General features: G+C 48.1%; 4 protein-coding genes and 1 pseudogene across 18 annotated transcripts; 3 read left to right on the top strand and 2 right to left on the bottom strand.

Moving 5' to 3' along the window:
- Positions 1-46116: 46116 nt before the first annotated feature.
- Positions 46117-105695, top strand: CAMK2G (calcium/calmodulin dependent protein kinase II gamma). Of its 10 annotated transcripts, XM_036265231.1 has the most exons (22): positions 46180-46296; positions 47640-47734; positions 59241-59300; positions 67193-67247; positions 68121-68186; positions 72603-72675; positions 72831-72933; positions 73362-73445; positions 73894-73988; positions 74548-74670; positions 78240-78323; positions 78566-78608; positions 83439-83482; positions 91999-92031; positions 94302-94370; positions 95549-95593; positions 97458-97506; positions 98668-98781; positions 100755-100830; positions 101191-101285; positions 102985-103229; positions 103698-103849. In XM_036265231.1, exons 1-21 carry the CDS (start codon positions 46232-46234, stop codon positions 103215-103217), a joined length of 1704 nt encoding a protein of 567 aa, XP_036121124.1. In that variant the 5' UTR covers positions 46180-46231; the 3' UTR covers positions 103218-103229; positions 103698-103849. The 10 variants fall into 10 exon arrangements, with proteins under 10 accessions (XP_036121131.1, XP_036121126.1, XP_036121127.1 ...); XM_036265233.1 differs by lacking the exon at positions 91999-92031 and having other exon boundaries at positions 46144-46296; positions 103698-105695; XM_036265234.1 differs by lacking the exon at positions 94302-94370 and having other exon boundaries at positions 46144-46296; positions 103698-105695.
- Positions 90089-91391, top strand: LOC118632271 (annotated as a pseudogene).
- A 2861-nt stretch (positions 105696-108556) lies between the features above and the next one.
- Positions 108557-114630, top strand: NDST2 (N-deacetylase and N-sulfotransferase 2). 2 transcript variants are annotated; one of them, XM_036265514.1, is made up of 14 exons: positions 108557-108593; positions 108677-110022; positions 110192-110279; positions 110540-110694; positions 110876-111061; positions 111339-111467; positions 111605-111787; positions 111880-111976; positions 112579-112702; positions 112830-113004; positions 113212-113382; positions 113487-113596; positions 113789-113891; positions 113997-114630. In XM_036265514.1, exons 2-14 carry the CDS (start codon positions 109018-109020, stop codon positions 114120-114122), a joined length of 2652 nt encoding a protein of 883 aa, XP_036121407.1. In that variant the 5' UTR covers positions 108557-108593; positions 108677-109017; the 3' UTR covers positions 114123-114630. The 2 variants fall into 2 exon arrangements, with proteins under 2 accessions (XP_036121407.1, XP_036121408.1); XM_036265515.1 differs by having other exon boundaries at positions 113487-113559; positions 113997-114102.
- Positions 114631-114736: 106 nt separating this feature from the next.
- On the bottom strand, positions 114737-129462 carry ZSWIM8 (zinc finger SWIM-type containing 8). Of its 5 annotated transcripts, none has more exons than XM_036264988.1 (26): positions 128988-129462; positions 126796-126949; positions 126453-126547; positions 126106-126278; positions 125822-125929; positions 125627-125708; positions 125372-125492; positions 124553-124754; positions 124249-124424; positions 122893-123886; positions 122019-122150; positions 121699-121878; positions 121416-121599; positions 121106-121204; positions 120406-120530; positions 119445-119685; positions 119189-119347; positions 118867-119095; positions 118409-118698; positions 118033-118256; positions 116753-117241; positions 116329-116512; positions 116061-116237; positions 115779-115898; positions 115346-115524; positions 114737-115214 (listed from the first exon to the last, which is right to left on the bottom strand). In XM_036264988.1, exons 1-26 carry the CDS (start codon positions 129193-129195, stop codon positions 115011-115013), a joined length of 5529 nt encoding a protein of 1842 aa, XP_036120881.1. In that variant the 5' UTR covers positions 129196-129462; the 3' UTR covers positions 114737-115010. The 5 variants fall into 5 exon arrangements, with proteins under 5 accessions (XP_036120881.1, XP_036120882.1, XP_036120879.1 ...); XM_036264989.1 differs by having other exon boundaries at positions 116353-116512; XM_036264986.1 differs by having other exon boundaries at positions 114754-115214; positions 115346-115456; positions 128988-129243.
- Positions 129463-131777: 2315 nt separating this feature from the next.
- On the bottom strand, positions 131778-133003 carry CHCHD1 (coiled-coil-helix-coiled-coil-helix domain containing 1). The gene is made up of 3 exons (XM_036264985.1): positions 132868-133003; positions 132622-132740; positions 131778-132057 (listed from the first exon to the last, which is right to left on the bottom strand). Exons 1-3 carry the CDS (start codon positions 132989-132991, stop codon positions 131953-131955), a joined length of 348 nt encoding a protein of 115 aa, XP_036120878.1. The 5' UTR covers positions 132992-133003; the 3' UTR covers positions 131778-131952.
- Between the last annotated feature and the right edge of the window lie 4113 nt (positions 133004-137116).

Below are 137116 nucleotides of genomic sequence, written 5' to 3'. Positions count from 1 at the left end.
GGAGGGATTGAGCAAAAAAGAAAAAAGAAAGTGAGGGCTTGATGAGTATTAGATAAAGGTTGTGACACAATGTTGTAGGATTGTGAAAAGGGAGTCTTAGGGCACAAACTCTTGATGCTTTCTATTGATGTATTGATGGGTCTTTCAGGAAGTTCCTGTAAGGTACAATCCATTTATTGGCCTGGACCAGAGTATAGTTAGTTAATAAAGACAATGGAATGGTAAAGTCTTATTGATGTAGACAGTAAGCTATAGAGGGGTAGTGTTAATTTAAGAAACATTCAAACCTATAGAGAACTTTTGTGAGTTTATTTGAGCCAAAACAATTGCCAGGAAGCAACATCTTAAAAGATTGAGATAATGCTCCAGAGAATGGCAGTTTTACACCTTATTTTATACTTTACAATCAAAAGAAAAGACATAAAGGGATTACTTGAAATCCATTGGTGATAGATTAGGGAGGTGGAGAAGGCAAAGCAGGAATATCTCTGGGACTGGATGAAAAGTTAAATGATAGACACATACATGTTTTACTTAGGTGGGTACAGGATAGTTGACAATCAACGGTTAACACAATAACAATGAGGGGATTTGCAGTCTGGTAGAGTGGTGCCTGAAGGGTCCAGAAAAAGGAAAGTTACTTTGACATTCCAAAGGTATGTTATCATAGATGCAAAAAGACAATAAACAGGGTCAATTAAGGTAAAGATTGACCTTTTTCAGGGAAGATGCCCACCGAGGACATGACTAAGGGAGGGAGAGAGAGACATCATGTGAGAGAGATGCATCAAGTGGTTGCATCGAGTGGTTGCCACCCGCAGGACCCCAACTGGGGCCGGGATGAACCGTGAACCACAACAGAGGTATGTGCCCCTATCAGAAACCAAACCTGGGACTCACTGGTCCTCCGGCCAACATGCTATCCGCTGAGCCAAACTGGCCAGGGCAGTATGTGGCCTTTTTCATCTACAGTAGGAAGCTCTGTTTTCGCCTCTGAGGAGAAGAATTGGGAAACTGGAGGACAAGAACAAAAAGAAGATTTATTTTACATTGTTTAAGTTTTTGAAAATGCATCTTTGTATCATGCATTCTAAAAAGATAATTACAGATTTTTTAAAAAAAATTTTTCTTTATTAATTTTAGAGAGAGAGGAAAGGAGAGGGAGAGGGAGATAAAAACAATGATGAGAGAGAAGATCCATTGGATGCTTCCCGCATGCCCCTCATTGGAGATTGAACCCACAACCTGGGCATGTGCCCTGACCAGGAATCAAACTGGCGACCTCTTGGTGCATGGGTTGATGCTCAACCACTGAGCCACACCAGCTGGGCTAAAGATAATTACAGGTTTTTTATAAATATGTTTTTATTGATTTTTAGAGAGAGAGGAAGGGAGAGAGAGATAGAAACAATGCTGTGAAAGAGATACATCTATTGGCTGCCTCTTCCACAACCCCCTACTGGAGAACAAGCCCGCAACCTAGGCATGTGCCCTGACTGGGAATCGAACCAGGACCTTGCAGTCCATGGGATGATGCTCAATCCACTGAGCCACACCAGCCCAATGATAATTACAGATTTTAAAATGCATATTTATTTCTGTTCTACTTCATCACAAGGCATTGTTTTTGATAAGATAAAATAATTGCTTATCAAACAAGACTGACCTCCAGCAAGACTGACCCTGTATAAAGGACTCAACCTGCTCTTCTTGCCCAGGGGCAAGGCAAACAGTTTTGTACACAGGCACATACACATGCACATATCCTTCAGGCATAGCTGAAGGAGCACAATGGGGACTTTGAGGTTCATTCAGCCCCCACCTCTGTCCCCTAGTTTTGGGAACCTGAGCTTGGAGTCAGTTGGATTCTACTCACCAAGACTTTCCCCCTTGATAAGAAAGGAGAGGTTTGAGTACCTATAACTCACTAAGGGCCCAAAGCCGGGCCCAAAGCCAGACCCAAGGCTTGGTCCCTTTCCCTGTCTAGACCTACAGCATTCTGCTGCCTGGCACACCTGGACTTTGAGTCTGGGTCTACTAGAGAAGTACAGGAGGAGGAGGGCAGGGAGAGGGCCAGGGTGGTAGGAAGGAAGAAAGCCCCTGCTGCTCTGTTCCAGCCAGAGGTCTCAGGATGCCAGCCTCTGCCTGGGGAAAGTGTGTAAGTTAACCATTCAGCATAGGAAAGCAAGCAACCCATTGTTCTCCAGAGAGAGTTTTTCTGTGCCTAGCTAAACTGCCAGCCTCCCAGGGTATGACTGAGTCAGAGGTGCTGTAGATCTCAGAGCTGGCCTTACTACTTCCTCTAGAATGTGGCGTGTTTTGTTTGGATTTAGAATCCATTAATTGTTAATAAACGTGATCAAAATGTAAACAGAGATGTTGCAGCCTTAGGACTTACCCCGAAACTCTTAGGTTAGTTATCAGGAAATTCCCAGCAGACCATCATGATTCACAGAGCTCAGCAGCTCTCATGACTCCAGATTACAGGGCTGGAGGCTGTCATGCTGATTTTTGAGAGCAGGATGACCTCATTTCCTCTCCAACAAAGAGGATTGGAAACCGTTATGCAGCATGACTCTCCTCTACTCTACTCCTTCCTTCCGTCTGTGGCCTCTTCACCTGGTTGAACAATCCTGAAGCCTCCAACTCTTCACAGAACTTCTTTTCCCCTCTGCGATCTTTGCTGCTTTCTGAAATCTCTGGGCCCATTTATTGGTGCACAGTCTGTGTCATTCTTTCAATTCTTTGAGTGCAGAGACTCCGCATTAACTACCTTTGTCTCTCCTTCAGCACTTGCGCATCCCTTGTTCATTTATTATGAATGAATCAGTGAACAAGTGGAAACAGAGCTTTGGGGCCCTCTGGAAGTTTCCTCTCTGTCCTTTTTTTTGGGGGGTCATAAAAAAAATAGTACTGACATTGTTTCTGCCTTGTGCTAAAAATCACTTTGATACAAACTATTCCTCTTTAAACTCACAATTGCCTTATGATGTAGTTAGTAATCACTATTCTCATTTTGCAGATGAGGAAAATGAGGTGGAGAGAAGATACATAGTTGATGAGTGGCAAAGCCAGCACTAGAACCCAGGTTTTCTGAGCCTTATTCTTGTGTTCCATACCTCGCTTCCTTCGTAAGAGAGGGGTATAAGACCAAATGCTGTGAAGAGAAAGGCCAGGTGATATAAGATGTTGCAGCTCAGGGGAGCCCTTTTGCTGGCTTTGGTGATCTTCTTCCAGAAACATTCCTTAGACTGGGCTCTGATCTCCTGGAAAATCCTTGCTGTATGTAATATGAGTTAATTCCTTGCCTGAGTTCAGGAACTAACTTGCTGGTCTAGGCTATCTGAACTTTCTGTCAAGAGTGAGAGAATAAGGAACTGAATGTGTGTGATTTCATCCTGTTCCTGACTTCCAGAGTAAAGCCACCAGCCCCCTGCCTTTCCTGGAGCTGCTCATAAAAGAATAGGCAGATGCCAGGTGTTCAAGGAGGACCAGGATGTCTGAAATTAGCCCTGAGACAGTCCAGGAAACTGGGTCCGTGAAGGGCTGAAGGGCTGTTTTCTTTTCGTTTTTACTCCCCACCCAGACCCTCCGCTTCCTCCCCTGAAGGGCTATTTTCTAAACAGCATGACCCAAAGGGAAGTTAATGTCAAGTCACAGGATGCTATACCAAAAATGTTCAGCATGCTACTATAGAGTGCAGTGTCTAGCCTTCAGTCTGTCACATCCAAGTTGAAGGACCTTAGGCAAGACACACGCTCTTTTTTTTTTTACTTTTTTTTTTCCTTTATTGATTTTAGAGAGAGAGGAAGGGAGAGGGAGAGAGAGAGACATGGATGCGAGAGAACATCGATTGGCCGCCTCCTGCATGCCCCCCACTGGGGATTGGGCCCACAACCTGGGCATGTGCCCTGACCAGGAATCGAACTGGCAACCTCTTGGTGCAGAGTCGACACTGAGTCACACTGGCTGGACAAGACACACTCTCTTGATCTCAGCTCCCCATCCGCAAAACGAGGCAACGCTTGCCCTCCTGTGCCTCCCTTTGCAGATTGAATGAGATCATGCTTGTATGGTGAAAGCATTTCTTCATTCCTTTATTCACTCATTCAGTATTTATCATGGACCTACTATGTGCCAGGGACAGTTCTTGATGCTAGAGATAGAAGGATGAACTTGATAAACTATAATTCTTATCCCGAGGGTCTGCCTTGCCTTTCTATGGCTAATCTGATCCAGAAGACCAGGGCATTCTCTGGAGTCCAGCCCAGGATTCCAATTAAGTGGGGATGCCGTATCCTTAGCAAACAGTTCACAGCAACTGGCCAGCTGCATGTGCTGCTCGCCCCCACACCCTTAGCACCTGCTCCCTTACTCTCCTCTCCCTTCTCTGTTGCCAGAGCTCTTCTCTTCCCTCCTATACCTAAGGCAGACAGACTCCCCTGCAGTTCAAGGAAGCCCTGAATGCTGGTCACACAGCTTCCTTGGGCCTGAGGACTCCTTTTCCCTGCGTGTTTGTTTTGAGGGCGAAGATGCTGTTGTCACTCTCAGCAGACACTGAAAGTCAGGTCTTGGGTTGTAACACGATTGGAAAGCAGCTGAAGCTACTAGGCCCCCAGTGGCCTGTGGAAAGAGCAGGGCGGGGAAAGCCACATACTTGCCTCCTTACTCATGGGAAAGCAAAGAGCCCTGGGGCTGCACCCTGAGGTTACACTCCATCTCAGCCCTCCAGTTTCAGCCTCTGCTCCCCTACCCTTTCTGGCCCTTTCCTTCCCCACCATCTCTGACCCAGTTCCTAGCCCCATCCAGGCCAGTCAGCTCAGACTTCTCCATGAATATTTTGAGACTTGGCCAAATTTTTCTTCGTCCCTATCCTAAACCCAGTTACTTCCTAAGTCAGAAACGTATTACCTTAAAAGAGTGTTGGTCATGGATTTCCAGGCGTTTGGAATTATGAGTCCCCACCAGGAAGCAAAGCTGGGCCCAGGCCCTGGAACCTTTGCTCAGAGCCCGGGCTACCATGTCGGATGGCAATGGCTGCCTCACTGGAGGGTAAAGGGGTACCCAGGAACAAAGGACTAGAATGGGGAACAAGAAACTGGTGGGTTTGCTGAAAACTGCCAAGAAGCCAAGGACATTTAAAGAAATATGTTCAGCCAGGAGCTAATATTCTCAAAAATGTGTTCATAAGAAAACCAAAATAATATTCATAGCCCATCTGATGTATAACTTCATGTGCTCAAGGCTTTCCCAAGCTGGGTTCTATATGCTACTCTGTCTTCATTTTTTTTTTTTAATCTCACCCGAGGACATTTTTTGATATTTTGTTCAGACAGAGTGGGAGGGAGAGAGAGAAAAACATCAACGTGAAAGGGACACATCAAGTGGTCGTCACCCACATGACTCAATCAGGGCCGGGGGCAAACTGCAACCGAGGTACGTGCCCTTAGCGGGAACCGAACCCGGGTCTCTCCAGACCACAGGCCGACGCTCTAACCGCTGAGCCAAACCGGCCAGGGCTGCTACTCTGTCTTTAAAGTAAGTGCAAGCACTTCCCTGGCCATTACACAGAGAGGAAAACGGAGGGCTAGTAAAGGGAAGTGAATCATCTGAGTTCATTCAGACATCACCAATTTTGAGGAAACTCATGACACATTTCTACCTTCTCTCCTATTCTGAAGCCTCACTCCTCCCTTCCTGACCACCTTCAATCCCCACTCGCAGTCTCTTTGTCTTCCCGCTTCCTACCCACATGCAGAAGGTGCTTTTTTCCTCCAAGGAGTGATTGACAGTAGTGTGATGAGGCAGCCAAGAGCTGGGAGAGGTCAGTCTCATTTTTGAAGGTACCATAGGACCAAATAGATGGAAGTCCATGGGAACAGGGAGCAGGGACACAGCAGGGAGCCCCTGAGAGCCTTGTGTATGTAGAGTGAGTGGAAGGAGCAGGACGTAAGTAATCTAACCAGGAGGCTCCTGTTTACTTTGAGAACAGTGGTGGGGAGTGTGAAAGGACTACAGAAGAGAATGTCCAGCTTTCTTTCTAATTTGGGATGGCCAGAATGGTTCCCGCAAAAAAAAAAAACAACAGTGGTGAGAAAAAGAGCTATCTGCCAACAATAAGGTCGTGACCAGAGAATGTGCCATCAACTTTCACAAGCACATCCATAGAGTAGGTTTCAAGAAGAGTGTGTCTGGCCTGTGTGGCTCAGCAGTTGAGCATTGACCCATGCACCAAGAGGTCACCAGTTCAATCCCCGGTCAGGACACATGCCCAGGTTGTGGGCCAGATCCCCAGTGGGGGGCATGCAGGAGGCAGCCAATTGATGTTCTCTCTGTTAGCTCTTAACTTCCATATTACTGCCCTAAGCCTCTCATTCCAGAAAACCAAAACCCATCACTCCAGTCAGGAGGAAGGGAATGATGGAACCACCCTAACCCACCCCAAACTGCAAACAGTCCTTGACAAGGAAAACAAGTTTCAGGAGACTGCAGCCCCCAACCAATCAAGCACTTGGGAGACCCCAGGCCCAACCAATCAAAGACGACCACGTCTCCTTGGCTGAACGGACCGCGCCCCCCTCCCCCCCCAGCCCTAAATTTTAAAATCCCTAGTCTGTACAAGCCGGTTGCTACTCTCTCCTTAGAGGTAGTCCGGCAGGCTGATTCCCAATAAACCTGCACTTCTGGGGACCCTGCACCGCCTCGTTCCACCTCGTTCTTACACTCTCTCATCAGTGTTTCTATTTCTCTCTCCTTCTTTCTTCCTCTCTCTCTAAAATCAATAAAAGAAAAAAGAATTTAAAAAAGAGTGCCCTTTAGGCACTCAAAGAAATCTGGAAATTTGCCATGAAGGAGATGAGAACTCCAGATGTGCGCATTGACACCAGAGTCAACAAAGCTGTCTGGGCCAAAGGAATAAGAAATGTCCCATACTGGGATCAGAAAAATGGCGGCAGAGTGAATGGAACCTACACAGACTATCTCCCAGGACCAAAGTGGAATTACAACTAAAATAAAGACAAATTGTCGGGGGAAAAGCAGCTTGCGAGGACCATATAACTAGGGACACTGACTCGATCCTGGTAGAATTGTGGAGGCGCGAGAAGAGGGCTGGGAGCCCATAGACAGCAGCAGCCTTAGCTGTGAGCAATACCCCCAGGGTTACACTCCCAAGCGGCTCCACAGCGCAGAGCCGGGACAGACGCCAAAATAGCCACAGCCACTCACCTTGGGCTCTGGCAGAGGGAGGGTAGACTGGAACTGTGTGGGGACACTTGGGATTTGGAGGGCGCTCAGAGTTTTTGCCGAGTTGCGGCCATGCAGGATGGTGGCCATCTTACTCCTTCCCAGGGCTCTGGGGAGAGGCAGCCCCTCCCTCGGAGATTCAACCTCATCTGGTGGGCCATTGAAATGCAAATTGAGGCTCATTAATAACCAGCATCTGCCCCACCCTCGAGAAATCTCCTCATGCTGAGCACCAGAGGGAGTTTTTCATTCAACTGAGAACCCAAGGCTCTTCAAGTAACCGCTACTGATAGCCTCCAGGCAAAAAGCTAGAGGATAACTGAACCATTCCTGGGCTAGCAACTCTAACCAGGAAAGTAAGACTTCACAGTGGTGTTTAACATGGGTTCTCCCTGGCTCATTCAAACGCAGGAGAGGGAGCCACAAACAGCAGAACACCAACACCAAAGCCCACTGAGATAACTAAAATGGTGAAACAAAGAAACAAATGCCAAATGAAAGAACAAGAGACCTCTACCAAGGATGAGATAAATGAGGAGCAGTTAAGCAAGTTAACAGAGCCATGATCTTGAGGAAGCTCAACAGCATAAATAAGAACATAGACACAATGTGTAAAGACATAGAAATGTTGAAAATCAACCAATTGGAAATTAAAAACCACTAACAAGAAATCAAGGATGACATGTCATGCCCTGGCCAGTTTGGCTCAGCAGTTAGAGCGTCGGCCTACGGTCCGGAGAGACCCGGGTTCGGTTCCCGCTAAGGGCATGTACTTCGGTTGCAGTTTGTCCCTGGACCTGGTTGGTCGTGCGGGTGGCAACCACTCGATGTGTCCCTTCACGTCGATGTTTCTCTCTCTCTCTCCCTCCCACTCTATCTGTACAAAAAATGGAAAAATATCCTCGGCTGAGGATTAAAAAAAAAAGAAATCAAGGATGACATATCAGAAATAAAGAACACATTGGATGGTCTAAACAGCAGAATAGAAGAAGCTGAGGACCGGATCAGTGAATTAGAAGACAGGGTAGAAAAAAAAACAACCAATAAGAAAAACCAAAGGAAAAAACAGTTAAAAAAAAAAAGACAGCTTAAGAGAACTGTGGAACAACTGGAAATGTAATAATATTCGCATCATAGGAGTCCCCGAAGAAGAAGAAAATGAGCAAGTGTTAGAATATATTTGAAGAAATAGTGACAGAAAACTTCCCTAATTTGGTGAAGGAAGAAGGCATTCAAGTTCAAGAAGCACAGAGAGCCCCAAGTAAGAAGAACCCAAACAGGCCCACACCAAGACACATAGTAATCAAACTGCCAAAAATTAAAGACAAAGAGAGAATCCTAAAAGCAGCAAGAGATAAGCAACAGGTTACCTACAAAGGAAACCCCATAAGGCTCTCAGCTGACTTCTCACAAGAAACACTACAGGCCAGAAAGGAATGGCCTGAAGTAATCAAGGTCATGAAAAACAAGGCTACTCTACCCAGCAAGGCTATCATTCAAAATAGAAGGTCAAATAAAGAGCTTCCCAGACAAAAAAAAAAAAAAAAGGCTAAGGGAATACATTAGCACCAAACCAGCACTGCAAGAAATGTTAAAAGGACTGCTGTAATTAGCAGGAGAAATGGGAAGAAAAATAGAACCACACTAAAAAAAAAAATGGCAATAAATAAGTACATATCAATAATCACCTTAAATGTAAATGGATTGAATGCTCCCATAAAAAGACACAGAGTAGCTGATTGGATAAGAAAGCATGACTCATCTATATGTTGTTTACAAGAGACCCACCTCACAATAAAAGACTCACATAGGTTGAAAGTGAAGGGATGGAAAAAAATCTTATAAGCAAACGAAAAGGAAAAAAAAAGCTGGGGTAGCAATACTCATATCTGATAAAATAGATTTCAAAATGAAGACCATAACTAGAGACAAAGAAGGCCACAGGGAAACAGAGACTCTAAATGAAGCACTAGACCAAATGGATTTAACAGATATGTACAGAGAATTACACCCCAAAACTACAGAATTCACATTCTTCTCAAGTGCACATGGTACATTCTCAAAGATAGATCACATGTTAGGACACAAACTAAGTCTCTACAAGTTCAAGAAGAATGAAATCATATCAAGCATCTTCTCAGATCACAATGGCATGAAACTAGAAATCAATTGCAACAAGAACATGCAAAGACATTTGAACACATGGAGGCTAAATAGCATGCTATTAAACAATGAATGGGTTACCGAGGAGATCGAGGAAGAAATTAAACACTTCCTGGAAACCAATGAAAATGAACACATAACAACACAAAGTCTATGAGATGCAGCGAAAGCAGTTCTGAGAGGGAAGTTCATAACACTACAGGCCTACCTCAAGAAGGAAGAAAAATTTCTAGTAGACTATCTAACCTCACAACTTAAAGAACTAGAAAGCAAACAAAAAGAAAACCCCAGAGCAAGTAGAATAAAGGAAATAGTAAAGATCAGAGCAGAAATAAATGACTTAGAGACCAAAAAAAAAAAAAAAAAAACCAATTCAAAGGATCAATGAAACAAAGAGCTGGTTTATCGAAAAGATAAACAAGATAGATGGACCCTTAGCTAGACTCACCAAGAAACAAAGAGAGAACCCAAATACACAAAATCAGAAATAAAAGAGGAGAAGTAACAACTGACACCACAGAAATACAAAAGATTGTTATCAGCTACTATGAACAATTATATGGCAACAAATTCGACAATCTAAGCGAAATGGACAAATTTCTAAAAACACGTAGTCTCCCAAAACTGGGCCAGGAACAGGTAGAAAACTTGAACAGACCAATAACAATTAAGGAAATTGAAGAGGTAATCAAGACTCTCCCAGCAAACAAAAGCCCAGGCCTGGATGGCTTCACGGGGGAGTTTTACTGAACATTCAAAAAAGAACTAACACCCATTCTCCTGAAACTATTTTTAAAAATTCAAGAAGAAGGAAGACTTCCAAACTCGTTCTATGAGGCCAGCATAATTCTAATCCCAAAACCAGAAAAAGACACTACAAAGAAAAAAAACTACAGGCCAATATCCCTAATGAACATAGACGCCAAAATCCTGAACAAAATACTAGCAAATCGAATCCAGCAATATATCAAAAAAATTATTCAATATGACCAAGTGGAATTCATCCCAGGGATGCAAGGCTGGTACAATATTCGCAAATCAATAAATGTGATACACCACATAAATAAAATGAAGAATAAAAACCACATGATTATATCAATAGATGCTGAAAAACATTCAACAAAATCCAGCATCCATTTCTGATAAAAATACTCAGCAATCTAGGAATAGAGGGATCATATCTCGACATAATAAAGGCCATATATGAAAGACCTACAGCCAACATCATACTCAATGGGCAGAAACTAAAAGCACTTCCTATAAGAACAGGAACAAGACTGGGATGCCCACTTTTGCCACTCTTATTTAACATACTACTGGAAGTCTTAGCCACAGCAATCAGACATGAAGAAAAAATAAAAGGGATCCAAATTGGAAAGGAGGAAGTGAAACTGTCATTATTTGCAGATGACATGATATTATACAGAAAACCCTGAAGACTCCATCAAAAATCTACTAGACTTAATAAATGAATTTGGCAAAGTAGCAGGATACAAAATTAATGTCAAGAAATCAACGGCATTCTTATACACCAATGATGAACTCACAGAAAGAGAAACTGAAAAAACAATCCCATTTACCATCGCGACAAAAAAATTAAGATACCTAGGAATAAACTTAACCAAAGAAGTAAAGGACCTATTTGCAGAAAACTACAGGTCATTGAAAAAAGAAATAGAGAAAGATATAAAAAAGTGGAAGCACATACCTTGTTCATGGATTGGAAGAATTAACATCATTAAAATCTCCACATTACCCAAAGCAGTCTATAGATTCAATGCAATCCCCATCAAAATACCAACAACATATTTCACAGATCTAGAACAAATACTTCAAAAGTTCATATGGAACCAAAAAAGACCCTGAATAGCCACAGCAATCTTGAAAAAGGACAAAGTAGGTGGGATCACAATACTGGATATCATGTTATACTACAAAGCTACTGTAATCAAAACAGCCTGGTAGTGGCACAAGAACAAGCAGATAGACCAGTGGAACAGAACAGAGAACCCAGAAATGAACCCAAGACATTATGCTCAATTAATATTTGACAAAGGAGGCAAGAGCATACCATGGAGTAAAGACAGCCTCTTTAATAAATGGTGTTGGGAAAATTGGACAGCTACATGCAAAAAAAATGAAACTAGACCATCAACTTACACCATACACAAAAATAAACTCAAAATGGATAAAAGACTTAAATGTGACCTGTGAATCCATAAAAATCCTAGAAGAAAATGTAGGCAACAAAATTTTGTACATCATACACAGAAGAATTTTCACTGATACATCACCTAAGGCAACAGAAACAAAGAAAAAAATGAACACACAGGACTACTTCAAACTAAAAAGCTTCTGCACAGCAAAAGAAACAACCATCAAAATGGAAAGGCAACCCACTGTATGGGAGGGCATCATTGCCAATGATACATCAAATAAGGAGTTAATTTCCAAAGTACATAGAGTGCTCATACAACTCAACAAAAGGGAGACAAAGAACCCAATTAACAAATGGGCAGAGGAGATGAATAGACACCTCTCCAAATAGGACATACAAATGGCCAAGAGACATATGAAGAAATGATCAACATCACTAATCATCAGAGAGATGCAAATTAAAACAACAATGAGGTATCACTTTACACCTGCCAGAATGGCCGCCATCAACAAATCATCAAACAAGTGTTGGCGAGGGTGTGGAGAAAAGGGGACTCTAGTACACTGCTGGTGGGAATGCAGACTAGTGCAGCGACTATGGAAAACACTATGGTGTTACCTCAAAAAATTAAAAATTGAATTGCCATTTGACCCAGTGATCCCACTTCTAGGAATATACCCAAGGAAGCCTGAAACACCAATCAGAAAAAATATATGTAACCCCATGTTCATAGCAGCACTATTTACAATAGCTAAGATCTGGAAACAGCCCAAGTGTCCATCAGTGGACGAATGGATAAAAAAGCAGTGGTACATATACACAATGGAGTACTATGCAGCTGTAAGAAAGAAAGATCTCTTATCCTTTGAGACAACATGGAGGGACCTGGAAAGTATCATCCTAAGTGAAATAAGCCAAGCAGAAAAAGACAAATACTACATGATCTCACTTATTTGTGGAATATAATGAACATAACAGTCTGAGGAACAGGGTAGTCCCAGGGACGTGGAAGTGGGGTACAGACTGACAACCCTCAGAAGAGGGGGTGGTGGAAGGAGGGAAGAGATAAACCACAGAACTTATATGCATGTACGCATAACCAATGGACATGGACAACAAAGCCGGGGATGGGGAGGAGGGTGTCAATGGGGTAAAAAAAAGGAGAAACATCTATAACAAAAATAAAATAAATTTTAAAAAAAGAAAGAAATGTTTCATACTGTATCTGGGTGCAGTTGTCCAGAAAACGTAATGAGGATGAAGATTAACCAATCAAGTTCTGTAGTCACCTCCATACCTGTCACCACTAAACTGCAATAAATAAATAAATAAATAAATTTTAAAAAGTAAGAAAATCTATGCTTCCCAAGTGGCTATTACAATCTATCCTTTGTCAAAAATTGATACTAGGACTTCCAGTCAAGATGACAACACAGGTAAACGCGGTATCATGTCCTCCCACAACCATATCAAAATTACAACTAAATTACAGAACAACTATCATTCAAAACTACCTGAAATCAAGTTGAATGAAAGTCCTTCAACTACAAAATTAAAGAAGCCACGTCAAGACTGGTAGGAGGGGCGGAGGCGTGGACAGGCTGATCCCATACCCACGTGCGACGGATAAAAATCAGGAGGATACCTTTGCTGTGAATGTCCTCCCTCAGGAGTAAGGGGTACCCCTCCCACACCGGGCCACCAGCTCAGGGTTCCAGTGCCAGGAAGAAAAATCCCCATCACTTCTGGCTGTAAAATCCAGCGGGAACTGAGGCTGAGGGAGGCTGAGGCTGAGGGAGGCTGAGGCTGAGGGAGCCTCAGGCAGCTCCTCTTAAAAGGCCTGCACACAGACTTACTTGAACTCACGCCCTCCAGGCTCCAGAGTGGGAGAGGCAGCTCAAAAGGCACTGGAGTCATAGGGGGAAGAATTCAGTTGTTTGACATTGGGGCGAGGGCTGAAGAGGCAGCTTTCTCCTGAACAAATATGCTGTCAGAGGCCTTTGTTCCTTTGGTGAGCACTTTCCTCACAAGGCTGGCAGATGACAGCCATATCTGGGACTCCAGCAGCCTGGCTCACACTGTTTGCCCCACCCTGGTGATTCCCTGAGGCCCCGCCCCACCCATCTTTCAGTCCCACCCAAGCTGTTACCAGTTGCTTTATCATAGGAATGGCCTGTTTTGGATCCTGTTTCAGGTATTCCTAAATTCTCTCAAACAGCATCTGGTCTCAGCAAAGCCATACCTCTCATTAAGTGGCCCCAGGCCTGGCACTAGAAGCAGCCAATCTTAGTTCACAACTTGGCTTTGCCTGGGCACCTTCAAGCCCAGCACAAGAAGCAGCCATCTGCAGACTGCTTTGTAGTTTATGCCTGGTGGCTCCGGGGTAGAACACAGACAGTGGCTGACCTGGCCCCAGAGCCAGCACACACAGTGGACAGCTTCAGAACACTGCAAAGCACCACCACCCAACCACCTCCACAAGTGACACACTCAAGGAATGGACTCAGTGGGTACCAGAGCTTGCTGAAGTAAGTCTTGCTCTGTATGGTGGGCCCGTGCACAGCTGATTATTCAAGGTAGTTAGTCAGAGGTCGGTGGATAGTGGGCACAGCCAGTCCTTGCAGCTGATCAGCCTGAGTAAAACCCTCTCATTGATGCGCCAATGGCAATCAAGACTCAATTACAACAGAAGGGTGTAAAGTCCACATGAGGGGTGCACCTTGAGGGCCCAGCTGGGAGACCAGGAAGGCTGTGCCACTGGACCCTACAGGACACCTACTATAATAAGAACAGAACAAAACTCCAGGAAAAGAACTAAGCAAAATGGAGATAAGCAACCTAACAGATGCAGAGTTCAAAACACTGCTTATAAGGATGCTCAATGAACTTAGTTGATGGATCCTTAAGAACTGGAGGATAGCCAAGGATGAGTTTTCTGTGTGATCTTGCAAACGAGTCATACAGATTGAGGAACTGCAAACAGTTCCTGAAACAAATTCTTGAGATTGTCTCAAAGGTTCATGAGGTTCATTGTGTTCCTACTATAGAGGAAACAAACCCTAAAAGGTTAGATGTTAACATAGAGTTAGTTACTGCTTACAGAGCATTGTTTGTGCTTGTAGCTAAAGGTTAGGTATTAACATAGAGTTAGCCATTGTTTGCCATGCATTGTTTGTGCTCATGTAGCTACCAACATACTCTTCAGATGTAATTGTTAGACATTGTAATAAAAGCCATGATGAACATGAAATCATTGCTACATGCCTGAGCGAGCTGTAGCCCTCCAATCATCTTGAATACATCGCCTGCTGATGCTTTCTTCGCGTCTCTAATAATTTTTAATGCAACACTTAGTGAGAATTTCAATGAACTTAGTGAGGGCCTCAAGAGCATAAAAAAGGACCAGTCAGAAATGAAGGAGGCACTAACTAAAATAAAGAATAATTTACACAGATTCAATAGTAGAGTTGGTAAAGCCAAGAAGCAAACCATCGATTTGAAATATAAGGAAGCAAAAAACACCCAATCAGAACATCAAAAAGAAAAAAGAATAAAAAAAAAGAGGATAGTGTCAAGAGGATAGGGACAATTTCAAGCATACCAACATTTGCATCATAGGGGTGCCAGAAGGAGAAGAGAGAGAACAAGAAATCGAAAACCTATTTGAAACAATAATGGCAGAAAACTTCCCTAACTTGGAGAAGGAAATAGACATACAAGTCCAGGAAGCGCAGAGTCCCAAACAAGATGAACCCCAAGAGGCACACACCAAGACACATCACCATCAAAATGCAAAAGATTCCAGACAAACAGAGAATATTAAAATCAGCAAGAGAAAAGCAGTTAGTTACCTACAAGGGAGTTCCCATAAGACTGTCAGCTGCTTTCTCAAAAGAAACTTTGCAGGCCAGAAGGGAGTGGCAAGAAATATTCAGAGTGATGAAAAGCAAGAACCTACAACCAAGATTACTCTATCCTGCAAAGCTACCAATTAGAATTGATGGTCATATAAAGAGTTTCCCAGACAAGAAAAAGCTAAAGGAGTTCATCACCACCAGACCATTATTATATGAAATGTTGAAGTGTCTCCTGAAGAAAAATAAGATAAAAAATATGAACAAACAAAATGACAATAAATACACATCTATCAACAACTGAATCTACAAACAAAATGAACAAGCAGAACAGAAACATATTCATAAATACAGAGAACATTTTATTGGTTGCCAGATGGGAAGGGAGTTGGGGGAATGGGTGAAAAAGGTGAAGAAATTAAGAAGTACAAATTGGTTATTAGACTGACAAACCTCAAAGGGAAGGAGGGTGGGAAGGGAAAAACCAAAGAATCTATATGCATATATGCATAACCAATGGACACAGACAACAATGTGGGGAAAGGCAGGAGGGGGGCAGGAATGGGGAAAAGGGGAGTAATAGCGGGGAAAGGAGGAACATTTGTAATACATTCAACAATAAAGATAAGTTTAAAAAATAAAAATGGATAATAGCTGACTTGTATTTGCTTTACATTCATTTTCTTTTTCTATCTTCCTAACAACCTTTAAGGAAGGTACTATTAATATCACCATTTTATGGGTGAGAAAACTGAGGCTCACAGAGTTTAAGCAATTTACCCAAGGTCACACTGTAGGTCAATGGTAGCATTGTGAATCAACCAGATCTAGTTGATTCCAGGGTTTGGAGAACTATTTCTGAGGCAGCATCATATTTAGTCAGGAAAGTGAGGATACCTGTTCTCATACCTGGGAATCATCCTGCTTCCAACCCATAGTGCTATATCAAGGTAGCAGCAGCTGTACACGTCATGTCTATTGGTAGCTGCATACCCAGCTAGAGCAAGACTTTGGTGTGTGTGTGTGTGTGTGTGTGTGTGTGTGTGTGTGTGTGTGTGTGTTTTAACTTATCTTTATTGTCCGGCCAGTGTAGCTCAGGATTCTACCCAGGCACCAGGCATAAGCTACAAAGCAGTCTGCAGATGGCTGCTTCTTGTGCTGCGTTTGGAGGTACCCAGCAAAACCAAGCTGTGAGCCAAGGCTGGCTGCTCCTAGTGCCGAGCCTGGGGCCACTTAGTGAGAGGTATGGTGCTCGCTGAGGCCAGATGCTGCTTTTCTGAGAGAATTTAGAAAAATCTGAAACAAGAGCCAAGACAGGCCATTCCTACGGTAAAGCCACTAGAAGAAGTTTGGGTGGGCCTGAAAGTTGGGTGAGGCGGGGCCTCAGAGAATCACCATGGTGGGGCAAACAGTATGAGCAGGTTGCTGGAGTCCCAGATATGGTGGCCATCTGCCGGCCTCATGGAGGAAGGGCTCACCAAAGGAACAACAGCCGCCAACAGGTCTGTCCGGGAGAAAGCTGCCTCTCCAGCTCTCACCCCAATGCCAAACAACTCAATTCATCCCTGTCAAGCTGCCCCCCTGATGCTGGAGCTTAGAGGGTGCGAGTCTGAGTAGGTCTGTGCGTAGGCCCTTTAAGAGAAACTGCCTGGTGTTCCAGCAGCCTCAGCCTTCCTCAGCCTCAGCCTCAATTTCTACTGTTTTTTTGTTTGTTTGTTTTATCCTCACCGGAGGACATTTTTGCATTTATCTTCAGATAGAGCAGGAGGGAGAGAGAGAGGAAAAGAGAGAGAGAAACATTGATGTGAGAGAGATGCATCGAGTGGTTGCCACCCACATGACCCCAACCGGGGCCGGGGACAAGCTGCAACCAAGGTACATGCCCTTAGCGGGAACTACCCCAGAACTCTCCAGTCCTTGGGCCAACGCTCTAACTGCTGATCCAAACCATCCAGGGCTGAACATGCATTTTATTTGGCAGGTGTTGGGTAACAGTATGCATTATTTCATTTAATCCTCAATGAGGGAGATAAAATATAATCCCCCGTTTATAGATAAAGAAACTGAGACTCTAAGAGGTTAAGGTCACACAGCCAAGCCAATACCTGGCAGGTCAAACCCAGGTTTCTGACTAGCAAATGCTGTAATAGTGTTGTTGCTTATGCCTTCCTGAGGGGAAAAATGTACCCTGTCTGTTAGGTATCAGAATCTGTAATAAGAAATATTCATTAATATTATTTTTTTCCAGCCTTATCTGATTATAAGAATCACCTGGTTTGAAGGTTTAAAAAATACAGAGTCTCAGGTTACTTCCTTAGAAATTCTGATTCATTAGGTCTAGAAATCTGATTCCTAAGATATATCCCAGAGGATTCTTACCACTAAACAAGGTTGAGGGAAATATCAGCCAATGCATATCTAGGGAGTGTTTGCTTATTTTTTCATCTGGGAATGGCCGATGTAATTACAAACTTTCTCTCTACTGGGGCTTCTACTCCACCCCTGTCTTTGGGATGGGCCAGAGGAGAACATAGATGTGGGAAAGGTCCGGGGCTGGGAGGCCCCGTTTAGGGAGTTTCCCAGACAGATGAAGCAAGGAGGGGATGTACACCTGAGAGCCTTGTGCCAACCCAGACACCCTGAGGCAACTTTCTAAAGAATCTGTTCTCCAAAAGTTAAGTGCTTCAGCACTTTTATACTTGTTCTTTTTTTAGGATTCTAGTGATAGTTTCATTTTTAAAATGCCAAATGGATAGCTAATGGAGGGACTTTTCCATCGAGAGACTAAAAGAGTTTGGAGAATCAGATAACCCTCCTAGTCATGACAGTGAATGAGACTCTGGCTTCCCAGGGCCTCAGGAAAATTGGAAGAAGCTGAGTAGAGGTGAGAACAAAACAGAACTGAAACTATCTGTGCTTACTAATACCTTTTTTTTTTCATCCTCACCCAAAGACATTTTTCAACATTTTGTTCAGATAGAGTAGGAGGGAGAGAGAGAGAAAGAGAAACATCGACGTGAAAGGGACACATCGAGTGGTCGCCACCCACACGACCCAACCAGGACCGGGGACAAACTGCATCCGAAGTACGTGCCCTTAGCAGGAACCGAAACCGGGCCTCTCTGGACCGCAGGTCAACACTCTAACGGCTGAGCCAAACCGGCCAGGGCACTGATACCTTTTTATCTGTGCTATTTCCTCACAGCTTCAATGCTGGCCCCCCCTTCCAAGTTTCCTATTTTTTTCCCTAGTTTCTTCAGGTTCCATGGGAATAGAACTGGGTTTCCAGAGCATTGTCCCTTTGCAAGAGTTTGGGAACTACCTCCAATAACAAGGGACCCAGCAGCTTGTGGGATGACCGCAGGTCTGCATTTTTAGTGGAGAAGAAAGCAACAGTGGCATTCCCCCAGGCATTGTGTCCTAAGGTGTGTTCAGTCTGCATCTTAGCAGTCAGCCTTTTCTATTTGTAAAGAAAATTCTACCCCAAGTTCTAAAAGTAAAAGGATTGAGCTCAACTCAAATTGTTAATTGTATTCAATCAACTAAGAATTACTTTTAAATACCTAAGGCATGCCTAGCACAGTGCTAGGCCCTGAGGGCACACAGAACAGATGTGATCCCTGCCCTGAAAAAGTTTAAAATTTGGTAAGGAAGACAAAAAGAATAGATATAAAACAATTAAAACGCCATTAAGCAATGGTGATGGAAGGAGACTTGACTTGGGGTGGTGAACACACAATACAGTATACAGAGAATGTTTTGTAGGACTGTGCACATGAAACCTGTATAATTTTGTTAACCGACTCGGGTGAGGATAAAAAACCATTGTCACCACAATGATTTCAATAAAAAGAAAAAAATTAAAAATAATTTTTTAGCCCTGACTGGTTTTTTCCAATGGTTAGAGCATCAGCCTGTGGACTAAAGTGTTGCATTTGATTCCTGGTCAAGGGCACATACCTGGATTGCAGGTTCTATCCCTGGCCCTAGTTAGGTTGTGTCTCTCTCACATTGACGTTTCTCTCTCTTTCTCTCTCTCTCCCTCCCTAGTTAGCTTCCATTCTATCTAAAAATCAAAGGAAAAAATCCTCTGGTGAGGATTAACAATAACAACAACAACAATAATAATAATTTTAAAATAAGCCATTAAGTGAGGTGGCTACTTTGGGGTGGGGGGGGGGAGGCAGAAAATAACAGGTGTTGGCAAGGATGTAAAGAAGTTGGAACCTGCCCTGGCCGGTTTGGCTCAGCGGTTAGAGTATCGGCCCGAGAACCAGAGAGACCCAGGTTTAATTCCTGCTAAGTGTACTTCAGTTGCAGTTTGTCCTTGGCCCCGGTTGGGGTTGTGTGGGTGGCAACCAGTCGACGTGTCTCTCTCATGTTGATGTTTCTCTCTCTCTCTTTCTCCCTCTCCCCTGCTGTTTCTGAAGATAAATGCAAAATGTCCTCGGGTGAGGATAAAAAAAAAAAGAAGTTGGAACCCTTGTGCACTATTGGTGGGAATGTAAAATGATGCAAACCGATATGGAAAACAGTATGGCAGTCCCTGAAAAAAATTTAAACACAGAATTATCAAATGACCCAGCAATCCCATTTCTGGGTAGATATCCAAAATAATGGAAAGCAGGGTCTCGAAGAGGTATTGGCACACTCATGTCATAGCAGCACTCTTCACAATAGCCACGAGATGAAAGCAACCCAAGTGTCTATTGACAGATAAATAACTAAGTGAAATGTGGGCTATACATACAATGAACGGAATAGTATTCAGTCCAAAAAGGAAGGAAATCTTGTGCATACTATAACATAGGTGAACCCTGAGGACATTAAGCTAAGTGAAATAAGCCAGTCACACAAAGGCAAATAGAGTATGATGTCACATATATCTTTAGATATAAAGGTATTCAAAGTATAGTAGTCCCCTCTTATCCATGGTTTTACTTTCTGCAGTTTCAGTTACCTGCTGTCAACCATGGTCCAAAAACATTAAATGGAAAATTCCTGAAATAAACAATTCATGAGTTTTAAATCGTGTGCCATTCTGAGTAGAGTGACAAAATCTCATGCAGTCCCACTCCAACCCTCCTGGGTGGAGAATCATCCTTTGTCTAGAGTCTCCACACTGTATATGCTATCTGCCTTGTCCATTAGTCACTTAGGAGCTATCTTGGTTATCAGATTGATTGCCGAAGTATCACAGTGCTTGTGTTCAAGTCACATTTATGGTCAGGTCAGTAGCAGCCTAAATGTACATTACAATGCCTATGTCATTCACCTCACTTCATCTCATCATGTAGATGGTGTATCATCTCACATGTCACATCTCATTATCACAAGAAGAGTAATTAACCACAGTCAGATATTTTGGGCTGAGGCTGGAGGGAGTGGGGGAATGATAAACCCCTGGGGCTGAGTACATGAGAGGGGCTGAGAACGGAAATGAGAAGCCACCAGAGGGAAGTGACAATGCAAAGAAAGAAATTAGGACTCCTACAGCTATTTTTGTTCCTTTTTTAAAAAAAATTTTTTATTGATTTTTTTTTTTTAGAGAAAGAGGAAGGAAGAGAGAGATAGAAACATCTTTGTGAGAGAAACATTGATCAGCTGCCTCCTGCATGCCCCCACTGGGGATAGAGCCTGAAACCAGGGCCATGTGCCCTGACCAAGAAGCAAATCAGGACCTCTCAGTCCATGGGACAGCGCTCAATCCATTGAGCCACACCAGCCAGGCTTGTTTCTTTTCTCTAAGAGCTTTGGTTTTCCCGAACTCTCAGGGTCGTATGTTTTGTCTTACAAAGAGCCTTAGAAAGTTCTATTAAAGGGCCCTGGCCAGTTTGGCTCAGCGGTTAGAGCGTCGACCTACGGTCCCGAGAGGCCCGGGTTCGGTTCCCGCTAAGGGCACGTACCTCGGTTGCAGTTTGTCCCCGGCCCTGGTTGGTCGTGCGGGTGGCAGCCACTCGATGTGTCCCTTTCACATCGATGTTTCTCTCTCTCTCTCTCTCTCTCTGTTCCTGTCTCTCCCTCCCACTCTACCAGAACGAAAAAGGAAAAATGTCCTCGGGTGAGGATAAAAAAAAAGAAGAAAGTTCTATTAAAGGGCTATACCATGAAATCCATATTTGAAGGCCAACAGTCTCATGGATTAGAGTGGGAAGACTGAGGGTAGAGAGCCCCACTGCCCAATCCCAGTAGCACCCGTCAAGTACAAAGGCCATATCTCTGAATTGAGCCGAGAGCTTTTTCTCGAGGAAGAGGTGACTGCCCGTGGTGAGGGCTGTGGTTTTGGAGCCAGAGAATGGAGGCCCATTCCCTGTTTGCTGACTCTCTCTGTGAACCATGGTGAATCACTTCCCTTTGTCGGCCTCTGTTTTCTCTTATGTGGAATGCAGAAGGACTTTTTCCCACCTGCTTTCGCAGAAGACAGAAGTGGCTGAAGAAAAAGAAATTTACGTCAGGCACCTTTAAGCAGAGGGTGAGGCCTGGGCTGAAGCAAAGCCCAGAAAGTCTGAGGATATGGGGGCCAGGTTTGACGTACCCTGCTCTTGACATCAGAAGTCCATGGAGAGGATGTAAGTACTAAACAAGATAAACAAATGTTGCCCCAGAGAGCTTAGGTTCTGGGAATATGAACAGGGAATCTTGACCAAAATTCCATGTTCCTGAGTTCCCCTCATGGAGTCATGAGGCTCATGCAAGGGGTGAATCACCATATCCAGGATCTGTCTTAGAGACCAAACCCACTAAATATGAGCCTCAGCAAAGGACAGGCCTAGAGGGAGACTTGATTCAAATAGCTTGGGGGTTGTAGCTCAAATATAAGCTGTTCCCCTGGGTCCTGATGAGACCAAGAAACAATCTTGCCCAAGGTTTTGGATGCTGTTCTGGTTCTGAGGTCAGTGGCAGGTCAAAACCATAAAGTCAGTCCCCATAGAGGCAGCACAGTTGTCTCTAGTCTAGACGACTACATGGAAAAAGGAGCCCAGCCCTGGCCGGTTTGGCTCAGTGGTAAGAGCATTGGCCCGTGGACCAAAGAGTCCTGGTTCGGTTCCTGCTAGGGGCACGTACCTCGGTTGCAGTTTGTCGTCGGCCCTGGTTGGGGTCGTGTGGGTGGCAACCAGTCGATGTGTCTCTCTCACATCAATGTTTCTCTCTCTTTCTTCCTCCCCCTCTGCCTCCTGCTCTATCTGAAGATAAATGCAAAAATGTCCTTAGGTGAGGATAAAAAAAAAAAGAAAAGAAAAAGGAGCCCAGAAGATTGTGGATCTAAAGAAATTGAAGTTGTTTGCTTCCCAGAATCTGTATTATTTTTTAGTCCAATTCTCCATAAGCAAAAGGCAGAAAAAAGCAGCTCTTCAGAACTTGAAAGAGCGACCAGAGGGCATAGGAGAAAGAAACACGTTGGCTGATGGTCAGCAACGGTGGTTTCTGTGCTGCAGGGAATGGCTACCCTCAGAGCCGGGGGATGAGCAGACCCTAAAGATCTGGAACACCTGGACTGTGGAACTCTGTTCGAAAGGAATCGCACAGCCTGGCCAGTGTGGCTTAGTTGGTTGGAACGTCATCCCATGAACCAAAAGGTGGTGGTTTGATGGTCAGGGCACATATCTAGGTTGAGGGTTTGATCCCCTGTCGGGGTCTGAGCGGGAGGCAACCAGTGGATGTTTTTTTTCTCACATCAATGTTTCTCTCTCTCTCTCAAATCAATAAACATATCCATGATTGAGGATTTTTTTTTTTTAAAGTTATCTCACATACCACTTCACATCCATTAGGATGGCTATTATTAAAAAGTGGAAAATAGCTTGGCCAATGTGGCTCAGTGGTTGAGCCTTGACCCATGCACCAAGAGGTCGCTGGTTCGATTCCCAGTCAGGGCACATGCCCAGGTTGTGGGCCCAATCCCCAGTGGGGGGCATGCAGGAGGCAGCCAATTGATGTTCTCTCTCATCAGTGTTTCTGTCTCTCCCTTCCTCTCTCTAAAATCAAAAACGAAAAAAATTAAAAAATAAAAAAGTGGAAAATAAATATTGGTGAGGATGTGGAGAAATTGGAACCCTGTGCATTGCTTGCTGGTGGAAATGTAAAATGGTACAGCCACTGTGGAAAACAGTTTGGCAAATCCTCAAAAGTTTAATAGAACTAACATATGATCAAGCAATTCTACTCCTAGGTATATACCCAAAACAATGGAAAGCAGAGACTCAAACATATATTTGTACACCCATGTGCGTAGCAGCATTATTCACAATAGCCAAAGGTGAAGCAATTCAACTTCCATGACAGAGGAATGGGTAAACAAAATATGACTTATGCATGCAATGGAATATTATTTAGCCTTAAAAAGGAATGAAATCTGATACATGTTTCAACATGAATGAACCTTGAAAACATTGTTTAGTGAAATAAACCAGACACAAACGGTCACATACCTTTATATGATTCCACTTACATGAGGTACCTATAATGGGCAAATTCATACAGATAGAAAGTAGAATACAGGTTACCAGGTGTTGAGGGGAAGGAGGAGGGGAGTTATTGTTTAATGGGTACAGAGTTTCTCTTTGGAATCATGAAAAAGTTCTGGAAATAAAGAGTGGTGATGGTTGCATAACAATGTGAATGCCACTGAACTGTACACTCAAAATAGTTAAAAAATATGTCTGGGCTGGTGTGGCTCGGTGAGTTAGAGCATTTGACCCTTGCACTGAAGAGTTGCAGGTTCAATTCTCGGTGAGAGCACATACCTAGATTAAGGATTTCATCGTGGTCAGGGCATGTACAGGGGGCAACCGATCGATATTGATGTTTCTCACATCAGTGTGTGTGTGTGTGTGTGTGTGTGTGTGTGTGTCTCTCTCTCTCTCTCGGATCAGTGAACATATCCTCAGTTGAGGATTTAAAAAAATAGCCCTGGCCAGTTTGGCTCAGTGGACCAAAGGGTTTGATTGTTGGTCAAGGGGCACATACCTGGGTTGCAGGTTTGATCCCCAACCTGGGCTGTGTGGGAGGCAACCAATCGATGTGTCTCACATTGATATTTCTCTCTCTCTCTCCCTTGCTTCTTTCCACTCTTTCTTTTTTTTATCCTCACCCGAGGACATTTTTCCATTTTTTGTTCAGATAGAGCGGGAGGGAGAGAGAGGAAGAGAGAGAGAGAAACATCGATGTGAAGGGACACATCGAGTGGCTGCCACCTGCACGACCAACCAGGGCCGGGGACAAACTGCAACCGAGGTACGTGCCCTTAGCGGGAACCGAACCCGGGTCTCTCTGTACCGCAGGCCGACGCTCCAACCGCTGAGCCAAACCGGCCAGGGCTTTCCACTCTTTCTAAAGATCGATGGAGCCCAGCTGGTGTGGCTCAGTGGTTGAGCATCGACCCATGCATCAAGAGGTCTCTGGTTTGATTCCCAGGCAGAGCATATGCCCAGGTTATAGGACAAATCCCCAGGAGGCCGCTGATTGATGTTCTTTCTCATTGATGTTTCTATCTCTCTCTCCCTTTCCTTTCCTCTCTCTCTAGAAATCAATAAAGAAAAAAGAAATTAAAGTAAATAAATAAATAAAAATCAATGGAAAAACATCCCTGGGTGAGGATTTACAATAAATAATAAGTTTAAAAGTAGATTTTATGTTATGTGTATTTTACCACAATGAAAAACAAATAAAAAATATTTTTTAAAAATTGTTAAAGTGGAGGATGGGGAGGAGAGTGTCCATGGGGAAAAAAGGAGAAACATCTGTAACAAAAATAAATTAATAAAAAAAAAAAAAAGGACCAAAACATTGTTAAAATGTTAAGTGTTATGTTATGTGTATTTTACCCAAAATGATAATAATAATATAATTGGAAAATAAGGGGAGGGTGTGGGAATTCTGTAACACCAGGGATCTAGCAGGCACTGAGAATGAGACTTAGAAACACAGGACATGAGAAGGCGGGAGCAAAGATATTCAAAACCATGAGCTGAGATGCAGATGGGGACAAAGAAACTTGTCCTAGAAGGAAAAGGACAATGTAAGAGTCAAAGATGAAAGACAAGTGAAGTTGAGATCAAAATAGAGCCCTGTTAAGGGGTAGGGCTAAGTATGGAGAAAGAAATGATTGGCAAGATTTATTTTTCAAATAATTCTAAAGTCCGGGTCTTTCCTTTGGCCGGCACATGGGTTTCCATGTTTAATTGGCACAGGGCTTGTGGTGGGTGCTTCTGGAACCTCCATCTTCTCCGAATTGGTCAGCTGGCAGCTGGGTCCCTACCTCCTTTTAGAGCTGAGAGACACCACAGTGAGTCAGTCCTACCAAGGCTTGACTCATTTTTGACCCAGTTTTGGTAATCAAGCAGAATATCCTGGAATTTGCCCTACAGCTCAGAGGTATTGTGGAAAATAGATGGTTCCAAGACCCAGGCTCCTAGCTGCTTTCTGTTACCATCCCATTTCTTTGTAAAGGTTCAAGTGAACTGCATTTAAAGAGAGAGACTTGGGTTCAAATGCTAGTTTGCCTCTTGCACGTCGTGTGACCATGTGCAAGTTACTTGACCTCCCTAAGCCATGCCTTCCTCATTTGTAAAATGGGGCTACAGAGCTCTGTAGCCTTGTGGGGGGATTAGATAAGATAATGTATGAAATGTCTCTTAGCATTTTTGCTTGTCACAAAGAAATTACCCAGTAAGTTAAAGCTATTACTATTGTTACCACTATTATTAGTACCCTGAGATCTTTGATTATCTAGGATCACTTTGCCCGAAGGGCGATAGAAACCTAAACCTGGAGTTTTAGTAACCCAGACTCCTATAGTCCTGGATGTAGAGCAGTAAGACCTAAATCTGATCTGGGCTCCCCAATTTACTAGCTGTGTGATCTTGAGCATTTTTCACACTGAGTCTCAGTTCTCTCATTTGTAAAATGGGGATGATAACATAAAGTTGTAAATGTCAACTAAAATGATATGTATTAAAAATGTTAAATAACAACAACAACAAAAGTACAGATGTATAATGTATTCAGAATCAGAAGCATGGATATATCTGGGCCAAGGTTAGGGTCAAGATGGGAATCAAGGTTGGAATTGGCACCAGGGTTGTAAAAACAGTTGTGACCAAGATCGAGGTTGGCATTGGGGTCAAAGCAAAGTTTTGAGCTAGGATAGGGAGGGAGCCATGAGCAGGGTCATGGTAGGGGTTTGAGTGACGGTTTTGGTTTAGGCTAGGAATCCAAGTGGATAGTGTGCACTGTCTGAGCCCTGAGGGATACAGCAGTACCTGCAATGATTCACAGTGCAATGACTGCACTGCCTGGCATGGGCCCTAATCCAGAGATGTTGCTTTGAGGGAAAGTAGAGTATAAGATTTAACAAATCCCAAGAGACTTGTAGAAGTGCAGACAGTCCAATTGCAGCAGTTCACCGACCTCATTTCCTTCATCCTTCTCTTCCCAACCTAGTATGTAGCTGAGCCACATTCACTATCAGCCTACCTCCAGCTGCATCCTGCTCAGCACTGTTTCTCACAGCTTTCACAATCCCTCCTCCATCACCCACCATCTATCATCATCTATTCAACAAAGGTTTATTGAGCACTTACTATTTGCTAGTAAGTACTTTTCTAGACACTGAGGATCCAGCAATGATGGATGCAAGCATGTTGTCTGTCCTCAGGGAGCGTCAATCTAGGAGAGACAGATAATACAGTATGTTTGTGTGGATGTGTCGGGGTGGCCGTAGATTCTGACATCAGTTCAGAGGCAAAGACTACAAAATTATTCTTGAACATCCCTTGAGTCACCAGGACCTTGGCATTTAGAAGCACAAAAGTCAAGAAATCACATCTATTTCTCTTTGTACTTTGGGTGTGATCCTGGGACAGTAGATGTCAAAATCTAGCCTAGTTTTTCCTACTGTACAGCAGGCTAGATGTTTCCCAGGAATTAACACCACTATTACCACTCCTCTTCCTCAGTGTAGAAGCTCCTAACCAATGACTGTTTAGTGGATAAATATGCCAATGCCTTTGCCTCTCAAGTGAGATAATTTCGAGACACATGTTCTCCACTGTTTCCCAAGATCCCCAGGAGAATTAAGCTCCGATGCCCATATGGTAACTTCCTTGACAACTTACTCTAATGGCCTCCTACCTTCTCTTCCCTGTCCACTTCCCCACTCCCTAACTGGAGTTTCCTAGAATTACCTACCAAATAAACTACTTGCAACTGAAGCCTGGCTCAGGGTCTGCTTCTGGGAGAAACCAACCTAAGTATAAAAATGTTAAGAAATATTTGAGCCCTGGCCAGTGCGGCTCAGTTCGTTGGGCAACGTCCCATTCACCGAAAGGTTGCCAGATCAATTCCTGGTCAGGGCACATGCCCAGGTTGCAGGCTAGATCCCTGGGAGGGGGGTTTGCAGGAAGCAGCAGATTGATGTTATGCTCTCACATTGATGTTTTTCCCTCTCCCTTCCTCTCTCTCTAAAAAATCAATAATAATAAAATAACCATTTGAAATCTAGATTTCTTTTTAAATTTTTTAAAATATGTTTTTATTGATGTTTCAGAGAGAGAGAGAAAAACAGTGATGTGAGAAACATCAATCAGCTGCCTCCTGCACGCCCTCTGCCGGGGATCAAGCCGACAACCACAGAATCGAACCCAGACCTCTTAGTCCATGGGATGATGCTCAATCTACTGAGCCACACTGGCTGAGCTAGATTTCTTCTTCTTCTTCTTTTTTAATCCTCACCCAAGGACATGCAGAGAGAGAGAGAGAGAGATCAATGTGAGAGAGAAACATTGTTCAATTGCCTTTTGTAGGTGCCCCGATCCAGGCTTGAACCCAAAACCCAGGTATGTGCCCTGACCGGGAATTGAACCAGCAACGTTTTGGTCCACAGGACGATGCTCAACTAACTGAGCCACTCCAGCCAGGCTAGATTTCCTTTTAGGTTAAAACTTCCCAATTAAAATGGTGCATGTCAACAGAAACAGGTTTGAAGGCTGGGTTTGGCCAAAAGACCTTCCATTTATTTGGTAGGTGATATAAATGAAGATTTCATCTGTCTTTCTTATAGCAATCAACCAAGAAAGAAACACACTTACTAAAGAAAATAGTTAAGAAAGATTTAGATGAGAAAGTTCTAAAGGTAGAGGAGATTCATGCTGCATGGAAATGGCTGCTTGAAACACAGAGAATTAGAGAACAGCTGAGCAATGATAAATGCTGATGCTAGAATAGCAGTTCCGACTCATGGTTCACGGCTGAGAGCCTCTTTCTTTGAATCCAGACTCAGCAGCCACCACTCCCAGCAGGGTAAGTCACATTGGGAAGTCTCAGAACCAGGCAAGCCGAGCAGCCACCCACACCAAACTCGTTCTGCAGCATGAGTGACAAGCCAGGACCTGTTGGCTGCAGGGTCCTCAGAATCAGACTCCCCTGGTTCCCAGTCCACAACCTGCCCTGAGGCCATGACACAGCTACTGTTCTGTGCGATCTTAGCCCAGCTTGCCTGGCCTCTTGGTGCAAGGAAAGGTCCTAAGAGTGTGGGTGTGGGGAGCTGGTAGGGGGAACTGTGAGCCCCCCTCCCACACCTCTCGACAAGCCACCTTTCCAGGTAGTCATCCAATTCAGCTAACCCAAATGCTGACAGGAGGTACTGTCATCCTGGTGCTGCAGAGAGGAAAATACACCAGGCCCTGGAGGATGGAGGGCTACACCTGGCTGGGATGCCCAGACAGGCCCACAGGTGACAGGCAGCACCTTATGCCCCAAGCTTTCTCCAAAATTGTTTGCAGAGCCTGTGCTATTTTAGGTACTTTTGTCATTACTGCAGACAAACTGGACTGGAGGAGTCTGATTAGAAGGGAAAGAACCGGTTTAACAGAGCTGGGGTGTTGGCAATTGCTTCCCTGAGTTGGCACCACAGTGCCAGGTAGAAGGGCCTGATATCAATGCTTCTGAGGCTCAGGACTGAGTTAGGATTGTAGCACTGGCTTCAGAGCAATTTGTCAGACAAAAGAGACAAAGAGAAGGACTTTGAGGTTCAGGAGCTCGCGGCTATAATTCCCATCTCAGGAATAATCATGACAATACCTTATTATAAATGTGCTTTATAGTATACGATACCTTCATAGACATTATCTCATTTAATCCTTACCACAGTCTTATCAGGCAGGCAGGTATTATTCATCCCACCTTAAATATAAGGAGTCTAAAATACACCAAAGTAAGTGACTTGCCCAAGGTCACAATCATAAGAGAAAGACAATGGCTGAGCCAGAATCAATCACAGCCAGGGATTTGGAAATCTAGACTTGCACATCTGGAAGTTTTTCTTGGAAGAGAGGAACTCAGGGAGAAAAGAGGAACCTTGGCCTTCTGCTGGTGGCTACCGGAAATGTGGGACTTCATGGATCAGTGGTTGAGGAACAGCCCCGCTCACAGATCCTGTTGGTGGTCTGGCATTACCAGACAACACGTGGGCAATCAGGGCAGCTTCATCTCCCCTCTTAGTTAGTGGGTGCAAAGGGTTTTTCTGTTTCCCTCATACCGCCCCCTGAGTCAGCTCTCTGGCATTGCCCTGGCATGTCCTCTGGCATGTCCTGGGCCCCACGCCCAGGCAGTGAGGAGGTGCTGGCAGACTGCCCGGGGAATGCTGCTATCTTACCTCAAGCCAAGTCCTAGTTAAGACCCCCTTCCCAGAGGCAGCCCAACAATGGCTGCATTGGGAGCTGGGACTTGTAGGTACAGGTGAGTCTCCCTCACCCCTTGGGCTTCCTGGCATAGGTGGCATTGGGCACATGCCTTTACCTCAGGGCAGCAGCCCAGGAGGAGCTGCAGGGACCAAACACATTTGATAGACTAGCTGAACCAGGCTCCCACCCCAGAGCCCTGCTTGGATTTCTGGTCACATCCAAATAGCTGGGGAGGGAGTTGCTTTTGGACAGAAAAAAAGAACAGAGCCAAGACTCCAGCCTGAAGCTACCTCAGCTGTTTCTGGGGCTCTGACTCAGAAGCTGCTTCTCGAGAATGTTGAGCACATGGGCCTCTGAGCCTCTCGTCCAGGCACAGTGGCATGAACAGCTGGGGCATGGGGGATGTCACCCGCCTCTCTCATCTCTGAAAATACCTTTTCCAGAGACACCCCACCATGGCACAGATCCAAGGCTCATCCTAGAAGGCCCCTCTCACCCCCTCCAGGGAGGAAATCTACCCAGACCACCTCAGCGCCCAGGGATCCATCCCAGCAATGACTGTCTGCAGCAACCCATTTGCACTTTTCAAAATGCTACACATTTCCTGGGTGTCTACCTATCTGCTTCTACCCCTCTCTCTATAGCATCCCTTGCCACTTCGTGCTTCGGCTTTTGTGGCTTCACTCTATCGTAGTTTTTCCAAGAATCCTACTTTGAGGAAATTCATTTATCGCGGTAGAGTCTGGAACTGATTAACCGTGATAAAAGAGGGCCGATTGTACTTTATCTCCCCAACTCTGTTGTAACTTCCTTGGCCTCCTGTTTCTGGGTAAAAAAATAAGGGGGGGGTGCCTTGAACATAAGCTTCGATAAATATATCAACTGACTGATAATCTGAGAAAAAGGAACGAAGAAAAGAAGGCAAAGAGAATCATTGAGAAAGCCCACAGTCAGGGTCACCCCCCCAAATCTGGGGAATCTGCTTCCCTTCCCAGACCACTTGGAGAAAGGGAGCAGAAAAGCTGTGTCCAGGTGGCCTGGCACTTCCTTGCCACCAGCACCCTCCCCAACCCCAGATGCCCTCAGATCTGCCAGGAGCCTCCTGGAATCCTTCCATTATAGGGAGCAGGAGGCTCTGCAGTGATTTATGGGCAAAGTTCCTTTTTCCACCTTTCACCTTTATTTAATTTCTCTAAAGCAGGTAGATATCCCATGGAATGATCCCCAGTGAAATGAGACCCAAGGAGAACTAACCCTGGGACAGAAATCATGTCAGCAATTTATCACACAATACAATAGTTTTTGGTTTAATTGAGTACTTCCTTAGATCAGAAGAGCTGGAAAGACAGAGACAGAGTACGTCTTGTTTGCTGAGCTAGTCCCAGAGTGTAACACACTACACGGCACACAGCAGGTGCTCAGTAGGGTGCTCCCTGCATGTTTGTTGATTTGGCTAATTGAGGGGCATCTGGAACATGCCAGTACACTCCTGCTATCTAGTGCCATCAGCAACTTTTATTCTGGAGCCAACTCATCCCAGGTCTGGGAATCTGATGATCTATTGGAAGAAACTGAAACCACGGATACTGATAGGCTGTCTCTGGGCCTTGGGTTCTAGGATACATTTGGTGTTGGAAAGGACGCCTTCTGAAGAGTCAGCTGAGTAACCCACAACCCTGTTGGCTCTCTAAAACCGGACCTACTGCGGCCTCTAGTGGACAAGCGGAATCACTGCCCTTTTGAGGTGGAGGTCCAGCTTCCTTACCTCTTTGCCCCAAGGACTCCAGGATCTCCATCCTTGGGCTTGGGGTCTAGAGAATACAAGATGGCACCACCAGCAAGATAATGGACCACATAGAACAACAGACCATTCATCCAATAGACCAATCTATTAAAAAGGACCCGTTATGCCCAGCCGGTATGGCTCAGTGGCTGAGCATCAACCCATGCACCAAGAGGTTACCAGTTCCATTCAAGGTCAGGGCACATGTCCAGGTTGTGGGCCCAGTCCCCAGTGGGGGGGCATGCAGGAGGTAGCCAATCAATGTTCTCTTGCATCGATGTTTCTATCTCTCTCTTTAACTCTCTCTCTCTCTCTCTCTCTCTCTCTCTTCCTCTCTCTCTAAAATCAATAAAGAAAAAAATTTTTTTTTTTAAAAAGGACCCATTATGTACAGTACCTAGTACTCTGATGAAAACTATGAGGAGAGGGGAAAGGGAGATATAAGAATAAGAGGAGAGCCCTGGTTGGTTTGGCTCAGCGGTTAGAGAATCGGCCCATGGACCAAAGAGTCACGGGTTCAGTTCCAGCTAAGGCACGTACCTGTACCTCGGTTGTGGTTGCGGTTGTCTCGGCACTCATAGGGGTTGTGCAGGAGACAACCAATCGATGTGTCTCTCTCACATCCAAGTTTCTCTCTCTCTCTCTCCCTCCCTCCTTCCCACTCTATCTGAACATAAATGGAAAAATATCCTCGGGTGAGGATTTAAAAAAAAAAAAGAATAAAGAATAAGATGAGGGTTCTGCCCTTAAGAAACCTATGGTCTAATTGAGAAGGCAAAACTACATTTTTAAGAAATCAAATAGCAAACCCATTAAGAGCTGAGTTCATTGGACCAGCACAATCTCTCTGTGCCTCAGTTTTCTTGTCTGTAAAATGGGGTTTATAAAATTTACCTTGTTGCCCTGGCCAGTTTGGCTCAGCTGTTAGAGCTCTGGCCTGCAGTCCAGAGAGACCCAGGTTCGGTTCCCACTAAGAGCATGTACCTCGGTTGCAGTTTGTCCCCAGCCCCGGTTGGAGTCATGTGGATGGCAGCCAGTCAATGTGTCTCTCTCATGTCGATGTTTCTCTCTCTCTCTTCCTCCATCTGTCCCTCTTGCTCTATCTGAAGATAAATTCAAAAAAAAGTTTTTTTAAAAAGCCCTGGCCGGTTTGGCTCAGCAGTTAGAGCGTCAGTCTGCAGTCCAGAGAGACCGGGTTCGATTCCCGCTAAGGGCACGTACCTCGGTTGCAGTTTGTCCCCGACCTTGGTTGTGTTGTGCAGGAGGCAGCTACTCGATGTGTCCCTTTCATGTCGATGTTTCTCTCTCTCTCTCTTTTTTTCTCTCTCTCTCTCCCCCTCCCACTCTACCTGAACAAAAAAAATGAAAAAATATCCTTGGGTGGGGATGAAATAAATAAATAAATAAATAAATAAATAAATAAATAAATAAATAAATAAATAAATAAAAATTTACCTTGTGGAGTTATATGAAGATTAAAGTAAGAAGTGGGGGGAAAATATGCCACTATTGTTGTTATTCAAGCAATCTGCTCATCATGTAAATATTTAGAAAGCTCATTTGAAGAAGAAAACAAATTCTCACTAATACCACAATCAGAGGTAAGTACTGTTAATCTAACAATGTACATTCTTACGCATGTTGAGCATGTCTGCAGAAGCAGGGGTATTTTGGGACTAGTAGGAAGTCACAAGACTGACTAGAATTACAGAAGATCTACAGAGTTATACATGAGCATTCATACTTAATTCTGAAGGAAACAGCATTTTAGCAAAGATGTGACCTACTAAAAGTGGTACTAAAAGTGGTACTATTTTCTAAAGTTCATCTTAGCTGAAGGGCCTTCCCTGACCACCCTATATTATTAAATAGCACCTCCAGCCCTGGCCAGTTTGGTTCAGTGGTTACAGTGTTGGCCTGTGAACCAAAGAGTCCCAGGTTCAGTTCCCGCTAAGGGCATGTACCTTGGTTGTGGTTTGTCTCCAGTCCCCGTTGGGTTTGTGTGGGTGGTAACCAGTCGATGTGTCTCTCTTGCATTGATGTTTCTCTCTCTCTCTTCCTCCCTCTTTCTCTCCCACTCTATCTGAAGATAAATGCAAAAATGTCCTCAGGTGAGGATAAAATAATAATAAATAAATAAATAAATATTTGTTTGTTTATAGCTTGTCTCTCTCAACAGAAGGTAGCTTCCCGAGGGCAGGGACAGCATCTACTTTTGTCCATTGCTCTTCCCCCAGCACTGAGACAGTGCCCTGGAAGGAGTAGGTGTTCAATTAATAAAGGGGGAGAATCCAGCCGGTGTGGCACACTGGTAGAGCGTCGACCCATGCACCAAGAGGTCACCTGTTTGATTCCCGGCCAGGACACATGCCCAGGTTGTGGGCCAAATCCCCAGTGGGGGGCATGCAGGAGGCAGCCAATTGATGATCTCACTCATCGATGTTTCTCTGTCCCTCGCCCTCTCCCTTTCTCTCTCTCTCTAATATCAATTTAAAAAAATTTTTTAAAGAAATATAAAATGAACTTGGCACCCTGGCTGGTTTGGCTCAGCGGTTGGAGCATCAGCCTGCGGACCAGAGAATCCCGGGTTCAGTTCCTGCTAGGGGCACATACCAAAAAAAAAAAAATGGAGTTGGCAGTTAGGAGGGCTACTGAAGTAACTCTGAAGGGTGAGGTAGGCCTAGTCTAGGATGGTGGGAGGAAAACGAAAAGACAAAATGAATACAGACATGTTTGTGGGTTTTTTTTTTTTTTTGGTACATGCCCCTATCAGGAACCGAACCCGGGACTCTCTGGTCCACAGACCAATGCTCCAACCGCTGAGCCAAACCAGAGCCTTTTTTTTTTTTTTTTATCCTCACCCGAGGACATTTTCCCATTTTTTTGTTCAGGTAGAGTGGGAGGGAGAGAGAGGAACAGAGAGAGAGAAAGAGAAACATCAATGTGAAAGGAACACATTGAGTGGCTGCCACCCGCACGACCGACCAGGGCCGGGGACAAACTGCAACCGAGGCACGCGCCCTTAGCGGGAACCGAACCCGGGTCTCTCAGGACCGCAGGTCGACGCTCTAACCGCTGTGCCAAACCGGCCAGGGCGCCTTTTTTTTTTTTTTTTTTTTTTTTAACAATTTTTATCTTTATTGATTTTAGAGAGAGAAGAAGGGAGAGGGAGAAAGAGACAGAAACATCGATGAGAGAGAACATCGATTGGCCGCCTCCTGCATGCCCCCCACTGGGGATCAGGCCCACAACCTGGGCATGTGCCCTGACCAGGAATTGAACCGGCGACCTCTTGGTGCATTGGTCGATGCTCATCCACTGAGCCACACCAGCAGAGCTGAATACAGACATTTAAAGGAGAAAATATACCGGTGTTGGTTCCTAATGATACACAAGATAACAATAATAACCACTACCATTTTTTAAAAATTATTTTTCTTTATTGATTTTAGAGAGAGAGGAAAGGAGAATGAGAGAGAGACAGAAAAATCGATGAGAAAGAACATTGATTGGCCGCCTTCTGCATGCCCCCCACTGGGGATTTGGCCCACAACCTGGGCATGTGCCCTGACCAGGAGTCATACCAGCGACCTCTTGGTGTATGGGTCAGCGCTCAACCATTGAGCCATACCAGCTGGACACCACTACCATTTATTTAGCATCAGTCATTGAGACATTCACCTATAAATATTATCATTAAATTATTATAATAGCCCTATAGTGAATGTTAAGACCTCTTTATTTTACCATTGAAGCATAAGAAGCTTAGGGTGGAGAGGAGTGTCTGGGGGTGGGGGGAGAAACATCTGTAACAAAAATAAATTAATAAATTTTAAAAAGTACTTTGTAATGTTAAAAAAGAAGCAGCAGCAGCAGCAGCAGCAGTTTAGGAAGTTGAAGTAACTTGCCCAAGGTCACACAACTAGTAAGTGGCAGAATTCAAACCTGGCTCTGCCCCCTAAGTGAGATAAGGGAAGAGTCAAAGTTGACTTCAAGATTCTGAACCTATGTCATTGGCAGGATAATTATGTCCCTGTCAGAGCCAAAAGAACTGGAGAAGAAAGCTAGTCAAAAGTGAGCTTGGGGAATAATTCTAATAATTAATATTTATTGAGCCCTTACTGTTTTACTCTTCTTACATACTAATAATTTGCTTTTCATAAAACCCGGTGAACTCTGGCCAGTGTAGCTCAATTGGTTGGGAGTCATCCCATGTACTGAAAGTTTGCTGGTTCAATTCCCAGTCAGGGTACATGTCCAGATTTCAGGGTCTATCCCTGGTGGGGACGTGCAGGAAGCAACTGATCAATGTTTCACTCTCACATCAACGTTGTTCTCTCTCTCTCCCCCTCTGTCTTCTTCTCTCTCTAAAAATCAATTTAAAAAAATGTATTTTTACAAATATTTTTTCTTCTTTGATTTTAGAAAGAAAGGAAGGGAGAGGGAGAGAGAGATAGAAACATCAATGAGGGAGAACATCGACTGGCCTCCTCCTGCATGCCCCCCACTGGGGATTGGGCCCACAACCTGAGCATGTGCCCTGACTGGGAATTGAACCAGCAACCTCTTGGTGCATGGGTTGATGCTCAACCAATGAGCCACACTGACGGGCATATAAAAAAATATATTTCTGCCCTGGCCGGTTTAGCTCAGTGGTTAGAGTGTCAGCCTGCGGTCCAGAGAGACCCGGGTTCAGTTTCTGCTAAGAGCACGTACCTCGGTTGCAGTTTGTCCCCGGCCCTGGTTGGTCGTGCGGGTGGCAGCCAGTTGATGTGTCCCTTTCACATCGATGTTTCTCTCTCTCTCTCTCTCTGTTCCTCTTTCTCCCTCCCACTCTACCTGAACAAAAAATAATGGAGAAATGTCCTCGGGTGAGGATAAAAATATATATATGTACATATATATATACATATGCATATATATATATATATATATATATATTTCTATAAAACAACCTATGAAAGCCCTGGCCAATTTGGCTCAGCTGTTAGAGCATCGGTCCATGGACCAAAGAGTTGTGGGTTCGATTCTAGTCAGGGCCATGTACATCAGTTGCAGTTCGGTCTCCGGCCCTGGTCAGGGTGGTGCGGAAGGCAACCAGTCGAAGTCTCTCTCACATTGATGTTTCTCTCTCTCTCTCCCTCCCATTCTATCTGAGGATGAATGGAAAAATATCCTCAGGTGAGGGTTTAAAAAAAAAAAACAACCCATGAGATGAGTACTGTCATTATCCCTATTTTGCAGATGAGAAAATTGAGGTACAGAGAAATTGTAAAACTTGCAGGCTTCACCCTGGCCGGTTTGGCTCAGTGGTTGGAGCGTCGGCCTGCGGTCCAGAGAGACCCGGGTTCGGTTCCCGCTAAGGGCATGTACCTCAGTTGCAGTTTGTCCCCGGCCCTGGTTGGGTCGTGCGGGTGGCAGCCACTCGATGTGTCCCTTCACGTCGATGTTTCTCTCTCTGTTTCTTCCTCTCTCTCCCTCCCGCTCTATCTGAACCAAAAATGGAAAAATGTCCTCGGGAGAGGATAAAAAACAACAACAACAACAACAACAAAAAACTTGCAGGCTTCTATAGTTTGTAAGAGGCAGAGCCAGGATTTGGCTTCAGTGTTCGATTTTTTTTTTTTTTTTATCCTCACCCGAGGACATTTTTGCATTTATCTTCAGATAGAGTGGGAGGGAGAGAGGGAGGAAGAGAGAGAGAGAAACATCAATGTGAGAGAGACCCATCGAGTGGTTGCCACCCACATGACCCCAACCAGGGCCAGGGACAAACTGCAATCAAGGTAGATGCCCTTAGCGGGACCCGAACCCGGGACTATCGGGTCCACAGTCCGACACTCTAACCGCTGATCCAAACCAGCCAGGGCGGCTTCAGTGTTCTTAACCACCATGTTATGCTGCTTATCAATTGGATTAATTTGGATTTGGATCATGTTGAATTGGAGGGGACAACAAGACATTCAAGTGGGAATATCTGGTATTAAACCAGGATCTTTCACTCCACAGGATGGCGTTCAATCCACTTAGCCACACCGGCCAGGCGGGCTAGGTAATATTGCTAGGTAATATCTTTAGTTCAGGTCTGGGATCTAAGAGTCTCTGGACCTGCTCTGGCAACCTGAGAGTTGGGCATTGGTCCTTCCTGAGGTCCATCTCTGCTTGGCCTATAAGCCTACCCACAGCCAGAAATTATTTATACCTAGATGGTCCCTAGCTTTATGTACAGTTTGTCCCTTCTCTATACCCTCCCCTTTCAGACTCCTCACCATTCAGTTTTCCAAACACCTGCCAAGTCATCAGTATTTCAGGGCCTGATTCACACTCTTCTCCACCAGCAATGCCTTACCTCACTTCTACCTCCATCTGCCAAGATCCTTCCCCTCCTTCCATCTCCTCCATTAAGTCTTTTCTGATTGTTCCAACTTATCTGATTGCTCTCCCTTTATAATTCCCATAGTAGCCCTGGCTGGGGTGGCTCAGTTGGTTGAGAGAGATCACCAGTTTGATACCCAGTCAGGGCATGTGCCCGGGGTTTCCAGTGGATCCCCAGTAGAGGGTGTGCGGGAGGGGGACAATAGATGTTTTTCTCTCTCCCTTTCCCTTCCTCTCTCCAAAATCTATAAAAACATATTTTTTAAAAAACTAAAAATTTCCATAGTACTTTGCTCTTACCTTCCATAAATTTATTGAGTACCATGGAGGAGGAAGAAGCTTTCCTCTACCCTCAAGGTTTTTCTGCTGATCTAGTAATTAAATTTTTAAAAAGACATTAACAAGAGAAAATGACCAAGTTTAATTACATATGTGCACTTGGGAACCCCACATACATGAGTCAGAGACCCCACCCATATACAGGGACAGGAAGTTAAAATGAGGGCTAAGGATGAGGTCAGGTGCTGGGGCTTCAGAGGGACACTGCAGGAGACCGATGTTAAGATGTTCAGTAATTAGAAGTTTGCCCTACCCTATAGATATATCAAAAAAGGTTATCTCTGATAATCTCTTAATATGAGCAAGGCCCCTAATTCAAATTCTAGGTAGTTAAGGGGTAGAGGCAGAAGTTTCTCTTGAACCTGCAAGGTCTCAGTTGCCTATAGCTCGGAATAATCCACATACCACAGAGGTACATCTTGGGTTGACTCATTCTGAACCTCTAGAGTACCTACTATATACCCCAAACACTTTAGTCACTGAGAATACCAGCAGGAACATAAACAGATTCATACCCTATTCTCATGGGCAATGCTTTGAGGATGTGGTGAATGGAACTTTCAGGACTGTTGTAAGGATTTGGTCTGGTCAAGATGCCAGGGAGAGCTACTCTGAGAAAGTGACATCTAAGCAGAGAGCTGGAGTACCGGCAGAGGGAAGGGAAGCCATCTGTACAAAGATCCAGAGGTTGTCTGTGCTACTAATCTTTTGTTTGTACCATTGTTTTATTTTCAGGCTTATCTTCTTGCCCCCAGCGAGTAAAACTCCTTTAGACAGGGCTTATTTCTGGCCCATCGTTCTCTGCCCTATAGGAGTTAGGACTGAAGCTTACCCAGAAAAGGAAGAGAATTGTCTAAAGCAGCGGTTCTCAACCTGTGGGTCACGACCCCTTTGGAGGTCGAATGACCCTTTCACAGGGGTTGCTTAAGACCATCGGAAAACACGTATTTCCCATGGTCTTAGGAACCGAGACACCGCTCCTCTATCCGTCTCCAGGCGGGTCCGCCCACATGCAGATACGCCCACATACAACATGAGGAACGGTATTAAAGGGTCGCAGCATTAAGAAGGTTGAGAACCACTGGTCGGTCTAAAGGGACTGAGGGGACATTGGCTGTTTCTGCAAGAACTCTTAAGCACACCAGCCCCAGAGACTCTGGAGCTCTGAAAAGTCATTTTGAGCCCATCTTCACTACCCTCCTTGTGATAGCCAAGGAACAGCACCTTTTCCTGCTCTAGGCTGAGATTTATTTTTATTATTATTATTTTTTATTTTGCGGGGGGCGGAGGGGGGGTGGTACGTGCCCCTAGCAGGAACCAAACCCGGGACTCTCTGGTCTGCAGGCCGACGCTCTAACTGCTGAGCCAAGCCAGCCAGGGCTAGGCTGAGATTTATGTCTGTCCTTGATAAAGGTATCTTCTGGCATTGAGCTGGGATTTCAGGCCTCGTGCCTTAGTGAGCATAGAGGCAGCCTGCCCTTGTGGACTCCCTGTGACCTATAGGGTTTGGAAGGAGCACTAGGGTGGTTGTGCAAAGACAATGGGGCTTACTAGGGCCTCTCCGTCCTGTTCTCCTACTGCTTCCCACCTTGCCCACTCTGCTCCTGTTACACCAGCCTTCTTTCCACCCCTTAAATATACTGTGACTATTTTCAGCTCAGGCCTTTGCTGCTGTTCCTTCCACCAGGAATGCTTTTGTCCCAGATCTTCAAATGACTACCTCGTTATCATCAGTTAGATCTCCCTTAGAAGTCACTTTCTGAATGCAGCCTGTTTGAGACCTTCAGTTAACGAAATTGTCTATTCCCACCCTCCTTCCTCATTCTCTATCCCATTGCTTTATTTTATTTTCTGTGTAGAATTTACTCCAGCCTAAAATGACTTCTTTCTAAATCCATTGCCTGTCTACAGCAATGTAAATTCTGAGGGTTGTTTTGTTGGATTGTTGTCTTCTGTTTCCCAAGTGACTGAAACAAAGGAGGTGCTCAATAAAATGAAATGAATGAATGAATGACCTCTGAGTGAGTGCCTGAATTCAGGACTGGGACTAGATTAGGATAAATCCCCACTGGGTTTAAGATTCCAATCTAGAGCCTATTGGTGGTAGGAGCACATCTGAGTTGAACCCCCAACCCATTTACTACTCCCCTTACCCCTTCATATTCACTTCCTGTCAGTCAGTCCCAGCTCTACCACACATTAGCTACTTGCCCTTAGGCAAGCCACTTCACCTTTCTAAATGTGTTTCCTCTTCTGTAAAATGGGGCTGTCTTCTACGCTCACAGGGTGGTGGTGAGGGTTAAATGGAATAATAGCTTTTGTAAAGTGCTTGCCTGTGTCTGGAATGTAGCAAGCTCTCCCTGAACTTCAGCTACAATTGTGGTTTTAATTATCTTCACCGCACCTCTCTGTCATTCACATTCTTGCTTTCCCTTTGCTCCCTGGCAGCACGCTGTATGCCACAGGACTGCCCACCAGGGGGCCACACACACTGCTCTTCATGCCCTGGTCTTTCCTGCTTGTGCAAGCAGCTGGCTCCTCACCTCATGAGGTACCTTCCTTTTTCCTCTGATGACAGCTGTCACCTCTCTACCAGTGCTCCCTCTTCATCTCAAACATCTTGGCCTCTTGCCCCCAATTCTTCATTCATTCCACAAATATTTACTGAGCACCTACTGCATGCCAGGCTTCATGCTAGGTGTTGAGGATACAAAAAGAAAGTTCAGGTACCCTCTGTCTTTAAGGAGTGCACAATATAAAGGGGCTTGGTGGACATGTTCAGAGGCAGAGAGAGCACTGACCCGGACTTGAGGATCAGAAGGCGGGAATCAAACTGCTCTTTGGAACCAGCCCTCTAGATGGAAAATGGAAGGAAGTTCCTCACATTACATACTCCTACAATTCACCTTAGATTCTGAAAATGTAAGTTCCACGAGAGACTAATCTCTTCAAACAAACGAATCAATTCAAACACCTCAATTCCTCACACCATATGCTTCAGCTCTCCAAGTATCCTCAGCCTCTCACCCCAAATTCTCATCTCCTATGCCCAATCCTTCAGGAGCTCAGCCCTTCACCTTAATATCTCAGCTTATCTTTTTTTTTTTTTTATCCTCACCCGAGGATACTTTTTTCCATTTTTTGTACAGATAGAGTGGGAGGGAGAGAGAGGAAGAGAGAGAGAGTGAGAAACATCGACGTGAAGGGACACATCGAGTGGCTGCCACCCGCACGACCAACCAGGGCTGGGGACAAACTGCAACCGAAGTACGTGCCCTTAGCGGGAACCGAACCCGGGTCTCTCCGGACCGCAGGCCGACGCTCCAACCGCTGAGCCACACTGGCCAGGGCTCAGCTTATCTTTTAAGAAATACTTCAGTGCCCGGCCAGTGTGGCTCAGTAGTTGAGCGTTGACCCATGCACCAAGAGGTTGCTGGTTCCTGATCAGGGCGCATGCCCAGGTTTTGGGCCCAGTCCCCAGAGGGAGGCATGAAGGAGGCAGCTGATCGATTTTCTCTCTCGTCGATGTTTTTTTTTTTTTGTTTTGTTTTTTATCCTCACCCGAGGACATTTACCCGAGGACATTTTTCCATTTTTTGTTCAGGTAGAGTGGGAGGGAGAGAGAGGAACAGAGAGAGAGAGAAACATCGATGTGAAAGGAACACATCGAGTGGCTGCCACCCACACAACCGACCAGGGCCGGGGACAAACTGCAACCGAGGTACGTGCCCTTAGCGGGAACCGAACCCGGGTCTCTCAGGACCGCAGGCCGACGCGCTAACCGCTGAGCCAAACCGGCCAGGGCTCTCGTCGATGTTTTTATCTCTTTCTCCCTTCCTCTCTCTCTAAAAGCAATAAAGAGAAAAAAATTTTTAAAAAAGAAGAAATACTTTAGTCATTGATTTCATCTGTGGTTCTTAATCTTTTTTTTTTTCAACTTATAGACACAGCAGGGGTTAGACAACATGGTTCCATTGGGAGTAGTTTTCACTGGGGATGGGGTGTATCATCTTTTATGCACATGGTTGTGATTTGATGTGCCTTCCAGGGGAGAGCCGGGGCATCCCTCACCCCCTCCTAAGTTTGGGAATGGCTTATTTAAATGTTTTCATTTGCCTTTCCTTCTCTTTTCCATCCCCATTATAACATTTTCTCACTAGTTTCAAATACCTCACCACAAATACTTTTCTGAGTCCTTGGAGAGAGGCCATGACCTCATCACCCCTAATTCTTCAAAATTAGTCATAGAATTTTAGAGTTGGAGGGGACCACAGAAATCACTGGTCCAATGAGTTTCAAACTTCTCTCAGGGACTTTTTTCTAGCCAGGGACTCTTTCCTCCAATAAAATCGTATATGGTGTGTGTGTGTGTGTGTGTGTGTGTACTGAGCAGCTGCTACTGGGGCATATGGACTATGGATTGAAAACTCTTCATGGGTGTAAGACAATTCTCTTCAAATTTATTTTCCAACATCCCTTAATAAGAAGGTAACTATTCCTTGTTTCCAAGATTATCAGCCCTTTTGCATTTAAATACTTCACTTTCAACTGTTCATTTTCCTCAGGTCTGAAGAATAAGTACCTTTATACTCTAAAAATTGCATTCTAAAATTAAGGAGGGAAGCTTCTCTCATTCAGGGTTAGTCCCATGGTGTAATTTTCAGAGCCTTCAAAGAGAAAGATCAACAGAATGACGGAGGGTCCCACCCAGTGGGGCCCTCGGGTGATTATCAGGGCATCTATTTCCTGTGTAATTCCCAGTTCCCGGCTCTGTGGGTATGGACTGAGTGCTGGCGCTGCCCAGGGGACAGGCTGCAACCGGAACAGTGCAGCTCCCGGACCCCATGAGGTTGCCATAGATACTGATGTGCAGGGAGCTAGTGAACTTGTTATTATTTAAATGTATCTTCCCTCTAATTGCTGTGGGGTAGCTGGAGGTTGTGTGGGTGCTACAGCAAGGGGGACCAAGAAGGGTGTGTGTTTGTGTGCACACAAAGGTATATATAAACCCCAAATTGTCACTGCAGCCACGTCAGCGTCTGAGATGTGGAGAGAGGTAGTGAGGGAAGGAGGAAGAAGTGAGGTACACCTAGAAAGAAAAAAGGAGAAAATAATTTGAGTTTCCTTATAATTGTGGAAATTCTTATTTTCCACCTTATTTGAATGTTTCACAAAGAGGCAGTGCCAAGTACATAGTAGGCAGTTTATAAATTTTGTTGAAAAGATGCTGGCTCCACTTACTCAGTACTGTGAGGCATCCCTGAGACTTCATCCCAATATTTTTCTTATCACTCTTCCTTTTGCCCAGAAACTCAATGTAAAGTGCTTTATGTGGTTACCCTGAAACACCTAGCATAGTGCCCTCACTCTAAGCTGGGAAGATATCCCCTTCACAGTGGGCACATAAGAAAGGTCAGGGATATAGTCCTGTTTTACAGTTTCCCCTGGGATACCCTAAGGGACTCCCGGGTAGCCCTGAGTCTGTGTTTGTGCTTGTTCTGACCTCTCTGTCTCCTCACTCCACCTTATGATCATGAATATAAAGTTTCAGTACCTGGGGGTCAGGAACCAAGTCGCCTTGAGTGCTTGGGGAAAGCTTATTGATGATTAACTAATATGCAACCCCTATTTCTGGACTGCAGAGCTGTCACTCTGCCTTTGAGGTAAATGACAGAAACTCAAGACTTATTGTCATTCCCATGTATACAAGCTCACTGCCCCATGCTGGGACTTGGAACCAGACTCTCACCCTGGTTTGAGATAGGAAGTGGCCTTACTCCTCAGCACCTTACTTCCTGTTGCCCTGGGGAGGGGTGGGGCATGGTGTTCTGTCACCTCAACCCTTTCCTCCTTGGCTTTTTCTGCCCTCCTCCCAGACAATCTGTTAATGTTTTCCTCTCTTATTCTCTTAATCATCCCCCACTGGGCAATCCCCAGTGGTAGCTCCCAAGGCTGTTGGATAAGCATAGGAGAGGAGCACTCCCTGGAAGTTTTGCTCCACCTACCCCCTCAGGGAGGTGACCTGGGAGGCTGGGAGGACTCTCAGCCTCTCAGCTGCCTTCTTCAGGCAAGCCAGCCTGCTGACAACGGAGGCCTGACTCCCAGTGGGCATCCTGCTGTAATCAAGACTGAGCTGCAGCAGTTGGCTGAGCTCCGCCTGCCCATTTGGGGCTGGTCCCTGACTTGGAATATAGAGGTCCAGGCAGGTCAGGAACCTGCCCAGCCAGTTTCTCCTCTACCTTGACAGTTATGTGCCTGGGTCCTACCATCTTCTGACAGTGGGGACTGAGGAAGGGATGGTAACTGCCTCTGCCAGGGCCCCAAGGAGTTCATTCCACAAATATTACTAAGGGTCTGGGGCTGAGTGTACATACAATGATGAACAAAGGAGGCAGAGACCCTATCCTATGGGAGCTTACAATTAAGTGGGGAGACAAATATTAAACAAATAATTACAGCTAACACTGTCCTAATTAGGAGCCTGGTACTATTCTAAGTGCTTTGTGTGACTTAGCCCATTTAATACTCACAACCCCGTGAGGTAGATACTATTATTCTTCCCAGTTTTCAGATAATGTACCTGAAGTTTGGAAAGATTAAGTGACTTTCCCAACATCACAGAGCTGCTCAGTGAGTTGCCCAGAAGTCAAAGCCAGGCAATCTGACCCGAGTTCACTCTTTAGATAACCTTGCTCTAGCTCTGCTGCCTCTCATACCGGTAAACATATCATTACAAAACGTGACGAGTGCCATAAAATGAAAATACAGGGTGTCCTGCAAGAAAATGGGGCATTTTCTCCTTCCTCCACTTGCTCTTCTAGCCCACACAGCACATAACCTTTTTTAATAGTTTCCATTTCATCCCTTTCATTACCGGCCTGAGAAAGAACGTCTCTCATCTTTCAGATTGGCATGTAGTAAGGCAGAGTTCCACCTGCATCCTTGGCCCCGGCTGGTCTCCCTGAACAAACTGTGCCTGAAGGGTTTTATCTAATAATGGCCCCGGTGCTTACTTACACAAGTCTAGACTGTCAGCTTCCCGAGGGAAGGCTGCTGAGGACTGGTTCTGCACAAGCTGGGGCGCTTCCCGAGTGTGCAGTCTGACACCGGCTTTTTGACCTTGGCCTTCTCCCACATCGTTGCGAACTGGGCTGGGGGCTTAGGACCCGTGTGTGGGGACCCGCTAGAGAGCTCGGTGGTCTAGATTCCTACACACTCCCAACACAACGCACACACATTCGCACGCACACTCCGAGCCCTCGCAGGGTCCGCCTAGAGATGAGCCCATAGATCGCAAACCTTTCCGTTCCCTCCCGGTGGCCGGGTGCTGGGAACCCCTCCTCTCCGCTCCCCTGCGCGCCCGGCCCAACACGGGCGGCTCCCGGGGCGGGGCGGGGCCGGCAGCCGGAGGCCCCTCCCCGGAGGCGGTCCGGGGCCGGGCGGGGGGCCGGCGGGGCTGGGGGCGGGGCGGGCGGGCGCGGGGGTGTCACTCCCTCCTTCGCTCTCCCCGGTAAAGTCTCGCGGTGCTGCCGGGCTCAGCCCCGTCTCCTCCTCTTGCTCCCTCGGCCGGGCGGCGGTGACTGTGCACCGACGTCGGCGCGGGCTGCACCGCTGCGTCCGCCCGCCCGCCAGCATGGCCACCACCGCCACCTGCACCCGCTTCACCGACGACTACCAGCTCTTTGAGGAGCTCGGCAAGTACGGCCACCCGCCGCCGCCGCGGCCCCCAACCCTGCCCTCGCCGCCCGGGCGCTATGCGGCTCCTCGCCCCGCCCCCCCGGCCCTGCACCGGTCGCTGCAGCGCCCCCTCGGCCCGCCCCACCCCCAGCCTTTCCCGCCCGCCGCCTCCGGGGCCCCCTCGCCTCCAGCTCCCGGTCCCGCAGCCCCCTCCGCTCCCTGCAGCAGCTGCCCGGGCTGCTGCACCCCGCGCTGCCGCGGAGACTGCAGCCCCCGGACCGCTCCTGGGCGCCCTCCAGCCCCGCCCCTTCCTCACCCTTCAGGCGCCCCTCATCCTGACCCCACCAGCTCACCGTCCCCTCCCCACCCTGTGCAGGAGCTCACAGAGCACCCTGTCCTTGTCCCACGCGCCTGGCACTCAGGACCCTCTTGGCCCTGCAGCTCCAACCCCGCTGCGGTGCCCTGGTGTGGGGGGATGTTTGGTGCCTGGCCCCGCCCCCCGCTAGTGCCGCTTCCAGGATCCCAGCCCGGCTGCTGGGCTGTGCTGCAGTACCCCCATCCCCTCCCCCCATCCCTGCAGTGGTCCCGGGAGCCGCGCGCCGCAGCCGCAGCATCCCCCTCCCCTCCGCACCGAGCTGGCCGCTGCAGCAGCCCCGTCCCGCCACCCCCATCCGCGGCGCCGAGCCCGGCCACTGCAGCCCCCGCCCTGCCGCCCCCCTAGACGTTTCCAGAGCTGGAGAGTGCGAGTTCCCTTTTGGGAGGGGGAGAGTAGAGGAAAATTTCATGGGGAAGGGGAGCTATTGGTATCTGAGACCCACAACCGGATCCCCTCTTCCCGTGCTGTCAGTTGACCGGGATGCTGCGGGATGAAGTGGGCTGAAGATGGTTGTGGGAGATTTGAGCCTCACTTTCCTCACCTTTCCCCATGGTTGAGGGAGATTTCTCTCTCAGGGGATTATATCTTCTTTCTAATTTCTCCTTCCCCTACCTTCAACCATTCGTGCTGAGAGAAGGGCAGGGTCTCTGTTCCCTTCTCTGGTTCTCTTGGCCAGACTGCAGGGCTGTCTTGTGATGCAGCAGGTGTGTGTTTTAAACATCGCCCACCAGCTCCTGATGTACAGCCTGAGGTTGGGGCTGTTGCTTTGCCCAGTGACTAGATGTGGGAGATCCTCCACACACATCTGTTCAGTGTCCTGCAGTGGCCACATCCTTTTGCCCCATGTTGGATAGTGATGGTCACTGTTCTGGAGTGTATGTGATTTTTGACTAAAGGTTGATGGGAGCATCCCTGTCCTCAGACCTGAAGCATGTCTGTCACTCTGCTGTGCTCTGGTGTCCCAGTTCTTTCCCCCTTCTCCCTCCAGGGGTGCTTTCTCTGTGGTCCGCAGGTGTGTGAAGAAAACCTCCACGCAGGAGTACGCAGCAAAAATCATCAATACCAAGAAGTTGTCTGCCCGGGGTGAGTGTTCACCAGCTTGGCCTCTCCCTAGGGTGCCTCCAAGGGTTATGGCTTCTTCTGAAGATGCTCTAGGAATTGGGTGTTGTGCATTTTAGCACTTGGAAAAGAGTTGAGATTTCAGGGTGGGTGGACTTTGAAGCCAGGAAAGGAGATACATGGGAAACCAGAAGTTCTCAGGTAGAAAAGAGTGAAGACGATGTAAGAGATTAGGTAGCTACAGGGAGGAGCAGTCCCTGAAGGCTCAAGGGTGCTTGGTTTTTATGGAGAGGGAGGATATTGGGAATGGCGGGTGGCCTGGAATAGAGAGCTCTTAATTTGGGGCATTTGGAGTTTCTATGTTTGGGGCAGTGGTAGCCACTCCAGGCCTGTCCTGGTCTCTGTGCCCCAGTGGTTGACTTAGGTTGCAAATGCAGTTAAGTGAACAGCTCTAACAAATCCAGCCTCCCCCTGCCCACCAGGCGGTGGAACAGACTCCCAAGGGAAGGGAATCTGTAAACATCAGAGGAGGCTGCTACTGGCAAGGGCTTCTGGGAACAAATCCTGCCAGATGAACTTGATTGCTTTTTTTTATCAAATTACAAAGTTGGTGGTGCAGCAGCAGATGCAGTCTGTCTAGGGTGGAGGGTGATGCCTCATGGTCTGGAATTCTCAATGGCCTAGTCTGAGTGGGAGCAGTATTGCCTCAGGGTCTGAGGATTATGAGGGGCCAGGTCTTGGAGCCTGACTTGTGAGATCCTCCTTAGTGCCTAGGTGTATCTGAAGCCAGGAGGGTCAGGTCCTGTCTTTCACACCTTGAACCTACACTCCCTGAACCTTGTATTGGGTGCTTGCCAGACTCACCTCATCTGATAGGTATAGACTCAGCAATGCGTGAAGTGCTCTGTGAACAGGTCTGGTGAGTACAGAGGTATGTGGATGGGTTGGGTCATCAAGGGCTGCAGGGTGCAGCAGGGGGACAAATTTTATAGGATTCAGGGAAGGGAACTAGGGCTGGGCAATAGGATGCCATAAATACATTAGGAGCTAGGACAGATGCCTGGGGGAAGACAGAGGAAGACTAGGCTATAGCTAGTAATGACCCAGGCATCTCTGAGGTAAGAGATAAAATAGATGTCCCTAAGCATTGGAGAAACTATAAAATTCCACAGAGATGACAGTGGTTTTCTGTCATGTTGACAGTTGTTCTGGGACCTATTTAGCAGGGTGTCTGCCTCCTGGCTTGGAGGGCCTTTCTCCATCCCCACTAGCAGAGCTTGTCTTGTTCTTCCTCTACATTGGCTATAAAGTTGACTTATTTGTTTGTTTTCTTTCTCTCTGGGTACCTTGAATTGGAAGCGAAGGTTACCATAGAGATATGTGGGCAGTCACATGCACTCCTCTCCTGAGGTGTGGGGCGGGGGTGCAACTCGGTGGGCCGGGCTCTTTGGCAGACATCCTCTGGCCAAGGATACAGGGTGCAGGCAGAGATGACAGTCTGAGTGCTTACCTTCCTGTGTCCATACAGGTGCATCAGAAATGGGGCTGGAGTCTCCAGTTAATCATGTCGTGCTTTGCTTTTCCTCATCTCACCCGTGTCCTCTGACCCAGGGGTGAGGGATGGAAAGATAAGTGGGAGCCCAACTTTGGGGTGTGGGGATAGCTGGTGAGGTGACTTTGTGGAGCTGCCTGCCTACCCTCCCGAACTTCTCTGACCTATGTAATGTCTTTTTCCCATCCTCACCTCCTCTCAACCTTGTCTTGTCTTTCCCAACTGATAATCATTCTTTCCCTGCCCAAACTGGGTGAGGTTTGATTTCTCTTTGATTTTTTTTTTTTTCTTACGAAGAAAATTTTTGTGTAAGATCATATGCTTCAGACAGCAACTCCCCCTCTCTTGAGATGGTTATGCCAAGACTGGGGCTCTGTTGTATGGTTTGTGTGCCAGGTTAACTTTGGGACAGAGGCCTACTTCTGGCTGATAGGCACAGATGCCAACAAAAGGGGTCAGGAATATGTAAGTGCCAATACTGTTTGGAGGTGGGAGAGTGGGAGGGTGTTGCCTTGGAGATGGAGGGAGCAAGCCATGGGCTGTGCTGTAGGTGTGGGCGTGGGGATGTGAGCTCCTGGAGAGGGTTGGGCTAGGGGCCCACTAGGCTGGTGCCCATGGGGTTAGGGAGTGAAGTCCGTGGCTTCCTGCAGCCTCTCAGTTTACGCTGTATATTTTATAAAGGTGCAGCAGCCTGGGGCTGGGTTTCATTCGTCCCTGTCTGTCTGTCTAGGGCTCTGCAGGTGTTGGATTTCTGTGTTTGGGAATGTGGTGGGTCCACCAGGGTCATCCATAAGGGTCTGAAGGGTCTTGCTATGTTTTCTGAGTCTCCCTGCCTGTTTTCTTTCTGGTTTGTGATTCCCCGTGCGGCAAACCAAAAGGAAAGAAAGAGGGTATCGAGCTGCTTCTCCTTGGCATTCATGATGAGGTGGTCCAGCAAACACAGGAGTGATCACCTGGTCTTATGAGGGGTGGGATCTGGATGGAATCCTTCTTTTGCTCTGTGTTTTTTGTCATTGCAGCCTCAGGCCCACATTGGTGGCTGGGTTGCAAGGTAGGGAGTTCGTGTGGCTATGCATTGAACACTGTCTTTGACTGTGGCCTGTCTACCTAAAGTCACTGAAAGTCACAAAATGTCACTCCATTTGCTTTGGAATAGCAATAGGTGTGGAGTTGGGGTTCTTAAGGGAACCCATAGTTCCAAGCTTAGCTCTCTGCTAGGCTGAAGGAGGCATTTAAAATAGGCTTGGATGCAGGAGCTAGTGGGCCAGGTGATGGCAATGATAAGTCGTTATTTTAAGATTTAAGAGCACCCCTCCCTCAAGGAGCCTGAGCCCTTATGTCTTTTTTTATTTTTAAATCTTCATATTCCCTTCTTATCTTTATTCATATGCATATAGATTTTCACCTCGTGGTGCATAACATTTTATATCCTGCTCTCTTGCTTACATCCAAAACGTTGCCCCATATTGCTGTGTTGAAGGGCAAATGGTCTCTTCTTTCTTCTACGTAGTTGAGGATTTATTCTTGGGACAGTTAGCATCATAAGAAACCTCTGTATTTGGACCATTTATCTGCATTCCAATTGCGTTTACTATGATGGATATTTGGCCTTACTAAGAGATGCTACCAGGAGCAATATTTGAAATCTGTAACAGCACTTGCTATATTTATTTATTTAGTCTGTATACCCTATGTGAAGACATTTCTTTGAAGCTCAATCTAAACAAAAGCTTTCCTCTTCCTGAGGACCTGAGAGGTAAGGGTAGGAACCATATCTGATTTTTTACTTCTGTGTGGGCAGGGTCTTGCAAAGTACCTGATACAGAGCATCTACATGTTGAATGAATAGATTAAGAGGACTATATAACTCATCACGGTTGCCTTTTGGCTTTGGCTCTCAGGAACCTCTTAGCCAAGTTGCTAGAACCCTTATACCCTGGTACTGGCTCAGGTTCCCCTTTCTGCTCCATGGAGCCAGCCTGTAGGCCTGACATAGCTGTAGGGAGAAGAAAGATAAGATTAAAGACCTGTGCTTGGGACCAGCCAGTGTGGCTCAGTGGTTGAGCATTGACCCACGCACCAAGAGATCGCCAATTTGATTCCCGGTCAGGGCACATGCCCAGGTTGTGGGCTTAATCTCCAGTGGGGGGCATGCAGGAGGTGGCCAATCGATGTTCTCTCTCATCGATGTTTCTATCTCTCCTCTTCTCTCTTCCTCTCTCTCTCTAATATCAATAAAGAAAAAGAAGAGAAAAAAAAAGGCCTGTGCTTGGGGCATAATGCGTGTGGGAGATGTAGAAAGAGTGTAGCTGATGATTCCATCGTTAATGGCCTAATGGCTGTCTAGGGCAATGTTGGAACTTCTCAAAGCAGGGATTTTCGATTTTAATGTGTATAAGGATCACTTCAAGTACTGGTTAAAATGCAGATTCCTGGGCTCTATCCACAGAGATTCTGCTTCTGGGGGTCTGGGGTGGGGTTCCAGAATCTACATGCAGGTGGTCCCTGAGCCGTGCTTTAGAAATGCCATCTAAAATCAGCAACAGCAGTGACAATTGCTCTTGCCATGTTTTCTGAGATTTACCAGACCACACGTTAACCCAGCCTTCTCCAGGTAGCATCTCTCCTGGTATGTGGCCTTCTGTGCACATGGGCTGTTCTGTGATTTGGGGCCTCTTTCTGAGCTCCCATATTGGGGTGTCAGTTTGTGTTCAAGGCTATGGCAAGCTGAGTGGCTGGGGTTGTGGTATGTTGGCCACCAGAAGGGCAAAGGCTGTCCCTTCCTGGGTCCAGCTGGCCCTGGGGACTGAAATAGGATCCCCCTGGGTGGTGCCAGCTAAGAGTCCCCACCCCCTTAGTGTTGGCCTGAGTAGCCCCCATGACATTTGTGTCCCCTGTGGTATCTCCGAGTGAGACTCTCCTGTTAAGGATCTGGGTGAAGTGAGGGGAGGGTGAAGCAACAATGGGGGTGGGGGGTAGGAAGAGAAATCTATGCAGCACTAGGACACTGGGGCTCTGGAACTTGAGGAAGCATTTAAGGAGGTTGTACACGAAACCATGCTTTCCTCCTAAGGATAAAGCAGGTCATTTTTTGTTGACAGAGAAATGGACATCCTGTAAGTGACTGAGCTCTCTGACTCTTCCTCCCAAGTGGATTAGGAAGCAGCCTGGAGGTCCCTTCTCTGTGCCAAGGCTTATGCTGGGCCAGTTTCATACAGTCATGCTGTGAGCTGTGTGACTTAGCTTGTACAACACTGGCCCGTCACCCTGCCCTCCCATCCACCTTCCCAGAGTGACTTTGAGTGTTACCATCATGGGGTGGGGGATGGAGGTTTGAAGGTGGTCTCACCCCATAGGAGAGGCCCCTGCTTTCTTCCAGCTGCTTGCTCTGGTCCCTTGTCAGAAGCTGTGCTCCAAGCTTCAAGGTTGTGCTGAAACCCTAGAAGTGAGCGGCTGACCCTCTTCTCTGCTGAGGCTGAAGACAGGGAAGGAGAGGGTGGGTGTGACGGGCTCCTGCCCCCATCCCTTTGCCTGCTACTCTCTGGACAGCCTTGGCAGGCCGACAAGGGCCTGATCCCATGGGTGCCAAAAGGGTGGTGACAGGAGGAGATGGGCACTTTGCACCTCTTGAGTGCCTCTCAGCAGAGGCCCTTCCTCACCTTCCCACGGCCAGACACATCTGCCCCAGGGCCAGTAGGGAAACCAAGGCACAAAAGTTTTGTTTGTTTTGAGCCATAGGTATGCCAATGATTTTGCCAGTGTTCAGACCCCAGCATACTCAAGTGCTATGGTCCTCACTTACCCCTTGATTCCTCCCTTTAAAACACAGATTCTGGGTATTTTGTTCCTGTAATGAATCCTGATATATCCCTTCCACACCTCTCCATTGAGTCCCAGAGCCCTAAGTCCAGTGGAACAAATCTCTTCGTTCTGCTGGCTGAGGCCTTGCTCTTGTCTGTACCCACCTCTCTGGGCACAGACCCCTCTGTGGTGGGGGGAGTTCCAGCCACTCCCCCTAGCACCATCTCTATTTCCTGGGCCCCAGCAGCTTCCCATCTGCTCCCCTCTTTTCTCCTCCCTTTCTTTCCCCTCCCCCCGCTTGCTGCTGCCCTGGGAGGAGCTATTTTTAGGGGCTGCTTCCTGGGATGTTTTACTTGGGGCTGGTTACCATGAAGAAAATGTCACCAAAACAGTGGGCAAAGGCTGCAGGCACCCAGAGCCTTGCTGGGGGCTTGGAGAACCTCAGTGGCTGACCCTGTTTTGGCTTGAGAGTGTTCAGAGGCAGAACCTTGCCTTCTTGGGGCTTGCTAGTGACCCCATGGGGACTTCCTCTGTCCAAGCTGGTTTGGGTGACTTGCTGTGGGGCACTTCTTGGCATCTCTCTCCTTTGCCTCCTTAGTTACAGCAAAGTGGGACGTCAGGTCTTTGTGTTGCTTGCTTAAAACAGCTTGAGTTCGGACTGAAGAGAAGGGGAGGATGCCAGTTTAAAGGACAGAGCCGTGGTGTTCACGTGGTGTTCACGTGGCACATGCCAGGCCCTGTCCTGCTGTATTCACAGCCCTCATCTGGTTCCCGGGTGTGTGGGTGTGAAGGAAATAAAAGCCATGCCCCCTGCTCTTATTTGGTAGATGGACTTTGCTTTTAATTGGAGACTCTTTGCACCTTTGTGGTGAGAATCAAAGAGGAAGGGGTGTGGCATCACAGTGTCAGGGTGAGGTCAATGGGATTGTGGCTTGGGATTCCCACGGTCAGTGCCCAAGGCCAGGGGCTGTTTATAAGTAGCAGGAGAAAATGGATCATGACACCAAATCCCTATAGTGCCGTGTTTCTACTTCTCAGAGTGATACCTTTGGGGGCTAGACAGGGCCTCTCCTGCTGAAGGAGGAGAGAGGACCCCATATTGAGCAGCTGAAATTGCTGGGGCTTTAGAAAGCGTCTCACAATCAGGTTAGGGCCACAGGCACAAACCTTTGAAATACCCTTTGAAAAGTCAAGTTGTCATTGAGATTGGATTGAGGATGATCCTCATAGCCAGAGTTAGGGCTCTGTGTCCTTTCCTGCATACAGGAGATTGTATGGTTAGGTGGCAGCAGAATCTTATTTGAAGCTAGTGCTGGCATTTGTGGTTTTAGAGAAATGTCACTAAATCAGCGGGCATGTCCCTGCAGGGCTGTGGAGAAACAGTGGCCAGCCCTCCCTGGCCCCTGTCCTGTGGGGGAAGGAAAGTGCCTGTGGAGTCGGCTTCTCTCCTGGGGTCCCAGGGAGTCCCAGGCGAGACAGTTCTAGGGTTCTGCACGCCTTTGCTGCATGCTGTTTCCTCCCTGTCTGCTTTCTCTTTTCTGCTTCCCTTGACACATCTCATCACTCCTTGCTGCCCTTTTTGTGAAGGGTACCTGTCTTTGTGGAGCGCGGGACCAAGTTGTGAAGTGCTTGGGCAGAAGGCGGAAGAGGCAAGGCCTCCAGGGACCTTTTGGTTGTGGGGCCTGACTCTGCCCTGGGTGAGCTGCTGGGGAGGCCTGAAGCTGGTCCCTGATAACAGCTGCTTCTGCTTTCTGCTCCTGTTGTCACCTCTGCTCTTGAGGGGGAAAACCTTGCAGAGGGCTGTGGTTGGAACCGGGCTGAAGGCCGGCAGGGGTGGGTCTCTCCATGGCAGTAGCACACAGGCAGGCAGGAAGTGGCCCTGTGCAAAAGCGGGAAGTGGCTGTTGTCAAACAGGAAGGGGGGGCTGGGCTGTGTGTGTGGTGGGGGGGGACAAGCCTGGTGGAAAGGTGGGTGGGAAGGTCAGCCTTGGAAGGTGTAAGCTGTTCCCTAGGAACAGTAAGCTCAGTGGCCACTGGAAGGAGGTGTGTGTCAAGGAAAAAGGCCACTTTGTGACAAGAACGGCTGGGGTGTTATTACCTTGGGTTGTTGAGCCAGGGCCTGGACTAACCATTGTGGACCAAAACAGTTCAGTGGCCTTGTCCCTTTCAGGATTGAGGATGCTGTGTTCAGCTGGGACAGCCCTTGCAGTTGGGAAAGATGCTCTACAAACCATATTTGTACCTCAGTCCTGTTGCTGCTGGGGTGGAGCCCCAGACATGGACCAGTCCTGGGGGGGACTACAGGACAGAAAAGGAAAGGGATAGGAGACAACAGCTGGAGAGGCTGGGGTGCTGGCCAGCTGTGCAAGGTGGAAGGAGGCAGAGAGGGTGGTAGGCAGAAACCGGACGGCTCATTGAGCAGAGCTGGATGGCAGGCGCCACAGCCAGCAAGGCTGAGGCCGAAGAAGAGCAGGGATCCTGCAGGCAACGGCACTTCTGGGCTGTGCGCTTTCAAAGGGAGAGCCCTTTGCTAACCTTCACCTGCAGACTGTAGACACAGTGGGTGGAGGAACACCCCTCCTCCAGACAGCTGATGGAGCCGGTTTGAAGGCTCAGTTGGTGTATTGTGTAGCCTGTGCCTGTCCAGGCTAAGGGAGAGTTAGTCCAACTCTCTGTGTCTCTAGTATAACCACGGCCTCAAAGCCAGGTCTGGGAGGCCTTGTCTATCTTATCACTGGCCCCTTGGAAAGGAGGCTCTGTGTGTGTGCCAGGCACCGTGCTGAGCACTTACTCAATTATCTTATTTAATTCACAGATAATCGCCGTCTCCATTTTAGAAGTGAGAACACTTTTCCCAAAATAATGTGCCTGGCTCCGTCTCACCTCCTTTGGGTCTAATCAAACACCACCTTTTTGCTGAGGCTTTCCCTGCCCACCCTATACACTCTCCCCCTTCCCTGTTTTATGTTTCTATATAGCACTTGCCACAGCATTGACCATGCCATCCAGTTCTTATTGTCTGTCCCTCCCCCAGCCCAGCCCCACTAGAGTATTAGCTCCACAAGGACAGGGATTTTTGTCTGTTTGTTCACTGCTATATCCCCAACATCTAGAACAGTGCCTGTCACATAGCAGGCCTTAGTAAATACTTTTTTGAATGAATGAATGAGGTTCAGATGGGTTTAATAACACCTGACATGGCAGCCTGGGACTTAATCTGGGGCTGTTTGACTCCAAAACTAATGTGTCAGCAGCAAGACTGCATGGCTAAGAATCAGAGCAAGGACCAAGGCACAGCCCGGAGTTTAGAGAAGACACAAGCTTCACCCAGAACCAGGGTGGTAGGGGTGGTGGTGGTGGTGGTCATCTCCCAGAGTTAGGGTCAAACCAAGTGATTAACACGGACCCTCTGGATTCTGGGCAACTCCTTCGAGGAGCTGGGAGCGTGAATCTGTGTCTCTCCTCTTCCTATTCTGAGTCACTGATAAAGCTAGAGCACCCTTATTTTTAGTGCTGTTGCTGTTGTGGGACTGTAACCATTAGCCAGTAAGAGACTTAAGGGAGGAGATAAACATTAATCTTCCGGGCCTTCCCCTCAGCTGCCACCTCCGCATAGTAAGATGCTGTTCTACACCTGCCCAGGCAACCACGCTTGAGGGTTGGGGGTTGGAGGGTGGTGAGGTAAGTGGTCAGAAAGAGGGCTGGTAGGTCTGCAGCTTTGGGGCTGACTAGCTTGGTACCTCCAACCAAGTCCAGGGGCAGGAGGAAGGTGGGTTAGCCCTGGCATCCTCCTGGCCAGATCTGGAAGAAGTGAGCCCCCTGCACTGGGCGGGGCTATCACGGCTTCCTTGACTGCCTCACCTGAGGGCCCCTGGGACTGAGGGATCCGGGCGATATGGAGCTTGGGGTTACCTGGGGTTCTTCTGGCTACATCCTGGTCAGTGGTCATGCCGAGCCCGAGGATGGGAAAGAAGGCCTGACCCAGATCTTTGGGCAGCTGGGATGGATTAGCTGGGCAGCAGGAACTAATCGCTATCTGTCCCTACCTCCTTCTTCCACAAAGTAGAGCTGTTGTTAGAGGGAAAGTTTTACATGAAGCCTGTTGGTGAAATAATAAATATGAATTCCTTCTAGTCTGTAATCCCTGCCTTATCTCAAAATACTTTATCTCAGACAGGCCTGAGTTTGAATCTCAGTTCTATCCCTTTCCTGCTATAGGACCTCAGGCAAGTTATTTAACTTCTCTGGGCCTCAGTTTCATCATCATAGCACCTGTCCAGTCGGAGGGTTGTGAGGGTCATAGGAGCCTTTACAGAGGCTCTTTGCTTTTTAGGTAGAGGTGGGGTGGACAGAAGCCCCTGGCAAGGGAGGCAGGAATCACTTGGCAGGTGTGATGTGAAGGCATCTGCCTGGGCCTAGAGATGTTGGGGTGACCTAGACTGTGTCCCCCAAAGCCTGGAGTATTTACTTGATGTTTGCACTTTTCTTTATCCTGTCACCACAGCATAGTGATGAAGAAAGAGGGTTCTAGGCTCAGATCACCTGTATCCACTGCCTATGTGACCTTGGGCAGTTACTTTACTATTTAAGCCTCAGTTTCCTCATTTGTAATGTAATGTAGCTAATCAGATCTCCTACTTCACAGGATTTCTGTGAGGATGAAATAATATAGTCCATGCCTCTGCCTGGCGTATAGTAAATGATAGTTATTACTACTATTGTTGATATTATTGATAAACATGTATTAAGCCCCTGTTATGGTAGGAATTCTAGAAAGCACCACTCAGAAAGGTCCCAACCCTTGCCCTGGCCAGGTAACTCAGTTAGTTAGAAGGTCATCCTGATACACCGAGGTTGTGGGTTCAATCCCCAGTCAGGGCACTTACAAAAAGCAGCCAATGAATGCATAGATAAGTGGAACAACAGGTCGATGTTTCTCTCGCTCTTTTTTCCTGTCTCTCTAAAATCAACAAATTAAAAGAAAGGTCCCACCCTTGAAGAGCTTGTAACTGAAAGATAATTGATATAATAGGTGATGTGAGAATTATAAGAGATTCAGTGAAGGTGGGGGGGGGCAGTGGTCATAGGGTGGAAAGTAATGTCTACTAAGAGGAATGGGAACACTTTGTGAAGGAGGTAACTTTGGGTAGGATTCCACAATTATAACTAGGGAATAGAATGGGAAGGGCTTCTAGGCCGCCTTGGCTTTGAGTAGCAGTATCCTCTCTACTGCCTGGAGCTCTGCCTTCCTGTGGAAGAAATTGACCAGTGCAGCTCACTTGGATCTTGGATTCTGGTCATTTAATCAAAGTAGAGTACCCCCAGAGCCTGAGTGCCCTAGCAGTAGGCGGCCAAGAGGATCCTGGGGAGGAAAAGATTTCTGTAAAACAGTACTAACCTAAATTAGAGTTGTACAGGGATAAATTAAAAGATGTATCTGCCAGGCCTGGCCAATGTGGCTCAGTGGGTTGGAGCAACATCCCCTGCACCAAAAGGTTACGGGTTCAATTCCTGATCAGGGCTTGTGCCTGGGTTGTGGGTTCCGTCCCCAGTTGGGGTGTGTGCAGGAGGCAACTGATTGATGCTTCTCTCTCTCCCTCTTCCCCTCTCTGTAAAAAATCAATAAAAACATATCCTTTTGTGAGGATTAAAAAAAAAAGATGTATCTGTCTAATGTAGAAGTAAGTTCTCAGTAAATGTTACCTCTTATTTTTTTCAAATCATCATCATCTTTGTTGTTAGCACCATTATGTTTTAGGGTTTCTCTGAAGACTAAAGTAGAGAATATAATGCAAAACTCCTAGCACAGTGCCTGGTTATGCAGTAGGTGCTCAATAAAAGTTAACTATTAGTATTTCTAACAAGAAAGAGATTTTGGACACCCTGGTCCAGTGAAATCCCTGTGATAGTGGAAAGAGTACCAGAGCTTAGTTGAAGACCTGGATTCAAATCCTGACTCTGCTACTCACTGACTTAGGGTGCTTTTTATAGGCATTTCTTCATCTGGAAAAGGTGGTCATAATATCTATCTCCAGGATTGCTATGACTTGCTGCATTAATTCAGCAAATTGTAACAAGAGCATTGTTGGTGCCTAAGAATTGAAGGGGTGTGAATAGCCAGGTGGCCACAAAAAGAAAGTGTGGTTGATGACTTCTGGTTTTTCTCCTCTGCTTTTAGATCACCAGAAACTAGAACGTGAGGCCCGGATATGCCGACTTTTGAAACATCCAAACATTGGTAAGTGTACTTGTATACAAGTATTTCTTGGGTGTTTTGTGGCAGGGATGGAGAATAGGGATCTGCTGCTTCTGTATCTGGAACTGCTTCTAACCTGGGCCTTTGCCTGGTGCCTTGTTTTTCCAAGTGGGAGAGCAGCGTGCCCTGCTCAGAATTTGGGGGCATTCTAGCTTTGAGACCTGGGTGTCTTCATGCCTGCAGTGCCATCTCAGTGCTGGGATGTGAGATATCAGAACAGGCTTCACAGTCCCTTTCTTCCCTGCTCCTACTGTCTTTGGGCTGAGGTCCAAGGTCCTCAGTGTTGAGGCTCTGGGCTAGTAGCCTGCTCGCGTCCCTCACTAGGGGCCCTCCATGGCCATCATAAAAGGGTCCGGATTTTGTTTCTGGACTTGAAAGAGTTTTGTTCCTGTTGCAGTGTCGTGCACACCCTGGGGGTTTCCATGGTGCTCCTGTTTGTATCCCCAGAGCCAAGAAAGCAAGCTGCCCACCCGCCTGGCTTCTCTGGAGAAGGGATGGCAGGAGCCACAGGGATGGGGAAGGAGAAAAAATGAAGAGGATTTCTCCCTGCTCCCACCCTGACTTGGGGGACAAGAGCACATTGTTGGTTGTTCTAAAGCCTGAGGAGGTTTGCCTGCCACAACCCACTCTGGCTCAGTTTTACATTGTTCAGCTGAAATGGTCTTTGCCAAGAGCGTTGGCCCTGGTTTGGTGCTTCTCGCAGGGAGGACAGAAACTAGGCTGGCTGCAGGATCTGAGCAGAAACCCGTCTTGACTTGAGGCAGAACAGCGAGCATCTCCTAGGTTCTCCCTGAAAGCCCTGAGTCATCACAAAATCATGTGTTTAGTGCTCCTCAGGCATGGCCTAAATATCGGGGCTCCCACAGTGCCCCAGAGGCCACCCACTCTACTCTGCTGACGGCTAGGCCTGTGGGGCGACTTGCTGAAGCTTGATGCTTCCTCAAGAGCTACTCAGCCTCTGGCTTCCCAGGTCTTGGGCTAGAATGCTTCACGTGAGCTATTACATGTGCGAGCTGCGGCCACGCTCCAGCCCAAAGGGAGAGGAGCAGCTCCGAGGTAACCAGAACCCCAACCATGCAGGGCTTTATAGATCACAATCAGCAGCTTGGATTACACCCAAAGCAGATTGGCATAGCCAGTGCTCAGCTCTGCCTGGTGCAGTGTGTTCCACAGAGCCAACACCTCTCAGCCGACAGGTCCTGGGCTTGGAACTACTGGGGCTCCTGGGTGATCTCTTGAAGTTAGACTCACACCTGAAAACACCGTGGGGACCATTGTTGCCTTGTACAGGAGAGACACGACTCAGAAACACCTAGAACGGCAGTCACAAATTCAGGCATATTTTGCTTGGCTGGCTCAGTGGTCTAAAAATATTTTTATTATTTGCCAGTCAGTATTAAAAAATGAGATTTCACATCAGAAGGCTTGGTTCTGCTGAACCCACTTCTGTGCATGGCCAGAATCAGCTGGGGCTAGGCAGTGGCGGCCCCTTGGCCCACTGGCCACTGGCCTTGCTGCTCCCTGTTAGCTCATGTTTGCACCACGTGTGTGTTGCTTGTAGGCTCTCTGAGCTTGTGACCTTTGACCTGGAAGTTCTAGAGCAAGAAGAAAAAGCCTGTGGGTAACTAAAGCCATCCACAAGCACAGAAGCATTTTGCTCTTCTAGTTCCGGGTCTCAGGGTCTAAGGACAGCAACTTCCTTTCCATACGCTTCTTGTGACCAGTTCATAGAACGGTGACGAATTATACTCGTGGAGGAAGGAGAACACGGGCAGGGGAGATGAGGCAGAAGGCAGAGCCATGTCTGCATCACCTGCAGCACAGCTGTGGTTGACCACAGAATGGTCAGGGCAGGATGAAGTGAACCAGAGAGGACAAAAAATGGGAGTCTAGCTGAAAAAAGTTATAACCTTTAAAAAATATATATTTCTATAAATTAAATATATACTTTTTGACTTTTTAGACTTTACTTGGTTTGGTAGCCCTTTCTTCGTACCGCCTGCCCCTAACTCAGAATTAAGGCAGACTGAGAGACCCTCTACCCTAGCCATCTGCTCTTTTAGGGAGACAGCAAGACCCAGGAGAGGCCAGGCCAGTCATATTCACTTTGTTAGCATCTGATTGCCTAAAACTCTGCTTTCATTTCATGACTGCTCTCAAGTCTGAGGGATATTGGTCCAAGGCCCTATTGTGGAATCAAGGGCAGGGAGAGGAAAGGGAGAGCCAGGACTGTGTCCTGGGAGAGCTGGCTGGCCAGGCTGTCTGGCTTCTTCCGGTGGGAACCAGGACTCCTGGAGATGTGGCAGAGTTATGGGCCCAGGAGGCTGGGGGTTGCCATGGATCCTGACCTGGCTTGTGGCAGGAGAGGAGGCAGTTTTGTCCTCCTAATTCACTATTCCTCTCGTGTCTCCACTGCTCCATCCTTCAGAGCTGTGGCCCTTTTGGCTCCAGCCTCTTATCTTAACTCCATCCCACAGGGATGCAAGTGGACCAGCCTAGATGGTGCAGAGTTTAGGAAGCTGAGAGCAAAGAGCTTATGGTCAAACTCTGGTTGCTGCCAGACTCAGAAGGGTATTTGGTGCAAGGAGCCAGGCATCCCCAGCTTTATTCTCTTAATAGATATTCTGTTAAAAGCCTTTTGGAAGAGTGAACCCTAATGTAAACTATGGACTGTGGGTGATAATGATGTCTCGGTGTAGGTTCATCAGTTATAACAATTGTACCACTCTGGTGGGGGATGTGGGTAGTAGGGGAGGCTGTGCATATGTGGGGACAGAGGGTATGTGGGAGCTCCGTGTACTGTCTGCTCAGTTTTGCTGTGAACCCAAATTACTCTAAAAAATAAAGTCTATTAATTTTTTTTTTAAAGCCAGTTGGTTATGAGGTGTACTGCAGAACCAAAAACAACCCTAGGAGAGTGGCCAGAGGTGTGGAGTTGTGAGGAGACAGCAGGAGTGCTAATTGTCTGAAGTTTGAATGGAGTGTGCTCTACCTGTGATCTGCTTGCTCCCTGCTCTAAATTCCTCTGATGAATAAACGCTGTCTTCCTTCGTGCTGAGCTGCCCCAGCAGTTTTAATCACAGTGTAGCCCTGTGATTTAGAGCAGCGCTTCTCAAACTTTTATGTGCTCTTGGATCTAGGGATTGTGTCAAAATTCAGATCTGATTCAGTAGGTCTGGGGTGGACTTGAGCTTCGTGTCTCCAGGTGATGCTCATGATGCTGGTTTGTGGACCATATGTGGAGAGACAAAGGTCTATGGCTTTGGTGTCAAGTCCAGGTTTGCATCAGGGATTTGCTGGTTAGTAGCTGTGACTTTTTGGCACATTATTTTGCCCACCTGTATGCCTCCCTGTTTTGTCATTCGAGCCTCTTTGTGGAGTTGTTGTGAGGTTCAGCAAGCACAGGAGGCCTAGGAAATAAATGGAGATGAAAACAGATTCCAACTGCCAGAAGTGATCTCTCCTAGACCTGCAGTCCTAACTCACTTCACAAGGTATTCAAGCTAGGCTTCTTTGGGCCCAGGGCCCATTCAGCTACCAGTAAGCATAGCAATAATAGTTGCAAAGTCAAGCCAGTGTGGCTCAGTGATTGAGCATTAACTCATGCACCAAGCGGTCACCGGTTCGATTCCCAGTCAGGACACATGCCCAGGTTGTGGGCCAGATCCCCAGTTGGAAGGGGGCATGCAGGAGGCAGCCAATCAATGTTCTCTCTCATCGATGTTTTTTTCTTCCCCTCTCCCTTCTTCTGTCTCAAAAATCAATAAAAAGGGGAAAAGAATAGTTGCAAAGAAAAAGAAGGAAATGTTGGATCATGACTGAACAGCTCCTAAATCCCTATCTACCACTCTAGGGGGCATCCTCAGTCCCCCACCAGCCCCTGGCAATAGGACCTCTTCCTACTGTGCTTTTGCTGCTGACATTAACAGTGACACTTTCTCCGTGCTTTTTGACCACGGTTTGTTAGTTAAAATATGGCATATTGTTGGGTGGTTTTTAAAGAATTGAAAATAGCCACAATATTTGGGTTGTGGCTTTGTCAGTCCTTGAAGGTATGACCATCAAGTAAAAGTAAAAGTATTTGGGTGTTTTTGGCCTGTTCTTCCTTCCACAATTTTTTTTAATCCTCATCCGATGATATTTTCCATTGACTTTTAGATAGCATGGAAGAGATTGGGGAGGTGGGGGGAGAGAGAGAGAAGCATTGATATGAACGAGACACATTGAATGACCCTGACCGGGCCAGTGATTGAACCTATAACCCAAGCATGTGCCCTTGACTGGGAATCTAACCTGCGATCCTTTGGTCTGTAGGCCGATGCTCTAACCGCTGAGCTAAACCAGCCAGGGAGTCCTTCCACAGTTTGTAAAGAGCAATAATTAGGCTTATTGCTGTAATGTAATACTTTATCCTCTTTTCCCCAGTCTTCCTGTCTATAGACTTGTCTGACCCTCCTGGGCCTTCACGCCCTCTCATTACTGTGTAATGGGCTGGGTGTCAGATTATTTTTATTGCACGCATCCATAGCACCCTTTACTTCTGCCTTACAGCCCTCAGCACAGTAGTGCCTAGTTACATATTTGTGTAAGTCCTGGTTCGAAGCCCGTCTTCTTCATTCACTTGGAAGCTCCACAGTGGGAGGGCTGGGTTTCTTGTCTTCACAGCCGAACCGTGGCATGCACAGCCTGTTTCAGAGAAGGTGCCGAATGGACGTTGATGAGTGAATCAGAATGGCCAGGGCTAGTGGGGACAGGTTGGAGCTCCTTTGCCTAAGAGGATGGAGAAAGTGACTCCCTAACAGGCAGTTCTACAATATCAAGGATCTTACACCAGTTTCTTTTGGCTTCAAGTCTCAGCTCTGCCACTTGGTATGACCTTGGGTGAGTTTCTTTGGAGCCTCAGTTTCCTCTCCTGTTAGATGGGGGTAATAGAAGTATTTATCCCACAGAGTTAATGTGAGAGTTCAATAAAATAACATGTGTAGCCTATCGGTGTGGCTCAGTGGATTGAGCGTCGTCCCATGGACTGAGAGGTCCTGGTTCGATTCCCAGTCTGGGCACATGCCTGGGACATGCCCAGGTTGCGGTCTTGATTCCCAGTAGGGGGTGTGCAGGAGGCAGCTGATCTATGTTTCTCTCTCACATTGATGTTTCTATCTCTCTCTCCCTTCCTCTCTCCCCAAAAATGTCGATAAAAACATATTTTAAAAAATAACATGCAAATTACGCACTCAGCACAGCACCTAGCACATAGAAACAGCTCAAGTGAGTGTTGAGTTATAATTTGGATCATTATCATTAAGAAGCTGCTAGGTGGGCACTTAGAGGGGTGCAGTTAAGTTTTTCCTCTTGTTCTCAGTTCCCTGTTAATTTTCTTTACAAATGGAAAATAACAAAAATGATTGCAGTCTTGTTCAGATATGAGCCTTCCACACCTGTCCCTCCTTGTCTCGGGGGAGCCTTACTCTGGCACCCACACCAAGCCATTCATTCTCTGGGCTGGGTGGCCTGGCAGGGTGAGTCTTCCTTTGCTGCTTCTCTCCTAATTCCCCTCCCAGCTTCTTCCCACCTGAGCTCTGTGTGTGGCCTTCCTGGAGAAGGGCAAGTGCCAATGACTCCCTGTCTGGGCACAGGCATGGGTGCTTACACTTTCTGCTCCGTTCTCAGCCCTGCTCTGTTGGGGGTGGGGTGGGGTAAGGGTCTGGGGGAGGCAGGGTGGGTGGCAGGACTCCCCAGCAGTGGTTGTTAGCACCCTGCCTGATGTCCTATGAGTTCACCATCCTGTTGTTGTTAGTCACCTCCCTAAAGAAGCTGGTTTTTAGCTTCTGGGACAGCTGATTTCCAGGGGATTATTTGTATTACACACTTTAATGCTTTTTAATAGCAAATTTCTAATTAAATGGAAAGTCCTTTTGGAAGCAAGGGAGCAGCAGCCACAGCAGGACTCAGCATGCAACCCTTAGACCAGAGAAGCACAGTGAGGAGGGGGTGGCAGGGCTTTGGGGGCTCCCATAAGCGCGCCTGGGTTAGGGTGGGAAGGAAGCCGGCAGCTGGCTGTAGCTCCTTCCTTCTGACTTCTGTAGGCCTAGAGAAGCAGGAGCTTGTTTGCCTGAGGACAGGAGAGAACAGGGCGATTTTAGATGTACCACCTGCCTTTGATCCCATTGGTAAATCACAGAAATACAGAGTTTGGGATGGAATTTGGGGTTGAGTAACCAGATCAGATCAAATAAGGTAGGCAATAGGAAGTGTAAGCAGTCGTTAGGTCCTGATTCAAACCCTGGCAGGCCCGAGTCCTCATTTGTCAAGTGAGGAAAACCATGGTGCTCTAGTGATGGCTTAGTGCCTGGGTTTTATGTTCTGGCTGATCTTGCTTTGGTGGGGAGGGGATGTAGGGACGCGCCTCAGCCCCAAGAAAACGCTCTGACACCGGAAATAGAAGCTGTCCTTTGGGGCAGTTGGCAGCCTGGGCCATGGCAAGGAAGAGAAACGGTGATGTGTTTTTTTGTATCCAAGAACTCCACTGGTTGGTTGGTTGTCAGGCCGTTCCTGAAGTGCACTGTGAGGTGCTCCTAAAACTGCTGAGGGTTGGAGTGAAGGTCAAACAGAGGGAGTCCTTTGGAACAGGGGTTTCCCATTGAGAGAGTTCAGGTGAGGGAAGGGACGGGAACAGCTGGCAAAGCTTCGAGTTGTGTTTGCGTTAGAGTGATGCTCCGAGCTTGGCGTTTAACCCAGAGGTGGCTTTGTGGGCAGAAGCTTATAGAGTAGACCTCAGAAGACATTGGGTTGGTTTTTTGCCCAAGAGTTCTGGAGGTGGGGAGTGGAATGGGATTTTGCTCGCCAGCCTTCTCTTGCAGTTGGTGGGTTGCCATAATCTGCTCCATGTAGTGGCCTCCCAGACCCATCTGTGATGCTGTTGTGGGTACATTCATGAATGATCTTTCTCCCAGGCTCCATTATTTTGTTGCCTGGGTGTTGGGCCACTCCACATGTCTTATGGGAAGCAGTGGTATAGACCGGTCTTTGGAGACAGATAGAGCTGGATTCACATCTTAACCCACCATAGCTTTGGCCTTTGGCAAGATACAGCATGCCCCTGTACCTCCTGTGTTCTCATCTGTAGAACGGGAGTAATACTCATCTCATGGTGGTCGTCAGGAATAATAGACTCCTTGAAAGCAGACACTGTGTCCTTCCTAAGTCTAAACCACCTAGCACAGGGTCTGGCACATAGTAGGCACTTAGTAAATGCCTGTAGAATAAGTGATGTGCGCAAAGAGGCTGACACAAGGCCTGGCACATAATAAGCACTTGATATAATGATTATTGTTGTCTTTGCCTGACTTTGCACATTGCCTCCCCTGTTCACCATCCATCAGCCTCGCTCCACATGCCTTCCTGGTGGGCCCTCCCTCTCCCACTTCTTCCTCTCCCTTCAGTTCTTCTGTTCCCATTTACACCTCTGAAAGGGCTCTCGGGCTCTCCGGTCTTGTCATTCTCTGTCCCCCTGCGGTGAGTGTCACTAGCTGCTTCTCACTGTGCATTACACTGTCACTCATCCTATCCTAGGACCACCTTCTCTGGGGCCAGACCCTCTGGAAGGTTCCTGCTTTTCTCTGTCTTAGCCACGAAGCTTCTCTCTCTCGCCTATGTCTGAGGCAGTCCGAGCTGGCGACCAGAGCGCTGGACCTGGGGTCTGGTTGTCTCTGCGCCATGGCTGCATAACCTTGGGTTGGGAAGTGCTGGGCACGCTGCCACTTCTCAGGAGAGAGCCCAGTAAGGCTGACAGGATGGGGCGGGGGGTTGCTAAGGAGGAGACAAATAGGATTTCCAAGTTTTCTCTGTTAATGTCTGTCCCATCTCCTCTCTTGCAGTACGCCTCCATGACAGTATTTCTGAAGAAGGGTTTCACTACCTCGTGTTTGACCTGTAAGTGCCACTTGCTGAGGGTGTGGGAGCCTTTCCCTTCAGCTGGTTCAAAATGAAATCTCAGAAAAAGGCCTAAACTAAGTCTTCAGCCTCTGCCAAGGGTCCCTCTCCTTTGCCCGAGGGAAAGAACTTGATTTTGAATTTCCTCTGGCAGCGGGCATGTTGCTGAGGGGATCTCATTGCTCACACGCTATCTCGCCCAGGCTCCAAACCCCAGAATGGCATTGCTGTCACATTTCTGCTCAGCAGCACACCTTCTGCAGATGCCTTTTTCTTGTTTCTTGGTGTGTCGTCCTTAATGGAGAAATAGAATACAGCTCTTTACATGACCTTAAAAATTCTGAGAACTTGAAGGTAGCTTTTATGAGTTGTCAACTGGGCTCTAATTGGTCTCTCCTCCACTTTGGTGGTGGTTTAACATCTTAAAAGTGGCTCTTCACCTCCTGGAAATGCCTCTTTGGTATTTTCAGGGTTGGGTCTCTGTCCTTAGTCTCATTATTCTTCAACTGCAAGTAGTAGTAGTAGGTCTGTTCTTTTTGGGCAACTGTATCTTAGTGTTTATGTTGGCCTCAAATCTCTGACTTTCTGGGTAGGTCAGTTATTTTCTCTTAGATCCCTATCTATTCATCTTTGCTTGAGTATTAGCTATCTGTAGGCTATAAACACAAATGTGCAGGAGGAAGGGAGGGCACATGTTACCCCAAGGAGAAGCCCCATGTCACTGAAGGATTGAGTGTGTTCTGGGCTCTCAGATGAAATGCATATAGAGTTAGGATTTCTTTAAGCTGTTGTACATATGACCTGTTGTCTGTTGGATGCTGGGGTTGGCTGACTGACCTGCCTCCTTTGATCCTCTTTGTCTGTTGGTTACAGTGTTACTGGCGGAGAGCTATTTGAAGACATTGTGGCCAGAGAATACTACAGTGAAGCCGATGCCAGGTGAGATGAGGGCCTATAGTTCAACTGTGAGTCTTGGCCATCTCAGGGGGCCAGACAGTGTGTCTGTTTGGTCTTTAGAGAAGATCAGAAGAGCTCTTGTCTGGACAAAGATTCTATAGAGCCGAATTCGGGTTGCATTCTGCGGGTGATACAAAAAGTTAAAAAATTCAACACTTGCAGATCAACTTTTCCCAAAGCTCTTACAAGTCTCCATTTCCCCTCACCCCAGAAATACCTCTCCTTTGCACTACTGAGTACTTGAAGGTATGCCCAAGAGTTGTCCCTACCCTCTCTCTTTCCTTTGACAAATTTTGTTGTGTACAATCCTGGGGATGATGCTGAGATGGAGAAACATGGTTTATGTCATAAAGGGTTAATAATCTAGCTGGGAACCTTTTGGGGAGGCTTTAGCCTTCATCATGACCAGCCCTGACATGGGGCTCCTCAGGACTGAGGACCATTCCGCGGCCACACCTCTCAGCCCCAAGCCCTCCGTGCAGGCCCTGGCGGCTCTTCTATGTGTGACACAGCAGATTCCTCCCACACCACAGCTCTGGGCGCTTGTTTGGCCTGCCTTTCCCGCCCGGCTCCTCCCCCAGCCCCACGTTTTCTCTGAGGGTGATGTCCGTACAACCTGGTTTTGATCATCCTGCCTGTAGCTTATCTGGCATGTGCGGCAGCTCTAGCTGCCTCTGGAGAGGGGGAAGCACGGCTTCCTTACGAATTTCTCAACTCGGAGAGGCCAGTGTTTGCTGATCAACTTCAGATGCTCAGCCTCAGGAAAAATTCTCAAGTGGGGAGATGAATTCCAGTGCCAGCAGGGGAGGACCAGGCTGTGGGGCGGGAGGAGGTGGTGATAGCTCAGGGAGTCTGGCAGGGAGGAGGGAGAGCTGGGGGGCGGGGGGATGACTGTACCAGTGGGCTTGGCCTGGCCCTGCTGGGACACTTCGCACTTTTGCCATTTTTGGCCAGAAGGCTCTCCCTGCTAGCTGGGCTCTGTTCTAATTATACATTTCTGTGGAGACTCGCCTCTTCAGCCCAGTCTTAAAGTCTCTTTGGCCTACTCTTGGGCTGTGTCCTGTCAGGAGGCTGGATCCTTCAGGACCCTCATAAGCCCCTTTGGCTCTTGTGGAAGCCCCAGTGTCAGATTTTAAGGAAGGAATATGAAGTCTGGGCCATCAGCCCAGCCCCTCAGCCCCCAGCCCCACCCCCCGACATTGCACGCCTGCTCCGTGTACCTGGTAGTACCTGCTGGCTGGGGCTCCATTCTCGAGGCCAGGGCTCTTCAACCTCAGCAGTACTGACATGGGGCCGGATGACTTTTTTGTTGTGAGGCCCCCTCCTATGTACTGTAGAGGTTTAGCAGCATCTCTGGCCTCTACCCACTAGATGCCAGTAGCACCCAGCCCCATAGTTGTGACAACGAGAAACATCACTAGGTATTGTCAGAAGTCCCTTGGGAGGCAAAATTGTCCCCCAGTGTTCACTGCTGCTCTAGACTGTCAACACTGTCTGCTGAGAGCTTGACTGAGCGGGGCAGGATGGGTTGGAAGTTGGACAGCCTAATTCAAGCATGCCTGGGACTCTGTCTTAGTTGATCTTTTTCTATGTACAATCATTATCAGAAATGCTCCATAGGGACTCAGTTTTGTTTGTTTTTTAAGAATGGTTATGTCTTTGAGCCAAACTGACGACAATTGCCTGGAAGCAAAATCTCAATGGATTGAGAAAATGCCTAGAAAATGGCAGTTTTACCACTTATTTTATACATCAGAACCAAAGGAGGGGAAGACATAAGGGGGTTACATGAAATCCAAAACCAAAGCAAGGGAATCTCTGGGATTGGATGAAAAGTAAACCGAATAGACACATACTTCTTTTTTTTTTTTTTTTTTATCTTCACCCGAGGACATTTTCCCAATTGTTGTTCAGACAGAGTGGGAGGGAGAGAGAGGAAGAGAGAGAGAGAGAGACATCGACGTGAAAGGGACACATCTAGTGGCTGCCACCCGCACTAACCAACCAGGGCCGGGGACAAACCACAACCCGAGGTACGTGCCCTTAGTGGGAACCGAACCTGGGTCTCTCAGGACCGCAGGCTGACGCTTTAACCGCGGAGCCAGACCGGCCAGGGCTAGACAATTACTTCTTTTAAATTTATGGGTATAGCCCAGCCAGTGTGGCTCAGTGGTTGAGTGTCGACCTATGCACCAAGGGGGTGCCGGTTTGATTCCTGGTCAGGGCACATGCCCAGGTTTTGGGCCTGATCCCCAGTGGGGGGCATGCAGGAGGTGGCCAGTCGATGTTCTTTCTCATCGATGTTTCTCTCTTTGTTTCCCTCTCCCTTCCTCTCTGTAATATCAATAAAGAAAAAAAAATTTTGTGGGTATAGTTAACATGATAATAATAACAATGAAGCCCTGGCCGGTTTGGCTCAGCGGTTAGAGCGTCCGCCTGCGGTCCGGAGAGACCCGGGTTCGGTTCCCGCTAAGGGCACGTACCTCGGTTGCAGTTTGTCCCCGGCCCTGGTTGGTCGTGCGGGTGGCAGCCACTCGATGTGTCCCTTTCACATCGATGTTTCTCTCTCTCTCTCTCTCCCTCCCACTCTGTCTGTGCAAAAAATGGAAAAATGTCCTCGGGTGAGGATTAAAAAAAAAAAGAACAACAAAAAAAAATAATAATAACAATGAAGGGATTTGTGTTTTTTACTCTGGTGTGGTTGTTTTTAGGAGGGGGGGGTGGGGGGGATTACTTGGATATTTCAAAGCTATGTTATCATAGATGCAAAAAGACAATAGACAGGCTCAGTTAAGGTGAAGATTGACTTTTGTTAGGGAAAAATACTGCTATAGGACATGACTACCTACCATGAATTCTTTTAGTCAGAAAGTTTTAATTTCAGACCGTCTTATGTGGTTACTTTTGTTTTTGGGGTGTGTGTTTTGTTTTTTTTTTTGCAATTTTTATTAATTTATTTTTGTTACAGATGTTTCTCCTTTTCCCCCCATTGACACCCTCCTCCTGACACCCACTCCCCAGCATTGTTGCTTATGTCCATTGACCACACATACATACATACAAGTTCTGTGGTTTATGTCTTCCCTCCCTAATGTCCCCCTCTTCTGAGATTTGTCGGTCTGTACCCTACTTCTATGTCTCTGGGTCTGTTTTGTTCATCAGCTTGTATTGTTCACTATATTCCACACATGAGTGAGATCATGTGATATCTGTCTTTTTCTGATTTATTTTGCTTAGCATAATACTCTCCAGGTCCCTCCATGTCCTCTCAAAGGATAAGAGATCTCTCTTATAGTTGCATAGTATTCCACTGTGTATATACCACAGCTTTTTATCCACTCATCTAATGATGGACACTTGGGCTGTTTTCAGATCTTAGCAATTGTAAATAGTGCTGCTAAGTTATGTGGTTACTTTGGGTCTCTGAGTTTGTAAGGCTGCCATGCAGGCCTCCCCTGAGCTTGTCAGATTAGCATGTGGCCCCTTTTTCACCTACACTTCCCACTTTGGGTCATAAATCAATCCAAAGTAAGCACTAATGACCAAACTTTGGGTTGGATAATATGATCTCATGGTGCTAGGAAGGTTGATTCCTAGGAAATGTTAGTGTCTTGCTGAATGATGGACCATTGGGGATGGGGCAAAACCGTAATCTTGGATGGAAGTCAAGGCTGAATTTTTTTCAAAGGTGAAAAGCATGTAAATGGGAGGCAGTCAGGTCCTAGGTGTCTTCATTAAGAAAAACACTAGACCGTTTTAATCTATAAGCTATCATCCAAGTTTTGTTACCTGTCTCACTTAATCTGTATTTTGCATCGATGTAACATTTATTTATAGTTTGAGAGCACATTATACACTTAGGTTACTCTGTTTGGACCCCTCTTAAGTACATTGTTCCTTAAAGGTGTCTGTATACTTGTTTTATCTCCCCTGCTAGATGACAGTCCTCAGGGCAGGCACTGGATCTTACTCGTCTCTATAGCCTGTGTGGTGCCAAGCACTGTGCCTATAGGCACTCAATAAATGTTGCAATGAACGTGAGTGTACCCACCCCAAAACAACTTAGGTTCAGTTAGACTCTCCTTCCTAAGTTGCTACCACAAGCTGCTTCTCCTAGAACAGAGTTACTAGAGGGGAAAAGAGAAGACAAGAAGGGATTGGATGGTTACCCCTTCTTAGGGGTCTGGTGTCCCCGGTATCTTGGAAACAGACTGGGTTGTGTTGAGCCTTTACAGTCTAAGAAGGCATGGTGGACCCTGGTGAACCCTGTTCTAGTTGCTCCTTTGCCATTATCTATGGGAGACTCTGGACTTAATCGGCCCGGGACTCAGTTTCTTCTTCTGTAAAATGAGGTGGTTTAACCCTGCACTGACATCTCTTTTTCTTCTGTGTTTGCAGCCACTGTATACATCAGATTCTGGAGAGCGTTAACCACATCCACCAGCATGACATTGTCCACAGGGACCTGAAGGTACTACTACTCAGGCTCTCCCTTTGCCTCCTGCTTGTGAAGTGTTGTCGCCACCTGGTGCCAGATGGTGGTACTACGAAGGCCCACCCAAACTAGGCTCCCAAACTGGGCCTAGGGGTGGGTGCTTCAAAAGGTTCTGTCTTTTCCTTATGCAGCCTGAAAACCTACTGCTGGCGAGTAAATGCAAGGGTGCAGCAGTCAAGTTGGCTGATTTTGGCCTAGCCATCGAAGTACAAGGAGAGCAGCAGGCTTGGTTTGGTAAGAGTGACCCTGTCTTCCTGGAATGCAGTCCCCGCCCTTCCTCCTCTTCCTGATCTGCCTTCCTCCTTCAGAACTAGAAGCCAGACCCTTAATGGTCCTGGCCTCCTCAGAGACTGAGGAGAAGGAGGGTGTAGTGCTCCCCCCAGCCCTACATGACTCAATACAGTGAGTCTAGCTGTTGTCAGCACTGCTTTCTTGCTGCCTCTGGGGAGGACTGGGAGTTCCTGGTAGGCACATGGACCTGCCCTCTTGTTGAGATTCCGGGCACTCGAGAAGCCGGGCCTGTCATCTCTTGCTGCCCATGTGCTGGGAGCTTATTTAGCAAGAGCATCAGAAGTGAGAAGGGACTTGGGGAAGATTACTGATGTGGATTTAATGAGAGAGAAAGTGGGTTCAGTGTGCCTCCACCCTCTCTTCTGCTACAGGTTTTGCTGGCACCCCAGGTTACTTGTCCCCTGAGGTCTTGAGGAAAGATCCCTATGGAAAACCTGTGGATATCTGGGCCTGCGGTAAGCCCATTCCACACTCTCAGCTTTTCGGTGTCAGGGCCTATGTCTTCGAGCGACGGCGAGAAAGAGGCACTGCCTTTCTTTGCGGGTCCCACAAGTGTCTGGTATATGCGAAGTCACGGTGTTTGCTCTAGTGTCCCTGGGATGGCTGTTCTCACCACACCCTCCTCCTAAAGTATTTTCTGTATTCTATTATATCCTTCTTGAAGAGGGATTTGCCCATGCCTTAGAGGATGGGTTGTGCCTAAAGAAATCCCTGACGTGGCTTGGTGTCATGGGGAGTGAAGCATAGCAGGAAGGGCTGGTGGCACAGCATCATTGGCTGGTGTCTACTGCTATGTCTCCTGTGGCCCTTGACCTTCTGGGTGGCTCTGAGCCCTGTGTGGGTTTTCTCGGTTCCTCAGCAAAGCAGGTGACTCACCCCAGTGACCTGTGTTCTGTCTTGTAGGAGTCATCCTGTATATTCTCCTGGTGGGATATCCTCCCTTCTGGGATGAGGATCAACACAAGCTGTATCAGCAGATCAAGGCCGGAGCCTATGATGTAAGGACCGGTTGTTCCCACTCCTTGGCTTCTTTCAAGGGAGGGAGAGGAACACAAGGGGGGTTGGAGACTTTGAGGACCCAGGGACTGGCATACAGGTTTCAGTTCTTGCCACCCACTGTCCCAGGGAGCAACATTTTTGCACAGTCCTTCTTGGTATCTGGAAAATCAAGGAGCCCACTGAACCCCTTGGGCTTGGAGGTGTGGTGTGTTACATTTCGTAGGGTCGAGAAATCTGGCAGCCCCCTCCACTGTGGTGGGGCCTTGGGCACATCGCTGAATCACTGCTTCCTCCAAGTAGACAGATAGGATTGAACCAGAAGATGTTGGAGTCCCTTTCCTGCTCTGATCTCATATTCTGGCATTCTGAGCATGAGTGCTCAGTTGTGCTTTCCTGACACAGGTGCTGGGATGCCCCAGGGCTTCTCTAACTCTGCCAGGCAGCCTTAGGCAGCACCGAGTATGTCACTGATAGGAATTAGGATGAAGACAGAGACTGCCTTGCAAGGTGTGAGGCTCACAGATTTCATATTCCTCCTCCCCCTTTTCTGCTTCTTAGTTCCCATCACCAGAGTGGGACACCGTGACCCCCGAAGCCAAGAATCTGATCAACCAGATGCTGACCATAAACCCCGCAAAACGAATCACAGCTGATCAGGCTCTCAAGCATCCGTGGGTCTGCGTAAGTGTCTTTACCTGGGAGGAGGAGATCGGTTTGCCCTTAGTACCCTCCTTCCCCTTTTTCTTTTAAGTAGAGAATAATTCTAGGCCCTGAGCAAGGACTCGGCAGTGAGGGAAGGGGCCTGGGTAGGGCCCAGGATCAGAAAACATCACTAGGAGGGATTCAGGGAGGCAGAGGGGGCTAAGTGGCCTTTGCCTCTCTCCCACTAACTTGTCAGGTATGGTTTAATTCTGATCTTGAACAAGGGCTTTGGTTGACCTCTGCAGACTCTAGGTAGTTGATAGAAAGCAGTTGGCACAACCCAAAGTGAATTGCCAAAGTTAAGGTGCATATTCAGACTACAGCTCTCATACACCTCTAATGGAAATGTAACCAAGACTCAACAGAAACAAAAAGGGCCTGTGAAGATTAAAAGAGCACCCTAAATTCAGTCAAAAAGCTCACCCTAGGAGAGCCCTCCAGGGTATCAGTGTGGGTCAACATACTCTGTTTTCATATACAGTTCTGTCAAGCTGAAATGTTTATTTTCAAGCAAAGCAGAGAGTCTGCTCCAGTTAGGACTTCTGACAACCATGACACATTTATTTAGAATTCCTGTGTTTACTGAATGCCTCTTTGGTGCTGGTCTCCTTGTGGGTGCTAGAGATAGAGAGATGAATGAGGCATGGTCCGTTCCCCCAAAGATCTCAAAGATTATCTAGGGGGACAGGCACTCAAATACATAACCACTCTGCTAGGTGACTAGTACATAAAAGAATCTGATGGGTGCTTAGGTGCATCTGCTGTCCCTGATGAGGGATGGGATTAATGAAGGCTGCATGGGGGAGGTGACCTCTGTCCTGGTTCTTGATAGGTGACTATGAGTTCACTGGGACAGTAACCTGCAGACAGAGGTTAGCTTGGGCCAGGGTGGGAGGCAATGGGAAATTGGAATTTTCTTTTGTAAGACAATGAAGCCCATACAAGTTTCTGCCTAAGGAGTTTAGCTTTTATTCTGAAAGCATACGGAACCATTTGTAAGTAAGAAAAATCACTTTGGAAACTGTAGCAAATGGAATTGAAAAGGAAAGAGGCTGGGGGCAGAGAGCTCAGGAAGCTGTTGTAATTGTCTAAGCAGAACCAGCTGAGGTCTCAGCAGAGGTAGAGGGTAGTGTGGCAAGAAGAGGACAAATTTGAGATATTTGGGAGACAGAATCAAAAGAATTTAGTAACCAGTTGGATTTAGGGAGTAGAGAGAGGGCTTTAGGGGGACTGCCAGGTTTTGAGTTGATAACTGATGCAGGGTTGTGCTTATTCACTGACCCAGAAGAGATTCAGAAGAGGAGCCAGTTTGTAAGAAAACATGGTGGTTTTAGTTTTATAGATATTGAATAAGGTGTCCGAGGACCTCCAGCTGGAGACATTCAGTGGGTAGTTAGAACTATGGTTCTAGTTAGAAATTGGAAACACAGGTCATAGTCATTTCTGTATAGGTGGCATTGAGGCTGTAAAAATAGATGGGAATACTTCTTTGCTAATTGAATTTTTACTCTGGGCTTGTATAGGAGAAGAGATGGCCACTGAATGCTAGCATTTCATGCCAGAGTTAGAGGAGCCTGCAAAGGAGACTGAGAATAAGAACTTCTGCTATAGAAGGAAAATCAGAAGCAGGAGATCCTAAAAAATAGGTCTCACCAAGGGAGCGTCTGTAATCAGATGCTTCAGAGGGTCCATGATAAAGACAGAAAAGAATCCATTGGCCAATTAAAGGCCAATAGAGGCAGTGGAGTGAGAGAGACCTGCGTAGCCTGTTTTCAGTGAGGTGAAGAGCGAATGGGGGTGAAGGGAGAACGAAATGGTACTACTCAGAAAAGACAGATGGGTTAGGGGAGTTTTTAATTTTTTTTAAGGAGAGGCTTGACTATAATATATAGACTACAGAGAAGAATATAGTCTGGAGTAAGGGGTTAAAAATATTAGCTGATTGAAGAAGCAAAGGTTTTTTGTTTGTTTTTGTATATTCTCACCCATTGATTTTTTTTTTTTTTTAGATAGAGTGGGAGGGAGAGAGAGAAAGAGAGAAAGAACGAGAGAGAGAAGCATCAATATAAGAGAGACATTGATTGGTTGCCTCCCTCTTGACTGTGGCTGGGGATTGAACCTGTAACACAGGTACGTGCCCTTGACCAGGAACTGAATTGCGACCCTTCAGTCCGAGGGCTGACAAGGAAGCAAGGTTTTGATATCTAAAAGACGGGGGGCTCCCAGGCCCAGGTTGAGGGGTCAGCACTGGACATGAGGGATGATGCTACTGAGACCCGAGATTAGGTTGCAGGTGGGTGCAAGTGAGCTTGAGGGTGGGTGTGGAAGTTGAGGTTCTTTCTTGATGAGCTCTCCTTTCTCTTCATGGAGAAGTTTACACTTTGGAGGAGGAGATGAAATCAGAGAGAAAGTTGGGAGAATTGCTTTGGGAACCAGGAAAGGGAGTAGTCTCGGGATGGGAGAAGGATTGCAGGGTGGCCCTGTGGGGTTGTGGGCACCAGGCCACATGTGGTGGGATTTATTTTTCTAGCAGGCTGGCCAAGACAGCTACAGCAAAGGGAAGTGGTGAGCAACTTAAAATAGGCACTTAAGTATTGTGGAAATAATAGCCTGGCCGGTGTGGCTCAGTGGATTGAGCTTCGTCCCATGGACTGAGAGGTCACAGTTCGATTCCTGGTCAAGGCACACGGCTGGGTTTCGGGCTCAATCCCCAGTAGGGGGCACACAGGAGGCAGCTGATCATGTTTCTCTTTCTCTTTGATGTTTCTATCTCTCCCTTCCCCTCTCTCTAAAAAAATCAATGAGAATATATTTAAAAAAAAAGAATTGGGAGAATATTATATTCTGGGGGTCATTTTGTGGGCCCCACCTTCCATTATCCTGTATATCTCAGTAGCGTCTAAAGACATCACTGTACTATACTGTGTAGTAACTGATTCTTGTAATGGTGACCCTGAGTCATCAAGGAGATGTTTATCATGTCCAGTGGCCTCTGTTTAAGGAGAAAGGAAGTTAGCAGTCATACAGTGAAGAAAAATTCCCTTCCAAAATGATTTAGAAATTGATGCTTCAGGGTAAAGATCCTTAGCTTCTGAGATCACAGCTTCATTTCGGCCCTTGCGGAGGTACGTTAAGAAGAGTTTTTTGGAGGGAATGAACGTTCCCTGTCGAGAGCAGGAACCCTGGCCGTGCCCACTGCGCGGAGCCTAGAGCTCAGTAGGTGCTCAGGACCAGTTGAAGGAGTGCATGTGTGAGGGTCACTGCACGCAGGACACTCCCAGTCCTTGGCCTCCGTTCCCCAGAGAGGATGAGTGCTCAATGTGGCACTCTCCTCAGATACTGTGGTGTTTTCACGTTAAAATTCTTGTCCTTACATAACCTTGAGTTTTGGGTAGTGCTTTTATTCTAAAATCACTTTCATATCTATGACCTCATTTTGTCTTCTGAGCAACTCTGGGGTGGCTGAGTGCATGGCCATCAGTGCTGGGACTGTGTGAGGGGCAGAGACTCTGGCTGGGGACTTATAGGCCTGTCTGTCTGGCTTCCAGCAACGGTCCACGGTGGCATCCATGATGCATCGTCAGGAGACTGTGGAGTGCTTGCGCAAGTTCAATGCCCGGAGAAAACTGAAGGTGAGTCTTGTCTTCCGGGCTTCCAATGCCCTGAAATCATACCTTTAGACAAGTGTACCCTCTGCCCCATCACAGAAGGAAGCTTTCCTCCTGCCTGGAGCTGAGCTATGAATTCTGTACATGGTGGGGTTCCCGAGAGACCTGATGTCTTCAGGTTCTAGCCAACAGCTGTCCTCTGCCTGAGACCAGGCAACACTTTTCTAGAGTTTGGTTGAATTCATAGGACCCTCTTCTTTCCCCAGGGTGCCATCCTTACAACCATGCTTGTCTCCAGGAACTTTTCAGGTATGTTTTCCCAGCTGTGAACTTTAATTCTGCTGAGGTGAGTGGGTCAGAAGAGGGTGTGGCCATACCCTGCCATCCTAGTGCTGGGTTCTCCGGCAACACCTCGGCCAAGATGATAAGGACCCAGCTGCTGCTGGGTCCTACATAATCTGGTATTCTGGGGGGCGTTAGATGGATTCAAATTTATGAGCTTTATTCCATAGAATCTCCCAAGGAGTAGCCTGCCCAGCCTCCCATTTACCTTGTCCCTGGGAATTCTTATTTAATTCTCTGAAGAACTCTCAGTACACCAAGATTTAGCCCATCTCTGGGGTGTCGGAGGATGTGCTGGGGAAAACAAAGATGAGACGCAGTGAATCTTCACTCCTCACCAGTAATTTGCAGACTAGGATGATCTGTACTTCACTGTGTCCAAGTAGAGATGACTAATAGAAATTATTCCAGATGTTTAAACCTTTTACAGTAACTGTGCTTAAAATATTCTCCCCGATATTAGCTGTAAACGTGAAGAAGTAGAGACTAGCAGGATGGAGGGGAAGGCACTTGCTTAAATTTGCATGAGGATTTAGGAAAGTTGGGACCAGTAATTTGTAAATCACACTTGACATTTCTTTTTAAGATGCAAGACACTCCACCTCCTCCCCACCGGACACCCATTCCCACCTCACCCCCATCATTGTTTGCCCTCAGCAGGGAAGCAGAGTGGCTTTTCTGTGAGAAAAATTCATGTCAGGACTAACTGAAGATGGGTTCTCTTCTCTGCTTGGCTTTTTCCCTGGTCTTCCCTCCCCCAACCCCTAGACCCACTATTTTGGTTCAAGACTCCAGTCTCTCGTTCTTGTAACAGGATTCGCTCCCTTGCTTTCCTTCTGCACTGCCATGGAGAGGGGACTGTGTGGGAGGCTCGGGTAGCAGCCGCTCTGGGCAGAGCTTGCTCCCTTGAGCTTGAGTCCCGATGGGCTCGACTGTGTTGGTTCCAGGTAACCCACAGCCCTGGCTCTGAGGCAGCCACAGGTGAGAGGACATGGGGCCTCAAAAGCCCTGGCCCAAGTGAGAGCCACAGGGCCCTGGAGGGTCAAGACTGGAGCGAGCCGGGAGACTGTTCCACCTCAGGCCATTCCCTTGACCCTGGTTTAGGGCTTGTTCTTGTGTTGTGGGTACCCACGAGGGGAAGCCCACGGTCCTGGATTTGCCTCACAAATGGGAGCAGGAGGGTACCGTTGCTGCCTCCGACAGGGATCGGGCTGAAGCCCCTCATCGTGCTTCATGTCTTCTAATTACCTGCAGCTTCTACTTTCTGGGTTTAAGAGCTTTTCTTTACAACGCTCAAGGGCATTTCTGTACTGACCCTAGAACGGTGATCTGCTCGCTCTCTGAGTGGAAGAAATGTGAAGACAGGTTACTGGAAAATCAGTAGCATGCGCCCCATCCCGTAGCCTCTCCATCAACCTCTCCCCATCCATTTCAGGAAGTCAGTGTCCTGGTTTCAGGAAGTCGGTCTCTGTGTTAGAACAAAGCACCTTCACTAATCCCTAAAGAGCCTCTTGTCCTTGCTGCCCAGACCTCATCTGGCCTTTGCATTCACTTTGCCTTGGGTCAGGGGAGACAAAACAAAAGACTGCAAGCACTCCAGGTTGACCTCTTCTGCCCTGACTCTGGGACAAGTGAGGCCAGAGCCTTTCTCCAGAAGCCTCTGCAGAAAGAGGTGTGTACAGATCTAATCAAGAAGGAAGGTCTGCCCTGGCCAGTTTGGCTCAGCGGTTAGAGCTTCGACCTGCAGTCCAGAGGGGCCCGGGTTCGGTTCCCGCTAAGGGCACGTGCCTCGGTTGCAGTTTGTCCCCGGCCCTGGTTGGGTCGTGCAGGTGGCAGCCACTCGATGTGTCCCTTTCACATCGATGTTTCTCTCTCTCTCTCTCTTCCTCATTCTCCCTCCCACTCTATCTGAACAAAAAATGGAAAAAATGTCCTCGGGTGAGGGTAAAAAAAGAAGAAAGGTCACCTGTGTGTTTCTTTAGGAACGAGCTAGGCTGTTTTCTGAATTGATCCCAGACAGGGGTGTACCTAGCCCGGAACTCTAGCAGGTTGGCTAATGGTGAACTCAGGGCTTCTAGAATGTATTGCTTCAGCAGCCTTTGCTTTCTCTCTGGGCCTCGTTTCTTCGGCATCTTTACCCTCGGAACACTGTGAAATACAGGCTGAGAAAAGGTGCCTCTCCCGGCTCCCTGCCCGAAAGAGGGAGAGCAGCCTGTCCCTAAGGAGCCAGGGGACAGGGAACATCAGTGGACGTAGCTGCACACTAGCCTTGGACCCTGAGTGCCGGTCTCTCCCCTGTTTGGATGTAGCCAGGGGAAAGGGCTGGCCTCTCTGAAACGCCCTCATTAGGCCCCCAGGGAGGAAGGTTGGACAGCGGGGCTCAGTTTCCTCACAGCGTTGAGCTGGAGCTGGACCACCTCAGAAATGACACTGCCTGTCACCAAGTCAGGTTCTCCCCGTAGCCCCTCACCTGAGGTGGCCACAGGACCGGTGCTACAGCCATTTCCGCGCAGTGGAGTCGCCCCGTCTGACCCCAGCCCTCTCAGGTCCCCAGACTGCTGCAGGGCTGGCTGCACCTGCTCCTCAGCCTGCCCCCAGCGCCTTCGCTCCCCCAGCTCGGCTGGCTTGGCCACGCCGCCCGGACCCTGCTGTGCGGGCGGCCAGCGGGTTCCTGCGCCGCTGGGGCATGCTCGCTGCTGACCGGCCCCGCGGCTTTGCGGCGGCGCTGTGCACTGAGAGACTGTATCCCCTCAGTTGGCAGGCAGAGCTCCGCCCCCGCCTCGCCTGCCGCGAGCGCCGCCGGCCTGGCCGGGCAAGGTACGTGGCATGAGTCCTCCCCGACCGCCTGCCTCGGCTCCCTGCCACCCCACCAGGAGGGCCAGCATGCCAGGCCCGCTCACCAGGGAGGCGAGTCCCATGCTTGCGGGCTGAGATGGGCATGCCGATGGACCACCTAACTTGGCATCTGCGAGCGCATTGGTGTTACCGAGCCCCCTAACCAGCCATGCATGCTGGGCGCTTGCCAACTCTCAGGAGGCAATAGCCTGGGGACATGGAGCTGGGCAGCAGGAGGCTTTCCTCCAGGTGGCCCGGGAGCCTGGCCGCCTGTGAAGGCTGCGGCTAAGGGTGGGCCCAGCCTTATCCCTGGGCCTGCTAGGACTAGGCTTCAACAGCACTGTTGGAGACCCCACAGAGGAAGCCATGCTCCTCAAAATTGTGAAGTCTGGCATTTCAGGCCTCAGTCTGAAAGGCTACCAAGTGCAGAAGCTGGGGAGACAGCGTCCCTGGGTTTGGATCCTAGCCCTGCCACACCTGAGCCAGCCACATCAGCTCTCCCAGCCTTAGTTTTCTCATCTCTCCAGTGGGGCTGATAAATATCATGGTGCTGATTACCATTATGTATGTTGAAGGCTCTCAATCCTGCCTGTACAAGACAGCTTGTAAAAATCCTGATGCTGGGACTCCACCCAAGGCATGGGATAGGCTTATAGAAGCCTTTTCAAAGCTCCGCAAGTGATTCTAACAGGCAGTTGGAGTTGAGAATTCTGATGTATGTAAAGCACTGAACACAGTAGGTGGTCAGGCCTAGTAGTAAATACTTTAAAACATAACTTTTGAATCACTCCAGCTTGACTGGAGGGAGGTAGGACCAAAGGCCATTTTAGAGGGTCAGAATTCTTGTGATGGAAGGACCCCTATTCTTACTGTACAGATGTGGGACCTAGCTTGAATGACCACCTGAAGGCAAGAGTGGCAGCAGTAATAGTGACAGCGGTTAACACTTACTGAGGACTTGCAATGTGCCGAGTACTTGCTATGTGCCAAGCACTCTGCTTAGAGCTTTTCATGCATGATCCCGTTGGATCCCATCACTGTCCTGTCAGGCCCAGTTTTATCTCATTTTGTAGATTAAAAAACTGAGGTTCAGAGAGGGTAAGTACCTCACCGAAGGTCACACAGATAGCAAATGGTAGAACTAAGATGCAAACCCAGCGAAGTCCAGTGGATCAGACAGTTGAGCTGATTCCATCTCCTCATGCCTCCCAGACTCTCATCTACTGTCTGCTACCAGCCCTCCTGCACAGAGCTCATCAGCCTTGAGCATCACTCTGTGCTGGCTAGAATCTGTTTAATGCCTTGTTATTCTGCCCAGTCCTTCTGCTCAGTGGGTTCATAGAGTGGACTCTGAGGAAAGGGTGGCAGACAGGACCTAGTAAACCTGGTAAGGACCTGCCCAGTCAAGGCTTCACCCCCCTGGCAAAACCCTCCTGTAGGTGGTCCTGGTCTCTGTGTCTGTGTCTGTCTGTCCTCACGTCGTCTGGTCTCCTTCGTGAACTGTGACACTCTTGTTTCTTGAGAACACTCAGGAGATGTCTTGCATCCTTCCAGCTTGGCCATCCTGAGAATCTCCATGGCATCTAGGGACAGAGCCCTCACCTTTCACCCTGGCACTCTGCTTCTAGGCCTGGGTGGAAGCTGTCGAAGGCAGAGTTCCCAATGCCCCAGGCAGCTCCAGGACTGAATGTGGTTTCTCCTCCTAAGCACAGTGTGTCCCTGTTTCTGCTGAGCCCCCTTCCATGGCAGAGGAGATCCTGGGGTGCCACCCTGAGGGTCTGACGCTGCTTGAGATGTCCTTCATGCTTTGGGGCTACCAGGCAGGGCTCTGCTTCCAGGGGTTTCAGGAGACTCCTGACCCCCTTTTCAGACACAGCAGTCTCTTGTGGATCCAGTTGCCAGACGTCAAGTTGAAGAAAGAGTACAATGCAAGAGACTTGATTTTCCTCTTTGTTTTCACAGCTGCCAAAAGCCTATTGAACAAGAAGTCTGACGGCGGTGTCAAGGTAGGTGTCTCCACCCTTTCAGCCTGAGACTGGCCTCCCTCTCCTGTGGTCACTTATGGGAAATCTTGGCACCTTGTTCCCTCTTTCTCTGGGAACCTTTCTGTCCTTGCTTGTCTGCTTTAAACCAGAAACCTCTGTGCTCAGAACAGCAGGTTCCACTGGCCTGAGAGGGCAGAAGGCAGGTGTGTTTCTCCTGACCCTAGCTGATCAGAAAGACCCAGGGGAAGTGATCCAAATTATAGTTTACTGAAGCTGAATCCGAACTTGACTTCCAGACAGGCGCCTCATTCCCCTTTTGTTATTTGGTTAATTTTTTTTCTTTTTCTTTTTAAAGCACAAATCTTTTTTATCAAATGAAAGCAGAGTTTGCCTGAAGCTTTTATTCTTTGGGTCTTTCCTTACCTCTAAGAACTTCTAGAATTCAGCTCAGATAACACTAAGTGAAAGTATCTTAAACTTTCTCAAAGCATAGGCCCCCTCAGAAACAGGCGAGGGACATGGTATATCATAGCTTGCTCCCATTTGGTAAGGGGGCTTTTCCTGTGGCATCAGGGAAAGAGGAGGGAATAGGGTCCAACAGGGACCAGCAAGAAACTAGTGCGAGTGGTTGCCTGGCCAGGGAAGAGGAGAGGTGGCTGGGGGGGTCCTCTCAGGGCCCCAGGTGTTCTGTAGATGTTTTGAGGACCGAAAGGGTCCTCGGGGTAGGGCATTGGATAGGAGTTCATGCTATGTGCTATCTTGAAGCCTAACAATTTACACCATGGAGAATTTCAAACTGTGAAATTATCCAAACCTTTAAATTCCTGCAAAAGTTTAATCTAAGCCTTTCCCCAGGATCTTATGTCCCCAGCTGAGATATACACGGGTGCCCCATTTCCTTCTCCCCACCCCTTCCTCTTTCTCTCACTCTCTGCATGCCTGCTTCTATGTACTTTTGCCCCAGCGAGGGGAGCTTGGGCTCTGCACACGCCTGCTGACATGGAACCAGGGTTGACCGGCAGCTCCACCAGTTACAGGGACATGAGCTAGATGGATGGAGCCAAGATAGGAAAGGTGGCAGGTTTAGTTGGAGATTTTTCATGTTTCTATTTGGGGAAGAAGTTAGAATCAGTCAACCTTTACAAAGTATTTTTTTTTTTTTTATCCTCACCCGAGGACATTTTTCCATTTTTTGCTCAGGTAGAGTGGGAGAGAGAGAGAGGAACAGAGAGAGAGAGAAACATCGACGTGAAAGGAACACATCGAGTGGCTGCCACCCGCACGACCGAACAGGGCCGGGGACAAACTGCAACCGAGGTACGTGCCCTTAGCGGGAACCGAACCCGGGTCTCTCTGGACCGCAGGCCGACGCTCTAACCGCTGAGCCAAACCGGCCAGGGCGCAAAGTATTTAATAAGTACCTATCTGGCCCAGTGCTGCACTGCATTCCAGGGCACACAAGAGGTATAGGAAATGACGCTTTAGGAAGAGGTGGTGCTTTCGTCTAGCTTTAGGAAGTTGCAAGGTAATTTAAGAGGAAAATGGACATATCTGGAATCAGCTAAGCACTGAATGGTATATGTCACTGCACCCTACCTGAGACGGCTCAGTTCAATAAGCTTCTAGAAAAAAGCTTATTAGAGAAAACTTAAGGATGTAGGAAGATTGGAACCAAGTCAGTAATTGCCTCTAGGGAATGGGATTGGAGATGAGGACAGGGCAGACAAATACACCTTTTGTTTTTTACTTTGTATACGTGTTTTCTTTTCTCTCTTTTATCTTTTTTCTTTTTTTTTAATCCTCACCTGAGGACATTTTTTTGGGGTTTTTTTTGGCATTTATGTTTAGATAGAGCGAGAGGGGGAGACGGAGGGGGAGAGAGAATGAGAAACATCCACATGAGACAGACACATGGAGTGGTTGCCACCTACACGACCCCAACCGGGGCCGGGAACAAACTGCAACCAAGGTACATGCCCTTAGCGGGAACCGAACCCCGAACTCTCCAGTCCATGGGCCGACGCTCTAACCGCTGAGCCAAACTGGCCAGGGCTACATGTGTTTTCTTTAAAATGAGAATATATTCTATAACATAAGAACAAAAAATATTTTTATGGTCTGTTATCCATACTGATGGTTTTCTGCCCAACTGGAATAGGGGTGTGTGGCAGAGGGTGTCAGAAGCACGGCTAGGTTGGTCTGGTTGGGCAGAGAGGAATTGTAGGTGTGTGTGTTAGACCACAGGAAATGCTGAAGGCCATTGAGCAGGAAAACTATGGTAACAGAGGTGTTTTTGAGAGATTTGGCTAAGCCGTGGCTGGTTTGGCTCAGTGTTTAGAGCATTGGCTCTTGGCCCATTGAGTCGTGGGTTCAATTCTGGTTGAGGGCATGTACCTTGGTTGTGTTTCGTCCCCGGCCCTGGTCGGGGTTGTGCAGGAGGCAGCCAGTCAATGTGTCTCTCTCACATTGATATTTATCTCTCTCCTTCCCCCTCCCACTCCAAAAAAGAGAGAGAAGGATTTGGCTAAGGGTGTAAAAGCAGAGAGAAGAATGTAGACACTAGGCACAGAGGTATCAGTTAAGATTTGTTGAAAGCTAGGTGCAAGGTAAAGAAAAGGTGATTAGAAATAGAAAGGGTTAATATTTAAAGTACCAACCAGTCAGAATAGGTCTGTCGGTAATTGGTCTAGCTGTACCCATGAATGCTGGGGTCTGATTAGATAGGAATTTTGATTAGAGGTGTTTCAAAGAAAGGGGGATTTTAAAAGGATCCACCAAAGATAGATAATATCAAAGTTTTTGAATGTTCAAAGAATTGATGGTGCCTCTTCTAGAAATGGGAGTAGTTGTGAAGGAATGCCTGTCTCGGTGGGAAGAGAAGTTTTGTTCTGACCACATTGAGATTGACAGACAGGTGGAGATCTGGGTGGAAAGATCTTTAAAGGTGCTGGGAAATACCTGGTGTAGCCCAGGGAGAAGGCCAGCACTGGACGTGCAACTGGGGACTCGCAGGAGTCCACTCACTCAGGCAATTCTGTGCCTCAGGAGTTGGGAAGGCAGCGACATAGTCCACCCTGTAAATGTCCACAGTGGGAGACACAGGAAAACCACCAGTCCTGGTGTGATCTGGTAAGGTCCGTGAAGGAGGTGTGCATAGGACAGGCACTAGGAGCGAGAGAGACGAGCATCTGAGCCAGAACAGGACATTTTTCTGAAGGAAGATGGTCCATGAACTGAGTTTGAAAGATTAGTTGGATTTTGCCAGGTTAAGGAGGAGAGAGAAGGAAGAAGAATATTCCAGACAGAGGAAACAGCACATGTGAAGGTACACAAGTTTAAAAAAGAATTAAAATACATAATAATAATAAAAAGACACACAAGCTCGAGCAGCATGATGATTTGGGAACTCCGGTACCTGCTGTGTGGCTGAAGGAAAGCGCGCTTGCGCGGAAAAGGACCTGAAATAAAGCAGCGACAGCTGAGGCGGTGGTGAGAGGAGCACATCTCTAGCAGAGCACACCTCCAGCAGAACTTTCTAGATGCTGGCCTCAAGGATGCCTTTTAGGTGTGGCCATGTAAGGTTAGCCTAAGGAGCTATTTAAAACATACAGATTCCGGAGTCTAACCTAGAATTCAGATTCAGGAAGCCCTGGGTGGGAGGTAGAATCTGAATTTTAATAATAGTTCTCTTTGCCCTATGTAAATCCAAAGCACATGAAGAATTGAGTTTGGTAAAGGCAAAATTTTGGGGTTATCTGTTATTAAGGAGCTGGAAAAGAAGAGGAATCAACAAAGGAAATGCAGAAAGAACAAAGAGGAAGGGGAAGAACAGAGGAACACAGAAGAATGACTAGGGGAACAGAATCATTAAATTGCTTTAAGTGAAAACCTAGGTTGGGAACCTAGCCCAGTGTCTGACCTGATGTGCTCAGTAAACGAGTTTGATTCTTGAGAAAAGACTTTGAATATAGTGGTGGGACCAAAGGCTAAGATTCAAGTGTTTGAGAAGAGAAGGACCAACCAAAATGAAAAGGCCAGCAAGAGACAGGTTGGGGGAAATGATCACAGCAGATGTGATGGGAGGAGTTAGTATTATTTTTATACAAGAGAGATTTCTCTAATAAATAAGAATCCTCCCTAAAACCCAGGGGATGATGGTCAAAGAAGATGAACTGACAATCTACCTGAAAAAGAGGAAGAACTGGTTCACAGGTGTGAGTGTTTAGTCTCCCTAATGTCAGAGAAATGCAAGTCTAAACAAAGTGCCGTTTTTTACTCTTAAGTTAGTGATAACTCAGAATGACCTTCTGTAAAATAGCCTGTGTGTCCAAAATGATAAAACTGTTCCTGCCTTTTTTACCCTTTAATTCTTCTGGGAATTTATCCTAAAGAAATAATTCAAAATATGGAAAAACTGAAAGCAGAAAGATGTCAACATAACATTATTTATAACTGTGAAAAGATTGGAGATGCTCTCAAAAGCCAGTAAGATAAGGACTAAATAATTATGGGAGATCCTTAATAGACCATTACAAAGTTATTATTTTCATGACTATGTAATAACAAATGTTTTATATTAAGTGGTATATAAAGCAGCACATACTCTACTATCTAAATTTTGTTTTAAAGAACAATGTGTTTGTAGATTATATTCAGTATGTAATATATGGATAGAAAATGAGTTGGAAGAAAACCCACTGAAGTGTAATAATAACTTCACTGGGTGATGGGAATTTGGGAAAGATTTATTTTATACATTTTTCTTTATTTTCTACATTTTTCAGCTAGATGGTGCATTACTTTGATAATTAGAATAAAAATTAAAAAACTATTTATTATAAAAGAAAAGCATAAACTTGTGTGTCGTTTATAGTGGTATTTTTTAATTGTATAAGGAAAAAGACTGGCAAGAGTGAGAGAATTATGGATGGTTTCCCCCCTCTTTTTTGTTTTCCAAATTGCTTATCTTGTGGCTGCAGCCCTTTAATAATCAGGAACAAGTACATGACAACTAATGATATGGTTGGATGACAGCAAGATGTGTGGGCCCTCTGGAAAGCTGAGGTGATGACCCGAGTCGTGAGGGAGGCCTGTGAAGTTGCTGAGAAGATCCAGAGCTGTCAGCATCTGAGATCTTTCATCCCCATCCTCCTGCCCACCCTCCTCCTTCCCCAGTTCCTGCTCTCTAAGGTCCATACAGTGGTTCTTCTCACTGTCCAGTAACTTTCACGTGATGCTAGCCCTGATTTGAGCAGTGAGTCTGCTTTGTGGTCTTGAATTTGGAGACTTCGGGTTCTAGTTAGGTTTCTTTGAATGTGGATGCCAGTGACCCAGGGTCTGTGGAAGAGTGAGAACCACTTGTGAAGGGCTGCGACTCTCAGGTCCCTAGAGGTTCCTCGTTGAGGACAGTTTGTGTGTTCTGCTCGTCCTAGGCCAGCATGGCCATCCAATATTTTAAAAGAAAGAATGAAAAAAGGATCCAGATATTTCCTTAAGTACTGTTTGAATATTTGTGTAAGTATGGAAAGGAGGCTTGAACGCTTTTCTGGTTTAAAATTTTATACAAATATTTAATTTTTAAATATAAATGAGATGTAGTTCTTTAGAAATTATCTGGTACTTAAACAGTGCTGCAGGGTGCTGGTTGAAAAGGAACTCAGCTATGCGTGGCTGAGGGCAAAATCCCAAAAGGATGGAGAAAGAACTGAAAGAAGTCTGCTCACCTAGTAGAAACTAACTCTTGAGTAGAAAAGGATTATCTTAGGTTTTCGTGCAAGACAGGTTAGGAAAAAAAGAGCCAGCTAGAACATTGGGAACTTATTCTCCATTAAGTGAAGCAGATAACTGAAAGTTCTCTCCCTGAGGCAAGATCCAGGTAAAAGCATCCTATAATAACCTTTGACCACAAGTCCCTGAAAAACAAGAACCAAGACTGGGCCTGGCTTGTGCCCCTGCAGAGTTTCACTGATCTGGTTCTGAGCAAGTTAGAAACCTGTGCTCTGCTTTTGCCTGGGGAAAAACTAGTCAGCAAACCCGGTTCAACTCAGTGTTTGTTGATCTGGTGCTAACTTTAAATCATTCTGCTAGGCACCATGGAGATTACAAAGATAAATAAGATATGGACCTCTTTCCTTCAAAGTATTAACATTCTAGTTGGGTAAAGGGAAGGGACAAGTGTGAATGTAAGGCACCTCCCTCTTTTTGAGGGATGATTTTGAAAGTAAAATCTCACATTATATTTTTGGGCATTTATGAAAGGCTAATACAAAAGAGTCCTAATTATATTTAGGCTTTCTTTTTCTTTAGATCTAACTCTAAACTGTGTACCATTCTTTTAAGTACTCATGGTCCCCTCCTTTTTTTAATATAATACATTCCCAAAACGTCTTCTAAAGTAGAGTGTCAGGCCCAGCCAGTGTGGCTCCATGGATTGAGCGTCGACCTATGGTCCAGGTTGGTTGGATTCCGGTCGGGGCACATGGCCAGTAGGGGGCTTAATCCCCAGTAGGGAGCGTGCAGGAGGCAGTCAATTGAGAGATATCTCACATTGATGTTTCTATCTCTCCCTTCTCTCTCTAAAAAAATAAAATCAATAAAAAAACATTTCAAAAATAAAGTAGAGTGTCAGGATATCTGGCTTAGTTGAAGGGTCTTCTGGTCTTTGGGCTCAGAGGAGGCTTAGGTGCCAACCGGGTTCATCCTACACCGGCCACCTTCACCATGCCATTGAAGTTCAACCCCAACAAGATCAGAGTTGCATACCTGAGGTGTACTAGTGGGGAAGTCGGTGCCACGTCTGCCTTGACCCCCAAGATTGGCCTTTGGATCTGTCTCCAAAGAAGGTCGATGATGACATCGCCAAAGCAACCGGTGATTGGAAGGGTCTGAGGAGTGCGGTGAAACTGACCATTCAGAGCAGACAGCAGACTGAGGGAGGCCTTCTGCCTCCGCCCTGGTCATCAAAGCCCTCAAATAACCACCATGACACAGAAAGAAGCAAGAACATTAAGCACAGTGGAAATAGCACTTTTGATGAGATTGTCAACATTGCTCAACAGGTGTGACACAGATCTTTGGCTAGAGAACTCTCTGGAACCATTAAGGAGATCCTGGGGACTGCCCAGCCTGTGGGTTGCAGTGTTGATGGCCGCCACCCTCATGACATCATAGATGATGTCAACAGTGGTGCAGTGAATGCCCAGCTAGTTAAGAACTAGAAAGGAGCCCTGGCCAGTTTGGCTCAGCGGTTAGAGCGTCGGCCTGCGGTCCAGAGAGACCCGGGTTCGGTTCCCGCTAAGGGCACGTACTTCGGTTGCAGTTTGTCCCCGGCCCTGGTTGGTCGTGCGGGTGGCAGCCACTCGATGTGTCCCTTCACATCGATGTTTCTCTCTCTGTCTCCCTTCCTCTCTCTCCTCCCACTCTATCTGTAAAAAAAAAAATGGAAAAATATCCTCTGGTGAGGATAAAAAAAAAAAAAAAAAAAAGAACTAGAAAGGAAAATGTTTCAATTAAAGGTCATTTGACGACAACAACAGAAAAATACATAGTGTCAGCCTCTTGTGGGCAGGAACATTAATCTGACATGTTCACTGTGCCTGGCCAGCCCTCAATAAGTACTTGTTGGATATTGTTCAATGAATATGCAGTAGTCAAACAGCAGACACACCTGGGCCAGGGGGACCTTTGTCTCCCTGCAAGATAATTATAAAATTCTTAATTACCTTTCACCTTTCAGACACAGTCTCCTGAGATGTACTTTCAGTGTTCCGTGTGGCCTTTATTTTTCATGCTCTTGTTTCACATCTGAACATAAAGCCCATGAGCATCTGATTAAGGCTGAGAAACCACTGCTTTCAGCATTTCCCGTGGTTTATATCTGTGTCTCTGTGATCACCGTACTTTTAATCACCAGCACTCCTGTTTCCCCATTTCCCACTAATTGCAAAATGCAATAAAACATTGAAATCTTATAAGTGAGGGTGGCCATACTGATAAAGAAAAGGATGCCAGAATTTGTCAGATAATTTTTAAAAGCTCAACGTCTTCATCCAAAAGCAGTTTAGTGGGGGCAGCAAAAAAAAGTCAAGGTTCAGAATTCAAATGTCATTAATCTGAGGATGGCCTAGAGTATCTTTTGCCATCTACCGGGTCGCTGCTCACCTGGATTTCAAGCAGACGTAGTAATGAGAGAAAATAATTAACCTTATGAGTGAGCTAGCTTTCTAAGCCCAAACCTGTAAATTAGCAGCAAATTGTTACTTATCCTCACAGACTTGTAACTTAATCTCAAGAAGCTTTCTCTGAGCAAGGCTGAGACATCTCTAAATATACTAAATCTGTGTTTGTGAACCTGACAGCAAAAGCGTTCTTCCTCTCCCAGGTCTGGAGGCCCTTGTGTGCTGGACTCTAGGTCTCCATCTTCTGCTCTTTTCTCCTGAGGCAGAGCCTATGCTGGTGCACTAACCTGCAGCGTCTCTGTGCTTCTCTTCTTACCTCCTATTTCCTGTTCTCTTTCCCTTTTGCTGTGGTGTGTCCAGAAAAGGAAGTCGAGTTCCAGCGTGCACCTAATGGTGAGCCTTGCCTGCCCACCCATCCGCCCACTCCATGCTGCCTGTGCCCGCCTGCCAGCCACGCAAACCCATTCTGCCATGTGCGTGTGCTTCACTCATCCTCACTGCATGTCTGTGCTGTGTGGGCAGGTGTGGCCTGTCCTGCCAGGCGGGGGCCATTGCCCGAGGTCTCCCAGTGGCCTAAAAAGTGGGCATTGGAATGTCTGGTATAGCACCCCCTGCTGCAGAGCTTGGACTGCTTCCAGCAGTCCAGGGCAGGAAGTGAAGCTGGCAGGGCCTTGGGGCCAGGTGGCAAGCACAGGGAGAGACCCTCACTCACTGTTGCTCAGGAGGAGAGGCCCTGCTTCCCCGGACACGACAGCCACTTCCTACAGACTGGCAGCTGGTGGGTGTCTGTGTGGTAGGCAGAGGAGCTGGTTGAAGGCTCACAGCCCTGAGCCTCACTCTCCTGGCCTTTTCCCCTGTGCAAGTGCCCATTAGCAGTGCCCAGTGTTTTATCCTTCCCACCAGTCCTCAGGGAGAACAGCTGAAACACAAAAGGGAATGCATTTTTTTTCTTTAGTCCTTACCTGAGGACATGTTTTTCATTTCAAAGTGAGAGAGAGAGAGAGAAACTTTGAGAGGTTGCCTCCCCTGATCTGGGATCAAACCCGTGACCTGCTGGTTTATGGGACAATGCTCCAACCAACTGAGCCGCCTGGCCAAGGCAGGAATGCATCGTCTTTCTCATGGGACACAAGGCAGGCACCAAGAGGAACACAGCAGCCTGAATCATTATGAAACCGTCCGTTAAAGCCAGAGGTGGGACAACCTGGGTGACATTCCAGCTCTGTACAGATAGGACAGGTTGTACAGACACCCTGGAGTCCTTGCACCATGCCAGGGTCTTTGTCTCAGCTGGGCTTTGCAGGCAAGACAACCTCATACAATCAGCCCCACACAGGTCAGTCAACAGCTGAGCTAGGAGGGCTCTGCTCCCGGTGGGAGTGGAAGAGAGCAGAGCTTACATGAGTTTAGACCCATGTTCCGACTACTCCTGGAACCCTTCTTCTCCAGCCTGCAGAGTTCAGAGTCTTGTAGCACTTGGTTCCTGGTTTGAGGTTCCACGCCTAGCCCTGGGTTTGGGGATGCCTCAGCAAGCTAAGGGTAGATGGCTTCGGGTCTGGTCCAAGGGGCTGTGAAAGAAGCCTCCAGGCATGAAGAAAAGTGTCTGAATAGCTTCCTGGGGGTATCTCATTTCTGCCCTGCGCAGAGACGGTAGCGTGCATTTGTCTTTGTGCCTTTTGAAGAACTCACTGGCATCAGGCTGCCTCTCACTGGCCACCAGCTCCACTGGACTCCCCAGTGAGACTGGGTCCACTGGTTAGGGGATCGCAAGAGCAGAGAACATCGATAGACTCCCTGCCCTAGAGATCGGCCTCCTTCCTTCCTTGCCATCCTCCCCCCACCCTCCTGAGCTGTGCCACTCTGTAACATTTTGAAAGACAGGCAGATATTCTGATGGTCTCTGCTGTTAGGAATGTTGGCCTGCATGTCAGCCTACTCTTTCCTGGGGGCTGGGTTCTGGGACTACAGCCACAGCCCCCACCTGGATTCACCTGCTCCTCCTTGAAGTTCTGCCCTTGCTGACAGCCGACCACGTCCAAGATTACCAGGCAGGAGGGCCAACAGCACAGTCCTGTCTCTGTGCCCTGGGGTCAGTAGGTGCATACTCTAAGCAAAGCCAAATTCCACCCCTTTCCTCTCTGGACACTTCCTAGCCCATGTTTTCTTTCTCTTCTTGTTCTTCTTTTCAGGTCAGGCTTTAAGCTGGTGTTTTAAGGGAAGGAAATGCAAATGGCAGGTTAAAAGGGCAGCAGGAGACTGCCCACAATAGGAGACCCAGAGTTTCTGAATTTTGTTCTGCTTTCTTTAAGCCACCTTCCTTTTCCTCTTGTAAAATGAGAGGAACATCCCGCGTTTCTTTGGGTGAAGTACGGTTGTGCAGTGACATGGCATCTGGCTTCAGCAGAGATTTCTGGAGAGATGCTTCAATAGCCTTTGGGCTGGTCCCACCTTGAGGGTGCTTCCAGTGCTAGGTCTCTGGACCCTCCAAATACTCCCCTCCTTCGATCACCTCTCCACCATTGCTCCCATTTGCACAGTGTTATGGAGGCCACCTCAGCCCCAGCTCCTCCAGGCCAGACCAGGGGGCAAGGGAGGTCTGGGAGTCGAACCTGAGCTGCTTTGGTGACTCTAGAGGAACTAAACCATCTGTTTTCTTGTCTCAGCCACAGAGCAACAACAAAAACAGTCTCGTAAGCCCAGCCCAAGAGCCCGCGCCCTTGCAGACGGCCATGGTACCTCCTGACTACAGCTTCTCCGCCCCTTCCCCTGGCTGCCTCCTGCTCCTCCCTGCTTCCTCTTCTTGCCCTCCCTTCCAGGCCTCTTTGGCCCTTTTCCTTTCTCAATCCCTATAGATCAGGCTGCTTTGTATACTGCCCCGTAGGCCCCTTCTCCTTCATTGTCCCGCTTGACCATGCTCCTCCCTGCATGGCAGAGTTGCTGCTCCTGCTCCTTCTGCTGTTTGGGGAAGAGTGATCAGGGCTGCCAGCTAACCCTCCTAGCCCCAGGCTGAGCCCCCAATGGGTCTGCTTTGGGGGCTGGGAAGGTGAGTTGCTTATAAAAAAAAAAAAGAGGGTAGGAGCTTTCTTGGGACCTGCACATCAGTTCTTGGAGACCTCCTTATAAATCTGCCTCAGCCTTTTCTTTGCAAAGCCATGAACAGGAAGGAGGGCTTGGGTCCCCCATCTCTGGATGGTGCTGATCTCTGGGTTTCTGGACAGCCCCTTGCTGCTCGTGCTGTCTGACTTCTCTCTGGGCTCGTCTGAGGGGCACGGTGCTCTCAGAGCGCCCTCTGCTAGTGATGGCTAACTGAAGTTAGCAGGGGGGTGGCTAGGAAAGAGGGAGGGGTAGTTGTGCCTGCTGCTCCTGCTTCCTTGGACCCTCATGCTGCCTGACATGGTGATGTAGGGACAGGAACTCTGGGGAAGACAAGGTGGGTGAAGCAGGCAGCTCTCTGGGCTCAGCTTGCTGAGGGGGAACCTGGGTCTTTCTGGGAGACCTTAGTCCACTCTGCCTGCTTCCTGCATACCCCTTGGTAAACACTGTCGGTGGGGTCCAGCCTGTGCCTTTAGCCCCATAGCTGCTCCAGTACACTTGACTCGTAGGGAAAGAAAACTCCAAACTAGCAGGAATCAGAGAGAGGCCCTCTTCCTGTCAGCTTCCCTGGTACCTGTTTCCATTAAGTGCCAGGCCTCTCTTTTTTACCAGCTAGTGCTGTCCCCTAAATCTGGGGATTCCCAGCTGCCTAGGACCAAGTTAAGGGAGGATATCTTATCTTTTGAGAATGGCTGGTGGGCAGGCCGCAGTGGTCATCATAGGGGTCTCTGAGGGTGCTAGGGTAGAGGGGGTCTCTCAGGGAAGAGCAGTAAATCTGTCCCTAGGTCAAGAGGGTAATTTTCATTTTCTCTCACAGGAGCCACAAACCACCGTGGTGCACAATGCTACAGATGGGATCAAGGTGAGTGGATCCTGCGCCTGTCCCTTGCTTTCCATGTCAGCAGGAAACTGGTGGGCTGGGTCACAGGGTCTGAGGACCCTGCAAATAGCAGTCAACAGGCTGTATGTCGAGGCCAAAGTGTTTGCAGAGTCTAGGCTGTGTGTTACTCCATTCTTTGTGATTCTGAGCTCAGACTGTATAGTCAGACAGGCCTGGGTTTGAATCCTGGCCCTGGGCCTCTGGACAAAACTCTCTACTGCTCTGCATCCCAGTTACCTTATCTGTAAATTGGGATAATAGTAATAGAATTTTATTCCCTGACTGTGGAGATTACATGAGAATAGATATTAGCTAGAAAAACAGCAAAAATATAATGAGACCCTAGAGCATTCTCCTCGGCTTCATCTTTATGCCCTCAGTAACCTTGTTTCCTCGCTACTTACTGAGTCAAACCATCCATGGCTCTGGTTTACAGAAGTGACAAGACAAACTCCCTCTCCACAGGTGTGGGAGAGGCAGATAATAAACCAAAAACCAAATAAGATAAACCCTGGTTGTGATAAGTGCTATGGAGAAAATGACATGGGTGAGGGGAGATCCTCCCTCCTAAGGTGACATTTGAACTACATAATGGGAGCAAGACAGCCAGGCAGACTTTGGGGCAGAGCGCCCTAGACAGAGGAACTGCCAGTGCAGGGCTCGGCATGTATGCAGAGTGAGGAAACACAGACCTCAAGCAGAGATAAGAGCACGAAGAGCAAGGGGTTGGGGACTGCGTAGCAGGAGGGTGATGAAGTTGGGGAAGCGGGCAGGGCCTGCTGTATAGGACTTTATAGGAGTTTGCATTTTATTCCAGCAGCAACAAGAAGTTGTTGGAGGTTCTCAGCAGGGGAGTAGTATAGTCTGATGGACTCTGGCCATGTCATAGGCAAGGACTTTAGGGAGGAGGCAAGTGTGGAAGCAGGGAGACCAGGAAGTGGTTGTAGAATTCAGGTGCCAGATGTTGGTAGCTTAGACTCAGGGTGTAGCTGTGCATTTGAAGAGAAGAGAAAAAATGGGATTTATATTGGATTTGGTTTTCAGTTGCATGCTTCAGATATGAGAAAAAGAAGAATCAAACCTAGGAGATGACTCTAGGTTTTAGCCCAAATAACAGCATAGGTACTGTCATTTACTGAGCTGGGATTCCCTGGTTTTTGAGAGTCAGGTGGCTGGGGTAGAAAGAGAACTTTCTATGCTTCCTCCTTGCACCTCCTGTGGGAGCACATACTCTGCTTTAGTCCTGCTTGGTTCCTCTGGTTTTCCAAGGGCCTGAGTATTTAAAAACATGTTCTTTGCTCTGACTGGTTTGGCTCAGTGGTTAGAGTGTCGGCCCATGGACTGAAGGGTCGTGGTTTCGATTGCCAGTCAAGGGCACATACCTGGGTTGCAGGTTAGATCCCCAGCCCCGGTCGGGGTTGTGCAGGAGGCAACCAATCGATGTGTCTCTCTCACATCGATGTTTCTCTTCTCTCTCTTCCTCCTTCTCTCCCTTCCACTCCATCTAAAAATCAATGGAAAGCCCTGGCCAGTTTGGCTCAGTGGTAGAGCATCATCCTGTAGACCAATGAATCCTGGGTTCGATTCCAGCCAAGGGCACATACTTCAGTTGCAGTCTGTCCCCGGCCCTGGTCGGGGTCGTGCAGGAGGCAACCAGTCGATGTGTCCCTCTCACATCGATGTTTCTCTTTCTCCCTTTCTCTTCCCCTCTCTCTGAAGATAAATAGAAGAATATCCTCGGGTGAGGATTTAAAAAAAAAGAAAATTTAAAAATCAATGGAAAATTATCCTCAGATGAGGATTAACAAAAAATAAAATATAAAAACATGTTCTTTTTGGCCTACAGGGCTCCACAGAGAGCTGCAACACTACCACAGAAGATGAGGACCTCAAAGGTAGGTGCTGGCCCGTGGTGGGGAAGGGACGCCAACAGTGGCCCAGGTACCTCAGCTCCAGTGGAGCACCTGCCTTGTCTGCCCCAGACCTGAGATTGGTGGCTCCTTCTACTCCAGAAGAGGGCTTAAAGCTACTTTCCATGGGCCAAGATGTGAGGCCCCTGTCTGTTGTGGCTGTGCTATGCAAGAGGTGTCTCTTTTTTGACCCCAAGTCTGATATAGCTAAACTAGAGCTTTTCCTGAGCCTCTCCAGGCCCAGCTCAGAGAACTGTTCCTGTTGCAGATAATGATGTGACATCCCAGAACAGGGACACAAATGTCATGAGTTGTTAGTAGGATGACCAGTTGCCTCAATTTCCCTGGAGACTGAGGTGATTCCCAAGATGTGGAACTTTCTGTTTTAAAACCAGAACAGGCCTAGGTACATTGGGATGAGTTAGTTACTCTTGTCACAGGCCTTGGCATGAACAGTGGAGTCAGAACCACATTTGGCTGTGTCCCAATGATGCTGTAATGATCACCAGCCTCAGCTTGGGACTGGCCAAAGTGGCAGGGGATATGGGAAGGCATGGCAGGCCAGACCACTGGGAATCTCTGTCCTGCTCTTTGGTTCGGCCTCCTGGAATCATTCCCTTTGCCAGGCTTTCAGAAAAGATGGAGCGATGTTGCAGGACAGAGCTGAGAGAGCATGCCCAGGGGTATTAAGTGGCACTAAACCTATGGGAACCCACGAAATAGAAAGCATACGTGTATAAGGTAGTAAAGAACAGTAGCTCAGGGCTGCTGGGGTGAGGTGATCAGTTCACTTCTGGCGATGCTGGCGAAGTATGCAGCTCCTTCACTGCCGGGCTCTTGACCTTGTAGCCTTGCCCCCTAGAACATCTTCCCTGGGAGAAGGGACCCTTGTATGGGCTGTATGAAGGCTCCTGTGGAAGCCACAAGCCCAGATCTGTGCACTTTCCTGGGGCTCTTGATTGGGAGGCGTCTCTGGCAGAGACAACAGCATGGGATGTGGTCCAGTGTCCACAGCAGCCCGAGGCGTCGCCTTGCCCCGGCTCTGCAGTGCCACGGGCTTGGGTCCTGTTCGGCTTGCTCGCTCACCTGCCTTGTTCTGTTTGTTTTGGCTGCTCTGCCTTGCCCTGCCCTGCCCTGGCTGGCTAGCTGCCCCGCTCCGCACTGGGAATGGCAGCTCGGTGCCTGAAGGACGGAGCTCCCGGGACAGGACAGCCCCCTCTGCAGGCATGCAGCCCCAGCCTTCTCTCTGCTCCTCAGCCAGTAAGTGTGAGGGAGGCACAGTCTGGCTTCCGTTCCCTGGCTCGTCCTGAAGCCCCTCAGGGATTCCCCCAGAGCTGGCAGCCCAGCTCGGCTCTCCCTTTTAGTAAGCTTTGGGAGCTCGGCCTCTGCTGGGTGGGGGAGCCGATTGGAGGCGCTGTTAACCAGGCAGGGGCGCCTGAGACCAGGGCCCAAAGACTTAAAGGAGTGGGTGGAAGAGCATCGCATGGGGGGAAGGAGTAGAAAGTCATGGGATGTGCAGTGGGCCTTAGCACTGAGCCAGGAGGAAAGGCGAGTCAGAAGTCAGATCAGAGGTGGTGGGAGCCGGGCGATGGTGAAATTGCCATAGCTGAGAAACTGTTGGGATAAGGTGTTTCCGAGGCTCAGCATATTGTATTAAGAGCATGGGGCAGACCTGAGTTTGAATCCCAGCTACACTACTTTAAAAATGTGTGAAGTAGATTAAATGTCCCAGAATTTTGTTTTTGTTTTTTTTGTTTTTTTTAGTCTATAAAGTGGGAATAAAATGGCCCCTATCTCATAGCATTGTTCTGAAAAATAAATGAGGTAGTGGAATGTCTTGATATGATGCCTTGCTGGGTTAATGGTAGCTCATATTTATGTTTTCAGTTGTGTCTGTGTAGATTATGCCTTTGTCTGCTTCTTTTTCTCCTACTGTCTATCCCTTTATTAGAGTTTCTAAACACAATCCTTTTCACCCATAGGGCCCCAGTCAGGTCCTACAGATGGGTTTGGCGGGGTTGGAGAGGGGTGTGTGTGTGTGTGTGTGTGTGTGCACGCGCACACGCGCTGTGCATGCTTTTGCTCCTCTAGAAAATGGAGAGAGCTCGTAGGTAGCCCTAACCTGCTGCTTACTCATCTGAAGGTGCTGATGGCTGTGGGGCCCACTCCTGGCTGTACCTTTGGCTGCACTGCCCTCTTCCAGATGCATTGTTCTAATTGCTCACATTCATCTTGCAGCCTTCGCTCCTGTAAGGAAAGGCTTGTGGCCTGGGCCAGCCCAGGGTTCTGGTCAGGATTAGCCCAATCTCAGTCTGAGCCCTCCCTTACCCTGGTAGCACCCTCTACTAATAGTGGCGTTTCCTGTAAGTGATCTGTCCATGAGTACAGGATGCCACCTGCTTGGGGTGGGTGGGGGCTCTGAGGGCACCAACTCTATCTGCCTGTCTGTCTGTGCTTTGTCTTGGTTTTCCTGAGGGACACATCTTGGCATGAGAGCTGGTGTGAGATTTAGAGCTTTTTCAAGGCTTGTCCAGGGTAAATGGAGCTGTCTTTCTAGTGAGAGGCTCTGTTTACAAAGAGTGTTTATAGTTCCCAAGATCCTTTATCCCAGAAAAGCCCTGTGGAGAAGATGAGCAGGGTGAAAAGAATTAAACATCCATCCTATGGCTCTGTTCTTCCATTGGGAGCCCTTATCGCTAGTTAGATTCTGCTCTCAGGCTGGCTGTTGCCAGGCCCTGGGTTCTGGGCCACTGAGTGAGGGCTGGGTAGGGAGGGTGGGCATGGTAATTGAGACCTGACTGAGCCCCTTCAGGTGAGAGACATAAGCATGTGATGGAAAATCCTTACCAGAGAAGCTTCTTAGAGAAGCTGACTGAGCCTGCTGGAGATGGGATGCACAGACTCTGGACAGAGGATTCATGATGTGCCAGGCTCCTCGGCTGCTCAAGACGAGTGTTTTCTGCATCCTGGTTGTTGATGGAGAGGGAGACAAAGGCCAGAGAACCATAACTAATGGGTGGGCTTCAGGAGGGGGGGTCGTTAGTTCCACAGATGACAGAGGGATGGAGAGAAAGGTGGGCTCACTTTTTCTGCAAAGGGCCTTAAAGACAGAGAAGAGGGATGTTTTTGTCAACAAGGTCACAGGGGATTATTGAAGGATTGGGGAGGGTCTCCATCACTTAGGAACTCTCCAGTCCCATGCAGGTAAATTGCTGGATTTTTTTCCCCCACAGTGCGAAAACAGGAGATCATAAAGATCACAGAACAACTGATTGAGGCCATCAACAATGGAGATTTTGAGGCCTACACGTGAGTAGAGACCTAATACATTGAGACTCGAGTTTTTCAGGGTCTTTCCCTCCTCCCCAAAAGCAGCTAGGGCCTTGGGAAAAGGAGAGACTGGGCCTTGGGCACAGTGTGTAATTAAGCATCAGACTGCTAGGCTGGGAGACCTTCCCGATAGATACCCTATGATTGAGCCCTCCTGTGGTGTGCTGGCGGTGGGCTGAAAGGGCAGGACTAAGAGGCTTAGCCGGCATACCCCCAAGATCTAAGCCGTCTTGTCAGGCCTAGCCCATGGCTGACGTGCTGCGGGACGGACACCACTGATGAGGAAGAAAGACAAGTCATTCCCATGGAAGACTGACAGGCTACTTTTTTTTCCTGCAGGAAGATTTGTGATCCAGGCCTCACTTCGTTTGAGCCCGAAGCCCTTGGTAACCTTGTGGAGGGAATGGATTTCCATAAGTTTTACTTTGAGAATCGTGAGTGGGTTCGTGCTGCTGATATACTCCTGCTTGCCCCTTTAGCCTCTGTGCCTCTGTCCCTGCTCACCCTCTCCTCTTCCTAGTTGCCCACTTTTCCTTTTTTTGACCTGCCTGCTGCTCCCTGATCTGTGTGCCTGCTTCCTGGTACCCTGAGAATGGCCTTTTAAATGGCACCTTTGAAGACCCTGCTCTAGAACCCTGCGTGCCCTTCGTTCTGCAGCTACCTCGGCAGTGTTGTTTGCCACAATCAGGATCACTATATTGCTTTAAGCTTCACCTCTTTTCCTTTCTTTTTTTTTCTTTTTCTTTTCTTTTTTTAGAGAAAGGAAAAGAGAGAGACATCGATATGAGAGAGAAAATAGATCGGTTGCCTTCCATATGTGCCCCTACTGGGGATCAAACCCGCAACCTGAGTGTGTGCCCTGACTGGGAATCGAACCTGACACCTTTTGGTGCATGGGACAGTGCTCCAACCAACTGAGCCACACTGGCCAGGGCAAGCTTCATCTCTTTTCAAGATGATTGGAAACCATTTGAGATGAGGCTGAGATGATCTCAGCAAGTGATAATGCTCTGTGTCTGCAGATGTCACAATACAGGAAATTAAAGCCATGACAAGAACGTGCAAGCAAGAAACAGGGCACTGTAGGCAACTTGTAAGACTGGAAGTTATGGCTAGGGTCTTGCTGAATATAGAGGGAGACAGGAGTCCTGGCTGGGGGTTGTGCACTGGACAGTTTATGGAAGTCCCAGGGGAAAGAAGCTGAATATTCAATTTCTCCATCTTTCTCTCCATTTTCTAAGACTCTCCCTCCCCCTTATTTTTTCTTTTCCTTCCCACTTTATCCTGGGTCTTCCCCATACTGCCCTGAATTTTATTTTGTCACTGTTTTCTCTACTAACAACCATCACTCTCCATGTGTCAGCTGCAAATGTAAACCCTAGGCTATCTAAGTAATTTTATTAGCCAGAAGCAATTCCAGAATTTATAGAAGCTCTAGGGAAGGTTTCATGTAGCCCCTATCTAACATTTGAATTGAACTAAGATATCAATCTCAATAAACGTAACACAATTCACAGTGTTTGCTAATAATGGCAATCTTTTAGCTTTCCCCTAGAGGATCTTGGGAATATCCTGAGCTTGGTGCTCTGGTGATTCTCTTTTAACCTTGGACCTTCTTCTTCTTTTTTTTTTTAATCACAAATCAGTTTTGAATATTTTAAGTTCTTGATTTTGCTCTACAGCCCTAATTAGGGACAAGCCAACCCTTATGGAATCTAAATATCAGCATAGCAGAGTAGCAAGATCATAGGCTTTAGTTAGGAATAAGATGGTCCTGAGCTCAAATGTTGTAAGATTTGGGGAAATTACTTAACTTTCTTGAGCCTGTCCCCTTATCTTATAAATGAAGAAAATAATATCAACCAACAAATACAGCTGATGCATGTAAAACCCCCAGCACAATGTCTGATTAAAATAGTAGTTGCTGTTATCATTGTTCCCCACCTTTCTCTTTCTTTTTGGGTAACTGAGACTAATGTGATGAGGCTTCCTGGCCTTGGGAAGGTGTAATCGGGGGACTCCCAGAATGGTGGCTAGAGAGCGGGTGAGACTTGGAAGTGCAGGCTGGGAGGAAATGTCAGTGCCCAGGCCTGATGCCCTCCTACCTACTCCACCCTGCCCTGCCCCCTGCAGTCCTGTCCAAGAACAGCAAGCCCATTCACACCACCATCCTGAACCCACACGTCCATGTGATCGGAGAGGACGCAGCTTGCATCGCCTACATTCGCCTCACCCAGTACATCGATGGGCAGGGTCGGCCTCGAACCAGCCAATCAGAAGAGACCCGGGTCTGGCACCGCCGGGATGGCAAGTGGCTCAATGTCCACTATCACTGCTCAGGGGCCCCTGCCGCACCGCTGCAGTGAGCTCAGCCACAGGTGCACCTGGTAGGGGGGCTGGGAGGGGCTGGTACAGGTGGGGTCAGAGGAGGAAGAGGTGGTTGAGAGTTGGCATTGGGGGAGGAGATATGGACCACCCCAGAGGAATGTCAAGGGCTGGACAGTGTGGTTTTAACAACTTATGCTCTTGAATCAGACAGACTTGGTGTAGCTCCAGGACTCCAAGGTGGGTAACCTTGGACAGATTACTTCCTTTCCCTAAGCCTCAGTTTCCTTAGCTATCTAAAGAGGGAAAGAGTGGTGCCTATCCCATTAAGTTGTGAGAATTAAATAAGATACTTATAAGTAAAGCATTTAGTCAGTGCTCAGAAAATGTGAGACACTTAGCTTCTCCCCCATCCTCCACCTTCTCAGGCAGACTTGGCCACCTGTGTAGTTTAAGTTTCTGGAACTCATCTGTGTGTTTATTGTCCTCTGTTCTGTTACCATGTCTATCCTGTTTGACAGGGGCATTAGGAGATCCCAGCTGGAGGTCGAACCTTTGCAGCCAGTGGCTCTGGAGGGCCTGAGTGACAGCGGCAGTCCTGTTCGTTTGAGGTTTAAAACAATTAAATTACAAAGCGGCAGCAGCCAATGCACGCCCCTGCATGCAGCCCTCCCGCCCGCCCTTCGTGTCTGTCTCTGCTGTACTGAGGTGTTTTTTACATTTAAGGGAAAAAAAGAAAAAAAGATTGTTTTAAAAAAAATGGAATCCATACCATGATGCGTTTTAAAACCACCAATAGCCCTTGGGCTGGCAAGAAGGCAGGAGTTTGTGTGATGCCCATCCTGGCATGAGCAGCGGGCTCATTCACCAGCCCTAAAATGGTGAGCTTGACCTCCGCCTCCATGGACTTAGGAGACCAAGCAAGAACTCTGACAAAACTTTGGGGGCCGTGATGTGATTGCAGCCCCTGAGGTGGCCTGCCTGCCCCAGGTCTAGAAATGGACTTCAGAATTTGCATAGGCACCTAGAATGAGGCTGATGGGAACGTCGTAGCCATCAGACCTACTTGGGAGAGAACGCACAGCCCCCAGCCTGCTGTGGAGGCAGCTGAGAAGCAGTGGCCTCAGGACTAAGGGCCCGGATGTTGCTGTACTGTTCCATTTAGTGTAGAAGGGAAGAGAATTGGTGCTGCAGAAGTGTGTCCACTACGAAGCCGATGAGAAACCTCGTGTTAGTCCGACATGTACTCACTTACTCATCCATTTCTATAGGATGCACAATGCACGTGGGCCCTGATATTGAGGCTCAATCCCTGCAGTGGGGAAGGGGTAAGGGTTGCGCTTTGCTTTGTGTTTGTTTTCTTATAATTAGCAAAGATAGAGCCAGACCCTAGTCAAGGCTCCCTTTGCTGCCTTTGGCAGTTTTGTTGCTGTGCTGATTTGGACCATCTTTGTCTTGCCTTTTCATGGAGGTGGTCCCCGTGCTGACCCTCATCTGGGCCTGGGCCCCCTGCCAACCCCCTGTAGAATGGGAGGAGTGAGGCAGTGGGATTGAGTTGATGGTTGTCTCTATGCATTCAGGCTGCCCTGAGGGCTGCCTCCCTTCTTACTATTCTCTTGCTGCACGTCCATCTTTTCCTGTCTTTGAGATTGACCCGTCGGCTTTGGCAAGAAGAAGAGGTGTCCTCTTTAAGAGGTCTCTTTACTGACCAACTGAAGTATAGACTTATTGCTGGACAATCTGCATGGGCATCACCCCCACCACCAACTGCATGTATCCAAAGGAGGTGTCCAGAACCAAGACTCCTACCTACTTTCATTGTCCCTCTCTGTGCTCAAGGAGTTCCATTCCAGGACGGAAAGATCTATACTCTAAGCAGATAGCAGAGAAGATAATGGAGGAGCAATTGGTTATGGCCTTGGTTTCCCCAAAACAACTGTGCAAATTTGTCTATGCAGTTATTTGCACTATTAGGGGGAAAGGTTGGGTAGACCCCAGCTGCCTGGACTACCTTCAGGAGGCAAAGCTGCAGATTTAACCTTGGAGCCAGCTGAGAAGAAAGCAAACTCACAGGTGCTGGTGCTTGGATTTAGCCAGGCTCCTCCGAGCACCTCATGCATGCCCCAGCCCCCGGGCCCTAACCCTTTCCTGCCCTGCAGCCTGCAGTACCAGCACGCAGACACCTTCACCACAGGGTTTGGTTTTGTTGGCTTGAAGACAAATGGTCTTAGAGTTCATTAAGACCCATAGCTTCATTTGGCTGCGCCAGCCCCACTTCTTAGCATCTTACTCCTCTTCTGGGGCTAATGTCAGCATCTATAGACAATAGACTATTAAAAAAAAAAAAATCACCTTTTAAACAGGAAATGGAAGGCATTTGATGCAGAATTTTTGCATGATGACATAGAAATAATTTAAAAATAGTTAGTGTTTGTTCTGAATGTTGGTAGACCCTTCATAGCTTTGTTACAATGAAACCTTGAACTGAAGATATTTAATAAAATAACCTTTAAACTGTCCACTGTGTTACTGCTGTTGGAGATTTATGGCCAGAAGGCTTCAATTTTAGCAGCCTGGTTTACAACGCTTCAGATAGAGAGATATACCTACCCCCACTCCCTTTGGGCCCATTTTGGAATAAAACTTCATAAACTCATCAGCCTCCACCCAGTCCGCCAGGATGCCAGGCTGCCAAGCGAGCTTGGGGTGGGGAGGAAGGATTTGGGCCCTTCGGTGGTGGGCTAGGTGTCTCGCCCCGCCCACTCTTAGGAACTCCCCCTCTCCCCCCTCCACCTATTAGTGGGCTGGCCCGGCTCCCCCTCCGCAGGGCTGAGTGGACGAGCCCGAACCTTGGCCCGCCCCTTCTCGGTGAGCTGAGGCGCCCGGTGCTCGGCAGACTGTGCCAAGCTGCAGGAAGGAGGGGTGCCCCTCTGCGGGTGGGACGCGGAGACCGGTGTCTCGGAGGCCGAGCCTCGGCTGATCGCTGCAGAGGATCGTCCGGCTGCCCGGCACCTCGGCCGCGTGGCTGCCGGGCCCAGAGGCGACGGGAACTCAGGCCGACGCCGCGAGCGGAGCGCGCCGCCTCCCCCCAGTGGGAGCGGTGGTTGGGCCCGGCGGCGGCGGAGCGTTCGCTCGGAGATGGCGGAGCCGCCGCGACGCGGCCCGAGGCCCCGAAAGCAGAGAAGCCGGGCAGCCCCGGGACGCGGCGGAGCCCGGGGACAGCGGGGACGCCGCCCAGTCCTCCGGGTGAGCTGCCCTTGAAGATACCCCCATACACGGTCGCCCGCCCGCAGTTCCTCCCCTCACAGACTTCCCCTCCGTTACCACCGTAGCCACCTACAGGGTCGTCCCGCGCGGCCCCTCAGCGCGGCCCTGCGCGCCCTCGCCTGGGTCCCTTCCACCAGCCTCCCTCGTCCGGGCTTCCCTCGCCTCGGCGTCCCCCGCAGTACGATCCTCCCCTCGGGGCTCGCCCAGCCCGGTGCATGCCTCGCTGCCAGCCCAGACTGTCCCCCGCCGCCCCCGGCCCCTTCCCCTCTACTCTCCACATCCGGTGCTCTCCCGTCCACCTGTGACCCCACATTCCCCCCAGCAGGTCCCTCCATCCGTGACCCGATGTGCCAGCCCCCGGTGCCCGTGTCACCACTCGGTACCCCTCCTCCCACAGCATCTGCCAGCCTCCCCGCGCGGGGCCCACAGCCCCGCTGTCCCCAGGCCCTGTCACTATTGCTGTCTTCCAGCTCAAGCCTGGATGACCCCTTTGGTGTCTCCTTCAAAAACCTCCCAGCGCTGCACACACATACAGCACCCCCGTCACCCCGTGTTCCTTCCATATGCATCACCCCACACCACACCCTGCCCCACTACTCCCTCAGATCCCCTTCCCTAATGTTGCTGTTTCTTCTAGGTATGAAGTGAAAATGCAGTGGTTAAGAGCACGGGCTATGGAGCTGGACAGGCCTAACTTTGAATCCCAGTTTCTCCACTGACTAAGCTGTGTGATCCTGGGCAAGTTACTAAGCTTCTCTGAACCTCAAATTATTCACATGTAGAATGGGGATAATAGCATCTACCTCTTACCGACCTCTTAGGGCTGGTGTGAGCATTGCATATATGGAAAGCTCTTAGAATGTCTGACAAAGAGTGATCTCTCAATAAATGTTAACTATTATACTTAATTCACCCCAAGTGTCCACTTTTTCTTACTGACTTCTCACTACTGTGTTTTCCCCAAAGAGTTTCCTTTGATTCTTAGAATTCACCCTTCACATCACCTTTTGATCCTCTCCCAATTCTCTTTTCATGTCACGTTAGTTTTACTCAGGCCAAAACTGAACTATTCTTAAATCATCTCTCTCAATTCTGAAGGGACCTGTCTCTGCCTAATCACTCCTGAGATGTGTATGTCTGGGAGTGAGCTTCGGACAGGAATTGTCAGCCACTGGCCTTACTAGGAGTGGCTAAGATAGGGAAAGCAACAATAAAGCTTCTAGAAACAATCTATTTAAGAGAAAGGAATCTCTAAAATTAAGTCTCCCTAAAACTGTTTTTCAGTCACACCAACCTAACTGCGTCTCTCTTATTGGTTGGATGTGACTTATTTCTCTCTGTCATCCAGCCCCACTCAGTTTTCTGTGTTTATAACAGGACTCAATCCCTCATGTCTCTCCAGGCTAGCTGAGGACTTTATTCCTCCGTGGATGAGGGTATAGTACCACCTAGGCTAATTTAGGAAGGAGAACTGGAATGGATAGGGAGAGAGACTCTAGACTCAGCCTTCTGGCTTTTCTTAGGTCCCAGTGATGTGGCTCACTCTGGGGTTACATTTTTATCATCTCTCCTGACAGTGGCACAGGTAAGATGAAAGGCAGAGGATGAGTAACTTTTCACAAGCAATGGAAAAGACAGTCCTCAGTTTCTGGAAGCTAACAGAATGATTAGCTAGCATCATTTCACTTTCCTCTTGCATTCCCCCACCATAGTGTCCGCCTGATTGCAAGTTTGTTAATGTTGTTAGCCTGTGATGTTGGGTTTGATTGATGAAGATTAACAGACTCATGAGTTTCCTCTTATCTGATATTTCGTTGGAGCATGGGACTTCTGCGGCTTACTGTCCCTTCCTCACAAGAAGACCAGAGCTCCTGGCTGGCCAACTGCTTGGTCATGAGCTTGGAACTCCTTTCAGAACAGTTTCACTTTTAGATTCTTGGGCTGTTTAGCCTCCTGTTGATAAGAGAGTTGTTCCTTTTCAGTTCGTGAATATATCTGCTCCAGCTCTGAGCTTAGCTCAGGGAAGAGAATTTAGACAGTAGTCTAAGAAGGGGAACAACCTCTGAAGCTAACATATGAGACTCAGATTGTGTTATTCTTCTACAGGAGCTGTGTTTTTTTTGGAGAACAAATCATCCTGTGAGCAGAAGGTAAGAAAGATGGAGTGAAGAGGGTAATGGATTAATGACAGGTTCAAAGGGAGAAATAATCCATCAATTTCTCTGTCTTACAGATAGGAAGGACAGAAATTGTGAACTTTGCTGACCTCTGATGTGAGGAGCTCAAGCAGGACCAAGGGTGGAGCCTGGCTAGATTTGCATCCTGAAACTATGGGCCAGGGGGCCATGGTGACCTGACACCAATGGACTCTGTCCATTTGCCCCCTGTTGCCCCTTCTACCTCCCCTACCCTACACTAAGGGAACTTGTCTTTACCTCTTCAGGGAACTGACCCTGAGGGAATCCCTTTATCCTATTTTCCTATCCTTCCACCCTCCCAAGAGAGCCCTAACCTATACGACTCCTACCTCTCATCCCTTGAGGTAGTCCCCATCCCTGTCTCTCCTCCCCCGCCATGCTCAAGCTGTGGAAGGTGGTACGCCCAGCTCGGCAGCTGGAACTGCATCGTCTCATACTGTTGCTAATCGCTTTCAGTCTGGGCTCCATGGGCTTCCTGGCTTACTATGTATCTACCAGCCCCAAGGCCAAGGAACCCTTGCCCCTGCCCTTGGGAGACTGCAGCAGTAGTGGGGCAGCTGGCCCTGGCCCTGTACGACCTCCAGTCCCACCTCGGCCTCCCAGGCCTCCAGAGACAGCTCGAACTGAACCTGTGGTCCTTGTGTTTGTGGAGAGTGCTTACTCACAGCTGGGGCAGGAGATTGTGGCCATCTTGGAGTCTAGTCGTTTTCGTTATAGCACCGAGCTGGCACCTGGCCGAGGAGACATGCCCACACTGACTGATGATACACGTGGCCGCTATATCTTGGTCATTTATGAAAACCTGCTCAAGTATGTCAACCTGGATGCCTGGAGTCGGGAACTGCTAGACCGGTACTGTGTGGAGTATGGTGTGGGCATCATTGGCTTTTTCCGAGCCCATGAGCATAGCCTACTGAGTGCCCAGCTCAAGGGCTTTCCCCTTTTTCTATATTCAAACCTGGGGCTCCAGGACTACCAAGTGAATCCTTCTGCCCCCCTACTGCATCTCACACGCCCCAGTCGCCTGGAGCCTGGGCCATTGCCTGGTGATGACTGGACCATCTTTCAATCCAATCATAGCACATATGAACCAGTGCTTCTTGCCAGCCTTCAGTCAGCTGAGCCCCCTGTTCCAGGACTGGTGTCTCGCCGGGCACGGCTTCCCACTGTGGTACAGGACCTGGGGCTTCATGATGGCATCCAGCGGGTGCTCTTTGGCCATGGCCTTTCCTTCTGGCTCCACAAACTTGTTTTTGTTGATGCTGTTGCGTACCTCACTGGCAAGCGCCTTTGCCTGGACCTTGACCGCTACATCTTGGTAGACATTGATGACATCTTTGTGGGCAAGGAAGGTACCCGCATGAAGGTGGCTGATGTTGAGGTCAGTCTTTTTCCTGAGAAGTTGTTTCAAGCTCTGACCTATCAGACTCCCTTGATTCTGAACTTGCCATAGGTATACTCCCTGCCCTTTCCAGGTAGGAAGAACACTACTCATTTTTCTTCTCTGTTTGCTGTCTCCTGATATCTTGTGTCCCGGATACTCTTCCTAGGCTCTGTTGACCACCCAGAACAAACTCAGGACCTTAGTCCCCAACTTCACCTTCAACTTGGGCTTCTCGGGCAAGTTCTATCATACTGGTGAGCTTATTCCCCTGCTCCTTCAGCTATCAGTCTTAGTTTGATTTGTCTGTTAACTGTCCCATCTTCCTGGGTAGACAAGGGGCAAGATTTTGGGTTAGAATACTATGAGCTAGCGGTAGTTCAAGGGCAGGTTGGCAGGAGGCAAATAGGTAGTCAGATGGGCAGATGTCCCAAGGATGGAAGGTGGTCAATGTTACAGAACCAAGGAGGGCACAGGGACTAACTGGCTGTGTTCAGTGGTCAGTGTGTGGTCACAGGGACAGAGGAGGAGGATGCAGGGGACGACATGCTGCTGAAGCACCGCAAAGAGTTCTGGTGGTTCCCCCACATGTGGAGCCACATGCAGCCACACCTGTTCCACAATCGCTCCGTGCTGGCTGACCAAATGAGGCTCAACAAACAGTTTGCTTTGGTGAGAACCTTGGGTCTCTTCCCCATACTTTTTCCCAGAGATAATGCTTCCTTTTCAACCTTACCCTGAGTACCCTTTCCCTACCCTTTCCACATTTCTTTCTGTGGAGGCATCCCCACCCTCTTTACCCTCTAGTACCCATACCTCACCAGGTCCTGGTGAGAGTCTGTGCCATTCCCAGGAGCATGGGATTCCCACGGATCTGGGGTATGCTGTGGCCCCCCACCACTCGGGCGTGTACCCCGTCCACACGCAGCTCTATGAGGCTTGGAAATCTGTGTGGGGCATCCAGGTGACCAGCACTGAGGAGTATCCCCATCTCCGCCCTGCCCGCTACCGCCGTGGCTTCATTCACAATGGCATTATGGTGAGGGACTCCCAATACAAACTTGAATTGAACTCCCACATTTTGAAAGCCTCCAACCAGCATTAATCTGTGTCCTGTCAACTGCCAGTCCAGTTCATCCACATAATAGGGGGTAGAAGGGTGAAAAGTCCTAATGCACACAGCAAGAGTTTTATTGCTATAACTTCCAACTGAGTCCCCCACAAACGGGTATCCTAATGCCTCAGAGTTTTATCCTTTATTTACTCACTTTATGTTTCAAATCTCATCTATCCCTATTTCTTCTTTTTCCCTCCAGGTGCTGCCACGACAGACATGTGGTCTCTTCACTCACACAATCTTCTATAATGAGTATCCTGGAGGCTCTCGTGAACTAGACCGGAGCATCCGAGGTGGAGAACTCTTTCTGACAGTGCTGCTTAATCCGGTAAGGTGCCAAGAGGAAGGGCCAGAAGATTGGAGAGCCAAAGTGTTTGTAGGCCAGGACCTTTGCTCACCAAGCCTGATTCTGAGGTGGGTAGGCTCTGATTCTGACATGTAGGCATCCCCTTGCACCCCTTGCAGATCAGCATATTTATGACCCACCTGTCCAATTATGGAAATGACCGACTGGGCCTGTATACATTTGAGAGCCTCGTGCGCTTCCTCCAGTGCTGGACACGACTGCGCCTACAGACCCTTCCTCCTGTCCCTCTTGCACAAAAGTACTTTGAACTCTTCCCTCAAGAGCGAAGCCCGCTTTGGCAGGTACGGGTGGAACTCAGTCTGACCAGAGACATGATGGGGGTGGGGTCTGAAGAAAAGATTAGGCCTCATTGGATTTTTGGCCTCACCTACAGAGTCCCTGTGATGACAAGAGGCACAAAGATATCTGGTCCAAGGAGAAAACCTGTGATCGGCTCCCCAAGTTCCTCATTGTGGGACCCCAGAAGACAGGTGAATCATCCTTAGCCAATTTCTCTTGCCCTGCAGTAAATCTAAAGGATTCTTTGGCCAAGGAACTAACTCCCTTCTCATACCTGCCCCACATTAATCCAGTCTCTTGAGATAGTGATTCTTTTTTTTTTTTAAATCCTCATCCGAGGACATTTTTCCATTTTTTGTACAGACAGAGTGGGAGGGAGAGAGAGGAAGAGAGAGAGAGGGAAACATCGATGTGAAAGGAACACATCGAGTGGCTGCCACCCGCACGACCAACCAGGGGGCCTGGGACAAACTGCAACCAAGGTATGTGCCCTTAGCGGGAACCGAACCCGGGTCTCTCCGGAGCGCAGGCGGACGCTCTAACCGCTGAGCCAAACCGGCCAGGGCGAGATAGTGATTGTTAACCCTGATTGTGTATCAGAATCATCTGTGGAGTTTTTATTTTAAAAGATGCAAAGTGATTCTGATGCAGTCAAGTCTGAGAACCACTATTTTAACCCTTCCCTGGGCCTCTCTCGGACTTTCCTTCTCGCACTCTAGTTTGGCCTCCTTCAAGCTCATGTTGTTGAGCTGGTTTCTCTCCCATAATGGCCTGGACTTTCTGTCCTGTTTAGGGACCACAGCTATTCACTTCTTCCTGAGCCTGCACCCCGCTGTGACCAGCAGCTTCCCTAGCCCCAGCACCTTTGAGGAGATTCAGTTCTTCAACGGCCCTAATTACCACAAGGGCATAGACTGGTGAGAATGGGACCCCTTGGAATGCTGCTCAGAGGAACGCTCCCCTCCCCCAAAATACCCTATTCCAGTTTCCACTGCACAGACACCTGGCCCCTCCATTCTGCCTCTTTTCTTTGCTACTTCCTAGGTACATGGACTTCTTCCCTGTCCCTTCCAATGCAAGCACCGACTTCCTATTTGAAAAAAGTGCAACCTACTTTGACTCAGAAGTTGTACCACGGCGGGGGGCTGCCCTCCTACCACGAGCCAAGATCATCACTGTGCTCACCAACCCTGCTGACAGGGCCTACTCCTGGTACCAGGTGAGTCTGGAGCTGAAGCTAGGGACACATTAGGGCTTGAGGAAGGGAGGTGGTGACTGCTAAAGAGACGGAAAGGAGTAAGGGTAGTGAAATTAAACTAGTGCCTTGGGGGAGGGGTGCCTGTGCTATCTGTTCACCAGACCAAGAGTAGGGCAGAATAATTCTGTCAAATCACCAATCCCATCTCTTCCTATTCCCAAACTTTAGCACCAGCGAGCACATGGAGACCCAGCTGCTTTGAACTATACCTTCTACCAGGTGATTTCAGCCTCCTCCCAGGCCCCTCTGGCACTTCGTTCCTTGCAAAACCGCTGTCTTGTCCCTGGCTACTATTCTACCCATCTACAACGCTGGCTGACTTACTATCCCTCTGGACAGGTACAATCCCCCAGTAGCCCTCATTGGGGTCCCCCTCCCCCTCCTCTTCCCTTCAGCCCAGAGGCTTCTAAGAAATACAGCAGTAACCACATCCCTGTCCCTAGTTGCTGATTATGGATGGGAAAGAGCTGCGTATCAACCCAGTTGCTTCAATGGAGAGCATCCAAAAGTTCCTGGGTATCACACCCTTTCTGAACTACACACGGAAACTCAGGTGGGAGAGCATGACCCAGAAGAGGAGGATTATGGTGAAGTAGGTTGACCGTGTCTGTTTGGAAGAGACGTGAATTTACCCTGTCTCTCAAGGAGAGACATGTGTCCCTGAGGGCTGGGAGAGGTAGTGTACATTTATGGGACTTGGATTCTTTTTCTCCCTGCCCACTAATGGCCTCCTCCTATTGAGCAGGTTTGATGAAGTTAAAGGATTCTGGTGCCAGAGACTTGGAGGTGGTAAGACTCACTGTCTAGGCAAGAGCAAAGGTCGGAGGTACCCAGATATGGACACTGAAGTAAGTAAATTCTGGGGCAGGTTACCCTTTTTACCCTTTTTCATCTCTTAAGAGCTGATTCTGTATCCTACTCCTTACCATTTCTGCCTTCCTTTTTCTCCTCAGTCGCGCCTTTTCCTTATGGATTTTTTCCGGAACCACAATCTGGAGCTGTCGAAGCTCCTGAGCCGGCTTGGACAGCCAGTGCCCTCCTGGCTTCAGGAAGAACTGCAGCATTCCAGTCTGGGCTGACATCCCAGCTTCTGTACCAGCAAAAAAAAAAGCCCGTTTCCCTAAGGGGCAATCGCGGAGCAGGGCCCAAAGGGGGATTTGAGTTGCCTGGCCCCTCCCCCTTCTACCTCAGTGGCCCCCCGGGCCTGGGATGGCTGAGAAGAGAAAGGCATCCCTTTTCCATAGTTCTGGGGTCTGATAAAGGGGCTTCCCTTGATATTCCACATATGGTACTAGCCATGTTTGACCCATGGTCTTAGAAGGTGGGGAGGAATTAGAGTCAGGGTATAGAGGAACGTTTTAATCAAATGATTTCCTTCTTCATCCCCAGAGTGTAGCTATACCTGGCTATGGGAGGGACCCCTTACTGTGGGATTAATGGGATCTACCTGTGGCCTGGCCTCCCTAATGTCATTCACATTGAATGGGGATGAGGTCCGACAGTGGCTCATAGAGCTGAGTATGAGCCCTAGCTGTGGGCTAGCAATGTCCTTAATAAACATCCTTATTTTTCTGTTTTGTCTACCTCACTGGAGTGGGAGAAACGTAGAATAAAGCAAGTATCAGACTTCCCCCACCACGGTTTAAGGTTCATCTGCTCATGGAGGAAAAAGAAGGGAAAGACCCAGGCAGACTAGAGTAAAAAAGGAGTTTATATATTTATAAATGCCAAATAAATACCAGAGGCCACCCAACGCCCCCTCCCAGACAGAGCTGTTTCCCCCAACCCTAGGCTTCTAGGGTCTGAGACATCTTGGCCCCAAGCTATAGCCCAAGAGCAGCTGCCGGTCTGGGCTACCAGGGAACTGGGCGGGGATGATCTGTCCAGCCAAGACTCACTCCCCCCGTGTGAGGGGCCCCCGTAGCCACAGGCTTGTGTCCCTGTATAGGGCCCTAGGGTGGCCAGACTCAGGGAGAGAAGGTGGTCATCTCCAGTGAAACCCGCTGCCATAGCTCCTTGGTCTGCTTGCTGCGCTTGAGGTTCTGCAGGATGTCGTTGAACTGCATCATGCCCATGGGTGTCAGGCAGAAGGCGCTGCGGGCACTGCGGATCGCATTCACAAAGTCGTCGTAGTCGGCAGGGGTCAGGTGAATCAAGCGGTGGTGGATGTACTGGAAGAGGATGTGTGGAGGATGAGCTACTTAGCACAGAACCAGGCCTCTCTGCCCTTACATGTTGGGTGATCTGTTCCATGCCTGCCCAGGAGGTGTTCCACCCTGCTCCATACTTCCTGGGTTGTCACCTGCATGTATGCCTGCTGGCAGCGCTGCACCAGTTGGTGGAAGGCCGGGGCACGCAGGTGGTTGTGGGCATGAGCAGGGCTCAGCCGCTGCAGCGTCTCCATGACGATCTCCTGCAGCACAAACGGGCTCAGCACCCCCTTGGCTGCCCCCACACAGAACTGGTGCACGTAGTTCACTCCTGGGGGGCAGGGGGAGGGGCATGAGACGGGGGTGGCCACTTTTGCCCTAGGGACCCAACTTTTATCTCAGCTCTGGCCTGACAGAGAGCCACCCTCCATTCCAGGAGCTGAGGTAGCCCCCTGCCCCCCCGCGCACGCACACATACCCGACCAAGGCCTCAACTCTGAGCAAGAGCTAGGAAGGAGGTCTGGGATAGGAAGGTGGGGGAAGCAGGTGGGGGCGGACAATGGTCCTGGGGAGGGGAGGTGTTACCCAGCTTTGCTGCCAGCCCCAGCAACCATTTGACATCATCAGTGTAGGGGGGGGAGCGGGAGAAGTTGTTAGGGTGATCGTTGTGTGCCCGGCGACCCAGCATCTCCAGTGCCAGCATTCCTGGGAGAAAAGGGGGCACATGGTAGGGGTGCATCCTCTTCACCTACCCCAACCTGGTACCTGACCCCACAGTGAACAAATTAACAAGTATGAGAAGGGATTGTCATTGAAGAGCCTCTGATACAATGGCAGGTGGGGGTACAGAAAGGGACCTCCTCTCACCAACACGGTAGGCAGCATGCAGATGATGTAGGCTGTGTGGGTTGACAGGCTGACTGTGCGTCTCTTCCTCAGGTGGTGGAAAACCCCCGCTCACCAAAGGGCTGGGCTGTGTGGTCAGGGCAGGCAGTGAGGCACCCTGGATGGCTGGAAACGTGGATGCTGGGTGGACACTGCTCACTGAGGGATGAGAGCCACGTGAGGAGCTCAGCCCAAAGGGGCAGAGGGAAGTCCCTACCTCCCCTGCCCAGTGTACCTCCCCTCCATTCACCTGTTCCCTGTCCCCACAACTCACAGGCCACACTGGTGGGCAGTGGGAGCCCTGGCTCTGTGTGATAGGGATGTACTGTGATGGGTGCCATGGAAGGGACGGGGAAAGACACAGCAGTGGCAGCAAGTGAGGGGGGAGTCACCGAGTAAGGGTACTGAGCCCCCAGGAATGCAGGATGCACACCCTAGAGACAGAAAGGGGAAGAAAAAGAAGATACCAAATTATATTAGGATATAACTCTCCCTCTTCATCCCATACTAGGTATCCCTACATTTCTTTATTTAATTGGGCTGGGTCCCCCAGACTCCCACCACCTCACTGAGGACTCTTAAACAGTTCTATTCTCCCTGAGTACCCCACTCCAACGCCCCATGAACTACTGTTCTCCCACATGCCCAATCCCCCAGTAGAACACTGGTCTCACCTGTGGATATGCAGAGCTGGGCACAGGGAAGACGGCAGGCCGGGGCATATGAGGCATGGGGTGGGCAGGGTGAGCTGGGTGGGTGAGGTATTGAGGGCTGCAGGGCAGGTGGGGCTGTAGAGCAGTGTAGGGGTGCAGGCCAGGGGAATGACCATGCCCCAGTCCTGGACCCGGATATAAACTGGACCCCACTGAGATGACTGGCACCACTGTGGCTGCTGCTGTCACTGCTGCTGCTGCCACTGTAACTGGCTCAGTCCCTGGGCCCCCCCTGCCCTCAGGCAGCCCCCGCCCAGCCTCCCCAGCTGCCCTGATCCCACTGGCACTACAGCTTGTAGCCCCTTCACGGGCTGTGGATGAGCCACCTGCTGTTTGCTCATATAGCCAGAACCACTGGTGAGCAACCTCAAACAACACTTCGGGGTATACACCCCCACCCTTAGCCGCCTCTTCCACTGCCATGCAGGCCTTCTCCAGCATCAGGTTATCCTGGAAGGGAAGGGTACAAAGGGTTAATGGGGAAGGGCTTTACTCAGGGATAACATTCCATCTCCCCCAGAGTTGGCTGGTTCCCAGGGAAGCACCAGAGGTCAGGGCCAATGCTCAGAGTCTGTCAGAGCAGTGAAAGCTTTACAAGAACACTGAACAAATACTTGCTGACCAACAGAAGTCAAGACCTGGGTTACAGTCCCAGTCCCAGTCCCAAACTAGCCACTCCATCCCATCATGTCCCAGAGGCTTTGGAAACTAAGTGATCATCTTGGTGCCTAAACAATAGGCCTCTATTTCCTTATTTGTAAAATAGGAACAACCCTAACCCCAGAGACGTAGGTAAAAGAAGTAATGCTTGTGCCCTGGACAGTTTGGCTCAGCGGTTAGAGCGTCGGCCTGCGGTCCGGAAAGACCCGGGTTCGGTTCCCGCTAAGGGCGCGTACTTCGGTTGCAGTTTGTCCCGGCCCTGGTTGGTCGTGCGGGTGGCAGCCACTCGATGTGTCCCTTCACACGTCGATGTTTCTCTCTCTCCCTTCCTCTCTCTCCCTCCCACTCTATCTGTACAAAAAATGGAAAAATGTCCTCGGGTGAGGATAAAAAAAGAAAAAAAAAAGAAGTAATGCTTGTGAAAGAACATTAATATGTCAAGTGTCACTATGAGAGGACAAACTGGATAGTTTGTGAATTCCAGAATATGGGAATCAAGAGCTGGAACATCAGCTTTCCCCATGCCCAAACTCCCTGCCCAGATGCCCCAAAGCAGATCCCCAGATTGCCTACAGAAATACCTGCTCCTTGCACTGCACCAGGGCTCTCTGGATCTCATTGGGGTTCAATGCATGGGCGTGAGGCAGGCAGCTTAGGGCTAGCTCCGCAGCTGCCCTCACCATATTGGAGTCTCGTGCCCGTGATGCCCTGTCAGCCAGGGATGCAACCTCAGGAGGCGTCAGGTGCCCATCCCAGCATTCTACCAGTATAGTCAGGGCTGCACTGCCAATCTCCATCGCCTGGCCTTGGGGGAAAGAAGAGAAAAGCAGAGGGGGTTAGCATGAGCACCACTGGGGAGTGGGAATGGTGTCTCTATCAGATCAGTAACTCCAAAAGGATAAGGTTCTCATCTCCATCAATCCCCTTCCCATACCCAAATTAAAACATTGGATTTACCTGTAATCCAGGACACGTGGGAAGAATAGGTGCGTGAGAGCCAGTTGGGAGAAACAAAGTTGTGCAGACCAAGGGCATAAAGCCCAATCTCAAAGGCGCAAAGATGCAGGTTGCGGTGAGGGCCCTGGTGGCCCCCTGAGGAAGATGGATGTGTGAAAATGGAAGTGCTGCTGTTGCCCCCTGCCTTGATCAGCACTGTCTTCGCCAGCTCGAAGTAGAAGTGTGCAGCTGCCTCTGATGGCTGATTGGGTACATGGGGGGCATGACTCTCGGGACGGCGGCCCTTGTACCTGAAGGGGCAATGGGGTAGGGACGGGGATTGGGGTTTCTCTGAAATGGGTGTCCAGGTAGGTTGGGAAAGACTAGGTAAGGACATTGGGGGGACAATATTGGGATTACACTAGGAATGTGGCTCTGAGGGTGGGTCAGATCACAGATAGGTATTTCTTCCCACTGACCTGCCAACTTCAACTGTCTTCGCCCGGGCCCCTCCACTGGCACTGGCCCGGCGACTTCCACTGGAAGATGAGGAGCCCAGGGAATCTGAGGAAGAGCTGCTAATGCTGTCACTGTCCTGTCCTCTACCCCAAGAGGTGGGGGCCCAGCCCCCTCGAAGTGGCCTCCGGCTTAAGGTGGGGGAGCTATCCGATGTTGTTTCAGGGGCACTGCTGTCAATGCTGGCCATGCCTAACCCCCAAAAAGACAAGTCAGCCTCAGAAGTTCCAGAAGTCAAACTTCAGGAATATCCTTCCCACAGTATCATTCCATGGGCTACCATACCTGTGTGCTTCTTCTTAGGCCGCCCTGGGGAGCCCCAGCCCCGTCCATTGTAGCCTCCACGACTGCCAAGTGCCAGGCGGCTGGGAACCTTCCCTTCCGGTCTTGGAGTTAAAGCCGCCTCAGACGGGAGACCCTCACAAGGAGAATGTGGGGAACTCTCTAGGTGGGGAAAATAGGACACTGGGATTAACCCAGGAAAGGGGACCCCAAAATGGTTCCATACCATTCATCCCCCTGCCCAGTGCCCCCACCTCACCAGGCACATTCTTCTCTGTGAAGCCCTCAGTGGGGCCTGGCCCAGCCCCTGCCACACTCCCTGGCTGAGCAGACCCTGCAGAGCCTGAGGTCAGTGGCTGCAGGGCCCCTGGGGCAGATGGGCCCCCATGCTTTGAAGGAGACCTCTGGCTGGCTGTGGCTGGGCGGCTAGATGAGTAGAAAGAACTCAGGGTCTGTGGCTTATGCGTCTGGCTCTCTCGGTCCAAGAGTTTGTCTAAGATCTGAGGACAGAAAAGTGGTGACAGGATGCCCTTTATATCTAGACTACTATTACTTTCCTATCTTCTTGAAACAGCTTAATACTACTTAACTACCTCCTCAGGAAGACTTCTCCAGCTGTAGTGATAGTAAAACCTCCTATAACAGCAATTTTCAACCTTTTTCATCTCATGGCACACATTAACTACTAAAATTACTAAAAAATATAATTTTTTGCCAATTTCATAAAAAATAGTTATAATTTTTATTCATTCACACTGGGCAGCTATTGTGTTGGCGGTTGTCATTTTTTTATTTGACAATCTATGGGAAAAGAGGTCAGTGCCCCTAACTAAATAGTCAGGTGTTGCAAGTTTTAAAAATTCTTGCAGCACACCAGTTGAAAATCAGTCTTAGAAGACAGGGGCTGGCTTAAATATCTTGGTATCCCCTTTAACCCTTAGCACAGGGCTAAGTATACCGATATTCAGTAAATATTGAAACAAGTGAATAATGACCAGCCTTAGGCCCTCTGCTTCTCTTCTTCCACCCCCACCCCCACCCCCACCCAAGCCCTCCTGTAAAAACTACTGGTCTCTCTTGTTCTTTATGAGTTATTCCCAAGATTCCCCACTTATCTCCTATGGGCAGAATATTTCTTTTCTCGTTGTACTGGAAATCAGAGAAAGATGGTGGAATTTGCTCTGTCTGCCTGTCAAAATCCCAGTACCTCAGTCCCTTACCTTTTTGAGCTTGGCCTGATCATCCTTGTAAGTGATCATCAGTGCCAATGCCAGATCACCCTTCTCCCGACGTGTGCCTTCACACAGGAGGGGATGCTCTGCCTCGCTCACCGTTGTCTTCATGCCTGTGAGAAGGAGGGGCTCATGGGAATTGAGAATGGCCATAACTCTCGACAGCAAAGGTAAGCAGGCCGGGGTCCTCAGCCACCAGCATGTGAAGTAAGGAGTTCTCCTCCTGGTCCAATCCACTTCCTCTGTGCAAGGTCCCCATTGCCGGTAACACCCAGTCTAGCTAAGTTCTGGTCGGCTCTTTAAGACCTTCATAACTTGGCCCACTCAACCTTCCCAGCATATCCATCACTTAAGGAATGTTGGGTTCCTCACTCTCATGAAGACTTAATTGCCCCTATATATTTATTCATGGTGTTTTGTTCCCTTACTTAGAACTTAACTGATCTTTTAAGCCACATTCCATATTCCACCCCTCTGAGACCTTTCCCTGGATTTTTATTTTATTGCCTTTATAATACTCAAAACCCACAGCACACATTTTTGCCCTAAATTCTTAACTATCTTGTAGGCAGTACTTGGTTCATACATGTCATCCTGGCTTGCCCATTACCAGAGCCCCTTTGGAACAAGGCCTTCAAGGTCTGGACCAGGCTTAGCTCAGATGTGTTCAAGACAATGACATACTCACCCAAAGCAGCAACTGCTGCCTCAAATCCCAGCTCCTCATCCCCAGGCATCTCGTTGTTCCAGTTGCGACTCGGGGGCCGGGAACCCGTAGGAGAAACCACTGGATGAAAGTTGGGGTAAGTCAGGCAGACAGAGGTATTATGGGAAAAAATGAAAGAGAACAAACCCAAGACCCTCATCATTCCAGACTCTCCTGTTAAGCTGCCAGATAGGTTCTAGGCAATTCAGAGCCTTGGGGCTCTTGGTTTTTCCTTAGAGAAAGCTACCCCTGCCTTAGAATTCCCCACTTGAGGTAGAGTCAGGCATCATACCTGGAGCACAGAGAACATCAAAGATGAAACTGGCCAACATGAGAGGCAAAACAGGCCGAAAATCACAAAGTGTCCCCTCCCGAAGCTCCTCTGCCCGGCACCGCATGGTACTCATCTCACTTGGACCCAAAGGAATCTTTTTGAGCAAGGCAGCCACCTCAGACTCCTGGTATGCCAGCTTTACCTGAGGGCACAGGAAGGAGTTCAGATCTCTAATACCTCAATGGAGATCAAGGTGTAAGGCTCTGAGATTACAGGGCAAGGCTCAAATAGAACCTCTGACCTCCAAGGCCTTGGTAGAAGCTGGGGGCCGCTGTAGCTCCAAGGCAAACATGCCAACTCGAAAAGCCAGGTTGTGGTGCTCTGGGCGCTCACTTAGCACTGTCAATAGGAAGGCTGCCTTGGTTAGGGTGTTGGTAGCCACCCAGGTCTGACGGCTTGTAGATACCTTGTTCTTCTTGCCCTAAACAGAGATGCACAAGGAGGCAGGAAGATTGAGTCTGGCTCACCTTGGTGTAGGGAGAAGGAGGCTCTCGCTTGGGGTGGGGCATAGGAGAGGGTTAGGGGTAAGTGGGGAAGGGAGGGGTATGGGGTCTCTCTCACCTTAGCAGGGGGCGGCTCTACCTTGAGGTCGGGTGGGTTGGCTAGCAGGTCCTGGGCAAGCTCCACGGTGAGGCGGGAGGCCTCACTGCTGTAGCCATGCGCATGCAAGGCCTCAGCACAAGCAAATAATACCTAGAGAGAAGACACGGGCACCAGACAAGTTGAAGCCCCAACTTCCAAGGGCAGGACACCATACTCACTCATGCAGCAAATATCCTGTGAGCACTTGTTATATACTGGGCCCTATGCTGGTCCTGAGTATACCACAGGAACTCAGCCTGGTTACAGAAACAAACACACAAACCAGTGTGCAGCCAGCTACTGGGAAAGGTCAAGAAGGGTGCAGGTAGGTAGGATACTAATTGGGACTTGGGGCAAAGGGGCAGATTCAGGGAAGACCTCCTATAGGAAGTGTTATCTAAGATCTCTGAGAACTAAAGAAGGGACAGGAGCCAACCAAGTGTGGTGAGGGAAGAAGATCCGTGCAAAAAGGCCAATCTGTGCAAAAGCACAGATACAAGACAGCATGGAAGTTATAGGAATGGTTCGAGTGGCTGAAGTATACAGGACATTTGAGGCTGGAGAAACATGCAAAGATTAGACCAAGTGAAGCCTCACAGGTCATCCCAAGGATTTTAATTTTTTAAACTACGGGCAATGGGAAACCCTTGGAGTTTTAAGCAGCAGAGTGACACAATCAGACATTTCAGAAAAATTAATATGGAAGCAGTAAAGAATGGACTATAGGCAGGGAGGCCAGTTAGAAACCTGCTATAGGATTCTAATAGTCATGCTATGGTCCTGACATTCAGAACTAGAGCTAGATGGTCCCCCTCCCAGCTGTGGCTAAGGCATAGCCTCAGAGTCCCCTCACCTCCATGCGGCTCTCCTGTTCCAGTGGTTTCAGACCAGCAAACAGGTCATGCTCCTCCCCAGCCCCACCCTCAGCCTTCTCTTCCTCGCCACCAGCCCCATCCTGGGCATTCAGATAATATGCCTGGTAGTCATCATCTTCCTCTCCGACCGTAGGGGCTGCCTCTTTGGTTTTGGGGAGCCCACTGCCACTCTCATCTGTGGAAGGGAGGTCGTCTCGGGTACAGACCTCCCCAGCTAGTAGGCCAGGGGGGCCAGCAGAAACTGTGGGGGGCTCAGGCCCTTCTGAGAAGTACACACCACCATCTTCTTCATAAGTATCTGGGGGTTCAGGAAGGAAGGCAGAAGGGCCTCGGGAGCCACCAGAGGAAGGGCAGGGTGGTGGACTTTCAGGGAATCCACCAAAGGTGCTGGCTTCTGCCCCCAAAGCCAGGCTGCTATCATCCAGGCTCATCTCAGCCAGATCAGGCTCCAGGGAGCTGTCTTCACTGCTCAGCCGTTGCTTGCTCCCACCACCTGCTGAGCCTTTGCCCCCACTGCCAGCCCCACCCAGTGCCTTGGCTTTGCCCCCACCTGGACCCATCTTATGCAGAGCCTTATCTCCCCCCTCAGCTGAGAGGCGGCGGGGACCCCTCTGTGATGAGGGGATCCCCTCACCCAACCCCTTGCGCTTGGCCCCTGGTTCCTTGGGCCGCACAGCTGGTTCAGCCGGAAGAGAGCGGGGTCGCTCCCGGGATTCCTCCAGGCCCCCAGATCTGGAGGCACTTGGCCGAGGGGGCAGGGCTCGGGCCCAGCACAGTGCCAGCTTCCGGTCAGTGCCGCTATAGGTGACACCAGGAAGCGGGTAGGCCTCTTCCCAGTTGAAGTAGCAGGCCTCCACTGCTGGCCGGAAGCCAGGGAAGAGCCGCTCCAGGGTCTTCTTGTGCTGTCCCCGCTTCACATTCTCAATCACCTTCAGTTGCCACTGGCGGAGCTGTGCACACAGTTCCCGGCGGCTGTGGAAACAAAGGGGTGAGGCTGCTGGGGGGCTACATTCTGCACTGAGGAGGGATAAAGAGGGTGGAGGAGGCATACACCCCTGAGGGGGGCACAGGGAAGGATCCAAGGATCTTAAGTCAGCCCCACAGACATCACTCCAACACTCAAGGACTTTGGAAAGCGAGTGCTATTTAGGGGAGGGAAGGAAGAAAGCCTCTCATTAAAAGGATTCATAAATCACTGACTAATCCTAATGCTCAGTACCTCCCATTTCCCTAGGACTAGAATGGTACATCTCTATGTATGTAAGGAGATGAGGCTCGGTCTGTTCAGGGCTGGCCCAGTCTCTGGGCTGTGGTGAGCATAGGAGGAGACTCACCGCTGAGGGCTGAGTGCAGGGTCCAGCACAGCCAACCTCCACAGTGTGACCATCTCATCACACATGCTGGCACATGCATGAGCCGCCACCTCTGACTGCCCATTGCTACGACCCGTGTGTCCACTGGCACTGCTGTGTGAGGCTGAGGTGCGCACACTGTACCACCAACCTGTTATCTAGAAACAAAAAGAACTCTGAGATGCACCTAATAGCTTGGAGAAAGACAGAGTAGCCCTCCGCAGTGTCCCTGTCAGCAAGAGGGAAATGAGGTTAAGGGAAGGCCTACTCAACTCTGGCGGATTACCTGTTCATAGGTGAGGCACTGGTCAGTGAGAATTTCCAACAAGGGGGCAGCATTGCTGTCCCTCCGTTTGAACATCTCCCGCACAATGCTAAGCAGATTCCAGACCCCCTCTGGCTCACGGCCCCTCAGAGGGCGCAGCAGACATGCCCATTCAGCGGCAGCCGGAGGCTCCGTGGAAGACAGATACATGGAGTTCACATCACTGTGAAAGTGGTAGAGCAGAAAATGATGACCCTTAGATGGGACTGAATAAAGCAGATGAAAGTGCAACAGGTCTTTGACACAAAAGGGGCCCTAACCCAAAATACAAAGTATGGAAAAAGTGATGTCCATAACAAAAATTCTTAATCTCTCTCTGCCTCAGTTGCCCAACCTCTCAAAGGAAGAAAAATAACTTCTGCTCTACCTAGCTAAGAGCAGACCACTCGGTGACTATATAAACCTATCATCACCCTTGGCCGGTGTGGCTCAATTGGTTGGGGCATCATCCTGTAAACCAAAAGGTTGCAGGTTCAATTTCTGGTCAGGGCACATATGGGAGGCAACCAATAGATGTTTTTCTCTCACATCAATGTTTATCTCTTTCTTTGTTTCTTTGTTTCTCTCTCTCTCTCTCTCTCTCTCTCTCTCTCTCTCTTTGCCCCCCTTCCCTTCCTCCCTCCCTCCTACTCTATATGAAGATAAATGGGAAAATATCCTCAAATGAGGATTAAAAACAAAAAGGTGGGAGGTACAGGCATTAATAGAACAAAGGATCTGTCAACAGTCTGAGGGATGCTCCACTTCCACCAGACACAGGGATGAAGAGATCTAATTTACCTGAAGACGACAGGGGAAGGGCCACAGAACTTGTGCAATGTCTTCTTGATGTTGTCAGTAAGTGTTGATTCATCCAAATACCAAGTACTCTGGTCAGAGGCCGAGGGCCCTGCTGTGGGGTCTGGGGGTGATAGGCAGTCAGTCACCTAGAGATAGGGGCCTGGATTCGCCTGACAACAGCAAGCCTTTAGTAAGTGGCGCTCTGCACTACCAGCTTTCTATCTTCCTACTGCCCTTCTTTCTCACCATACTCACCTGGGGCTCCACACACTGTATTGATGGCTGTTGACTGGGAGGAGAGGAGTTCATCCAGGAGACGCTGGGCTGTGGGGAGGATCTGAGGGGAAAAGGAACAAAGACATAGGTGACCCAAGGAGGCCTGGGCCTAATAGGAAGGTTGATAATACAGCCCTGGAGCTGGCTGGTGGAGGGTGTGCCCACCTCACTCACCTGCTGAGGGAGCTCACTGATGAGGTACTGAGCAAATTTCTGCAGCTGGTCCCTCTGGAGCCGAGACAGGGACTCTGAGACTGGGGCCCGCAGGCAGACTGCAGAAGCCTGGAGGGGACAGATAGAGAAATAGAACAATCTGAGAAAAGGCTTCTTGATGCTGGAACTAGAGTTAGAAAGGCAGAGTAGGAGAGGCGAGGGGGCTCACATGGTGGCCAGGCATGCAGCAGAGAAGGGGGGGATGGAGCGTAGGAAAGAGCCAGGATAAATTGGGAGGGCCTCACATTGTGGATGCGGAAGAGACAGAGTGCCACGACATGGGTGCACCATTTTGCCCCAGCCCCACAGGTACAGCTGCAGGAAGTGACCCGGCAGCGGTCAAACATCACAGCCACGTTGTAGGCTCCTTTGGGGGGGACCATCTGAGGTGGCACCACTGTAGCACTCAGGTGGAACCCTGGAGAGAAACATGGGGAGTGTCAGGAAGAGCCATCAAGACATGTCTTTGCCCTCAACTCTAGTCCTGCAGTTATTCAAACAACCTGCTCCAGCTTCTTGCAGTAAGACCTTAATTCATAACACAAGGGATGGGAGGAGCAAGAAGTGCCACAGGGCATGTTTGGACTCTTACCTATCTGCAGTGGGTCCTTCACAGCCCTCATGCGGAACAGCTGATCCCCTCGCTGGAACTCATCTGCACTGCCATTGGCCAGGCATGAATACAGCCTGGGAGTGAAGAAGAGGACATAGCCACAACTCAGCAAACAACCTCTATAGACCCTGTCAGAGATCACAATGCCCTGGGCACTCTTTCCCCAGTGTCACTCCCTCTTGGGAAAAATCCCAACTACTCCCTCCTCCCCTTGTCTTCTAACTACGGCCCCAAATACAGTATCTCCTTTGTTCTGTGGAAAGCCCAGAACACTGTGTAAAATATCAGGACCCACTCCCCACCATCCGTCCTTTAGCCTCACCGAATATCCTCTTCGTTCTCAGGAAAGCTCCAAAAAGCAATTCGGAGCTGTAACTGCTCAGGCACCGGGGGGTAAACTTTCTCCACCACTTCAAATGGAATATGAAATGCCACCTGCTTTGCTGACAATTCCACCAGTGGGATCACCAGTCCATCTTTGGTAACAGGTTGAGGTGAGGGGAAATAAAAAGAGCTATGATCACTTGGTACCAGTGCCACATTTTGGGCCCCACCTTCACTAAGAAAGGGGAGATCCAAAGGACCTTCCTGCCAGGATACACTAACCCTTAAAACTCCACCTGGGGAAGGAGCTAAACAATCCAACCCACAGCCTGCTACCTAAAGTCTAGAACAGAAGACACGAGGGATATCCCAGAAACTCTTAGTCAAGCAGGTGTATTTCAGGATCCTAGCAAGTAACACCTTTCACAAGCCTCAGCTTCTAATTTCCCATATACTAGCACTTTAGATTCATATTACATTGTTAATGTCTTTCATCTGACATGCTCTTCTCTAATTGCTTTTATATTATCCCTTTTTCTTTAGATGGCTCCAGGCCTCTATTTAAGGAGGGAAGACAGACCAGAGGCCAAAAACAGGGACCTTTAGAAGCAAGACAAGCTGCACTTCCTTTGGCACACCAGAACTCTGGTTTCCCACAGTGGAAGCCCTAGGGGAGAGATAGGCTATCCCAAGGGAACCGAGCTGCTGCTCCTGGAATCACCTGAAGTAGGATGGAGTTACCACTCAAGGGTTCCCACTGTTTTAATAAAAAAGCAGTGAAACACAACAGACTGCATATCTCACCAAATTGTTAGTCAGATTAGAAATAAGATTTTAAAAAAATAATGGAGCTGAAAGGAACCTTTAAAAAAAGTTAATCTCCTTATTTTACAAATGAGCAACTGAGGGTAGCCTGAGATGGGAGGGGGTTGGGGAAATGACATGATTTCCTAGATTTTAACCTGTTCAGGAAGATACCAATATGTTAAAAATCTTCACCACCATGACTTCATACTTCCCTCAAAGTGAGGGAGCTCTAAGTCTCCAGGCCACCCACATATTCAAGTATGAAAGAAGCAGAGAAGCCACATAAGATCCACAGTGATGCTGTCTATGATCTGTGTATATACACAAGCGTGCAAATGTGTGTGTGTACACAGAACATACACTCTCTCTCCAACTGAGTTGAATACTACCACTCCTAAAAAGTAACACATGTACATTTCTCTCTGTCCCAAAGGGATGCTAGAAATCTCTGTGGGGCAGTTTGGAAAAAAGGACCCTTACAATAGCCACGGCAGAATCACAAATCAAACCCCTCAACTGCTGAAAAAGTCAGCTTCCACTGAGGCCCAGGACAAAAAGCTGTGCCATGAGAAAGGCAGAGAAAGGACGTGGTGAGTCCTGAGCCTATGGAGCTTATTTTATCATAGCTCTCCTCTCCAACCCCTTTAAAGCATAATTCTTCAGTTAATTCACTGAAAGACCCAAGGATGAAAGAAACTTACAGTAAAAAGCAAGAAGAGTGCTCACAAGGAGACTCTACATACAATTACCCAAACCTTCCCCAGGGCCCAGATGTTGGAATCTAAGGCTCTAACCCAGTGGTCCCAGCCTTGGCTTCCGGCAGATGTTCTGTATGGCCAGGAACCAAGCCTCTGATGTAACCTATGGAAGTATGGAATGTTCTTTCACAGATCAGTTCACCTCCACTTACTTTCTTCTGAGTGGAATCCCCTCTTGGTGCAGCTGAGATCAGAGATCATCACCCTGAATCAAGAAGCTCCCAATGCACTTTGCAATGGGGTGACACACCTCAAATGGTCATTTCTTCACAATCCACCCCCCACCCACATTCTCTTTAGGCTGAACTTAGTAAGTATTCCCAAGTCCGAGAGAATATTCTCTTTTACCCACCTGTAAGGCAAACGAACGACAAAAGATCTACTTTCTGTCTCTAATAATCCCATCCAACCCAGGATTTCCAGGCCACCATCCCAACTCACTCACACACACACAGGCTGGTATGGAGATGACACCCCAGAAAGACCCGAGAAGCGAAGTCCCTTCAAGCTTGGCAGAGCCCGCGGTCCGGGGCAGCTCCGGAGCAGGGGCAGCTCCGGGACAGGCTCGGCTCTCCAGCGAGGCCGGAGCAGGCCTGCCCGCGCCCTTCCCCCGGCTCTCCCTCACCTCGCATTCTGGTACCGCCACTGCCACCTCCGCCACCGCCGCCAGTGGGGGAATTGGGCCCCGCTGACTGTTTGCGCCATCCCCGCCAGTTCTGGCAGAGGCTCTCGGCCTCGGAGATGAAGGAACAGAGCGAATCCTCCTCAAAGCGGTCCGAATCTTCGAAGGAGAAGCGCTCTCCGTCCTCCCACTCCGCGAACATCAGCTCCATGGGGCCCGCACCCCCCGGGGCCGGGTCCCCCCCCGCGGATCCGGGGCCTGGGCCGCCGGCCGGGGACTGAGGGGAGGCCCGGGGCCTGAGGGGCGAGCCGGGGCTGGGGGTGGCCGGGGCGCTCAGGGCGGCCGTGCCGGGCGAGGATCTCAGGCCTGGGAGAGATACGGAACTGGGCCTCGCCCAACCGCGAGGTGCGAAGGGGGATCGCCGCCAGCCTCCGAGACCCAGGGCCCGGGCGAAGCGCTCGGCAGCCGGAGCCTCTCGGTGGCTGCGGCGCCGCCTCCCCCATCAGCTGATCTGAACTTCCGGCCGCGCCAGCCACCACCACTTCCGCCCTCGCGTGCTCGGGGACCGGACCGAGCACTGGCAGATGTAGGGACCCTGTGTGTTTAACTGCTGCATTTCCTGCTTTTTTCCTGGAACCCACCCTCAGATACGATCAAAGGAAGCCAACCCTTAAAGGTAAACAAAACGACTACAGATCCCAACAGTAACGCGGCATCCATGTCCCCAAGGAATAAACATTCGCCAGGCACGCCGGGAATCGTAGGCTGTCAAGCAACAACACAGGGACCATTGGGTAGTTATTGTCCTAACTCCGGATAGGCCCTGGGGCCGCTTCACCTTCTGGGAATTGTAGTCCAGAAGCCTGCATTCCAGAAGACTTTATAGGGTGTAATTGGGAAACACCAGGAAAAGGCGTTTGATCTCAGGAAATGGTTGTACGTTTTGTCAATGGGCCGTTGATTCTAGGGGTTCTTAGCCTTTTTGTGTGCCCTAGACCCTTTAGCATCCTGGTGAAGTCCCTGAACGCCCTCCTTGGATTGTTTATAAATGCACAAAATAAAATTACAAGAATTATAAAGGAAATCAATTATGTTGCATTACAATTATCAATATAATGAAACAAATTTGTAACATAGTAATATTTATTTACACATTAAACAAGATGCAGAATCAAGTGTAATAAACAGCTACCATAATGTTGAAGCTAGTGATGCCCATAAGTGACACTGAGGTATCTGTAACTAATATGATATGAAAATATTGTGACTTCATATGGGTATTGCTAATGATACTGTGGTTTATTTCCCATAGTCCTAACTGAAATGCTAAATCATTTGTGGTTTAAAGAGGAAAACAATTTTCCATCATATTGACAGAAATCTTACTGGGCATCTATTGACTCTAGGTTAAGAACTCCTAAGTCTGGTCCAAAGTGCCTAACCACTGAGCTTCTTCCTATGGCAGAAAGCCAATCTCAGCTTGCAGAACCAGAAAACTGCCCGTGTTCTACCTTTCAGGTATGAGAGCTATAGAAAGAGGTAGCTGGGGGGGATTGAGGAGACAAGACCCCTTCTTTATCTTAGTAATTATTCCACTGGAGCTATAAAAACCCCACTGATTCCTTTGTTCATATAATGCTGCAAGGTACAAAGAAAAGGTTAACTTAGTTATGACTGAAAGGGCAGAGTATACCTAAAATGCTATACAGTTGTTTCTAATTTTGGGGCTTTCGGATGTCACAAAAATAAATGCTTTCAGCAACTGAATGGGTAACTTAATGAGAGACGGAGACAGGTTACATACAAAGGTTAACTGCCAAATTAAGTCGCAGTTTCACCATTTGGGGGAGTTGTGAACAGGTCCTTAAAAAATAGAGATGAATGATAACCAGCTGCACAGATATTTTACTATTGCTATGTGGTAATGAGAAACTAGGGTTGCCAGGTCTTTATTTTTAAAAGAAAGGCTAAAAAGTGGATTTTTTATGACATCTTTCCTATTTTTATTATTTTCAAAATCGTTTATTGATTTTTAGAGAGGTAGAAGAGAGAAACATCGTGAGAGGGTAACATCAATTGGCTGCCTCCTGCACACCCCTTACTGGGGATCCAGCCGGAAACCCTTGCTTGTGCCCTGACAGAGAATCCAACCAGCAACCTTTCAGTGCAGGGGAAGATGCCCAACCAACTGAGCCACACCAGCCAGGGTAGCTAATATAAAAACAAATATTTAAGCCCTGGCCTGTATGGCTCAGTTGGTTGAGTGTCATCCCATGCACTGAAGGGTTGCAGGTTTGATTCCTGATCAGGGCACATACCTAGGTTCTGGGTTCAATCCCTGGTCGAGGTGTGTGTGGGGGGCAACCAACTGATATTTCTCTCTCTCATCAATGTTTCTCTCTCCCTCTCCCTTCTTCTCTCTCTAAAACCAATATTTTTTTAAAAATGTTTAACTATGTGGGCCATATCATATAGATCTGCAGTACTTTTGGATCACTAGTTTGTGAAGTTCTGATATTCTGGGAGTACCTTGCAAGGGCTATGCACAAAGTAGGTAGTCACTAAATACTTACATGGTGACAAAAAAAAATTCTGTGTATAGACAGACTTCAACATCCTGAGAGCATCCAAAAGTAAGGGTACTATATGGTATAAAAGACTTCAAATGCAGGATCAGACGAAGGTTTTTGACCTGCTGCGGAGGCACTCAGGAAGCAAAAAACTTCCAGAGTCTAGGGGAGGATACAGGATTCAAGTATGGAGGGAGCAGCTAATCCACAACAAAAGTCCAAGTTCTCTTCAGAGGAGTTTATTTCAAGATAAAACATAACTTCCACCCAGACAATAATTCCAGAAAGTGAAAAAAGTGTTTTGCCTCCTTTTACCCTTCAAATGGAGCATGGCAGTGCAAATGTCTCTGCATATTCTCAGAAACCCCAGTCCAGTCATTGAAAATGCTTCTCCATTTTCAGCTGACATGTGGTTTGTTAGGAAACCTCTGTAACAACATATTCACTTTCTTGGGGGGTAAATTCACATACTCTCCCTGGATTGATCTCATCTTTCGGGCGGCCTGAAACAAAAACAAAAATGACAGCCCTAAAGTTTTTCCTGATCTAGGCCAAACAGTTCTCGAAACACCCCAAAACACATTAAGATAGTAACCACCCCGGAGAGATCTGTGTCATCTTCTCGGTCCCCTTTCAACAAAAGACATGGAACCTACAACTGACTGTAGGATATGGAGCTACCATGCCAACCATCAACTAAGCCTAGGCTGGAAACCAAACAATCTGTCCTTCACTATATTTAGTTCTATTTCAGAGAATATCTATTTGAGCAGCAATTTAAATTTTACCACGTGGTTTTCCATTCATTTGACACTCACAAAATTATGTAAGGTATTAATATTAACTTCATTTTACATCAGGTAAAGCTAAAGCTCAAGATCACAATGCCTTCAAAACCACAACCTTTCCCACTTTGGCATGGATGAAAGAACTCCCAAAACTTTCCTGCCTTTTTAGAATGAGAGGGGCTTTCTTACCACCTAGCAAGAAAAGGGGAAAACCATTTCTTGTACCCCACCCCAACCCCATTATCCTCCCAAGAAGGCACTCAAGGAGCCTTATGTCACCTCAGCCTTCGAAGAACAATCGAAGAAGTCCTGGATCTCTTTTCTGCACGCCTCGTCGCGGAATTCATTCTGCTTCCAGCAAGCCATCATCACCGACATTTCTGTGATACAGGTAGCCTCTGGAGGGTGAAAACGGGGGAGGGACCCTCAGTCTCAAGGAGATCCTTACCTTCCAGCCCTCCCACCCAGCCGCCCTCTGCACCCCTAGGCTTCCGCGGTGGAGACTCCTCGGCTCCGATAGCTCACCGCCCCTCTCCCGGCGCCGTTCCCCGACACGGTTAGCGAGGATGAGGGGCTTGCTAGGCTTCAGTATGGGCTTCCGCGGGTTTCCTACCCGCGCTAGGCGGCCCCGCAGGCTGGGAGTCGCCATCGCGCACCAGGCTCCCGGCAGGCTCTGCGGCGCCGTGCGTGACCCTGCGTGACCCCTACGAGCTCGCTGAGGCTCGGTGCTCGGCGGGCCGAAAGTTTAGTGGTACGTTTGCTTGTTCCTGTTTTTTCTGTGCCTGGTAGCCCTAATGCTGGGCTGGGACACCGGTCGGTCCGACCAGTGTGCAGGTTGGCAAAATCTTTGGGGCTCGTACACTGACCTAGGTTACTCCTTTGTAGGTTGTGGGCCCTTGAGTCTCGGGGCAATACTGGGGGAACACTCAGGAAAGGGCCCCGATAAATGAGCACTGTCGTGCTAGCCTACTGGACTAGAGAATGACTGACATAAGCAAGGCCGGAGAGGATGGAAGCGAATTAAAATATGAGACTTTAAGATCAGGAAAGATTTTTTGTTACTGTTTAATAATATTTCATTCAATAACTTGATTTTTATTACTTTTAGAAACATCTCCAAAGCCGTAAGGAAAAAACGGGCTCATTTATTTAAACAGGTGTTACTACTTAGATATCGTTGGCTTGTTTGTAATGATATCATTGGGTAGGGTGAAGTTTAAGCACCTTACAGTTCACCGTCTTATTTAATTCTCATGCCAATCTTGTGAAGATGGTAGTAGTATTCCTATTGATAGACTTGGCCCCTCGGTTGTGATGCCTAGCTTCATCAGACTTGGATCTAAGTGACTTAACTGTTTACCAGACTCCAAAGATGTGCCATGGATTCTCAAGGAAATTTACAAATAAGCCCCAAGAAATGTTTCTTGTAATGGAAGCGTAACTTGAACAATCTTATAGTTCACAAGGTGACTATTTTGGAGGAGCAATATTTATTTGACTGTAAATTTAGTGCACTAAGCCATGGCCGGCGTGGGTCAGTGGTTTGAGCGAACGCCTGTACACTGTAGGGTCGCGGGTTTGATTCTGGTCAGGGGCGCATACCTGGGTTGCAGGTTCCATCCCCACGTGCCAGAGGCAACCAATTGATGTGTCTCTCTAACATCCATGTATCTCACTCTCTCTCCCTTCCACTCAGAAAAATGAATGGAAAAAATATCCTCAGGTGAGTATTAACAAAACAAAAAAATTTAGTGTGCTAAAATCACAGATGTTTGTAATCTTCCCATTTATTTCTGCATGGCTATCTTTTTCTCCTGTTGAGTCTCAGTTCATGTCAGAAAGGCCTTCCTTAACTTCCCACACACACTCCATCATCACAACCTATTTTATTTTCTTCATAGCACCTATCATGGTCTGAATTATCTTGTTCATTTATTGCTTCTTCACCCTCTTACCACCAACACCCATTTAAAATGTAAGTACCATGAGAGAAGGCATCTTATCTATTTTGTTCATTGCTGAATCCTCAGTGCCTAATGTCAATAAATAGTTGTTAAATGAACAAATGTTTGAAATATTTTTGTTAGTATCCGACTTTATCATGTTCACCACAGAAATATAACCAAGCAGAAGACACTGTTTAAAAATAAGCCATTTATTATACAAAAGGAAACCTCAGATAATAGAAAATAGCAACATTTGGAGTAATAAAAGTATCAGCCCATGCTCCACTCCCTCTCCAGCAGCATAAATAAAACTGACTTCCTATCAGAAACTTTTACCACCAATAACCCCAAGCCTGCTATACACAGAGCCAACTGTGCCCTAAACCATAGAAAATCCACATTGCTTGCTTTCTCCATAGAGAAAATGGAGCCTTTATTTAAGCCCACATGGCTATTCCTGGTTCTGCTTTCCCTTATGGAAATATAGCACCTGGCTTACCCCACTCTTTTGTGAATACTTTTATGGCAATAGGAATAAAGGGAAAAAGTCTGGAAAGTACACAAAGCAGGCATGAGTCTCCAGCCACAATAATTCATAAACAACTAGCCCACTTTGTACATAGAAATGCTAAAGGAATGCCAATGTGAACGGCTGTAATTAGGAAAAGTAAGGATGATTCTACCCCTTGCATAAGCATCACTTGCCCTTTTTACTGTCCATAATGATATTTGAGTCCTAACCTTAGTTTGTGCTTGGATACTAATATTTTGCACTTGTATAAGCAGCATTTGTATTTTAACAGATTGCAAGCTTAGAAATCAGAGTCCTGAATTTGACTTTTTTGTGGGTCCCTACTGTATCAAATTTTAACATTAGCATTTAAAGAAAACTTTTTAAAATTTTTCTTTATTTTATTTTAATTTTTTTGTGGTACATGCCCCTAATGGGAACCGAACCCGGGACTCTCTGGTCTGCAGCTTGACGCTCAACCGCTGAGCCAAACTGGCAAGGGCATATTTCTTGATTTTAGAGAGAGAGAAACATCGATTTGTTGTTCCACTTATTTATGCATTCATTGGTTGATTCTCATATGTGCCCTAACTGGGGATTGAACCCACAACATTGGTGTACTGGGACGATGCTCTAACCAACAGAGCTACCCAACCAGGGTTAACATATAATAATTTTAAAGGTCTGTCCTTACCTCTTTTTCTTTTCTGCAAAAGACCAAATAGGTTAAGCAACCTTCCCAGGCTGTTATAAAGGGCTTTTTTCTTTTTCTTTTTTTGAATCCTCACCTGAGGATATTTTTCTATTTACCTTTCAGATAGAGTGGGAGGGAGGGGGAGAGAGAGAGAAAGAAAAACACTGTTTCATATCAACTGGTTGCCTCCCATAGGACCCGACCAGGGCTGGGGATGAACCACAACCGAGGTACATACCCTTGACTGGAATTGAACCCGTGACTCATTGGTCTGAAGGCCGAGGCTCTAACTGCTGAGCAAAACTAGCCATGGCATGAAGGGCATTTTTTATTAAATAGAATGAACCCTGGCCGGTTTGGCTCAGCAGTTGGGAGTGTCAGCTGGCGGACCAGTGAGTCATGGGTTTGATTCTGGTTAAGGGTGCTGTGCCTCGGTTGTGGTTTGACCCAGTACTGGTCGGGGATTGTGCGGGAGGCAGCCAGTCGATGTATCTCTTTTGCATCAATGTTTCTCTCTCTCTCCCACTCTATCTGAAGATAGATGGAAAAATATCCTCAGGTGAGGATTAAAAAAAGAAGAATAGAATGAAAAAGAACCACCCTGCCAATGAAATCCAGCCTAAATAATAGCTTTCCATCCAACCTGTGTGGCTTAGTGGATTAAGCATTGTCCCATGGACTGCGTGTGAGGTCCCAGTCTGATCCCCAGATAGGGCACATGCTGGGGTTGTGGGCAGGATTCCCAGTAGGGGAATCCAATAGATGTTTCTTTCTCACATTGATGTTCCTATCTCTCCCTTCCTCTCTCTAAAAAATAAATAAATAAATAAAAACATTAAAAAAATAATAATGATAATAGCTTTCCTTGGCCACATCCTTAGATGTTATAGTATTAAGTGTGGGACCCTAGTTGTTGAGGCATATACATATATATGCATTTTTATATCTGCTGGTAAAACATATATACATACATTCACACTAATTTACCACAAGATATACTGATAGGCTATGGAACTTCTCTGGAGTTAATTCATTAATACAACTTTAAAACCAGGGTAGCTATAAAGGCCAAGGTATTCTTCCCTGTTCCATTGCCCCAGAAAAAGCTAATGATCGCCCTGTTCATTAAGCTGTATATTCACATCACAGCAATAGAAGGGTTTGGCTACATCCCCAAATCTGACCAACAGCTTTTTAAATAAATATAATTTATTGAGTTTTATAATTTATTGGTGCATGAGCCACACCGGCTGGGCCTAACAGTTTTTTATTTAGCCAGCCACCTGTGGTGGCATACATCTCTTGCCTCACCTCTCATCCCCTTGGCCTTGCGTAGGCTCCATCAAAATGTAGTCTCAGAAATACTATAAAGTTGTATACAAGAGTATCAGTAATAGAATGAATGAAGTTAGAATATTCATCCCACTTAAAATGAAAAGAATATGAGATAATTACTAGAGATATTTTGCTGAGGTGTTTTTTCCCACAACTTTCATGACTCTTTGGGGGACATGGTACTTTTGTAACATATAAAAATAATAAAATAGACGGAAGACTTCATTATACAGAAAAGAGCAAAGACCTATAAAAATTTTCACTTTAATTTGCACTGGCCTATTTTAG

Source organism: Molossus molossus, unplaced genomic scaffold (assembly GCF_014108415.1).
Source record: "Molossus molossus isolate mMolMol1 unplaced genomic scaffold, mMolMol1.p scaffold_m16_p_17, whole genome shotgun sequence".
In the NCBI taxonomy this organism is placed as follows: Eukaryota; Metazoa; Chordata; class Mammalia; order Chiroptera; family Molossidae; genus Molossus; species Molossus molossus.
This window is presented reverse-complemented; position numbering and strand designations above follow the sequence as displayed.

What these genes read in the sequence shown, in the direction of transcription:
- ZSWIM8 (XM_036264986.1), bottom strand. Translation starts at nt 129,195, where the DNA reads ATGGAGCTGATGTTCGCGGAGTGGGAGGACGGAGAGCGCTTCTCCTTC. An exon ending in GGGGCTGGCAGCAAAGCTGG is followed by an intron (nt 115,457 to 115,778) that starts GTAACACCTCCC and finishes TTTGTGCTGCAG; the next exon opens with GAGATCGTCATGGAGACGCT. An exon ending in GCCAGCAGGCATACATGCAG is followed by an intron (nt 115,215 to 115,345) that starts GTGACAACCCAG and finishes ATCCTCTTCCAG; the next exon opens with TACATCCACCACCGCTTGAT.
- NDST2 (XM_036265514.1), top strand. Translation starts at nt 109,018, where the DNA reads ATGCTCAAGCTGTGGAAGGTGGTACGCCCAGCTCGGCAGCTGGAACTG. An exon ending in TGACAGTGCTGCTTAATCCG is followed by an intron (nt 111,468 to 111,604) that starts GTAAGGTGCCAA and finishes CACCCCTTGCAG; the next exon opens with ATCAGCATATTTATGACCCA. An exon ending in TACCACAAGGGCATAGACTG is followed by an intron (nt 112,703 to 112,829) that starts GTGAGAATGGGA and finishes GCTACTTCCTAG; the next exon opens with GTACATGGACTTCTTCCCTG.
- CAMK2G (XM_036265231.1), top strand. Translation starts at nt 46,232, where the DNA reads ATGGCCACCACCGCCACCTGCACCCGCTTCACCGACGACTACCAGCTC. An exon ending in CACTACCTCGTGTTTGACCT is followed by an intron (nt 67,248 to 68,120) that starts GTAAGTGCCACT and finishes TGTTGGTTACAG; the next exon opens with TGTTACTGGCGGAGAGCTAT. An exon ending in AGAAGATGAGGACCTCAAAG is followed by an intron (nt 97,507 to 98,667) that starts GTAGGTGCTGGC and finishes CTGGCTGGCTAG; the next exon opens with CTGCCCCGCTCCGCACTGGG.
- CHCHD1 (XM_036264985.1), bottom strand. Translation starts at nt 132,991, where the DNA reads ATGGCGACTCCCAGCCTGCGGGGCCGCCTAGCGCGGGTAGGAAACCCG. An exon ending in ACGGCGCCGGGAGAGGGGCG is followed by an intron (nt 132,741 to 132,867) that starts GTGAGCTATCGG and finishes TTCACCCTCCAG; the next exon opens with AGGCTACCTGTATCACAGAA. An exon ending in ATTGTTCTTCGAAGGCTGAG is followed by an intron (nt 132,058 to 132,621) that starts GTGACATAAGGC and finishes TTTTTGTTTCAG; the next exon opens with GCCGCCCGAAAGATGAGATC.